We start from the raw sequence: 144,179 nt of genomic DNA, 5'->3' as shown, positions 1-144,179 counted from the left end.
GTATAAATATGTAAATAACACAAGCCGCTAAGCATATTATATAGTTAGTGTATAACTTGTAACTTACCACATACAGACGTCCTGCTCTAGTCGTTTTTGCTGCTGCTCCTGTTCAACTGCAGCCTCTGGGTCTGATTCCGGATCATAGATGTATGGCTGTATCTGATTAAAAGCCATATTTTTATTTTGAATAAAGTTTTTTTCCCGCTGTTAGGGATGACACAGCTTTACGACGCACTCGACTCAACACACAGCGCGCTGCTGCACACGTCATTATTTAGCTCCGCTCACACGACACTCCCCCACCCGCTCGGCTTTTTTCGGAAAGACTCGGAACAGCGCATCTTTCTTATATAATTATTAAAAAAATAAAGACTTTTCGGAGATATGCAGGATGCAATGCTACTCTATAGGTACTCAAGATTGACATGACACTGACTGAAACTGAGTGTTTCACCCCCCCTTTAACTCAATCTCATGTCATTCCAAACTTCTTCCGCTTAAACTTAAAAGGACAAATTCTGTTGAGCATCCATTTTACTTTTCTAGCACGCATACAGTCACCAGGGGACATTAAAATCCAAAAAGGGCGATACAAATACCATAAATGTAGTCCATTCAACTTGAGCACTGCATGCCTTTCGAAGTCATACTGTATGTTTATTAAATTTTTATTCACTGGTGAATATTCACATTTGGTTTGACACCAAAAAGCACTGTGTGTTATTTGTCAAATTTCTTTGATAAATAGGAAGGTAAAAAATTTCCTGTAACAATATAACAGTCATTACTGTCACTTTATATTATTTTAATGCATTCATGCTAAAGAAAAGTATTAATTTCTTTCATTAAAAAAATAAAAATAAATGACTGACCCCACGCTTTTGAACTGATATACTGTACAAGTGCTGATAAGAATATCATCAAAACATTGATTTATTTCAATAATTCCGTTCAAAAAGTGAAACTTGTATATTATATTCATTCATTACACACAGACTGATATATTCCAAATGTTTATTTCTTTTAATTTTGATGATTATAACTGACAACTAAGGAAAATCCCCAATTCAGTATCTCAGAAAATTAGAATATTGTGAAAAGGTTCAATATTGAAGACACCTGGTGCCACACACTAATCAGCTAATTAACTCAAATCGCCTGCAACGGCCTTTACATGATCTCCCAGTCTAGTTCTGTAGGCTACACAATCATGGGGAAGACTGCTGACTTGACTGTTGTCCAAAAGACGACCATTGACATCTTGCACAAGCAGGGCAAGACACAAAAGGTCATTGCAAAAGAGGCTGGCTGTTCACAGAGATCTGTGTCCAAGAACATTAATAGAGAGATGAAGGGAAGGAAAAGATGTGGTAGAAAAAAGTGTACATGCAATAGGGATAACCTCACCCTGGAGAGGATTGTGAAACAAAACCCATTCAAAAATGTTTTACGAAGAGTGGACTGCAGCTGGAGTCAGTGCTTCAAGAACCACTACGCACAGACGTATGCTAGAAATGGGTTTCAGCTGTTGCAACCCTTGTGTCAAGCCACTCTTGAACAACAGACAGCGTCAGAAGCACCTCGCCTGGGCTAAAGACAAAACGGACAGGACTGCTGCTGAGTGGTCTAAAGTTATGTCCTCTGATGAAAGTAAATTTTGCATTTCCTTTAGAAATCAGGGTCCCAGAGTCTGGGGGAGGAGAGGAGAGGCACACAATCCACGTTGCTTGAGGTCCAGTGTAAAGTTTCCACAGTCAGTGATGGTTTGGGGTGCCATGTCATCTGCTGGTGTTGGTCCACAGTTTTCTGAGGTCCAAGGTCAACGCAGCCGAATGCCAGGACGTTTTAGAGCACTTCATGCTTCCTGCTGCTGTCCAACTTTATGGAGATGCAGATTTCATTTTCCAACAGGACTTGGCACCTGCATACAATGCCAAAACAACCAGCATCTGGTTTAAGGACCATGGTATCCCTGTTCTAAATTGGCCAACAAACTCACCTGACCTTAACTCCACAGAAAATTGTGAAGAGGAAGATGCGATATGCCAGACCCAACAATGCAGAAGAGCTGAAGGCCACTTATCAGAACAACCTGGGCTCTCATAACACCTGAGCAGAGCCACAGACTGATCGACTCCATGCAGTAATTCAGGCAAAAGGAACTACCCCAACTAAGTATTGAGTGCTTTACAATACATGCTCATACTTTTCAGTTGGCCAAGATTTCTAAAAATCCTATCAAATATTGAAATATATCAGTCTGTGTGTAATGAATGATTATATAATATACAGGTTTTACTTTTTGATTGAAATTGGTGGAATAAATAAACTTTTTGATGATATTCTAATTATATGACCAGCACCTGTATATACACTACATGGACAAAAGTAATTTGGCACAGGTCTTAATTATTGAATTCAAGGCTGTGTCTAAAATCAGCCCCTAAATAGGGTACTATTTGAGGGGACAGCCATTCCAAAACCATAGTGGACGTTATCGAGTGCACTCAATCAATGCCACAATGCACCGCAATAATGAGTGTACAACCAATGTATGCTCAACAGCTAAAGAATACCCATAATGTTCTGACTCTCATGTACCCACACCTGCAGCTGAATCCAGTTTCAACCCAGGCTGAAGAGTTTCACACTTCCACTGGCATTAATATCAGCATTAAAACTGTGCGGCGGGAGCTTCATGGAATGGGTTTAGATGGCCGAATGACAGCTTCAGATCACCAAGTACAATCCCAAGCATCGGACGACGTAGTGGTGTAAAGCAAGCCCCCACTGGACTCTAGAGCACTGGAAACTTGTTCTGTGGAGCGACGAATCACAGTAAGTCTGGGTTTAGCGGATGCCAGGAGAATCCTGCCGGACTGCATTGTGCCAACCATAAAGTTTGATGGAGGAGGGATAATGGTATAAAGCTTTTTTTCAGGGGTTGACTTTCAGTGAAGGGAAATCTCAATGCTTTGGCGTACCAAGATATTTTGGACAATGCTATGATTTGAAGCTCCATATAGTATATTCAGAATTAAACTCAGAAATTCAGACAATGCAGTAGCTACAGGAGGATGTGGCCTCTTCTCACACAGATGACTTGAAGGGCTATTTAGTTCAGGTCACTGAATTTGATACTTCCTGTCGTTATTAAACCCACAGTAGGAGTCTAAACCAGAAGTCCTGCATTGAGATGTCACTCACGTCCCTCTGTCCATGTTGTCCTTTGACCTCTGTGACTCTTGAAGGTTTTCTTTGGCTTTTCTCTATTAATTCTGTTTGATCTACCCCATGGTACAATTTTATAAAGGTCAGATTAATATCATCAGCCCTGAATTGCAGCCAGTCCATATCCTTCTTTCACCCACGCAACCATTTCAAGCTGTGAAACCTCAATATCCCCTTTTCTAGTGGGCTGACTAGAATTAAAACCTGTGATCCTCAATGTCAGCTGCTATGACAACGGGGGCTAAGAAATCCCAGGTAGCTCAGCAGGAACGGGCCATTTCGGATCACTGTTCTTGCTACTGTGTACAGATATTAGTGGTTGATGTCTATGATGCGATATTGTCATGCATATCCGAGTGAAACGACTTCTTCAGCAAGAAAAACTGTAGGACGGGACTTGATTTTGCCCATGGGGAACTGATTGGTGTGATGACGTGAGTGACAGGTTGTCCCGTCCTCGCGCCAGTAAACACTTCATCAGAGAAGAGGTGTCCCTGCAAGAGGAAGGGAAGGTTTTTTTTAATTAAAGATTTAATGGATATATCATTTATACTTAATACTTATGGGGGGAACATGTATAAAAGAAGGAAGAGTGTACAAAAAAGAAGAATTATCAATTTTGATGTCATGCGACTGAATTCCTACATAAAACTTGTTGCATGATGCAAAAGAAAGCGCAAACACAATAATATAATGAAGTTCACTTTTTCATTTACCAGCAGAGGGTGCCAGGACATTTTCAGCATGAAGAAACATCTCACTCTTGAACCACTATTAAATAATTGCATTAAGTGAATGTGGGAAAGTGAAGGTCACCCATAGATGAGTCTGGTGATTGTTCGTCATGAAGAGGAAATGTAGAGCCTCAACTCAGTGCTTGTATGCTGAAAACACAAGCATGATAACTGTTGATAAAGCAAAAGGGATCAAATGCAATAAAATATTACTATTACAAAAAGACAGTTAGAGCAAAGAAAGAAATAATAGCATAAACAGGATCAATATTGCTTGTGAATGTGCATTTTTGACTTTAGTGCTCCACACAGTCATTCAGGCAGAAGAATGACTGAATCTGGTCTTGTGTCTTTCAGACGATTCTGTAGAAAGGCAACACATCTTATAAAGGTGAGAAAATAAGGCTTAGTTCTGGATGTAAGATTTAAATTATTTTTTTAACATAATCTTTTCACTGAAAGCTGCTCAACAGGAAATTAAAGTGGAAAAGAGGGATAACGTTGGGGGCCAAGGTCAAGATTGGCTTAGTGCTAAAATAACAGGTAGAGAGACTCAAATCTCTTCTCGACAGGACAGTCCAATTTAAAAACAGAAAATTGGTGCGCTTTGACATTGAATAAGCGATGAGATGCGGCCTCATTTCAAAAAGCTCCTTTTTGTAGTAACACTTTTAACTGAAAAAAATGTAAAGAAATGAAATGTACTTTTGAAACATGACTTGTGCCAGTGCCACAGAAAAAGCTGTTTGATTTGAGCTGGTCATATCAGTCATGTTATTTCGATTACCTATATCAGACATCATTCATCTGGAAATAAATACAATGAATATTCCTGGTTCAATAGAAGACCAATTGACAGCATTTGTAGAATAATATTTGACCATCATAAAATAAAATTTGAAGAAAAAAAAAACACCTTAAGACTGATGTATTGGATAGGAGCTCATTATTATGGCCCGATGGACTTGCCAGAGATGGAGAATTTTACTTGGGAGGAAGCCATTCTCTGTTACCGGGAATATGTTGTGTATCCATTGTCAATGTCTTTGCCCATGAGCCCTGCTGACAAAGAACTAGAACCCAGCCATCATCTCCATATGCCCACCCTGAACCCAGAGTCAAAATGAAGCCCGTTAAGGACCCAAAGCCAGATTCCACCACAGACCCAGAGCCAAAGTCTAATATCGCCTCTAGTTGCGCTGGTTCTGCACAGCCCCAAGTCTTCATCACCACTGGTTCCATCCAGTTGAAAGTCTCCTTCATCACCACTGGTTCTGCACAGCCCCAAGTCTTCATCACCACTGGTTCCATCCAGTTGAAAGTCTCCTTCATCACCGCTGGTTCTGTACAGTCCCAAGTCTCCTTCATCGCCATTGGTCCTTCCCAGCCTCCTACTCGCTTTTCTATTGACTCCATCCAGTTCCCTGGCCCCGTCTGCTGGCTCCCTTCAGCCCCTCGCCTCTTTCAGTGGCTCCACCCAGCTGAATGGATCCACTTTGGGCTTTCCGGTCCCCAGCTCTACCTTGGTGTTTTAATCCCCTGGCTCCACTTTGGGCATACAAGCCCATTACTCCACCTTGGCCTGTCGACCAGTCTGCTCCACCTCTTAGACGTTGGCGGAGTCGGAGCGTTAACGGGGCAAATATGCTTGTATTGGGGTTCGTAGATGGGAAGGAAGGAGGCGGGAACCGACGAACGTTCAACAACTTTATAATAAATAATAAACAAAACGAAAGTAATGCGGGCAGCCCCTCATGGATGACTGCCCCACACACATAATAAAACATAAACAAACCATTACATAAAGTCCAGGCCTGGTCCTCTCTCGTCTTCCACGCTCCTCCATTTATACTCCCGTCACTCCCGTCAGCTGAGACCGGTGTGACGACGATCAGCTGCCGCTCATTATCACTCCACCGGCCCTCACCTCGCTGCTTGCCACAATGCTTTTACATTTAAATATATTTACGTTACCAAACATTTGTTATAACCGTAGTAAATATAAGTAAAGTTTAACGTTTAAATGCCGGTACAAATTACTACTGTATTGATATAAAAAATATATACAAATAACGTTACACATAATGCTATTGATAGCAAACGGACCTGTCATTTAAGTAAGCTTGATTGCCGTCACCGCGGCATTTCTTTGATAAATAACTAGTTAAGTTGTAGGCCTACAAATTAATTTAACGTTAATATTATACCATTCACAGCATTATTAATAGCTCTCTCGTCTTTTTAACAGGGACCAAGGACCAAACGGAGGCGTTCATACCGAAATCGGACCTTTTCACTGATATAATGGCACCATGACGTGCACTTGCTAGCCTGTTTCATTTATGTGTTCTCCGAATGCTTAAGAGGAGCCTCGCCTAGCCTCTGAAGGAAGTGACTTGGAAGGATCAAAAGGAAGCATCCTTGACATTGAGAAACACCTTCGGCCTAACTCCTTTTTTCCGGTTTCCTTTTTGTTTCCTTGGTGTCCTCATTTGTTGTCATGGTGACTCATTGTTTGATTGATTTAATTGATCTGTTTCATGCTCTGTGTATATATAGCCCTCAGTTTGAGTTGTTCTTTGTCCATTCACGTCTCTGTTTGGTTGATATTCTTCTGCATTCTAGTATTTGGTTAATTGTTAAATTATTTGATTGTTTTGCATAGATCCTGCCTCTACAGCTCTCCCTTGCTGCAACCAACTCACAGCACATGATATTTCTACAATCAAACGCTTTCAAGTGATGCATCGACAGCAATAAGAGTATGCATACAGTCCAACACAACCCTGTTGCATCAGTCAGTCAAACTTGAGCAGCGAGCACCATTTACATGATTTATAATCTCACCTGAGCGGTGTTTAAATGATTTATGACCGCTGTTCTGTCCACTCATTTGCATTACAGCATCTGGAGGGAGCCTTTTCTTTCCTTAATGTCTGAAGTGTTTCATACGGTTCAGTGACCTGCTGGGGTCAAAAATCACAAGGGGTAAAGCTCATTCACATGCTCGTCTCTGTTTCTGACTTGGTCAAGGCCCTCCTGGTCGTGCATCATTTGTGTAAACCTGACCCAGTCACCACAGAGTCATTTGTTCATCATATTAACGGCTGAAACTGTCACTCACACTAACAACTATGTGGCCTTCAGATCAACACATTATTCATTTTAATCACCACCTCTGCATTCCTTCACAATATAAATCACAAACTTAACCAATGAATGACCTGAAGATAAAGCCTTTCTCTCTAAATCTAGGAGACCAAAAGACATCAAACAAACAAACAAACAAACAAACAAACAAACAAACAACGATGGAAATTACTGAATGTGATGGAACTGAAAATAAAAATCATGTGTTGAATTTATGTATGCTTCTATGCAGTGGAAACACACACACACACACACACACACACACACACACACACACACACACACACACACACACACACACACACACACACACACACACACACACACACACACACACACACACACACACACACACACACACACTACAAATGTAATCTAATTTTAACATTTTTATCTTTTTTAAATTATTTAAGCAATGTTTTATTATTGCAATTACAAATTTTTTTAACTGTTTTGATCAATATAATAATTGTTTACTTGATTTAAACAATTTATTCATATTTCAAAGTAATCAATAAATAATTTAAAAAATAATTTGTATTTATTAAAATAATGTATTATTTGTAATTTATTATTATTGCCATTATTACTATTATATTATTTATTATTATACTAATTGTTTTTGATAAATAAATCAATGTGTAAAAACAAAAACACTATTTATTATTGTTGTTATTATTTCAACTGTTTTATTTAATAAATCAGTAGAATTTTTAAAAATTATTTAAACAGTTGATTATTATTCTAAACAACACATTATAATCTCTGGTATTTAAACCAATTATTTTAACTGGTCTAATCCATTTTAATAAAATAATTTACATTTAATTATTTTAACAATGTATTATTGTTATTATTATTAACATATTATTTGATCTGTTTAACCAATCATTTATCATTAACATTTCCATCTGTTTTTCTTCTTCACTTGCTTTTGCAATGCATTCTGGTATTGTCTTCTACATGAAAGATATGATACTGCTTCTAAATTTGTCCAAAATACATCTTATGAGGTAGAATAATTCAAATGCCTTTTCGTTTCTGGAACAACCTTTCCATCGGGAGTGCTGCCTTTACTGAGGCATCTCACCTGAAACCAAGTGTTTGTTAAATGTCTTTGGTAAGTAATTTAGAGAGGGTGATATTTAAAATGAACTAAAAACTTAAATGCATATAATATTTTTGCTTTATCATTTGCTTTCTGTTAGTGGATAAACAAAAAAAAACTGAATAACACCAGAAGAAAATGAATGCGCTGTCAGGCAAACACCTGTTATCCGTATTCCTCTGCTTTTCTCTGTTTCACACACACATTACATGTCATCTGAACGTTGATAGAATAATTTCTGGCCTGCTGCTGCTTTTGAAAGCTCTCATAGGGCACACACTGTGTTCTGCACATATCTGATAATGGACATTTTTCATTAAAAGATACACAGCAATTGCTATTTAAACACACGCATACAGAGAAAGCAGACCTAGAGACGAAGCTGTGAGGAGTGTCAGGTTGCACTGTAAAAAGTAATAAGTTGACTTTACTTGGAAAAGCTGTGGAAACTGATTGCCTCAAAATTTTCAAGCAAATTAGGTCATCATTTTTGACTTGATAATACTTACTACTACTTTGTAGAGTTATCTTGTGTATTTGTAGAGGTAACTCAATTTCAAAAGTTCAGCCAACTTACATATATAAGTTGGAGTTTGTAAGCAGAACTCAAACAAAATAGTTCTTTTAACTAGTTCTTTTAATGTCTGCTTGTTCATTTTACTAGAAGAATGTGTGGAAACTGATTGCCTTAAAATTCTCAAGTAAGCTGAACTTAACACTCAGTTAAGTTAGCTTAATTGCATCAAGTTGATCTTACTTAAACCCTTCAAGTTGACATAATTCTATCTGTGAGCTGAGGAAGTGTACTCCCAGAATGCATTGCAGCATGAATAAATTAATCACAGGGCAATCGTAACTCTGTTTTATTATTTTTGGCTTTATTTTACCATTTAATTTGCTGTCTTTTGTCAGTATAACCCCAATAATGACAGCAAATGAACTTGTAATGGACTTATTAAGTGTAAAAAAAAAAAAAAATGTTACCATTGTTGTGTTTTGCACGCTGAATGTTGAAGTCTGTGTATGACTCAAGCATGGTAAATTGTTGGATATTGTCACAAATATAGAGTGACAATGTTCAAAGTTATACACAAATAATATAACTAATATTATCAACACAATTAAAAATTTGTCAGAAGTGTTAGCAATAAAATGTTAAAATATCATTAATTGGTATTACATTTATATATATGTGTGTGTGTGTGTATATATATATATATATATATATATATATATATATATATATATATATATATATATATATTACTTCCCTTCCTTTGAAATCTGTGATTTCGTGTTGCATTGCTGCATCAATAGGAAGAGATATATAGTAATATAAATTAAGTTCCAAGTGCCCAACCAAAGGGAACCCTTATCACCGTAATGGTGAGAAATTTTAGGAAATCAACATACATTTATGAAGTCAGCTTATGTGATGCTTTCCCAAAGTTTTTAGTTGTATTTTTAATAACATTCAAGATGACTGTAAAATGAGTGAATGCAACTAAGAAGAACGATAACTGCAGAAAAGGAGGAAATGAGTGAAAAGTCTATTAAGAATTGCCCCGCCTCAATCTTTTGCCCGCCCACCTGTTTTTTGTGTGTGTTTTTTTCCTTTGGCAAAATGGTACTCAAACCAGTCAAGTAATGTTTACTTGGATTTTCTAAGTAACAAAGGCATAGCATGCAAACAGTTCAGATTACTAAATAGTTTTAAGTAAGTTCTAATTATTGTACATTAAGTAAGTTTACTAAAAAGTCTTAGTAAGAACAGCTGTTGGATTTAACAGTGTGAACATGCATTTAGTACAACACACTCAGCATTCTTAAGTACAATGTACTAAACTTGCATAGTTTAGCTATCGCATCCACCTAAAAGTTCACAATACTCAGTGTATTCAAGTTAAATCAACAAATTTTCCAAAATCAGTTAATTTTACAAGTTTTTCTTTAGTAGATTCAACAATTACTTTTTACAGTGTGAAGAGCTTCGTGGTCAACCGGCTGATTGAGTTCATGTTTGTGTCAATATTATTTTAGAGCTCATAGATTTTTGTAGGTTTTGGATATCTAATGCACTGCTAAATTGCATTCCAGTTTTAGTGTACAATAAAGGACATGTGTGGATATTTATGTATGTGACCCTGGCTTCAGGGTTAGAGATAAGGAGCAGCTTGAGGGATCTAGGGTCACACAGTCTCTTTGACACACACACACACACACACACACACACAAAGGACTGAGACAAAAGGTAAAGAACTCATTCACATGTCAAACCACATGACAGATGGAGTGCTGTCTGTGAAATGAGATGCCTGAGGAGAGGAGCGAGACCTAGACGAGATGAAAAGAGCGGGGGAAAGATGAGCTGAGACAGGAAGAGACGAGAGAACGTAAGGGTGAAAGCTATAGATGAGATAAGAAGCAGTGAACGTGAAGTTAAGAGGAGATGAAGAGACAAGAAACAAAGTCAAGACGAGAGAGTTGAGAACAGACAGTCGAGAAGAGAAAAACACATGACACAGGACGAGAATAAAAGTTAAACCTAAATGAGATGAAAAGAAGAGAACAGATGAATTGCGATTTAAAGTAAAGAGAAGAGACAAAAATATATGCGATGCAGTGAAATACATAAAAAAAAATAAAGAGAAGAGATGAGACTGAAATCAAAGTATATAAAAGTTAGTTTGAGCAAAACTAAACTAAAAAAATATGAGAAAAAACAAGATAATGAAACAAAAAAGACCAGAAGAAATAAATCATGAGAAAACAATGTGACAAGTATATAAAACAAGTACCTAAATATAATAAAATAATAAAATATAATATAATAAACAAGTGCAGGCAAAAAAATATTACAAAAAGTGAGAAGATAATGAAACAGAAAAGACAAATAAGACAAGACGAGAAGAAAACATAAATCATGAGGAAACAATGTGACAAGAAAAGAAGTCTGAATAAAAATTAATATGAAATAAAAAAATATATACAATAAAGCAAATAAAAATAAAATAAATAAATAAGTAGGGAGACAAAAAATATGAGAAAAGGCAAGAAATGTCAAGATAAAATGAAAATACACAAGACAAGAAGAAAAAACAAATAATGAGAAAAGGGACGTGACGAGGAGAGGAGACTGAAATCATAGACGTATAAAAAAAAGAAATCCACTAGAAAAATAATAAAATAAAATAAATAAAATAAAATAAAATAAAATAAAATAAAATAAAATAAAATAAAATAAAATAAAATAAAATAAAATAAAATAAAATAAAATAAAATAAAATAAAATAAATAAAATAAAAAAAAATAAATTAAAAATAAATAAATTAAAAAAAACAAAATAAAAATAAAAATAAAAATAAAAAATAAAATAAAATAAAAAAGTCCCTCATATTCCTCATTGGCGTGATGTTCTAAGAACATTCCCTGAACGGCTCCTGAACAGCAGCCCACATTCACAAGTGCTCCTCATTATAACCATATGGAATGTAAATAAACACAATGTGCTTATTAGAGATTGACATATGAGCCCATGGGGATTTAGAGAATAAACGGGGAATTTACCAATGGTTGCAGAAGCTTTTCTGACCTGACGTTCTACTGTCTGGAAATGATCACTGGCACATTCAGCATTTCTGCTTCTTACAGATTTGTCCTTAGAAAACCTCTTAACATGGAGCATTTCCAGTAAGACATGTATATATTCAGGTGTAATGGAGCGGGATGCTATTGGCAATGTTTTACACATATTTCAAACAGTGTTTTTCCCTTCATATTAAAGAGATGGGGTGTTTTCTCAGAGGTACAAAGTTAAGCGGCCCGCTTTACTACTACAGAAGTATTTTATTAGTTCATTTGTCATAATGATCAAAGTGCTCTATACCTCAGACATCTGTCATTGTCACTTTAATTACGATAACAACAGTAATAGCATTTACGGTTAGACCCAGCATCAGTAACATCATCATTCTTCTTGACACTAACACTTCATTAATCAAAAGTCATCCCATCTAGGTAGCGCTCTAATATTTCCGGAATGCAAAAACGATAAAACTTCCTTCTCATCTCTTGCTTGTCATCTTTCTCCCGACATCAATAGTCCTAAAAAGGCACCATGGATGTGAGGTCTGTTTTGAGTCACAGACCACCCTGTGATGATCGGAGAGCTTTTCCTCAACGGGGAGCGTGAGCTGCAGTCATAACATAAAGCAGAAACTATAAAAACAACTCAACCTTTAGGGTTTCTGTAGGCTGAGGAACATCTGATTACATCGAGGACCACTCCTAAAAACAACCTTCAGTCAGAACCAGACTTTGTGCCTTGAAGCAACCAGCCGATCATTAATACTAAAAATACATAGAATTATCAAATTTACCTTCAAATTGCACTGTACAACAATTAAATTAAATGCTCCATGCAAAACAAAACTAACGTATCGTAACATAACATGGACACAAAACAAATGACAAAACAGAAAAGCTTCCTGTTATGTTTTCTGGAACTAAGACAGATGGCTATGTGTGACTAGCTGCATGCCTGTGATCAATATGTCGTGCTTGAGAGTCAGGTCACATTATTGCTTCCTATCCGACAGGGCAGGAACAGCAGCGCTGAGCGAGCCACTCCAGGATAAAGGACATGGACGGAGCATCATCAGCATAACCAGATCTCACAAGAAAAACAAGCAACAGGTCTAACAAAACAAACTGAAAATAAGTCAATAAACAGACTTTGGCCTTATTATATAAACAGTGGGTACGGAAAGTATTCAGACCGCCTTACAGGTTTCATTCTTTGTTATATTGCAGCCATTTGCTAAAATCATAAAATCAAGTTCATTTTTTCTCTCATTAATGTACATACAGCACCCCGTATTGACAAAAAAAACACAGAATTGTTGACATTTTTGCAGATTTATAAAATAAAAAAAAACGGAAATATCACATGGTCAGTATTCAGACCCTATGCTGTGTCATATATTTAACCCAGGTGCTGGTCCATTTCTTCTGATCATCCTTGAGATGGTTCTCCACCTTCATTTGAGTCCAGCTGTGTTTGATTATATTGGACTTGATTAGGAAAGCCACACACCTGTCTATATCAGACCTTACAGCTCACAGTGCATGTCAGAGCAAATGAGGATCATGAGCTCAAAGGAACTGCCTGAAGAGCTCAGAGACAGAATTGTGGCAAGGCACAGATCTAGTCAAGGTTACAAAAACATTTCTGCTGCACTTAAGGTTCCTAAGAGCACAGAGGCCTCCATAATCCTTAAATGGAAGACGTTTGGAACGACCAGAACCCTTCCTAGAGCTGTCCGTCTGGGCAAACTGAGCTATCGGTGGAGAAGAGCCTTGGAGAGAGAGGTAAAGAAGAACCCAAAGATCACTGTGACTGAGCTCCAGAGATGCAGTCGGAGATGGGAGAAAGTTGTAGAAAGTCAACCATCACTGCAGCCCTGCACCAGTCGGGGCTTTATGGCAGAGTGGCCCGACGGAAGCCTCTCCTTAGTGCAAGCACATGAAAGTTTTTTTTTTTTTTTTTAAAACACCTAAAGGACTCCAAGATGGTGAGAAATCAGATTCTCTGGTCTGATGAGATCAAGATAGAACTTTTTGGCCTCAATTCTAAGCGGTATGTGTGGAGAAAAATATCACCTGTCCAGTACAGTCCAAACAGTGAAGCACAGTGGTGGCAGCATAATGCTGTGGGGGTGTTTTTCGGCTGCAGGGAAAAGACGACTGGTTGCAATCGAGGGAAAGATGAATGCGGACAAGTACAGGGATATCCTGGACAAAATCCTTCTCCAGAGTGCTCAAGACCTAAGACTGGACCGAAGGTTCACCTTCCTACAAAACAAGCTACTAAGCACACAGCTAAAAAACCGAAGGAGTGGCTTCACAACAACTCTGTGACTGTTCTTGAATGCCAGAGCCCTTACTGAAACCCAATCGAGCATTACTGGAGAGACCTGAAAATGGCTGTCCAGCAACGTTTACCATCCAACCTGACAGAACGGGAGAGGATCTGCAAGGAGGAATGGCAGAGGATACCCAAATCCAGGTGTGAAAAACGTGTTACCTTTTTGCATCTTTCCCAAGACTCATAGCTGTATTAGATCAAAAGGCAGCTTCTAAATACTGACCAAAGGGTCTGTATACTTAAACTGTAAAAAAAAAAAAAAAAAAAAAAACAATCATATATATATATATATATATATATTGACTGACTTATAATAGCTTTAAAAATATTAAAAACAGTCTGTTTAAGTACAGGTTAAGTTAAGGAAAAGATCAACTCACACCCACAATGCATTTCAAGGGGCTTATTGAGGGCAGTAAAGAGAAAACAAGAAGGTGGTAATCCAGGCTAAGTGATGTCAGAAGGTCTCTGAACATAAAGCCTGTGTAAAAAAATGAGGATCAGATTAGAGTGGAATCAGTGGTAAAGCTTTGATGAAAGCCGTCCACACCAAACTCCAGCACTCCTTATAAACACCCATTAACAGAACATTAGAGCGTGCACAAACTCGCGCGAACGCACGCACGCACTCACACACAAACACACACACGCACACACACACACACGCACACGCATGCAAAACACAACACACAGTCTTCTATACAATATTTTGCTCCAATATTCACTGGACGCATTAGAGCATCGTGGATTCATGTTAAGTGGCTATAGAGACAACATAAAATGACAAAAAGACCCAGAGGAGAGTTTTTGTACATGTAAATAATCCTAAACTGTCATGGGATCTATTCTTTTCATATAATCCAGAGGCAGCATATTATAAACAATCTTCAACACATCTCCTGCTTCGCAGAGCTGCTGAATCTCATTGTTTATGGAAATGCATACGGAATTGGCCACCAATTATAGCATCTGCGGTGGTCTCTAATATACATGTCTGAGCTAACTAAATGTGTGTGTGTGTGTGTGTGTGTGTGGGGGGGGGGGGGGGTAATCCCCATGGGGACAAAATGTCCCCACAAAGATGGCAATATCCGAAATCCTTGTCCTTGTTGGGACATTTTTTGGTCCCCATGAGGAAAACATCTTATAAATCATATACAGGATGAGTTTTTTTGAGAAAGTAAAAATGCAGAATGTTTCCTGTGATGGGTTGGTTTAGTGGCAGGGGCAGTGTAGGGGGATAGAAAATACGGTTTGTACAGTATAAAAACCATTACGCCTCTGGAAAGTCCCCATAAAACACGAAAACACTACGTGTGTGTGTGTGTGTGTGTGTGTGTGTGTGTGTGTGTGTGTGTGTGTGTGTGTGTGTGTGTGTTTGTGTGTGTGTGTGTGTGTGTGTGTGTGTGTGTGTGTGTGGCATTTACTACTGAACTGCATGCATGAATGAAATTAAAATTTTAAGAAAAAGACATGGGGATATTTTGGTGGCTCTATAGTTGTGGTTGGGTCAATTAAAGAATGAATGGCTTTTTTGTTCAAATATAGCTGAAGGTTTACCATGTTAAATATTCAATATGTATTAAATTAAGAATTGAACATTTAAATCAGAGTGAGAATATCACTGTGAAGACTTCAGGAGGTTAAATTGACAATACCGTGTCTTATTTTGCACTTTATCTCACAATTACCGGTCTTATATGCTGTGGTAGAAACTGGGTTTCATGTTATCACAAACATCCAAATTTAATGGGAAAAGGAAAAGGGTCTGTGTTTGTTTTATTATTCAATTGACCTGCTTGTCATCACATGGACTAGAACAGCAGACTCAAATTAAGACCTCTCACACAGATTATTTACACTACACATTCTTACCAACTATCCTTACTATGAAAATAATAATAATAAAAAATCGCCTAATGCATGTCCAAATCCGTCTGAGCGTGTTTGGGTCAGGTTTAGTCTATTCTGCAGTCCAAATGTCAGTCAAATCTGAAATCATCAACAGTCTGCATGAGGAAATGAAACAGCTTAATAAACAGACTAAATAATGTCTTAATGAAAATCTAAAATCGTTTAGGGTATAGGAAATATAATTAGCTCAGTAAAATAAGTCCCCAATATGATAGAAACACAAATATGAAATGAATACAGAAACAAATAACACGGATTAACACGCAGCGTTGCATGAGGCAGTGGCTTTAGGAGATCATCTCTCTCTCTCTCTCTCTCTCTCTCTCTCTCTCTCTCTCTCTCTCTCTCTCTCTCTCTCTCTCTCTCTCTCTCTCTGTATTCATGACTTATTATTATACTTCATATATGTACATATACGTATGTAAAAATTAACATTTGTCAGGATTCTTTGATGAGTAGAAGTTTAAAAGAACAGCATTTATTTTAAAGGGACATGTTCATTTCAAAGCATCCTTGCTGAATAAAAGTATTAATTTCTATAAAAAAGGAATCATACTGACCTCAAACATATATATGATTGGTAGTATAAATAGTTCAAGAGCATTTTGGCTATTCTTGGTCATTGTTTTTAATACAAACATTACGCCATGTTAAACCTTTTCATGTTGAGTCTTTGATTATCTCAAATTATGATATAAAGCCCATATTCAAGTCACGTCTATAACATTCATAAGCATGTGGGTTTTCTTCACAGCAAGTATTAGAAAAAAATGTCCTTCATTCATTAATCTCTTTTTTGCTTCATGATAAGAATGATGCTTTAGGCCTTATATGCCTGCCACACACACACACACACACACACACACACACACACACACACACACACACACACACACACACACACACACACACACACACACACACACACACACACACACACACACACACACACACACACACACACACACACATTCTACCACTCAAATAAAAAACGTAGTAGGTATATGAGTGTGTGCACTGGAGCATTTATTGCATTAGAGTCGCGTTTCAAAAAGTTAAACAGCCGCAAGTCTATGCTCCTGTTATTTTTTAATTAAAAGAATTCTCAGTAAAATGATACACCGTCCGGTTCAAGAAACAATTATGTAGAAGATCTTATCAGAACTGACACAATTAAACAACAAATAATGAATAACACACCTTCGGTTTCGGTTCTAAACGCCGCACACGTCCAGGTCCAAAAATCTAATTCCAACATTTTCCACTCATATGCGCATATAAAAACCCGGAAGGCCAAAGAGTTCGAGTCTTCCACTCAAACATCAGTGGACTGAAGAGCTGTGGGCAAATACAGTCTGAGCTGCAGATGTTCTACTGAATTCATTCGCCATTTGATTGTTTGAACATTGAGCGCATGCTTTGATAATCAGGAGGAGAAGCAGCGGCGGGATCAGGACATCACAGTCTCTGTTGTGACTCCCTTGAGTGGATGATGAATGTGAGACCTTGCACTCCCCAGGCAGTTGACTCTCATTCCCCAAAGCCCAAATCAAACTCAAATGGCACACACACACACACACACACACACACACACACACACACACACACACACACACACACATCGAAACGTTTCTCATTCTCCCATCTGTCCATCTCTCGTTTTTATTTCATCCCTCTCGTTTCGCCTCTGTCCCACATTTATAGGCTACGTCAACTTCCTTCACAGCGTTTCCCACATCATCAGCTCGGTGATACATTAACCCTGCGCTGGGAATGCCAGAATGTGGGAGAGTACAGACGGATCACTGACCTCTATATCTCTGCACATGAGGATTCGCACTGATGGCCAGGCTTTCACTGGGACTGTGATTGGACATAGCTCTGAAATAATAATCCTAATAAAGTGTCCAATTATGCTACTTTAAATGTTCCTTGAGTTTCAGAGGTCTCCTACAATAGGTTTACATGCATCAAAAAAAACACTAAGATCACCTCAACTCTCTCAGTGTCTGAAACGGTCAGATCAAGGATTTAAGCCTCTCTGAAACCCTGCTTTCTGAGAGCCTACTCTGCTCTGATTGGTCAGATGATCCAGTTGGTTGTTATTGGTCTACTTTGATTTGTCTATCACTCTTAGAATAAAAGGTTCTATATAGAACCTTAAAAGGTTCTATTGACGCTACGTATTTGGAACCCATAAAATATTATATATAGAAGTAGTTGAGTATACACCAAAGAAAGCTTTTATGCTAAAAAGGTTCTATAATGACAAGAAAGAACCCTTTTAGCACTTAAAAAGGGTTCTATATAGACCACTGCAAATAAAATGCATTTCTTATTTAGAATTTTTGTCTTGTTTCTAGTCTAAATATCTAAAAATGCTTACATTAAGAAACAATTAATAGACAAGGAAAAATTATTACCAAAAACCCAAAACAAGACAAATACTTTTGCTTGTCTAGTAAAAACTTCTTGTTTTAAGAATTTTTAGATGTTTGGACTAGAAACAAGACAAAAATACTAAGTAAGAAAATAATTTTTTGCAGTGAACCTTTTAGGGGTTCCAAATACGTAGCGCCGATATCTCTAAACTGATTGGTCAGATATCCCAGTCTGTTGTGATTGGTCTCCTGCTTACAGCATGTGTGGCAAATAAAACTCCCATTACCATATCTGAATTTCAGCTTGTAAGCACTTGATAAACCGTGATACTAACAGTAACAATGGCAACTGTTTTCCCATATCAATTCAAGCACTCATCTTCTGGAAGCGCAGCAAAGCGTCTTCTCGACAGGTCACCAACATGAACCAAACTCTTCAGGCCTCAGCTAAAACTACAGTGTTTGAAGGCGGGCCAAAGTAGACGTTGCTTGCAGGCAGCCAATGGAGACCTTAGATTGGCATTATTCACATTTGTTACAAACCCATGTAGGCGTGTGCAGGAAATAAAGCCTGAAGGATGGTTTTTACACAACGCAAGGGTCTGCGTCCAGGCTTAAGACTGGAATTACTGACGGCTCATTTCAGGCAGTTCAGAATCGCTTCTTTCTTTTGGGAGAAAACAACACAATTTATTGTGCCCTCTGATCTTTGAAACTTTGCAGACCTTTCACATTCGCAAACAGCCATATTACACGAAACATGACAATATCTGAAAAAGCACAATGGGGCACTTTCACCAATTTGAACAGATTTAAGTCTCACCCCTACCATTTTAGTGGTTGTTAATGAAAAGGGCTACACAGCAAATTACTGAGGGATAAAAACCTGGTGTTGGGCATCTAGTGATAAAATCTGGTGTTAATTTACAAATATTATATGCTTTATCACTTGTTTAGTGATAAAGCACAGTGTTTCCTTTGGGTGATAACAATCAACATCTGCGCATGTGCAGAGCATTTTAAATTTCCCAGCTCATCCTTCGGTCTCTCCATCTTTATGGATTTCCCTGCACACACAACGGTTACAAGGACAAGGTATAGTATAGTATTATTATCTTATCAACTTGTGATTTATTAATGAGCTTGTATAATGAGTAACGTAGCCGATGTGGTTGACTTAACTCTGTTAGCGTTTTTTTTTTTTTTTTTGTTTACCTCAGTTTAAATTTAGCGCGCTTTTGATCCGCCATTCAGTTTAACATAACTGAATAAACCCCACTAACACACTAAATTCGTTAATGGAGGACGAGATTTACATAAGTGACTTAATTTCGTTGTACTAATTTTGTAATAATGTAGCAGCATTAACATTATGTGTCATTTTTTAACTCACTGGACTTGGATAGTTATTTCTTCTCATTTGGCATAACGTTAAGTATCTTTAGGACTTCCAACCTTTATAAGAGTGTTTATATCTTTCACCCCGTAACTACGAGTTACTTCTGGTGTTTTGAAATGTCATTCAAATGAGAAAGCAGACGTTAATCGAATGAATTAATTGCTCTTAATTTTTTTTTCTTGTGTGACGCCGGGGCTCGATCCCTGGCCGAGCACCCACGGATAGCACGGTCCATCATTGTCGGCGCTGCGCATACTGATCGGCCTGCAACATTTTGCGAGTGAAACGCTCTGTGTGTTCTAGCAATCTTCTCGTGGTACTTTGATAACATACGCCGACCATTCTGTACAGCGCTCCAAAATGTCGAAAACATCGTAGGACACGCTTTTCTTCATGAACTGCTTCAGTCAATATATAGAAACTCAAGATCGAGTACGAGTGTGCAATGTCGTGGAATGTATACGCCAAAACTCATTTTGGCGTGCATATGATACGCAATTTATGGCGTATTATACATACGAACCCCCCACCCCACTACCCTAAACCTACCCAAGAGAGCGTGTCATATAACGTTACGCCATAAAGTGCGTATCATATGCACGCCAAAATGAGTTTTGGCGTATAAGTTACATTCCACGACATTGCACACTTGTACTATTTGACATTTTTCGTCTTATTTTGTATTAGTTGAGCAGACATGCATTAGTGCCCTTCCATGCGCGATTTTTTTCTGTACAACTTAGTTCTAGCCTTTTCTAGTTGTAGCATTATAAATCTGTAACAGTAGTGCTTATGTTTTGAATATAACGTTTTCTTGCTATGTATTGGTATAAAAATAACCTGAAGTAAAACGCAAAGTGACCTGATTATTTTGAGTCTTTTAGTTTGCTTTCTGCTTTGGAGGATTTTTGTTTCATGGAATATTGTTTATTATTGCAGAAGGAAACCACTTAAGGCCACAATCTATGCTGTATGCCCTTGGCATTATTACTCTACAAACCTAAACGATCCTGAAAGGAAGACAGGCTATGTAAGTATCTCTGCTTGTTGATTGAAGATGTTTGAAACTTTATATCTTAGATTTTTTTTAATGTGTTTGTTTTAACCAAATTTGTCTCTTTAACAGGAACGATACTATGTGTTTGGATCATTTTGAGGAGCGCTATCAACGCCAAGATCGTGGGATCGATGAATTGGGAAAGCAAGAACTGACAAAATGTAAAAATGCGTACATTGAATGCAATGTAAGTCGCTTTGGATAAAATCATCTGCCAAATGTAAATGTATTAATTTATAAAGGAATAGTATTTTTATCAGAATGAATTACAAACCAGACAGTTTTTTAACATTAAGGTTGATTTAATATATACAATGTTGAATTTTTGTATTTTCAATTAAAACATTACTTGAGGAATGTTTCTTTGTTTAATCTTGTTTGAAATGCAGTAGAGATTTATCATGGTAAGATGTTATAGCATTGGAGTATAACAAGAAATTGTTTTATTCAATTGTATGTGTGACAACAATGGCTTTACTGTAGCGATTCCCGGCGAAAGCAAGAACTGACAAAAATGTTTTTTTTAATTAAAAATGGTATTGAATGCAGTGTAAGTCGCATTGGATAAAAGTGTCTGCCAATACATAAATGTAATGGAATTGATATATTACAATTTCAATAAATATTCAAATAAATTTGTAGTCACTTGATTTTTTGGGGGGAAAAAATAAAATAATATATATAAATTGTTTTAAATTTCATTCACAGTGCCATTTTAGTATTTAAGTATTTACATTAAATAAACTGGGTGTGTGAGATTAATCACCATAAAGTGTTAAATGTACACTTATGAGTAATACATTTCTCAACACCTCGAGTGACTAAAAAGAAACACTAACACAGTGTTTGTATAACGAACACTTTCGTCAGTGTTGTTTTAACACTAGCAAAGACGGACCTGTATGTTCACCCGGAAAGTGATAATTTTAACACCCGTGGTGATAAATCTCCCAACATGTTTTTTGCTGTGTAGGATTAAAGCCCTCAAATTGGCTTTCTAAAATTGGGTACAACATCCATGTTTTGGTGTAAACACAGTTGTGCTCTGGGGCATGTTAGAGCCGACTGCCTTTATTTACAATTATTATTTCCTTCTTGTCCGGTGCATTAACTTTGTTAAGCTGTTTTTTGTGTATATTAATTATTTATGTAACCAGGACAAAAGCTCTCTGAGATTAAGAATCTCTTTTAAAGGAGTGTCCTGGCCAAAAAAATAACAGGGTGTTCCTGATATACTGGTGCAAAAATATACACTCCCAAGGTTAGGAAAACATTGAAGAATTAAGATGCATCGCTGTCTTTGGGCAACAATTGAATGTGTCTGACTATGATTTAAAATACAGCAATTTAGTGGGGCATGTCAGGGGCTTCAATTTGATTTAGAGGTGATATGCATTTGTTTTTATTCTCTCAGGCTGTCTGGAACTGAATATTAATCTTCTAGGCATGAGAAGTTATTGAGTCATTTGTCTGTATTTACAGAAAACAAAAATAATGCAAGACAACACATTCACAGCCAATCAGAACACATGTTTTCTTATACCTATATGGAGTGGGATTCTGCACATTTGCATACAACTGAATTAATCTGGGGAACTCGTGTCCATCCAATTGGCAACGTATTGAATTGTATAAACTCACTGGAAATTGCTATCAATGTTAAAGGGATTGTTTAACAATTCGTCATCATTCACTCACCCTCCTTTCATTCCAAACCTTTCTTCTATGGAATAAAAAAATGAATTATGCGAAATAATTTGTCAGCTATTTTTATCCATATAATGAACATCAAACGTGTACAAATGCTTTGTTTTTTTTCTAAATAATTGTATAGAGAAACCTCAAGCATTCAGGCACCAATATTATATGAATGATATATTGCATGTAATGCTTTCCCAAACAGGCGAATGTTGGGTTGGCTTCATTTATTGTATGCATGTGTGTGTCGTGTAACTGTCTGAGGGATCTTCTCACCTTAAAACTCACTAGCCATTAATAAACAGCTAAACCTGGCCATGTCTTGAAAGGAAAGGAAGGACATAGAAAGGGCCTAATCACGCGACTCATCCCAGACTGTCCACATGTAAATGCATAGGTGGTTGAAATTTAAAACATGATTCAGTCATGGTAGGCATTATTAATACTGATTAAAAGATTACTGAAGCTTGGATACATTGATGATCAATAGAAGAAGAAAAAAAAGAGAACCGATCCGGATATCCAAGATTCAGAATCTGCCGTCTGTTCTACCAAGTCAATACAAAGATGTTGCTGTTGCCATGACAACACCATAGCAAGATTGCCCAAATAAACAAAAAATCACTTCCACTGATGTGTCTCTGTTTGGCTATTTCATGCTAACCCTGAATTATATATATTTTTCACCATCAAAAATAGTAGATTGCTTTATTTTCAGAGACATACTGAAGAGCTTTTGCCCGGATTTTCCTTTTTTAAAAGTCATTTCTGATGTTGCTCTTATCTTGTTTCAGGCTTTGATGGATTTTAAAATAATTGACAAAGCAGTTTTGAACAGAAGCTAGTATTAGAGTGAATTAGTGGAATGAATAAGAACATATAACACTGTAATTGTGTTGCGTTTCAGCTTTTAAAAGGACGGGTTAAGTCGATGGCCGATGGACTGTGATTAATCTCAGTCAAAGGCTGCAAATAAAAAGAGTTTTTCAAGATTCACATAAGATGGATGATTATTGAAAGAAATCCTTTGAACCTCAATATAAGCTAGTGTACAAATTCATATAATTTAGAAATAAAACTAAAATTAAACTAATCGCCACAATTTCTTTGCTTTGACTTCTCTTTTCCAGCCTTCATTTTCAGGCTCAGACGGCCAAACCCCTCTGTAATTCCCACTTTTATTCAGATATCGCTGTGGCCATTACAAACAAACTCATGATGGCTTTGAATATGGGCATTTTCAAGACAAAAAAGTAATTGTATTGACAACGCAAGAGTCAAGCAAGGGTTAAAAGAACTGTTGCCAAATATATGGAATAGACTCTTAAGCATTTGCCTATTAAGATGCAAACCCCCAACCCCACCACCCTAATCCTACCCAAGAGCGTGTCATATACACGCCATAAAGTGTGTATCATATGCACGCAAAAAACTTTGTAGCATTTGCACGCCAAAACTCATTTTGGCGTATCCATTCCACAAGATCGCACACTCGTACTATTGATACGCATTACCATGAGCTTGTGCTGAAAAATACCCTGTTCTACAATATTTTCCAGTTCAATGGCTACTTGCAAGTTGCAGCCTAAAGTGCAGATCCCTTTAACTCTAAAACACTAAAGATGTGACTGAGGCACAAATAAACTAGGCTGACCAGTTTTTTTCTAAATCAGAAGTCTCAATTAAACATGCATATATTAAAACTCAAAGAGTCAAGAAGCATCTAAACGTCTTCTTTTGTTTTTTCATGCAAGAGTGAAAGTCATACAGGTTTGGACCGACATGAGGGAGAATAAATGATGACTGCACAAACTCTCTCTATGAAGAACAAACTGAATTCTTAATCTGTTCATAATTGTGTTCCTTGGGGCCGAAAGTTTAGTTAGCATTTTTTTGGACTAGCCCATCAAAACCCACATCTGAAGTTAAGCAAAGTTGGTAACAAGCTCTTCGCTTTATATATGTGATCTTAAGATAAAGAAAGTCTATAGGGTGCAAGAGTGCAGAACTTTAATCAAAGGAGAAGCTCAGCAAAAGAATCCTCATTTACTCAGCCTCATTTCGCTTCATTTGCTGTTATTTTTGTTCTGTAGTTATCCAGCTCTTGCCACAAAATGGCACCCCATTAGCAACTCAAGAACCAAAATTTAACCAAAAAGCCCCATGATTATGGAGTACACTCTTAAAAATAAAGGTTCTTAAATGGTTCTTTGGCAGGGTGTATGTTTCCTAGCCTAGAAATCTTAAGAAGGGAAGATGTGTTTGGGGTTTAGCCGACCGGATCCGGCGAATGTTTAATCAGTCAGCGAGCTCTGCTTCACCTTCATGTTGCTCTGGTTGGTGTAGCGCTATCCTATCGCGTGCAGAGGGAGTTTGAAAGACAACCATTTATCCCGCCCCTCGGATTGAGCTGTCAATGGTGAGTTTCCAGACCAAGCATCTTGATGTGGGTCTGGCTTGTCAGGCTATATGTTTCCATGAAGAACCTTTAATATCCAAAGAACCTTTCCATTGAACAAAAGGTTCTTTGTAGTGCAAAAAGGCTCTTTAGACTATAATATGGTTAGAAAAAAATGGTTCTTTAAAGAACCTTTCACAAAACGGTAGCCTAGAAATGTAGACGCACCCTTGCGGCAGCAAATCTAATCTGCCCGCGAGTGTCGTCTAGCAACTCTCAATACCCTTCTGAGCTGTATTCCCCTAACTCTTGCCGGGCCAATCACATCGTGTATAGAGTCGGTGGGCGAGGCCGTAATGACGACGGCCGAGTTGCGTTTTCGTGCTTCTAGTAAACACAGAAACTGGCGAACGGCGGCGGTCTTTCGAATCAGCTTTGACCGTGACTCTGGAAGACTTGGAGTTAAGCTTTTCTCTGAGAAAAGAACAAAGAACGGCACTGAAGTCATTCTTAAGAAGGGAAGATACGGTGAATGTTTAATCTATCAACAAGCTCTGTTTCACCTTCGTTGCTCTGGTTGGTGTAGCGCTATCCTATCGCGTGCAGAGGGAGTTTGAAAGACAACCGTTTATCCCGCCCCTCGGATTGAGCCCTGTCTATGGTGAGTTTCCAGACCAAACATCTTGATGTGGGTCTGGCTTGTCAGGCTAACAAAACGGTTATTTGGGGAAACAAAAATGGTTCTTCTATGGCATCCCTGTGAAATCCCATTTTTGGTTCTTCCTGGCACCTTTATATTTATGGGTGTAGTGGCCAAAAGTAATGTCCAGCTCTTTTATTCAAATATTATTACAAACTTGTTAAGGATTTTGTGAATAGTAGTGCTCAGAGACAATTGTTCTATTTGTGATAAAGCAATTAAATATCTGCCAAATTTTGCAGACATAATTTTTGGCCTTGCTGTCATACAAAGAATTCATGACCAAAAAAGATCCAATGAAATATTAATAAATGATTAATGTATGCTCATCATTGGATTTCTTTACATATAGTAAAATAAAACCTGTTGCTGTATTTGCCTTTCTTCCCAAATCATTTTGTCGGCTATTTTGTCAGTTCATTAATGCCATTCTTTTCATTATAAGTCAAATTGCCTGTTCAAATTCTCTTTTCATTCATGGGATGGATTCAAAAGTTTCATTATTTCAGTATTTCTTTGTCTTGTGTCTCTTATACATTGCTACACAACAAAAGTGTGTGATGTCTGTAGGGGGATAGTTAGAATATTTATTGACTGAGAACGCATAGGGAGGTCAAGCCAAAGATCATTGTAACAGTTTCTATATTTAGGCTGTTCATGCTAAGAATGATAACTACAAAGATAATAATAGTGGCGTCCACACATATGTACGATATCTCTCTGTCATTCTAATAACATGCTGCAGTTCTGTCATCTACTGATGCAAATGCTCGAGCTCATTAAAGTCCGGTGGATTCTGATTGGCTGTTACCCTCCATCAGCTGGAGAAAAAAAAAACATTCTGAAAGTGATTCCAACGATATTGTTTCTCTGTGCCGTTATTGTTATTTGTGGTCTGGACACCTTCTCATAAATGCTATTTGTTTATTATTAAGACATTACATTAAAGATTTCCAAATCTGCCCATTTATTATGTTGAGCCTGAAGCCAAAGTCCAGAATAATGCTCTAATTTCAATCACATTACTTGATTTTCCTCCCATTTTTATCACTATGGGTGTCAACGCACAAATATTTGAATACATTCACAATATGGACTAGATAGCTTCCAGTTGGATCAACAGCACATGAATAAATTCATCATAAAACCATGTTATTTATTTGGCAGGGCAAACCAGCAGCTCCGCTGAGATCTACTGGGTTTAACAAACAGGTCGACACAGCTAGAAATACTGATTTTCTATTCGTTTTCATTTGTCTGACATGTGAATGTCACGTGCCTTCACCGATCGCCATGTGGAGGTCACGTTGGATTGACAGGGTCATGGTGTTTAGAGTTGGCCAGCTATTAAAGCTTAGCCCAAGAAAGGACGAAACACATGTTTCATGTCCTTTAACGGGAATACAATGGTGTAAATGCACAAAAGAGGTCTATCAAGTACCCCTCGAAGAAAGAACCAGCTTCTCATGGATTTTCTATTTAAAATTACAGAGACTGAAAATGACGCAAAACCAACTTTGAGAAATACTGCAATGGCAAGAAAAATCCTTCTGTATAGGCTTTCAACCACAAGATACATTTTCACTATATATTTTCAAATGTTTCCAATGGTTAATATATAAGGCAAGTTTAATCATGATCTTCTAGATGAACCTGTCCTACAAAAAAATTATCTGAAGCTTTAGTAGACAAAATTGGTCCAATTTTAGTATTTATACGTTTTAAGTGTACTATAAAGCCCAATTTATACTTCTGCGTTGAGTGTACGGCGTAGCTACGTCGTATAGGCTGTGTGTCGCACGCATGGCCTATGACATACCCTGACGTGCACTTCTACAAAAGCATAACGTGTCATTTACACGGACCTCAAGCACTGTGATTGGTCTGCCGGATCCCCTCCCTCAGGGGTACACATGCTCCCTCTGTCAACGTGGACAACCACGCAGAAGTATAAATGAAAATCAATGTGTAGCCCACGGCGTAGAGGTAACGGTGCAGGTCTGATGCAGAAGTATAAATCAGCCTAAAGTGTAACGTAGTACAGATGCAGTACATATGAGAAACCTATTTACTACCAAGTGAACTTATAATACTAGTGGTTTACTATTTTAATACAAGTAGTATTTTTTTTTGTTTATGACAGTACACTTTGAAGTGTACTCCCAATAAACTACTAGTTTAGTAGTTTATACTGCAATATATAGGCTACTTCTTTAAGTGGACATAACATTGTACTTTCAGTATGTTCAAATATACATATTTTATACTTGAAATGTACATTTAACTGTACTTTAATTAATTTTAAAAACACTTTATTATAGCTTAATGCATCCTTTTTATAAGTGTTGTAAAGAAAGGCAACATTTTAAACAAGCAGTTGAGAAAATTGCATTTTTATCACAGACTATGCCTTGATCAGATTCAGAAAAATATGTTTATTGTTTGACTGTAACCAATTCCTTTTGCAGTTATTGGTACACTGTAAAAAAAAAATACAGGTCTCCAATTGAAAATGTTAGTGACTGATCACATCTAAAATTTTCCGTTAGCCAAATTGAATTTTTGTGAATTGATGCAATTTAATTCAGAGAAATTCAATTTGGCTAACGGAAAAATTTAGATGTGATCAGTCACTAGAACATTTTCAATTGGAGACCTACATTTGTTTTTTACAGTGTAAAGTAATTCAATTACTTTTAAAAGAAGTAACTAGTAACTGTAACTAATTACTAATTTCAGTAACTTGCCCAACACTGGTCATCTGTTCATCTATAACTGAATGGTTTGGTTCAGTTACCCAAACTAGACATTAGGGGATTATAAAGGACAGTGCGGACTGCTGAGAGGATTATTGGTGCTCCTCTGTCCACCCTTCAGGAACTGTACTCTTCCAGAGGGAGAATAAGGGCAGATCAAATCATCACCGACCGACTCCACTCACCCTGGACAGCACCTGTTTGAGCTGCTGCGGTCTGGATGGAGATTCAGATCACTGGGCACTAGAACATCTACAGGCACAGGAACAGCTTCCTCCCACAGGCCATTTCCCTCTTAAAGCCTCCCAAGGCATAGGCCTGAACGTGCAATACTTCACTGCTTAGTGCAATATTTTGTTATCTCAGATGATATTTATTCATATTATTCATTTAAATATATTCACAATCTTAACATTTGTATTACAACTGTCTTTATACATGTTATTCTTAATTGTTTAATACTGTTAGATCATATTATAAAAATATATAATGTTTCTTATTCAAGCTTAAATAAAAGCTTTCCTTGCATTTGAATTTACATTCATCTGTATTTATATATGCAGGGTGGGTGTGTGAAACAAAAAAAGCACAAAAATAAATAAAGCACAACTCCCCTGAGGACAACATAATTTGGTTTCACTGAGAGTGCTGAAATTGCTCTTAATGGAGAGAGTCACTTACAATGAGGAGGACAGTCTCTTTTAAACACACACACACACACACACACACACACACACACACACACACACACACACACACACACACACATGTTTATGGGGACATTGGCGTAATGGTTTTTATACCGTACAAACAGTATTTTCTATCCCATTACACTGCCCCTGCCCCTAAACCTACCCATCACAGGAAACATTCTGCATTTTTACTTTCTAAAAAAAACTCATCCTGTATGATTTATAAGCCTTTTGAAAAGTGGGGACATGGGTAATGTCCTTATATTTCACCCTCTCCTGTAATACCCATGGCATACACATGTCATTATACACATTTGTGTCATCATATGTCACAAAAACATGCCCCCACACACACACAACACACACTTTCAAACCTTTAAAAACATGCTGCGATTGACTGTGATAGAGTAATGCTATTCCATCTCTTCATTTCCCAACAAATAAGATTAAGTTCGAACAGTTTCAGGTCTTCCTAATTGACTGAATCAATCAATCAATAATCCACCAAGCTATTGTAGGATTTGATTTCAAAACAGCTGCTCCATTATGAAGATCTTTAAGTGTTATAGATCATTTATCAACCACTTCATTCCAGAGTTTCCACACACAAAGAGAAAACACACACAAAAGAAATTGACTGCACCACAAACCCAGAGCCTCCAACAGAGCTTATCAGAGCCCTAAACACTATACCGGGGAAAACTAGCAGAGATAACTGTGTTTATGAAATATACTCTCGATTATATGGTGCACTTGTGAGGAGAAGAAGTGCCCCGTCGTTATTAAAGACACTTTCAATGAATAGGGAACAAAGAGCTTCTTTGTGGAGTCAACATCAGGAGATCAAACTTCCTTTGTATTTCATTTTGTTTCATTTTTTGCAACCTGTAATCAAAATATAGAACATTAAAACTGGTTGAAAAATAAATGAATTAAAATAAAATAAAACATATGGCAAAATGGGCAACTCCGTGCATGAATTGAACTGAATTTATTTAAAAATATGTACAGTTCTTCTATTTCAATTGTTGGCTATAGCCAAGAAGGTAAAAATTATTATTTTATCGAACATATACAAAACAACGCATGGGATATGTTTTACTGCTTTAAAATAGGTCACTAAAGTGTACCATATCGCAAGAAAACATTACACGAAAAAAGGAGAAAGTCAAAGAAAAGCCTTCTGTACATCTCCATCAGAAAACCCTTGACCGAGAGACGTTTTTGATTCCAGGGAATAGTTCCAGCCCCAAACCTTCAATTTCAAACAAGACAGGTCATTTCAGAGGGAGAGAAAAAGGGTTGGGGGAAGAGAGAGAAAAAGGGAAATTGGTGAAGAGATCACTTGTGCATTTACGATGAGTAAATTTGGCCCATTTCGTTCCATTAAAACGGACTGTCACAAAGCATTCTGTCAAAACAGGGTAATAAATGAAGTGTGTTGTTAGGTTAGGATGAATGTCCTCCGGTGTGCTGGGCTTCTCTGATCAGATTCCTTCATTCATCTGAACAGGCAGTATAAACAGACCTAATATTAAATGCACACACACTTCAAATGCTTTGGCTCAACTAAATGAAGAAAGGAATGGAGAGGATGTGAAATGTGCAGTGAGTGTAAAGGCTTGGGTTTAATTATGTATTGGCTTTCATTTATGAAAGATGGAAAAATCCAACACAAAATAATGAATATTAGGAAGAACTTCTGTACTTGAACCTATAAACATGCCACAAAGTTGTAACTCAAAAATCAAATGATTAATTATTAAACAGGTTTGAAATAAAGGCACTCTGTTCAATGAACAGTCCACCATGAGTACTTTAATGACTTCTGAAAAACTCTTGACCTTTCACTTATAAAAGACAACAGCATCAACATTCCTGAAAAGTTTCTGTTCTGTAGAAGAAAGTCATAGCGGTTTGAAGGGACATGAGGTTTACAAAGTGAAACTCACAAAGCTCCTCTGGTGAAGTGTTTGCTAAATGTCTTTCTGTCACTCAGCCAAGTAGACCTAATGCTGATAAGAAAACCTCAAAAACAACAACTATTGAAAAAACAGAGGACAAGTGTGTGTGCGCCCGTTCTGGTTACTATGAAAACTGGTATGTCATTATTGGCCAAAAACAAAATTTTCAGAATCACAACCCATTATTTACAGGTTCAACCATCTTGTTGGTCTCTAGAAATATCTCGTAAAAGTGTGCTTTACTCTGAGTTTGACTTCGCATTGGATAAAAAATCTTTCTGCTTATTACACAGCAGTACACAAACATGCTAAATATTAAAAAAAAATGGATGGAAGAATGTTAAAGATTATTATGGTGTACATAAAGAGAGAAATGGAAGTGTAAAATGGAAGGAAAATAACCAAAAGGCGATAAAAGTGCCTGTGTTGATGTGCTGAATCGAACACTAGTCCAAACAGTGTTTTTTCATTTGATATGAACTGAAAAAAGGCTAGAACACTTACTTGGGTAAATCATATTAAGTTCCCACAAGACCTGTGCTTTTTTTTTTTAGCATTGAATTAAATGTGGCCATGATGACCATATACTTTGTTTGAGTCTTGTTTGCATAATAAAGTGCATCAGAATGCTCTCAGCTAACATTACAGCCGTGGAATTGCTTCTTTGCCCGCCGATCGCTCAGAGCAAACGGTTCTCCAGTGACTGCACGGTTCAGCTACACTTGCTTGCCTGTTACTGGAGAAACAAACCCACATTCAGCCTCAAACTAATTCATAATATATGCTTGTTTCCACCAAAAAACAAAAAGACAATACTGACTTTATAACTCACAAATCTGACTTTATAACTCACAAATCTGACGTTATAACTCACAAATCTGACTTTATAACTCACAAATCTGACGTTATAACTCACAAATCTGACTTTATAACTCACAAATCTGACTTTATAACTCACAAAACTGACTTTATAACTCACAAATCTGACTTTATAACTCACAAAACTGACTTTATAACTCACAAATCTGACTTTATAACTCACAAATCTGACTTTATAACTCACAAATCTGACGTTATAACTCACAAATCTGACTTTATAACTCACAAATCTGACTTTATAACTCACAAAACTGACTTTATAACTCACAAATCTGACTTTATAACTCACAAAACTGACTTTATAACTCACAAATCTGACTTTATAACTCACAAATCTGACTTTATAACTCACAAATCTGACGTTATAACTCACAAATCTGACTTTATAACTCACAAATCTGACTTTATAACTCACAAATCTGACTTTATAACTCACAAATCTGACTTTATAACTCACAAATCTGACTTTATAACTCACAAATCTGACTTTATAACTCACAAATCTGACTTTATAACTCACACTTCTGACTTTATAACTCACAAAACTGACTTTATAACTCACAAATCTGACTTTATAACTCACAAATCTGATTTCATAACTCACAAATCTGACTTTATAACTCACAAATCTGACTTTATAACTCACAAATCTGACTTTATAACTCACAAAACTGACTTTATAACTCACAAATCTGACGTTATAACTCACAAATCTGACTTTATAACTCACACTTCTGACTTTATAACTCACAAATCTGACTTTATAACTCACAAATATGACGTTATAACTCACAAATCTGACTTTATAACTCACACTTCTGACTTTATAACTCACAAATCTGACGTTATAACTCACAAATCTGACGTTATAACTCACAAATCTGACTTTATAACTCACAAATCTGACTTTATAACTCACAAATCTGACTTTATAACTCACAAATCTGACTTTATAACTCACACTTCTGACTTTATAACTCACAAATCTGACTTTATAACTCACAAATCTTACTTTATAACTCACAAATCTGACTTTATAACTCACAAGTCTGATTTCATAACTCACAAGTCTGACTTTATAACTCACAAATCTGACTTTATAACTCACAAATCTGACTTTATAACTCACAAGTCTGATTTCATAACTCACAAATCTGACTTTATAACTCACAAATCTGACTTTATAACTCTTCTGACTTTATAACTCACAAATCTGACTTTATAACTCACAAATCTGACTTTATAACTCACAAGTCTGATTTCATAACTCACAAGTCTGACTTTATAACTCACAAATCTGACTTTATAACTCACAAATCTGACTTTATAACTCACAAGTCTGATTTCATAACTCACAAATCTGACTTTATAACTCACAAATCTGACTTTATAACTCACAAATCTGACTTTATAACTCTTCTGACTTTATAACTCACAAATCTGACTTTATAACTCACAAATCTGACTTTATAACTCACAAGTCTGACTTTATAACTCTTCTGACTTTATAACTCAAAAATCTGACGTTATAACTTCTGACTTTATAACTCAAAAATCTGACTTTATAACTCAAAAATCTGACTTTATAACTCACAAATCTGACTTTATAACTCACAATACTGACTTTATAACTCACAATTGTGACTGAAAATATACAAAAATTGTGCAATTATACATTTCAAATGAATTACATAGTTCATACAAGGCGGTTTCAACCACACAAACAGTAACAGAACACATACATTACACATACGGTTTTATTTATACTTTGAAGAGCATTTTTGCTTTCCTTAAAAGGTTTATACACAGCTCACACTCGAACACACAGATTGCAGCTTATATACAGTATATGAGGGGAAAAGCCCATTTTTGATAAATGATTGCTATTCTGTGATCATTAATCCTTGTAGGCTCATGTACCCAAACAAATGCATCACATCTGTCACTGTTAAACTACGGCATTAACTCCAAATCTAAACCAACGTCAGAAAAGGCGGAATGTCTGTGGGCTGCAGCTTTATGCATATAAATTGAACATTAAAAAAGAATGACCAAAGTGTGAACAGGGACAGAACTTAAAATCTTTGTATATCTTTCCTTTCTTTCACAAATGCATGTTCCCCTCTCTCTCTGACATGGTTTCAATACAATAAACAGCAAATGGGCTTCACAGCTGTTGTTTGGTGGGAACACACAAGCCAAGCCCCGGTAACAAGGTTAACGGAAATGTGGGCTGTGAGATACAGGCAGAGATGAGGGAGTTATGATCTTTAGATCTGTTCTTGCCTCAAGATTGCCCTTCATGTTCTCAAATAAAGAGACACATTTCTTTTAATCTGTTAGTGCACGCTGTAGTGCTGCCCACATTCTCCCTATCCAAATAATGAATCCCTGAATAACTATAAACGTACATCTGAATATCCTAACACTGTTAAAATGACTAATGTAATTTGTGTACACAACCATACACCTGCTTGCCTCATAGATAATGACCTGCGGAGTCCAGTCCCACCAGTGACATTACCAACAGTGCAATAAAAAAGCCTCTGAAAGCACCCACACACAGATTGCCCGCAGTCGTTTCACAGACCACTGCACAAAATGGGAAGAACTTTCTGAAATCCCACTCTCCAATCTTATTGGCTGGCTTTACGCAACTTAAAAACTAAATACAGACTTTGCCCATTTTAGGCTAGTGGAAATAAATATTTAAATTGTATCAAATCTACTAATTTAACCAGATATTAATGCCGTTCACATTTAATAATTTGCTTTTATCCAAAGCGACTTACAAATGAGTAGAACAATAGAAGCAATCAAATCAGCAAAAGGGCAAAAATACGTAAGTGCTGTGACAAGTCCCAGTTAGTCTACCACAGTACACATCATTTAATCTTTTTAAATAGATAAATACAGACATGGTTGACAAACTTAGCTGAATGGAGAAGTTGTGATGATGTGTTGGGTTGGCAGAGAACACAAGCAGTTCTGTCTTTGCAAGTTTGAGTTGAAGGTGGTGGTCCTTCATCCAGGCAGAAATATCTGATTGCGAGCAGCTACCATCGGATCCTCTGGCTTAAATGAGAAGAACAGTTTGTGTGCCATTAGCATACAGGAAAAGACATGTTTCTGAATGACAGTTCCTAGTGATGACATGTGGATGGTGAAGATAAATGGCCCAAGCCCTGAGGTACCCCAGTACCTAGATGTTGCGACTTAGACACCTCACCCCTCCAAATCACCCTAAAGTGAGAGAAAAGACTTGAACCTTACCTCAAGTAAGAGAGCAGGTCCTGAGATGGCCTTTGTCATGAGGGTTGACAGGAGGATCCAGACAGATCCAGCCAGATGAGTACTGATAAAGAAAACACATTCTTAAGTAGATTTGTACAGACCCCATTGTTTTAATTTATGTCTACACTGTAAAAAAAATATTGTTGGTTTTTGTTGTTTTAACTTAAAAAAGTAAGTAACCTGGTTGCCTTAAAATTTTGAGTTTATTGAAATTAAAAATTTGAGTTGATACAATGAAGGAAATTTGTTTAATAAATAGAAACTCAAAATATTATTGTATCTGAACCACATAAAAAATTTGATAAATCATGAAAATAGCACTATTTGGCATTTTTCACTGCGTCATCAGAAATAAAACACACACAATTACCCAATATGCTTACAAAATCTTTTCATAATATTTTAATAAAGGTTGTCGAATCTCAAAAAATGTTCATTGTATTAACTCAAAAAATTTATTTCAATGAACTCAAAATTTTAAGGCAACCAGGTAACCTTTTTTTCTAAACAATTTTTACGGTGTAATAATAAGTACTTAGGGGAGGACAATAATATATACTATATACAATTAAACATAAATAAATATATTTACATTATGTCACATCTGTTCAGTGTCTGGCACGCTGGGGGACTTTTATGTTGAAGGTATCTGTGTATTGTTCTGTGTCCTGTTTCCTGTGGAGTTTGTAGTTCTTGTAGTTTTTTATGTTGATTAGTTTTCCCAGGTGTTTCCCATTCACCACTCCCCTTGTTTTCTTGTTAGCCTTGTTCCCCGGTGTGTATTTATACCCGTGATTCAGTAGTTCTCTGTCGGTCATTGTTTGCTGTTATGTATTCTCAGTTCTCTGTTTCCCGTGTTTTCTTTTCGTTTGTTCAGTGTTATTCTGCTCCTGGTTTTTGATGGTTTTTGTTATTAAATGTCCCCTGAATTTGGATCCTGCTTCTCTGCCTGCCGTCTGTTATTTCCCCATTCCGTGAAACATTATATTACAAAATATTAAAACAAGTGCCATTTACAGAAATATAGGTTTTTTTTTTTTTTTTTTACTAGAGAAAAATCACTTTTTTTTTAACTTTTCAGTTAAATATTTTTAATGTTTAATTTGTATTTTGGACGCTGTATATTTCACTATTTCTTTCATATTCTATCCAGTTTTCCTCTGAACAGTCTTTGAAATTTCGTTTACAGCATGTTATATTTAATATCTAATTCAATGTAATTCAGACATTTTTGTATTTGAACACTAATTCTTTATTTCTTACTTTCATCTCTTTCAGGTCATGATTTTAACAGCAAACATGTTCTTTGTAAACTGGCCTTATGTATTCACATTTATCTTTTATCTATAGCCTGTATTCCTCTGAACAATCTTTGAACTTTCTATTCTAGCACTTTGCATGTTACTTCCTCGCTGAGACCTGCTCTGCTGTATTCCTCATTTGTAGGTTACTTTGGGTAAAAGCATCACCTATATTGAAGAATTGTTAGTGAAATTGTGCCTCTTTAAAGGGTGAAACCGAAGCACACACCAGTGCTGATTATTGATTATGTCTGTCCATAATGAAGACTCATCAGGGAAAGGGGATTAAAGAACATCACCATCGAGGCAGACGAACACTTACTCCCACACGACTCAAATCCCTCCTATCTGGAAACACGCTCTGAAAGTCACAATTTGTATTTCTGTCAAGTGCTCAAGACACTTACCTCAGGCCATAAGACTGCAGAAACCTTTCAGTCAATCTGCCTTTGCACAAATGATTAAAGCAAAAACCACTCTGGAATAATTTTGTATTCCTTTCGACTTTCCTATTTTTCCCACCACACCTCCACGGTAGTGATCTGCAGAAAAATATACAAGAAGTATTTCAGAATGTTTTCATATTTAGTAATGATAAAAAATAGCCCAATTAAATATTTTCTTTCCTATTGAAACAGTAAGTTCTGGACTGTAAGTATCACTTTTTGAAACGTAATTTACTTGCCTGTTTTTATTAGTGGTAGGGGCAGTCTCATTCCAGAGAGCATTTGATTGGTCAAAAATGTGTGCAGGGTGAGTCATCAATATTTCAAAGTTTCATTTTTCTAGACAAGAAAACCTATACATTTAAAGACACAATATGTAAAGTTTTTGGATTTAAATATTCCCAAACCACTAGAACAGTGTTATATATTTTGCTAACTTGTGTACTTACATTTTCGCAAATGTTTCCAAGAATGTTTAAATGAGAAATAAGCGAATTTAACCAGGACACGGACCGTCTCCGTGCGTTGCCTAGCATTGACATAAAAAAAATCTGATTTTATTTTGTAGAAACCATGAAAACACCAAATAAATATATATGGTGTTTTTTTTAGACAGGTGAGACATTAATCGACAGAAAACTAATCATTGTTCTACAGTTCAACACAGTTAGTCTTATTGTTTAAATCTTATTTTCTTGGTTTACCGCGAGTACCATGTTTTACCATGGCTAATATCCATCTCTTACTGAAGTGTGAACTCATAGCATCCACCGTGCAGACACAGAGTAGCATTATTACGTAACTTTTAACACACTCAAATGCATCTAATATGATAAACTAGCACTGCATTACCCCACATACACATGAGCGGAAGAAGAAGAAGCTCTCGTCTGCGGCTTAACAGAAGCTTCCTGAAATCAAGACGTCATAGAGCTACGCCTTTTTGAATAAGCAACCTCTACCAGTGAAAAATTACATATTGTGGCTTTAAATGAATATACATTGTGAACAAAACAAAGATTATTGGAGTATGTTTAGCTGTAATTAAAGTGTCTTTCTAAATTAGTTAATTCAACACCATTTTTTTCAGTGTATCTGCTAAAATGGCTACAGCATATAGCAAGCTAACACACACTAAAAGCAACAATGTTTTAAATGTCATTATTTAAAATGATGCCATGTGATAAGTTTCACAGATGCAGATTTGACATCAGAGCCACGCTCAAATCCTAAATTCATTCGGGCTTCAAGCAAACATCCTTCTTAATTGTATAAGCATATAGCTGTGTGAAAGGCACCTGCTCCTCATGAACTGCACTCAAGACTTCAGCTGGAGATGTTCTGACACCACGGTCATATCGAACACTTCCTGTAAAACAGTACGGCAAAAGAGTAGTATGTCTGAATGCACAGTATTAAAAATAACAGTAGGTTATTTTAGGAAAAGTCCCCAAATGACCTACAACTTCCACCGATATTCTGAAGTGTGCATTTGATGGAGACTTTACTATCCCATGAGGCCACTGGGGAGGAGTAATGAATGGCTGCGAAAGTGACACAACGGACACTAGTAGGTCATGTGACAGTAACAACATGGCGGAGTACATCCAGTTTTCTTTCATACTACCCATACTATATAAAACGGCTGTGAAGTAAATTCAAATGTATTTCAAATTGAATTATTTTCCATAAGTGTTTAAGTATAACAAGTGAGATTTAAGTATTATGTACAAACCTTTTTTCGCATTTCTGGTTCTCAGTGACCCCATTCAGCTCATGAAAACATGGTAGCAAATATTATTGTTGATAACATGGCAGTTGAAATAACAAGGATTATACAAAGTGCAACATTTTATTTAGATTAATTTTTATGTGCAATTAGGTATGTATTGTAAGCATTTTTCACCAAAACCAGAGTCTATTTTACAGTTTGAATACTTACCCCAGCTTGCTCTCTATTTCCTCCTTTTCTCTTGCTCACACAAATGCACATATTCTCTTACACACACACACACACACACACACACACACACACACACACACACACACACACACACACACACTAGATATGATGCTCAGCTGTGACCTCAAAGGTCAGTGACAAATAAACAAGATGAAAGCAGTCCACAAACAGTTCAACTGCCCAAGTCCTGCAGATTCATCAGCTTTCCAGATTTTTTTTCATATTTGATCCCTTTCCAGCAGTGACTGTGATTTTGAGATCCGTCTTTTTACACTGAGGATGATTTCGTGACTCAAACACAACTATTAAAATAGGTTCAAACATTCACTGATGCTCCAGAAGGAAACACGACGCATTAAGAGCTGGGGATGAAAACCATTTTGAAAATTTGAAGAGGTAAATTGTACTTAATTTGTCTTCCGGAAGACATGCAACTATCTTCTGTTACTTCTGAAGGTAAGTAACTAAATAAAAATTTTTTTTTTTTACATTTAAACAAAATAAGAAATATTTTGACATCTTCGTCCTGTTCAAAAGTTTTCATTCCGGCTCTTAATGCGTTGTGTTTCCTTTTGGAGCTTCAGTGAATGTTTGAACCTTTTTTAATAGTTGTGTTTGAGTCCCTCAATCATCCTCAGTGTGAAAAGATGGATCTCAAAATCACAGTCACTGCTGGAAAGGGATCAAATATGCTAAATATGCTGGAAAACTGAACAATGTGCAGAACCTGGAGGATTTTAACTGCTCAGGACAAACAAGTGACTCAAAAATAACTATCACAAAACTCAAAAACAGCCTTGGATGATCCAGATCACAACACAGTATTTAACATCATTGGTTCATAAACTTTTGAACGGAGGCATTTTAATAAATTCAGTTATTTCTTTGTCTTGTGGTTGTAGTATTTCACAATCAGTTACTTATATAACATGCAGTATATAGTAGGCTATTATGGAGAAGTTATACATTTCTTTTAGGTTTGTTTGGACGTATTTAGACACGAAAAGAGGACTGAGCTGTGTAGTGTCCACTGTCTTCATGGCAGTTATTTATAAACACAAGACGCAAATGTCGGCCAAAATGCCAATAACTATTGATCCTCTTCATCATGCATGCACAAATTGGCCTAAGTAAAAATCTAGCTTACGAGTCTCTAAAAGATATATCTTTCAGAGACTCTTAAGCTAGATTTTTAATAGCAGCTGACTTTAGTTTCATTTATATGAAATCTGTATTTCGAACATGGCTAGATCAAATTAGAGAATTTATTAAGTTTTCGCTTTGTACCAAACGCACAAGTGAAACATAACAACCATCTATTATTTTATGTAAAGCTAATTCTAATTACGATAGATCGTACACATAGAAGAAAACTTAGAATAAAAAAGATTTGTAAAGACTTTGACATTTATGATTATTATGCCATTCATGAAACCTAATGCGCTCGGTTGGTTACAATTAGTGCGCGCGCTCGTACCTACATCTGCCGGCACTAAGGTTGTTTTTCAGGCTGTTAGGGGCGTGCAGTTGAGGACAGAGAGGGCGGCTCTTGAGCCTGTCAGCCTCTTCGGTGGGGCTGGATTTAAGGAATGCAACACTTATCAGACGATCTTCATGACATTCGAGAGCCAGATCACCACAATTGAGGCACAGTTATGTGTACTACCAGAATATGACCCGTGTCTCTAAAACGTAATTGCATCGGTCCTTCCTTGAAGTCTAAGTTTGCTCATTTGGGGACACCCGATCGGCTGCCTTTTACGCACGAACGTCCGTGCGCAATTAAGCCCATGGGCAGCGCGCGCTTCTCCAGATACCCGAGAGAGCGCGCGCGCTTTTACGCATGAGAATCTCAGCTCGTTTCCAAACCCAACCATGGGCAACACGTCGCATCAAATCACGACGAGCAACGACACCGACCCGTTCGGTAGGAACGAAGACGTGGCCAAAATGGAGATCACGGTTTTGAGCGTCACCTTCCTCGTGGCGGTCATCGGAAATCTGTGCGTGCTGCTGGCCATGCACAACACCAAGAAGAAGAGCTCGCGCATGCACCTGTTCATCAAGCACCTGAGTCTCGCAGACCTGGTGGTGGCTTTCTTTCAGGTTCTCCCACAGCTCTGCTGGGAGATCACCTTCAGGTTTTACGGACCTGACTTCCTCTGCCGGATAGTCAAGCACCTCCAGGTCCTGGGGATGTTCGCGTCCACTTATATGATGGTGATGATGACACTGGACCGCTACATCGCCATTTGCCACCCGCTGAAGACCCTCCAGCAGCCCACGCAGCGAGCCTACATCATGATTGGGTCCACTTGGCTCTGCAGCCTGTTGCTCAGCACCCCTCAGTACTTCATCTTCTCCCTGAGCGAGATCCAGAACGGCTCGGATGTGTACGACTGCTGGGGACACTTCATCGAGCCGTGGGGCATCCGAGCCTACATCACTTGGATCACCGTGGGCATCTTCCTGATCCCTGTAATCATCCTCATGATCTGCTACGGGTTCATATGCCACAGCATCTGGAAGAACTTCAAGTGCAAGACCAAAAGAGACTCCACACACAGCACCAAGAACGGGATGATTGGAAAGGCGTCCGTCAGTAGCGTCACCGTCATCTCGAGAGCCAAACTACGAACGGTGAAGATGACATTCGTGATTGTTTTGGCTTACATAGTGTGCTGGGCTCCGTTCTTCACCGTGCAAATGTGGTCAGTCTGGGATGAAAACTTCTCCTGGGACGGTAAGTTGCCATAAGGTTACACATTTGTAAGTTAAAGCGTATAAATTATTCGAAGACTTTCAGTTGGTCGAAGAATTTCGTCTGGATGGCAAGCGGTTAAGTTAAGTGACTCGTATTTTGGCTTTTTTTAAAGCCAATATATTTAAAGTTAAGTTTTAAAGATATTTTAAAACAAAACATGAATTATTTTTTTATGAGAAATGTGCTGTTTGATTATATAAAAACCTAATAAATAGTGACACACGTTTTTCTTTTCTTTCGACGTCTAAGTCCAAAAACCGAGTAGCTGTTGCTATGGTTACGTCCTTCATATTTATTTTGCGCACTCGGTGTACCTCTTACTACTCAGGAATTTTGTTGAAAACTACATATTTAAAAACAAACAAACAAAAAATTGTTTTCTATTATAAGTTTTCGGTTTAAATATGCAAATGAGGCACCATCTAATTAATGCACTAGCCTACTTTGCATAACTTACTAGGATGAAGACAGGTTCAGAATTCTGCTTTAATGTGTTTTTGACAGAGTCAAAGGTATTTTGGATATCTATTTTTATCACAAATTAGAAAATACTGTCAACAGGCATAAATAAATAAAATGTTAAAAAAATATATATATATAAAATCAGGCAAATTATATATGAACAAACCCCTCAGCAAACCTCTTCAGAACATAGATATGAATAAAAGTGTAAAGTTTGGTGCATGTAAGTGCTGGGAATTTTTTTTTCTGACAGGCACAAATATGCATAAAAAGTGCTATAAAAGCTTCACTTAAAAGTGTATTTTTGATGTTTTCTTTCCAAAACACTTTATGAAAAGCCAAAAAGCCCAAAATCTCTAAATTGAAAGATGCATGAATTAAAAAAAACCTTTAGTGACTTTAAGACCCACTAATCTTTTTCTTTGATTTCAATTTGGCAGTTTAAAGCCCATCATTTATTTTCCTTTCAAGTGTAATTGGGATTACAACATAAAACAATATAAGAACTATATAAGATCATACTGCATTGTGCTTCATTGTATTTTTCAGCAGCATTTCCATTTATCCAGGAAGATGTTTTCTGGTTTCCAGAGGGTTTCTTCTTTTGAATTCCATTAGCATTCCTTTGGAATTAAAGGATACAGGAGCATGTATTGCTGTATTTTCATTAATATCCGTGCTTATATAGGCTACCATTACATAATGCTTGTTATATAAATCTAATATTGTTTTATTGGAAGTGCATCTTCCAATATGGAGATATACTTGTGCACCATAAAAGAAAAAATAAATACTGATTTCATACCCTAATATTTTGTTCATAAATCTGAGACAGCATATTGATCTAGCTACCTTTTACCAGTGAGGAACAGGAGAACTGTGCATAATCGGATTGCACAAAACAAAAAGATTTTATTATTATATGAGTTAAAACTGATTTAAGTTTTAGGGCCAGATTTACTTACAGCTTGCTCTACTGCAAACCCTCTTTTGGCGTTAAAACGACTCTCAGGATTTACTAAAGTGAAAAACTAGCGCTGATAAGGGTTATTTTTGCGGCTGATCTTATTGCACATGCACTTATAGGAGTTTCCCTTTCAGACACAACATTTATGGGAGGAGAGTATTCAAATGATTTATGCAAGGTGATTTACTAAGGTTTGCACTCGTCCTTTTACTGGTGTTTGAGCCATTATTTACCACCCCAAAAAAACTTTTCTTAAACCAGACGCTTGCTGGTGGATTGTGCTGGTCATTATGGATATAATCCGTCGTCAGTACATCACACACTGAACTTTCCACTCCCATCGACGCTTTTATAGGATTGTGCTCTCACGCTAATTTGCCCCTGTTTGGTTAATCTGGCCCCAAGTCTGTTATTGCTTCACCTAGAGAGAGAGTGAGAGAGAGAGAGAGAGAGAGAGAGAGAGAGAGAGAGAGAGAAATAAAAAATATAAAACCAAATACATTAAACCTGCCTTTCCACCGCAGGAACTTCCCCATGACTTAGGGACTTTGGGGAGTTACTCTGTGGCTATGTCCGAAATCGCCCCCTATACCCTTAAATAGGGCACTACTTGAGGGGACATCCATTATAGTGGTGTAAGAGACCATAATTGACGTTATCGACTGCACTCATTGAATCCCACAATGCACTGCAATACAACCGATGTATACGCAACACTACCCAGAATGCCAGGAAATTGTTCCTGGTAATTCCGGTGGAAACGTGGCTTAAGAAACATCATTAGCCACAGTAGTTCAACCTGCAATTATTTTGGCCCCGTTTGAACACTTCCTAAAACTGAATGCAAACGTATGCATTTTTACAAGGTTTGAACGTGCAACCTTCCAGTTATCATATCAAATCTTTAACCACAAGGCTCTCTTTAACCCCATCTCTCTCTCTCTCTTGTCAGATTCTGAAAACGCAGCGGTGAGCCTCTCTGCCCTGCTGGCGAGTCTCAACAGCTGCTGTAACCCGTGGATCTACATGCTCTTCAGCGGTCACCTCCTCAATGACTTCTTTGGCTGCTTCCCCTGCTGGAACAAACCCCAAAACACGTTCCACAAAGAGGACTCGGACAGCAGCATCCGGAGGAACACCATCCTGACCAAGCTGACCGCTGCCCGGAACAAAGACTCTTGGAAAGATCCGTGCAACTCCCGGAAGTCCAGTCAGTCTATAGGGTTAGACTGCTCCCGCAAATCCAGTCAGTGTTTGCAGTTTGACTGTTCCAGTAAATCCAGTCAGAGTATGCCTGTGGAGTCCCAGGAGCCTGATGGGATGAAAATAACTGTATAAATAAAAGAGTTTAACTAGCAATACCTAGTTTTATCACACATAATGAGATAGTGTGTGGGGAGAGTCATTTTCAGCATTTTCCTTACTCAAAAATATGAAATATTCATGGTGGAAGAGAGATTAATCTCATAATCTACCATGAATGAGAATCTACAGAGGAATGTTGTGTTCATTCTCATAAATGATGCATTTATTTTACAGCACATTATGTCGCGTTGCACTTTCCTTTACGGCTAAAGTCTGTGACTCCAGGTTTGTGTTTAATATTGGCTTCATTTCTTAGGCTGATCTGCGTCTTATTTGTTTACATCGATAACGTGAAGCTCTTTTTGATTGGGTGGGAGCAAAAGAGTGTATCGTGAGTGTGTGTGTGTGTACGTGTCAGTGTTATGACTGATTAAATAACATTTGATATTATACTGGTGTAGAACTTGAGCTTTATCTTGTGTTGGTCTAGCCAATCTTTAACTGAGCAAAATTTGAGCTTGCCTCGTGTTTGACAAACTGTTTATGTACATATAAAGAATTTTGTTGTGTCAAACACATGTAAAAAATATATAAAAATCTCAACAAGAGCATATAAAACTGTCTATGAGTGTGTGGTGTGTGTGCACAAGTTTCAATGCCTAAAGCTAAACAGACTTGGGTAATACTTATGGTTATACTTTATGTAATGCAGCATTGTCTCACTGCTGACGGCTGCTATTCCTTCTAGCCACAACACATCTGCAGTACTGCAGTGACTTTACTAATCAACGATTGGCTCTTTCATTTAGAAGGCGGGGCTTATTCGCCATATTAAAAGCAATCGGAGCCCACCGTCTTCCTGTGTAACGTCTTTGTTATTACTCAATACTTACACTGTAACACGGACACTTTAAAATAAAGTGTAACCCAGACTAGTTCGCTTAAAACAGCCATCATCCTTGTAATAGACAGGCTGAAAAAAAGCTTGACTGACAGGTCTCCTCCAGATTCAGAAGGACTAATGACACCAAGATCAAAGAAGGATGGAATATAAACCTAATTAAGTTATTTTTACAGTCCCGGTGAGCCAACACAGTCTCACCCCTACTCGTCAAATGTTGCCGAACGGTCAAGGGACCCTGACGTCAGCTGTTGACGCACAGGGTACCCCTAAATCGCCATTTTTCGACGTACTGGGTAATCCACTGATTTCAATGAGAAACCTAGGACGTCATAAACAGACGTGTTGGGCATGTGCATGTTATCGTCATGATGGAATTTATTGGGTTATAATTTTTCCATTATGACATGTTGGAGTGTGATTCTCAATTTAATCAGCCAGCACAATTGTATTTACATTTATTTACGCTATGATACACGTTTGAAACAGTAGTCAAACCCCACCCCGCCCTAAACCTACCCATTTGCGTATTATATGATATAAAACACAGGCTGTAACAGACAACAGGCACACTTTATTGAAAAAGTCCAACTATTCCGAGGCCAAACGATTGAATTGTGCGAAGAAAAGACCCAAAAGCAATCACCGTCTCTATCCGCGGCGCGCGGCGCGCGGCCCGCGCCCGTGCGTCACACTGAAGACGCCACAGGTAGACCCCTCGGCGTCACGCGATGGACGAACTGGGAACCCAATTGCTTTCAGTGGGAAACCTTTGGCGTCAACATTAGACGGCAGATCTATCGGTATGAAATCGCGCTGAAGAAGTCTCATTCAGAACACATCGCGATGTTTGGCATCAGATCACGTGTGCCACATGTTGGTGAGTAGTCATACATATTATGTCCTAATATTTGATATAAAGTATTTTCTGCTTGTCGTTATCGATCATGTTCAGTCACTGCATTGTATCTGTCATCATCTCCACTGAGGCTTTGCATTTCTTTGCTTTCTAAATAAACACACCTTGCTAATAGGGTAATTTAACACTGTCACGTGACGTGCTATAGACCTTTAAACAGTTGTTAATATTTAATAATAATTACTAGTGTAGTTCCAACGTGGCATTTGTAGTAGAAGCACAATAAAAAAAATAAAAAAACAACACTTGCCATGCGTTTACCACAGTATTGGTAGTTTTAATGTGATATTTGTTGTAAATACACAGTAGCCACAACAATTACCATGCTTTAAATGCATTTTAATGTAAAATCCAAATATTGTTATTTAAATAGTATACTTTATAATGCTATATATTATATATTATGACTTTTTTCTCTCTTTCTTTTTTTTTTTTTTACCTGAAAAGACCAAAAGAGCCTCTCGGACTCAGTCAACCCATTCTTGTTTGTGGAGAAGTAACGGAGAAAACCGAAAGCTGCAACAGCAAATATTTGTAATGGTATGTATGAGTTGGTTTGAACCCTTTATCAAACATTTTATTTAGCATTTGTTGTTGCTTATTCTTACAAATCCTATAGCTCAATCAGTAAGAACATATTCCCAAAGTCTTAATAATTCACAAGATTTAACAAGTTGTCAAATTCGTATGATTCTCGTACATATAGCTCTGAAAAAAATTAAGAGACCACTTAACATGGATTTCTAAATGTTAAGTGGTCTCTTAATTTTTTTTTCCAGAGCTGTATTTGTATATGAAGAGTTCAGATGCAAAAGCCTCAAAAAGCCACTTCGGTCACATGACATCAGATATTCGATTATTTTTTCTTAATCAGATCAGTTGCAATGTTTATAACGTCCCGTTTGCATGTAAATAATTTATGTGATCACAAAATCAAGTGAGTTATCTACATTTTCAAACAAATTCATATGATATAGCTTGCTATTATATACTTTTAATAATGGGAATGCACACATATCTGTGAACTTACTAAATAAATGTATTTAACATTTAATTATGCAACGTTTTTTACAGAAATAAATCCTACAGTTATGTATAAACTGACAACATCATCATCATGTCCTGTCCTGGGCACATTGGGCAACATGTGTCCTCCAACATATTCGATCTGTGGCCACATTTTCACATCTTCTCATGGAACACCGGCATTGAGGTCTTCGTGAAACATCTGTCTCATATCTTCCTTGGTTTTCCCTATCTCGTGCGTCCTCCTGGTGGTGTCCACTTCATAAGTGTTTTTGGGTGTTGTTGTTTGGGCATACATGGAACATGTCCAGTGAAGTGCACCCTTTGCTCTGTCACAGTGTCTCAAATTCTTCACGTGGAGTCTGTAGAGTCTTATGATCTCTTTGATATATGCAGAACCAATATTCATAAACTGTTCTTGATGTCTGCCTATGCCTTTATCATCAGGAGTTTTAGTGAAGGACATATCTATTGCCATCCACTGGTTCTAGTCATGCATTGACTTCATGATGCTATAGTCCAATGTATATTTCTGCATTTGTTGTTTGTTTGAACAAATGAAGATAGTGAGAGTTAATACCTTTTGAAATCAATAATTATTCATTAAAACTTTTATTACAATGGTCACTAAAGTACATGTCCACCATAACTACCTCTATCATTATATCACTACCTTGTTAATGTAACTGTAACATGAATGTACTTTATAGAAGTATTTTCTTACTGAAAATGGTTAACATTTACAATAATCATCAACTATTTTAATTGCCATTTAATTTAGTTACAATAAAAGTGAACAATAATCGCAAATATATAGTATTAAAGTTAAGAATGTAAAATGTTCTTTTTTTGCCTATATATATATATATATATATATATATATATATATATATATATATATATATATATATATATATATATATATATATATATATATATATATATATATATATATATATATATATATATATATATATATATATGGGCACTACATTTGTATTTAAACTGTTTGACATTAAATATTGGAATATGCTTACAAAATTGTGTGCATTCATTGTGCTTTTGTTATATTTGTTTTAATTCCAAGAGTTCAGATTGTAAAGGATGGCTTAAAGAAGTTTATGCTTGTAGACCATTGCATAGAAAAAGGATTCTCTTTCAAATATATTTATTATGTATCAGTTTAACCACACAAAGAAGACTTTCGTTTTAAAATGTGAGTTTTATTATTTAATTAGAATAAATAAATATTTAGCAGCCTAAATATTAAATATTTAAGGAATCTACCCCTTCAGTTGAACCGGATGAGATGTGATATAATTTACCATAAATGGACAAGGAAGTGTGACGCCTCTGTTCAGCTGGGTTGTCATTGGCTGTGACTTTATCGCAGAACGCGCTGTGATTGGACTATCTGTTTTAACCATATAAAACGGCGTTTCATGTTACAAAGTATGTTTTGGTGTTATTATTACGTCAGTTATACGTTAAGCTAACTATAAAGTGTCGCTATGTTGTGAGAAATGACTCCTTTACTGAGAACCCAACCCTAACCCTAAGCATTTCAGCACACTTCTATGAACTACAGCGCCATGTTTCCCATTGCATTGATACAATGACAGATATATGGGTAATGTAGTTTAAAAGGTTTCATAATGAAACAATAAATGTTAAGTAAATTACATATTTAATGGACAACTGGATATTAAAATATGTTCATTGTGTAAACCTTTAGGACATATATGAGGGCCAAGCTGAAATTGTATATTTTACTGTGAGCACTTTTAAATAAACCTTTATGGCAGCTTTCCATATATGTCTGAAAACTGTGGCCAACATTATTTAGTAAACATTGCATATGCAGTTGTCCTGCCAATTTTCTCTGTGATACGCTAACCATACTTTGAGTTAAAGCCATTTGAAATATGGTTTTTTTTTGCTCTTCCAGGGGCCACTACTGGGTCCCTGGAGGTGTAAGGGCAGTACAACATACACAGATCTATTCTCCTCATCACGTACAACAAACTTTGAGTCACATTTAAATATCAGAGTATTTTGTCTTTTCTATTCTAACGTCATGCTTGTGTATAGGTTTTGATATTGTAAGACCATCTGATGAAATGCAGAAATATTTGAAAGAAATGTTTTAAAATAATAATTATTAAGTTTTCTTTTCTTTTATGGATAAACACTAATAAATATAATGGATGAACCTGCAACAACTTGCCATTATCCAATTTCCAGAGTAAACAAAAACAATTTATATTATTTACACTTCATTATTACTATTAAATATAGGACAATGCACCATTAAGTAAAATAACAAGAGACATTGTCACAATTTCATCTACACCCTCTTCACGTACCTGGCATCGAAAATGTGCATGCTTTAATTCTTATTGCAGTAGTAGATGTACCAGAATGATCAACATGGATCATCTTCAGTTAAGCTTGAAGTGTTTGTAATCCTTCCCTTTATTTCACTAAAAACTGACATACTTGTCACAGCATGCAAGTATATACAACTTTTTGGAGCATTGTACCAAATATAATATAACCAGATAAAAAATGTTTACTTCTCAAGTAAAATATTCTTGGTAATTAATAAGATAACCTAAATAAACTGGTTGAATGTGTATTTACTGTACCAAACACCATACACAATACTCACCAAACTTTATCACTCAACACTTTATTGGAGGATACAGTATACAGTTAATAAAGTAGAATAAAGTCAAATAAGATTCAAGATAAATAAAAATGGGTTTTAAAAAACACATTAACATCATATTAATCCATTCACAGCTGCTGAAGCCACACAAATGAGTGCCACATAATCCCATCCAGTCAACTATGATACAGAAAACAGATTTGATATAGTGTTGGAAAATAATGATTCATTATTACAACTAGACTGGTTTCTGTCTCTTCCCTCTATCATGTTCATGTTCTTCTTCTTCTAAACAGTTCGCCCACTTGTACCCTACAGTATAATCAATGTACAGATGATGTGATCACTGATGTTGTGTAGCCTTTTCTCAACCAGAGGAAGAAGTCGTATAATCCGGCGTTCTCCAGTCCTGGTCTAAAAGTAAAACAACAAACACAATTCAGATTAAGTTTAATGTACAGTCAGGTTAACCTATGTTCTTCAGTAAACTCTCCACCTCAAAATGGGCAGAAATGCCAATTCCTGATTCAAATTTACAAAGCAGCAGTCAGTACATAAAATAATATACACATTGAAGCATTATGTATAATATTGCAGCCCATAATATTAGCCAAGTCCTGAACAAAAACTAATTTACCCATATCAACAGCAACCTTTTAAACAGTAGATCTTTTAGAAAGGCATGGTCTCTTCTGAGCCTTTGTCAGTGATGCTAGATTTCTTTAGTTACTTGTTTCAAGAGCATCACTTGTGATAGCCTTTACAATATAAAATTGTTCAAATACTGCAATACAACTTTCATGGACAGAATTAAGAAATAGGTACCCAGGCACCAGACTTACCATGCTTATGAAGCACCCATGGCCATGTATAGTTCTCAGAGAGCAGAGTTTTTGCCTCTTGTATTCCTCCTTGGCAGCACATCTTTTTCCTGTAGAATTTGTGCCTTCTCTTGCTATCCATCTTAAAACACAAATGCAATGTGTTTAGTCTGTGGAGTATAAGGCCTTGTTTCAAGCCAAAGAACTAACCAGATATTACACATAATTCAAAGAACATTTACTATTTGATTCCTAATATGTCCCAACTCATTATCTTCTAAAGCTACCCAGAACCATCCATGGTCTACAAAACAATGGAGAAATACATGGAGTTTATAACAACTAAATGCTTTTTCCCACACTTGTCTACTTTTATCTAAGACAAAAAGACGGTGCAGTTTTTAAGAACTGAAGGCCAAAAGTGTAATAATAATTGTATCAAAAAGGGAAAACAAATATTTACCATTTTAAATAAATCCAAGATACAGAACCTCATTTGCTTATTTTAGGAGTTATTAAAAGATTTAGACATGAATAATGGTACGTATTTTATCAGAGTAGAAAGAATGATCACTGTTGAAATGAATAGTCCTTTGAGAGATCAACATCAAATTTTGTACTACATATTACAGCATTGCTTCAATACAAGACATACCAATGGACTTGCGCACTTTTCTGTCTTCTTCGGGCACAAGATGTCCATCTTCCTTCCTCACCCTAAACAAATGACTTATTTTCTTAGCTTGCTTCGATATAAGGTCTGGTCTTTCTTCTCTTCTGTAAAACAAGAAAGTCTCACTTACTCTGTGCAAATACTATTGTTTTTAAAACATATAAATTAAGACAGTTACAATAAAGTTAATTTACCATAAGATTAAGGTGAGCATTAAAAACTGTATATACTTTAGTATATATACTGATACTGATAATATTCAACTTTACCTGTGAAGGGCTGATTACGGCAAGATTAGCTGAGAATCACTAGAAGCTCTTGTGAGGGTTGACTCTTAAAAGAGCTGTTGAGTTTGATATTGTAGAGATCTTTTAAACAAAAATAAATAAATAAAAGTAATCTGCAAGTAATCCTGCAAGACAGAAAGAAAGAGGAAATTGTATTACATTGCATGCAAGTTGTGAGTTCATACATAACTGTTTCTTGCTGTAAAAAAAACGTTGCATAATTAAATGTTAAATACATTTATGTAATAAGTTCACAGATATGTGTGCATTCCCATTATTAAAAGTATATAATAGCAAGCTATATCATATGAATTTGTTTGAAAATGTAGATAACTCACTTGATTTTGTGATCACATAAATTATTTACATGCAAACGGGACGTTATAAACATTGCAACTGATCTGATTAAGAAAAAATAATCGAATATCTGATGTCATGTGACCGAAGTGGCTTTTTGAGGCTTTTGCATCTGAACTCTTCATATACAAATACAGCTCTGGAAAAAAAAATTAAGAGACCACTTAACATTTAGAAATCCATGTTAAGTGGTCTCTTAATTTTTTTCAGAGCTATATGTACGAGAATCATACGAATTTGACAACTTGTTAAATCTTGTGAATTATTAAGACTTTGGGAATATGTTCTTACTGATTGAGCTATAGGATTTGTAAGAATAAGTAACAACAAATGCTAAATAAAATGTTTGATAAAGGGTTCAAACCAACTCATACATACCATTACAAATATTTGCTGTTGCAGCTTTCGGTTTTCTCCGTTACTTCTCCACAAACAAGAATGGGTTGACTGAGTCCGAGAGGCTCTTTTGGTCTTTTCAGGTAAAAAAAAAAAAAACAGAAAGAGAGAAAAAAGTCATAATATATAATATATAGCATTATAAAGTATACTATTTAAATAACAATATTTGGATTTTACATTAAAATGCATTTAAAGCATGGTAATTGTTGTGGCTACTGTGTATTTACAACAAATATCACATTAAAACTACCAATACTGTGGTAAACGCATGGCAAGTGTTGTTTTTTTTGTTTTTTTTATTGTGCTTCTACTACAAATGCCACGTTGGAACTACACTAGTAATTATTATTAAATATTAACAAATGTTTAAAGGTCTATAGCACGTCACGTGACAGTGTTAAATTACCCTATTAGCAAGGTGTGTTTATTTAGAAAGCAAAGAAATGCAAAGCCTCAGTGGAGATGATGACAGATACAATGCAGTGACTGAACATGATCGATAACGACAAGCAGAAAATACTTTATATCAAATATTAGGACATAATATGTATGACTACTCACCAACATGTGGCACACGTGATCTGATGCCAAACATCGCGATGTGTTCTGAATGAGACTTCTTCAGCGCGATTTCATACCGATAGAATTGCCGTCTAATGTTGACGCCAAAGGTTTCCCACTGAAAGCAATTGGGTTCCCAGTTCGTCCATCGCGTGACGCCGAGGGGTCTACCTGTGGCGTCTTCAGTGTGACGCACGGGCGCGGGCCGCGCGCCGCGCGCCGCGGATAGAGACGGTGATTGCTTTTGGGTCTTTTCTTCGCACAATTCAATCGTTTGGCCTCGGAATAGTTGGACTTTTTCAATAAAGTGTGCCTGTTGTCTGTTACAGCCTGTGTTTTATATCATATAATACGCAAATGGGTAGGTTTAGGGCGGGGTGGGGTTTGACTACTGTTTCAAACGTGTATCATAGCGTAAATAAATGTAAATACAATTGTGCTGGCTGATTAAATTGAGAATCACACTCCAACATGTCATAATGGAAAAATTATAACCCAATAAATTCCATCATGACGATAACATGCACATGCCCAACACGTCTGTTTATGACGTCCTAGGTTTCTCATTGAAATCAGTGGATTACCCAGTACGTCGAAAAATGGCGATTTAGGGGTACCCTGTGCGTCAACAGCTGACGTCAGGGTCCCTTGACCGTTCGGCAACATTTGACGAGTAGGGGTGAGACTGTGTTGGGTGAGCTGTAATTTTCCACAGTGGAAACCATTGTCTGCAATCTTGGTCTCTCAGTCTAGTTACAGATATTACGCAGAGGGACTCTTTCACCCTTAATTATGCTGCATAACTCAATAACGTCTAATGTATCACATTTTATTGCATTACATAACCAAATAATCAAACCAAATGGCATCTGAAACCAAATGTTGCTACAGAGTGCATTAGTACCCAATCCACTTCTTCAGTGGTGCTGGTTTTTTTTTTTTACATTCATTTCTTTTTTAATAGAGATTTTTGATAAGTTGTAAAATACCTTTTAAGTTGTTTAAAAAAAAAAAAAGCCAACCAGATACCAAAGCCAGAGGTGAATCATACGATTAAACTTTGATTTGAAGCAAAAAAAGTATTTTGAATCTGAAAAAATACAAAGGTACAAAGACTGTGTAAGACTTTAGTGAGGGAAAGAACTACAATCCCATGAATCATAGCAAACTGCTTAATTGAATTTAAAATGATGGAGAAAAACAAATTTACTCTTTTATAAAAATTGATTTTATATATTACAATAAAATATGCATTTTGGCAGCTCTTTAGGCATGTTTTGCATGTTTTGACTCTAATTGGTGAAATGTTCTGTATAGCATCATGGGTAATGTAGTTTTCATTATGAATTCCACTGTTAAACATTATTTTAAGAATATTTTGTAATAAACGTGGTCTTCAACAGAAACAAATACCATGGATTAACAACCTTGTAGCTCATAGTAAGTCTGTCTTTAAAGGTTTATAAATTGTCGTTATAATCAATTTCCTTGTTTAAAAAGCGTTTCTTCTGTAACCCGATTGTTTACTTAGAACTATTATCAGTTTCCTGAGCCATTATTGCAGGGATTTATTTACCAATTATATTTACACACACACGTTTGTTTTTGTGACAAATGGGGACATTCCTAGGCGTAATGGTTTTAATACTGTACAAACAGTATTTTCTATCCCCATATTATACACATTTGTGTCCTCATGTCACAAAAACATGCCCACACACACACACACACACACACACACACACACACACACACACACACACACACACACAGTTTGTCACATTTACTATGAACTTGTTCTATTAAAGTTTCACTAATCTACTGTTTTATCATATAGATCTAACAAAAGTCTTTTTATGAAGTGTTGTGTTTAATAAATTGCATGTAATGCTCATCATACTTTATTCAAATGTGGTTAAAAGCATCTGGTAAATGGTTACATGTAAATGAAAAATGTGCTTTTGCAATATCTTTATTTAAAATAAATACCACTTGGATTGATATTATCAAATGCAATGACATTTTAAGTGCCTAAATATTTTGCGGTCACGGATGTGTGAGCCTGAGAAAATCTGGCATAGCACACCACTATGCATGTGAAAGGGTGATCCTTTACATCTGCTTCGATCTCGATGTGGTTTACACTTAAACTCCAATCATCTTCCACAGCTTTCCCTTATCTGCTTAAAATGAAAACCCCAGTGGCTCCAATCTCCCAATCCGAGTCTTATCAACAGGTACGTTCCGGCTAAGCTGGGATTCGAATGATCTCTTCACATAATGCCGGATTCATTTTCGGATCTGAACACCACTGGCAAGCAATCAGCGTTTTATTACAGGATTCTAACCCACTTGACAGGTAATGTCAGGCTCATCTTTTAAACTAAATGTTGCTGACAGGTAAAGTCGGCCTTGTCAATGAGCAGGAAAGGTTTGTTGGGTTTTAGGCAGCAAATCTAATAACGCCAAGGGCCATGTGGACTTTGAAAGACATTCAAAATATAAAAAGAGTCGGAGGTTCCCTTGGTGCGCACACATATACAAATAAGACACACTAGGATATACATTATCACGCTGTAAAAAAGTATTTAAAATATATTGACATAATTTAAAAAATATATAAAATTTACATGATGGCTCATTTAATAAATTGTTCCTTCTTAGTTTTTTTTTTTTTTTTTTTTTTTTTGTCCGTTGTGTACTTTAAGGTTTTGTGTTACATCTTATGTTGCTAACTTGCTAAATTAATTTTTTTTCATGATAAGGTTTTGTATTTGTCTGCTTGACACATTATTTACCTCAGCTTTGTTTTTATGGTGGTTGTCAGTAGATTATTATACAAAAAATGTCAGTACTTCAGGTTAGTATATTAACATTATAATAGTTAAAGGTGCACTATGTAGTATTTCTGCAGTAAAATATCTAAAAACCAGTGTTATATATTTTGTTCAGTTGAGTACTTACAATATCCCAAATTGAGTACGTACAATATCCCAAACTAGTTTACTGTTTAAAAAGTTTACTGCAAATTTAAGAGTTCATTCTGTAAACCTTAAATGTTGCTACCATAGTTTTCCCTGTAACGTTCTGACCATGACGCTTTTTACTGTAAATTTCACAGTGCACTTATAGTCTCAGAAGGTTCTAGACCCAACGCTCATCTTCTAGACTCTTAAACTTTCATGACCCACAATCTGAAGGTTAATGGGTCATGGTGTAACAGAGGCCAGCTAGAGTAAACCTCACTCCTCTGACCTCGAGATGCTCTAGCGACTGACACAAGGGGTTGCAGCCTTTAACCTCCTTGGTTACACTCCTTGGTTACACTTGGTTACACTTACACAGCTACACTGTGTAACTTTTTTAGTTTATTCTTAGCTAAAAACACTTAGTTCTTTCAAAAATATATGTGCTTATAAATGTATATTTACTTCTTTCAAGTAATAAAGTATTCTCGTAAGTTTATAATATGCCATTGAAAATACATACGGGTGAGGGGTTCGAATGCCGGTCGCCATGTTGCCCCTCCATCTTGAAAGTACATTAGCCAAAGTGGGACATACCCGTGAATTCAAGCTTCGCTTTTCGCGTATTTAACACTCGATGGCACTCATTGACGAGGTCGAACTGGAAGCCATGTTAATATTGGACTAAATCGGCCACCATAGGAGTTAAAACGAAATCAGAATTGAGAGGAACAGAAACTAATATTTACTGGATTGCCATATACCTTTACACCGCTAGATGGGGAAAACATCACACAGTGTAGCTTTAAGAGTGTCCTACTCTCATGCCGGCGGACCCGAGTTCGAGTCCCCTTGGAACAGGTGGTCATAACAGGAGGGGTTACAATGGCACCAACCTTTAATAGGTTTTTAAAAGGGTTAATTTGACGGCAAGGTTCTTTAAAGGAACCAAAAATCCTTATTTATATAATTGCAGTGAAACCACCTCTTTGAATGTTCCTGTCACCTTTAATTATAGAGTGAAGGAGGCCTTTTTATGGAGAATTTCATTAATGTGTCACCTTCTCTTCAAACACTCACATTAGTTGTCTGATGGTACCAGGTCTCTCAGTGGTGGTGTGTAATTGGGTTCGCAGTGTCTTGTCCTCACATGCTCCTGAAAGACAAACAAAGGTTAGTTCAGGTGAATGATGTAACTTTCTCTCTTCACACTGATTCTAGCTCTATTCATATGCACATTTTATCAAGGACTGAGTTTTGGTTAAAAGTAATATTCATGTTTAAGTGTCTTTGACATGCTGTAAATGAACACAGAAAATGTACACCCATCTTTTACTTGATAAAAATAAACATGTTCAGCAGTTCATTTACGATGGTAAAACATTGTTTCATAGACACAAACGCAACGCTAAATGAGTCTTAAGGACATCAAAGAACAATTCCTTTTAGACACAATAAGTGTGCAAGAACTCATTGTTATTCTATAGATGGCTGAATCCTAAACAATTGCCAGGAAGGAAGTGCATTGTTTGAGACAGGAAGTTTAGCTTACAGTTAATGGGGGAGAATTCGAAATAGAACAACTTTCATAATGCAGAGTGACGGCGTCCTGCTGAGTTCAATGTCTACTCTTCATATCTGTAATTCTCATACGTCCCTCGTAGTGCCTTCCTCTAAAGCTGCCTGTGACTTCTTCACCTCACATCTCCATATCTCTCCCACTCAACACATTTCCCCTCATTATTTTTAATGAAATGCTACAATTCTGTCACAACACAACAATGCACTCTTAAAAATAACGGGGTTATTTGCAGCAATGCCATAGAAGAACCATTCATACCTACTTTCTAGAATTGTTTGCTTTGTATCTTTCTAGTGAGTTTTTCTCACTCTAGTCCCCTTTATCTCGCTCACTGGGGTTGTAAGGCAGTATTCTTATACTGATAAACATCTTGCTGCTTCTTGATTTAAGCGCTGCTTTTGACACAGTCTGCCATGAATTAATGATCTCTAGGCTCTCTGACATTGGCATTACTGGCTCTGCACTTTCTTGGCTCATTTATACCCAGTGAAGGTCATGAAGCAGAGGAGTAGTGTGAGCAGAGTGCCTAGTGGAGGTGAGAAATCTTGCTGCTGATTTTTGAACATACTGTAATCTTGCGATACATTTTTTGGAAAGACCAAGAAATAAGGCATTGCAATAGTCCAGACGTGAAGTGATTAATGCGTGAATTATGGTTTTAGTATCAGCAATGGTGAAAGAAGATGGAAAAAATATTGCTCGGAGATGAGCAATATTACGAAGATGGAAAAAAAATTTTTTAACAAAAGAAATGTTAAGGCCAAAAGATATATTTGAATCGAATAAGACACCAAGGTTACGAATCAATGACGAAGGCTTAATCTGAGTTCCATGAACATCAAAAGACTGGTTCATCCTTTTGACTGTGCAGTAGGACCAATAATCAATAATGACCAATAATCAATAATATCTCTGTTTTCTTATCATCCAATTTAAGGAAATTCCGGGACATCCAATACTTGATGCCCCTGATACATGCAGTGAGTGAGTCAGGCAGAGATGGCCTATCAGAGCTGGTGGTGAGATAGATTTGAATATCATCTGCACAGCAGTGGAACTTAAGTCCATGCCTGCGTATGATGTCACCAAGTGGATATATAGATGACGAATAATAGTGGGCCAAGAACCGAACCTTGAGGAACACCCTGTGTGAGTGAAGCAGTAGCAGATCTAAACCCTTGTATAGTGATATAATACTTTCTGTCACGTGGCATCACGTATACACTTTAAGGTATTGCTTCTAACATTCAAAACATTAAATGGTCGCGCTCCCCAATATCTGTCTGACTTACTTTACACGTTTTTTAAAGTTGTTATGTGTCTATGTTGTGTTTTTAATATGATTTAACACAAACCATGTGCAAAATGTATCAGTAAACTGCACCACTGCTGCTGAGTGTTTTTTTCTTAAAAGTCCAGTGAACCAAAGACAGTCTCAAAACACTTTGAAATCGCTGGTGTTTCTGACGTCACAAACATATACCTTGTATCCAGTCACATCAACTTGTGAGGGGGCTTTTTATAGCACTCTGAAGCAGGGGAGTCTCAAGAGAAGCCATAGCATGTTTCTCTGTTGAAATGGGGGAAAACAGTGTACATTTAGCAATATAGTGGGTGAATTAAGTATATTATAATGTTATGATGAAATATGCCTTACTCCACAGACGTTTTATGATGTTCAAAGTGTTTCTAATTTTAAATTCTTCTTCAGCAATTCCTCTTTTGATTTCATTATTTCAGTATTATTCAATAACAGTTTACATCCTACCCTTACTTTATATCTGTTCCTTCACTTCACTGTCATTCAAACAAACTTTTAGCTCTCCCATATTTCATTCAAAACAACAAGAAATCCTTATGTAAGGACCATCAGACAGCTTTTTATCTCTTTTCATCTTTCTAAAAATCAGTGCAGGAAATGTAAGCTGTCATCACTTCGGAAGAGAGCTGTCTATAGACGGCTAATTACCACACCAGTCCATTGTTCTTTTTCTATTTCATTTTTCATAGACACAGCATGAAGCTTTTTGATGACGACAGGCAAACCATATCAGAATATGACTTCAAACTCAGTCTTTCTAGATGTTTTAATTCTGAAGGTAGTCTATAACATGTAGTAGGCCTATTTCATATTTTTCATAACATTTAATATAAGTAAGTAGCATGGAACAGCCATTAGGTTTTTCTCTAAACCTAACGTCTAGCGTTTCTCCTCATTTGCTATACCTCCGAAAACCCCAAATCCTCATATAGACTTTTACTGACCTCTAGAGTTCACCTAAGATTTTACAGCTAAAACAGTTCATGAACACTATAAAACTTCTTGGAAGGACAGTGGACAGTTGCAGGAAGGACAGTGTTAGCTACCACAGCATTGTTCACATTTAAAAATCATATCTGTTTGCGCATTCACAATAATTATTCGATTTAAAAAAACAAAAACAAAACTTATTTAAAATAAAAACATATGTTTTAATGCCAACAGGTCATTCATATATAGGATATATTGTATTTAAATATGTAATATTGTTTATCTTATTATGGAGAATTATTGTTTGTGTCAATCATAGTAGACTATTTTAAACGCATTAAGGGCATTTTTACAATTTATTTAATAAAAATTCTCTCATGATTTGCATTTGTCGTACTATTATTATTTTACTGTAATTTTACTGTCCCCGGGGTTTATTTTGTGTTAAAATAGGAGGAGCCAAATAACCACAAAGAGCTCTGATTGGTCGCGAGTCCGCCGCCTTTTGATCACATGATATACGTCAAGCCAATCACAGGCACGTTTTCACGCACGGGGAAGTGCTACGAACTGTTTGCATGTAGTCAGCCTTTAGTGCAATGCGATTGTGCAAAATCAAACCTATATGATAAAATACCGATAAACTATTATGATTAACAAGGGTCCCCTATGGAAAAGAGTGCGGTCTTACGCTGGACCGGTTCCAAGGGCGAGGCACGGGCACCGGGCCGTGGCCATACGAGAGCTGGTGGTTGTGTTTGGAGGTGGAAACGAGGGAATAGCGACCAATCTGCATGTTTATAACTCGGGTAGGGCATAAACAAACACCAACTGCGATATTATTACATAGTAAAGTGAATACATTGTTAATAAAGACAACGACATGCAAGCATATTCCCTTATAAGACCATATAACGTTAGACGTGATTTAAAATGGCATGAAATAACCAGCATGGAATGCACTGGATTACTGTAACTAAATTTTGGTAAAACAGTTAGAAATGCCATGCAACTCATGTTTAATGCTGATAAGTTCATATAATTAATTAACTTGACTTATTAATGCAAGTTACAAACCATATATTTCAGTGACCAAGCAGTGGTTCCTGCCGGCAGTGAGAGGTGATATCCCACCAGGTTGTGCCGCTCATGGCTTCGCTTGTGAAGGCACGCGGATCCTGGTGTTTGGAGGGATGGTTGAATTTGGCCAGTATACCAACAGTCTCTATGAACTGCAGGTGAGCACGTGTGCCATCGTAATGTAGGCATACCTAAATTAAAGGTGCAGTGAGCGATTTCTGAGAAAAGCTGTTGATATTTGAAATCACCAAAACAAACACGCCCCAAATCCAAAAGCATCTTAATAGCTCCGCCCACAAATTCACACAAATACTTAATACAGTAGAGCTGCAACTAACGATTATTTTTTCTGTCGACTAATCTAACGATTATTTTTTCGATTAGTCGACTAATCTAACAACTTATTTTTTACCCTTTGAAATTTTTCAAAATTCTGTGGCACCCCCTCACATAAGTTACGCTAGAGGTGTAACAGTACAGACTGCTCACAGTTCGCTTTGTATCACAGTTTTAGGTTCACGTTTCAGTACAGTTCGGTATTTGCTATGTTCAGGGGAAAAAGGACTACTGTCAAATGAAAATAAAGAAAATAAGAACAGATAACTTAAATAGAAGCAGCAGCACAAATAAATACTATTGAGCAAAGATGAGAATAAAATAAACAATGCTTTTCAGGTAGGTCTAACATTAGTTTTTAGGTAGAGAAATGGAATGAAGTAATCAAAAGTAAAATAACCACACATATAACTGTTTAAAATTTAAAAAATAATCCTTATTAAACTTACAAAAGCAGTCAGGAGCAGTGAGTGATGTCTTTATCTTTTGTTTGACATTAAACAGAAAGCAGTGAAGGCTACTGCCCCTTTAAGACCCACGGATAGTCGTCGTATTTTCTGTATAAAGTTCACTTAAGGCATAGAGAAGGCTATGACATTTTGACATACTTTTTGTGAGTTTGTCCGTTTAAGCACAGGATTTGAAAGATAACTCAATATTTGCGCGCTTTGGGACGAGTGCATAGAGACAGATCTTCTCATTCGAGTCTCCTGGCTACACGGGGGTGATGACGGTGAAAATGACTGCTTATATTCGGACGTACAGCAGCACTCGCATGCGTTTTATAAAGTTTACAAAGAGAGACCGTTTTGCCCACGTTTTTCTTTTATTATCGCTGTTGTTGTAGTGTATACCTGAGGAGTCAGCGCGTGTATCCATCTACAGAAACATACATACAGCATTATTTTCAAGTTACAACCCATATTAAAGATGCGTCATCAGATGCGAGATGAACCGAAGTGTAAGTGCGTCCCCGCAACTTTTGCTCGGGATCCCGGTTGGGAAACACTGGTCTGTATTGATTGACACCGCGCTGGTTTGTTTAGAATCATATGAGCGCCGTGACCGCCGCCGCGCGCTGCCTTGTTTTACGGTCGAATGCAACGCGTGTGTGTGTGAGTGAGTAAGAGACGCGCAAAAGGGCGGAGAGAGAACTTAAAGGGGGGGTGAAATGCTGTTTCATGCATACTGATCTTTTTACACTGTTAAAGACTTGGAATCCCATACTAAACATAGACAAAGTTTTAAAGGTGGGTGGACGTTTGATGGGAGTATTTCTTTGTCAAAAATACTACTTCCGGTTAGTCATAAGTTTCGGCAAGTTTTTTGAGATCATGCGTCCCCTTTGACGTTAATGGGGGCGGAATTTCCTTGTATGGGCCTTACGGACAATTCTACAGGAAGCGCGTGAGAGAGAGAGAGGGAGAGAGCGAAAGCAACAGCCTACGCCCATCAAAGCGCTGGCTTGTAGGATGCTGGACAGGTGATGTGCACATAACAATGTCACCAAAAAAGTGCGTTTTTGGTTGCCAGACCAAGACAGTCCTGCACAGATTCCCCAAAACCCCCGCGTTAAGGCAACAGTGGATGTAATTTGCTTTTCCGGATCAGCAACTGAGTTGCGCGAATGTTTATATCTGTTCGCTGCATTTCGGTGCCGACTGTTTCATAAACAAGGCCCAGCTCGACGCCGGATTTTCCCAATCGCCTAATGCTGAAGGATGGAGCAGTCCCAACGTTAGAAGGGTGAGTGAGACTGCTTCAAATGTCTGTGTTTTTTTTAGTCCGCTTACTGTCTGCACAAATCACGCGTAAACACACACACACACGTGCACAACTGCACTTCCCACATGTACACCTTCAAAGACAAAAATACGACGATATAATTCAAGTATAAATATGTAAATAACACAAGCCGCTAAGCATATTATATAGTTAGTGTATAACTTGTAACTTACCACATACAGACGTCCTGCTCTAGTCGTTTTTGCTGCTGCTCCTGTTCAACTTCAGCCTCTGGGTCTGATTCCGGATCATAGATGTATGGCTGTATCTGATTAAAAGCCATATTTTTATTTTGAATACAGTTTTTTTCCCGCTGTTAGGGATGACGCACTCGACTCAACACACAGCGCGCTGCTGCACACGTCATTATTTAGCTCCGCTCACACGACACGCCCCCACCCGCTCGGCTTTTTTCGGAAAGACTCGGAACAGCGCATCTTTCTTATATAATTATTAAAAAACTAAAGACTTTTCGGAGATATGCAGGATGCAATGCTACTCTATAGGTACTCAAGATTGACATGACACTGACTGAAACTGAGTGTTTCACCCCCCCTTTAAGGAAATTCGCTAAACGAATATGCGTGGGTCTTTTAAATAGCGTAAAAATGAATGAATGACGAATGTGGCGGCCGTTATTGATTATGTGGCAGTCAGCCACAAATTAGTCTATGTGTGGGAAACACTGTTTGGCCTCTGTTTAAAGTATTCCCATACTTTTGATATTCGCGGTCTTGGTTTTTGTGATAGAACCAGGAGCAGAAGCCAACATTACGCGAGATGAACGTCTGACACGACGCGTCGACGCATTTCACGAACGTCGACGTATTTCCGTAGTCGACGTCATCGATGACGTCGACACGTCGTTGCAGCACTATAATACAGTGCTGCACAGACCAATCGGCAGCTGACTTGAATCAGTATATTCCGATAGAAATTCCAGTATAGAAATTTTGTCCGACTTGAGACTGTGCAGACTGTGACATATGCCATCAAAGTACAACTAGAGCGATTGGAGAGTATCCGGCTGGTTCATTCAGCACAGCTTCTCGCGCTCTGAAGACGATACTGCTGTTCCACGATTGGCCGGATTTCCCTCATGACACAGATCACGTTTCGTGTTTATTCGGACACCTTCAGTTCCACTATTTTTTTTATAGCAGTAAAAGCTATTTTCATGAGGTTGCGATGTTATATTCTGTCATGTTTATCCAAATAAAACTGATAAAAAACGTAGACAAAACTTCATTGATAGTATATGTTGAACTTTATTCCTGTACAAACAGATGCTGTAATAAGCAGTACATAAAGTATTACATTACAATAATGTCTCTGAAACATGTGTTTTGACAAATATTGCATTATTTTACTTTATCTGTGATAAATTATGTATACTCAGCGTGAGGAAGAAGAAATCCCTTACTGCACCTTTAAAGCATTAATAGTTTATGCTGGTAGTACATGGTTTTTGAAAGGGCCTTGATGTCAAATATGTTGTCTCAGGCCAGTCGATGGCTGTGGAAGAAGCTGAAGCCCCGCCCACCGAGGAACGCATCACCTCCATGCCCACGAATTGGCCACAGCTTCACTCTTCATGCCAATAAGTGCTACCTTTTGGGTGGAATGGCCAATGACAGCGAAGACCCAAATGGAAATATACCACGGTGTGCATATTAATATGCAAATAATTCATGTCAAACTCAAAAGCACATAAGATGTTTGATTTGTATTTTTGTCTCTATGCAGGTATTTAGATGACTTCTATGAGCTGGAGCTGCAGGCCCAATCTGGGGTTAAAGGCTGGAGCATTCCTGACACTAAAGGTGGAGGCCCGTCGGCCAGAGAATCCCATAGTTCTGTGGTGTATTGTGGCAAGGGTGGCAGTGCCCCAAAACTCTACATATTTGGGGGCATGTGTGGGCACAGACTGAATGACTTATGGCAGCTAGACATAGGTAAGGCATTATTTATAATCACTAAATAATGACTATGGCCTGTATCTATTTATATATTAGTTAATTTGGTTCAAGCTGATGTCTTAATTATTTCAGAGACTATGACTTGGTCATTGCCTCCAACCAGAGGGGAACCGCCACTACCCAGGAGTCTGCACACCTCCAATGTGATTGGAAACAAGTAATGGGACAGCCGGTTCTTTCTGCTTAGATTTGCTCATGTCACAATGGTTTGAAAATTTGCATTTGGGATGTGACTACTGTAGGGCAAAATGCAAGGCTCTTCTAAGCCCCTTTCACACTGCACGTCGGACCCGCAATATTCCCGGAACATTGCCGGGTCGCGTTCTGTGTGAAAGCAACCACGTCCTGGCATTGATTACCGAATTCGACCCGGGTCGGGGACCTAGTAATATTGCGGGATTCGACCCGGGACAAGCGCTGTGTAAACAAAAGCCGAAACTAATGCCGCAACGTGTACGTAGTTATCGTGCGACTCCTAGAGCTTGTTTTTTCAATAATACAACCCTGCAGTGCCAGAAGAGCTCGTCGGTGTTTTAAACGCAGAGAGTGTTCGTATACAAAAGAAACTAAAATGAAACCAGCAGAAATGTGCGCAAACTGGACACAACGCGAGACCACGGAGCTCCTTACTATCCGCGCTGAAGCTGAGATCGCTCGCCATTATACGTCACATCAGGATGTCACGTTTCAACTCGACCCGGGACCGTTAAGCGTTGTGTGTGAAAGCGCACATATTACGGTATTTCGCTGGCAGTGTGAATGGACCAAATCTAGCGGCCCGGGAACAAATGCCGGGTCGCATTATCTGTGTATTTGCCGAAATCGCAGTGTGAAAGGGACTCTAGTAATGTTAACACAACCGCTATTAGCCCATTAGCCTCCTGGGTTAGCCTAGATATTGGTGTCATGACTGAACAGCTCTGTTGTCCCAATCCTCTCTCAAATTCACTTTTCAACAAAGTCAAGACGTTCAGAGATGGTTATACAGTCACAATGGCTATGCCAATGTCTAGATTTGGTAACTGAATAGCTTCTATATGTATCTTGGTTCTTCATTGTAGGTTATATGTGTTTGGAGGATGGGTTCCCGTTGGAGAGGCAGAAGAGGCGCTCACTGCTGATGGAGTCAAGTGGATCTGCACCAACTCACTCTCCATACTAAACCTTGGTATGATCAAGAATATTTAAATAATCCTGCAGCTAGATAATCTCAGAAATTGCCTCAATAATAGGCACTTGGTATGGTTTACTTACTGTAGACACACTGACATGGCATAACCTGACACCGGAAGAAGACCAGCAGGGATTGACTTCGGGCGTACAGTCGGTCGAACAGGAAGAGGGCAGCGCACACTGGCCGAAAGCACGAGCCGGGCACTGCGCAGTTACAGTCGGCACTCGTTTATATGTCTGGAGCGGGCGAGATGGATACAAAAAGTTCAATAACTACCAGGTCTGCTGCAAAGATCTGTGGTACCTGGAAACAGGTGAGAAAAAAAGGCTGGCAGACATTTAAGTAACAAAAAGTACACATTTGAACATTTCAATGAACATTTGTGTGTGTAGAGAGGCCTTCCACTCCTGGTGCGGTGTTTCTTGTGAAGTCCACAATCAGTATGCTCCATGTCGCCTGGCGGCCCCTGCCTGCAGCAGAGTGTTACTTGCTTCAAGTGCAGCCCATCACGTCTCCTCATTCCGCTTCGGTTGAACCACAGTCCACAACAACTCCTCCATCAGACCCAGGAGACAGAAAGGAACCTATACAAAAAGGTATCAACTTAAACATTCGGTATTCTGGGATGTTTTGAACATTTTTGTTTTGCAAATTCAGTCAATTTATTAAATATGTCACCAAGTATCTCCCTGGTTGACATACAGTGACTGAGGTGTTGTCAATTATGTTTATGGAAAAACAATTTTTTACACTTTTTACATTTTACACACACACACATATATGCATATATATTATTTAATATTAATATAAAATATTATTTAAATGTAAAATTATACATATTGATATATAAAATATAAATAAAAATGATACCTTTACAATTAAGATGGATACATAATATAACTGTAAAGAAAGGATCCCCCCGAATAATTAGAAATGGCCACATTTATATTCTTGATGCTGCTCTGCTGTACTCCATTATACACCACTCTGTTTGTTGCTAGAATAACAAACGTACAATGTTACATTTTTAGGTTGGTCTGCCTCAGCGGTCTAACAGCACTCGTCACTGTCAGAATGAGTGAGATGGCCAATCAAATCAAAGAAGGCGGGGCTTACTGTTAGTGCAAGAATTACACAGATACACTGGATCGCTTGAAAGCCGGCATCTATCTGCTGAAGGAGCGTTGATCATTGTAGTCAATCACAGACATAAATGTTGAGCGCATGAACACAATGGCCAATGGGAGCTTGAAATGCTGGTTTCATCACATTTTTTAAATTTCAGTTGCACAACACCACTTTATATTCTATTAAATTGTTTAATATATTATTAAATTAGTAATTGATACTACAAAGTATATTTTAAAATAAAATATCTGAACAATCAGGGTGTCCGCGGGGTTTTAAAAAGTATTAAAAAGTGATAAATCAAAATTGTCAAATTTAAGGCCATTAAAAGTGTTAAATTTGGCCTCAGAGGTATTATTTCTTTCCAAATTAGGTATTATTTTTTCAGACTATCAGGTGTCCTATTATATTGAAATTCTATCTGCGTTCGCGTTAGTTCGTTTAAATATGGGCTTCAGCATATCTGGGCACATAATCAAAGATCTTTCGTCTCCGTCTCAACGTATGTTTGATGCTGACGTCATATTCAGTGGTCGTTCGGCATCATCTCAGAGCACAGCGCGCTCAACAGAAGTGGCTGGCTTACGTTTTATTTTAGACTTGCTTCAAGGCATATCTTCAACGACTATCCTCATAAGAGCAATCTTAAACAATGTATATATATAGTCTAAAATGAACAAAGAGTTGTGAGAGAATGAGGCGCGATCCATAGATCCGCGTGTCTGTCTGCTCTTAAAGGGACCGCAGCCAATAAAGCTTCCTGTCAGTAAAGTTAAAGAACAAAGGGAACAGAGAAAATGACTCGCTGCGCTTGACTAAATAACTTTTGTAGGTTTAATAAGGATTAACTATTTAATTTATAGTTTATGCAGTGCAGACTACATATAACTTTGATAACTGTATTAAATTTCTGTATATTTCCTTACTGTTAAGACAGGAAGGGCAGGAATAAACATGACATTTATTATGGATTTATGTTAGCATTGTTTTAAGTTTACTTAAATTAAAAACTGTTATATTTTTGAAATCCTAATAATGAATGTAAAAAAAAAAAATCAGTAACTGTATTGATATCAGTAATACTGGCCTTCATTCATAAAAAGATGCCATTTAAACAAGTATTTAAAATATACTGTCTTTATGTTGTTTCTACATTAATTTGATTAACTGTGAAATTATTATATTAAAAACGTACAAAAACTTTTTTTATTGCGATTAATCACAGAAAAAATGTGTGATTAATCTAGTTAAAGTTTTTAATCGATTGACTAGTTTTTAGTATTTTGTTTAATTCAACAACTTATCACAGTTATAGAAATGTAATATTTGGCTCAGGTTTTGTTGTTGGGAAAAAAACACTAAATAATTTAATTGCTGAATTACCAATTATTAATTGAAATCAAATGTGTGTGCAGTAATGCTTCTCCTCAACCAACTTTTGTGAATGTTGAGATGTATTTTACTGTGTCTGAATGATAACTTATAACAGATTTCCTCCTAGTGTCGATTCTAAATCTATTCTTTTTTGTTTGTTATATATGTCAAAATCTGTGTAAATAATAGAAAGGTCGCTGATTAACACTTGCAATTCAGTGTCGTGATGGTTTTAAAAAATATTCTGAAGGTAGTAAAAAAGGTATTAAAAAGTAGTAAATTTAACTTAAGGATTGCTGTATATACCCTGACAATGCTATGGAGTTTTGCATATGCAACATCTGATTAAAGCGATGATAAACAAGTCATTTACCACAGCTGTAAGGTGCTGGACAAGCTTAAAAATGCACCTCAAAAAGTGCTTGAATTTGACTTTGGAAAAGATGCAAGAACCCTGTGTATATTATTTATTTTATTTATATCAATTTTCTTTTCTTTTTTTCATCTGTCTAGATTCCCAGCCAAGTGCAGATGTTAAAGTTAAAGGAGAGAGAGAATCTTCATCACAGGTCAGATTTCTGCCTTTTTGGTGGACTTTACATCTTTACATATGAAGACATTATAGGGTTTGTCTTTTTAAATCTGATTGTCTCTCTCAATTCAGGAAAGCATTTTGAGGCCAAAAGGAACGAGTGAGGACGGGGCAGACATTCGTGCAACAGGGGACAAAGGTAGAAAAGCAAAAACTGCTTCTGGTAGAAAATGTTTTTTTTTTTTTTTTTTTTTTTTTTTTAACAAACAAATGTGTTTGGCCTTTGTGTGTGTTGCACTTTTTTTAACTTAAGTAAATATACCTGACAATGTATTTTTAATATGCATGATCAAAGATCAAGAAGGTGTTTCCGTGATGCCATCAGACATGAGTAAGGCTGGTAAGCTGAATAGTGCACTGCACACACTCACTGTATGGGTAAGCTGTTACTACAGGTTTCCTCTCTTACCGTTTATATTCTCATTCACAGAACGAGAAATCTCCTCAATACCATTCCAACAGGTAGTGTGTTACATGTGGTGCGTTGCTGTACTTGTTGAGCATATAATGCGTATAAAGCTCCTAAAAACACATTCACACATTTCCTTCCTGTTCCCTGACAGTCTGAGATGGCAAAGGATGCTGTGTGGTTTGATGTGGGTGTGTTTAAAACACTGTATTGTGAGGTTACGCACTACTTCCTACCTTCTGAGAATGGGGACCTTGCATCGATCCTGTCTGCCCGAAACTCATCTGACAGTGAGGTTTGTCTGCCGTACCCACGCCCAATGTAACGGTTTCCAGTTTTGTGTCATTGTGTCTTACGTCACCGGCGTTTTCTGTATGACAGTGGAAGTTGCCGGGTCCTCATAGTTTTACGGGCCAAGAGAAACAGGAATTGGCCTCAGGAGTCACATATAAGTTCAGGGTGGCTGGAATGAACAGCCGTGGCCTGGGCGACTTCAGTCCCGTCAGCGAGTTTAAAACCTGCCAGCCTGGATTTCCTGGGGCACCGTCTGCTGTGAAAATCACCAAGGTACAATCAATCTTCTAAGGGGTGACAAAAGCATTTTGTGTTCAAGTTGTTTAGATGCTGTCGTATTTTTAGGATACTGACTCTGTGCACATCACCTGGGAGCCTCCCACCTCTCTGTCCGGGAAGATATTGGAGTATTCAATGTATCTGGCTGTGAGGAAAAGTCGAGGGAACAGCGTGGAGCGACCCGGCGAGCTGGCCTTCATCCGAATCTACCGCGGCACCAAGACTTCATGCACAGTCAGCGAAGCCCAGCTGAACAACGCACACATCGACTGCTCGGCACGGCCCGCCGTCGTCTTCCGAATCGCTGCCAAGAACGAACAGGGCTACGGTCCGGCCACTCAGATCCGCTGGCTGCAAGGTGTGCAAGAGCTCTGAAGCTTTGACTCATGAGTGTGTCCTCATCACATGGCATGACTTGCATGTTGATGAGTTTCCTATAGAATTACGAAATAGCACTTGGTTTTAAATCACAGCCATGAAATGCATAACTAAACTAATTCAGTTTAGATTTCCCTATTGTGCCTCTATTATGCTTATTTAAAGATTACTAATTTTGTTTCGGAGGTCTCCTGCAATAGGTAACCACGGTAAAACAAAAAAAAAATTTAATTTTCTAATACACTGCACATCACCTCATTTCTCAAATAGTCTGAATACGGTTGTTCAAAGATTAAGTCTCTCTAAACCCCTAATTTCCGAGAGCCTACTCTGATCTCTGGAGTTTCCTCAGCACTTGTATACTCAATAATATAAACCACATCTATGGTTCATACAAAGTGAATTTGCAGCACTAAAAACATCTTGACATGTCGACAACACAACTGATTTAGGCAAATTAGACATTGTTCACGGGCAGCCAGCCTATGAAGACCATAGACTGGAATTATGCAAATTTGTTACATAGGTATGTAACAGAAAGTGAGACTGGAATCAGAGTCCTGCAACGGGTCGGGTACCCGCGGTTATCCGCGGGTACCCGCATAAAAGTGGCTAAAACGGGTGGATTGTGACATTTATAAAATTCACGGGCGGGGATGCGGGCGGATAATTAACTGTGTGCGGGTGGGTAGTAGCGCGGATGAAAAATATGCAATATTTCTGTGGCAAAGTGAACGAGAGAGAGAGAGAGAGCGAGCGCGAGACCAGGGCGTGATTGTGAATGAGCATCACCTGCGAGCCTCACCAGTCTCGAGTCCTCTGAGGGAGCTCGGAAACATATAAGGACGAGAGATCACCAGACCTGGATTTGACGTTGAGTTGTGTTTACGTTTTATTGTGTGCGCTTGGCAGATGTCCATGAGCATGAGAGGCTGCCCACGTTACTTTGTTTTGTTTGGTTAAAGTCTTTTAAATGTTCGCCGGTTCCCGACTCCTCCTTCCCCCATCGAACATATTGTAGGCTATTACAATTTCTATGTCCAAATTACCATTACACACACACGCAACAACGATATGCCATTTGACCCATCACGTAACCACCACTGCGACATTGAAACTTTTGTTGATGCAGATGGAGCGAGCGTTGCAGGAGTAGCAATGGATGAAGTAAAAGTAAAGTTGGTGAGTGGAGTAACGTTAGCTATATCAGTTGACAATGAGTCTTTAAAGGCACTTTTGCCTGTTTCATTAGCCCACTCATGACGCGGTTGATGTTGAGAGAGGTGCAGGATAAAAAATAAAGCATTTTAATTTGAATGTTTTAGCGTGTGTGATTTATCGCGGGTACGGGTCGGGTAACGGGCCAAATATTAACGGGTCTGGGCGGGTACGGATTTAATTTTGATATTTTCACGGGTCACGGGTTGGATCTGGTGCTAAACCTTGCGGGTACGGGCGGGGGCGGGTCTCCAAAAATGGACCCGTGCAGGACTCTGACTGGAATTACTGATGGCTCGTTTCGGCAGTTCGAATCTTTCTTTTAGGAGACAATGATTTTAATTTGCACTTTGATCTTTAAAACTTTGCAGAGCTTTTAAATTCACAAACGGCTACATTAACTAAAAAGTAACTAAAAGCATGAAAAGTAACTAAAAAAACACAAGAGGGGCACATTAAGAAATGTTGCAAGTAAAGGTGTCCTGTAAAAAAGCAGAAATTATGGTGTTTAAACGGCATGAACTATCAAAAAAAGTTTAAAGAAATATTAGTGAGCCAACTCACCTTTACTATGGCATTGGTGATGTTTATTGGTCAAGTAAGATTTCTCTTCAAATTTGCGACTGATTCAACATTTAAATCACTGTTCAAAAGTTGATCATCTTGCTGATTAAACTATTAATATAATATCAGTATATCAAATGCAACATACAGTAAAGTGCTAACAGCTGAATGTGTCATCCTACAGATGCGAGTAAACTGAAATCCTCAGTGACGCAGACAGACTCCAGTGCTCCGGCAGCAGAGCCCGACACCACCAGCAGATGAACACTCACCGGCTGCCAAAGCTCTAATACTTCAGGACTGCATTTTACTCTTCATCATTACACAAAGGCATTTTAATATAGCCCATTTGAAGACGGAAAGTTTTCAACACTCTAAGATTTAGGTTTTAGTATAACAAAACCCCTGCTGGGTCGTTATCACTGTAAAGTCATGTACATTTTTTTATACTGAGTTCATAAATATAGTTTTATTAAATTGTTGTAGCCACAGGCAAACCTTTTTTTCCTCTCTCCACAAGTACCTAACCTGGTTTTTGAGATCTGATCGCCCCTTAGTGGAAATTGAGCTTCTTCCCCATGTATTAAAAGGCATTTTGTACGTTTCTTAAAAGAGGCCCGTGTATTTAAGAACTGCATAATGGCTAGTAGTCTGAACATAAATAGCTCCACCAGAGCTGTTTTTCCCCTCCTTTTATTACAAAAAGCCATCCAATTCTTAATTGTATTGCGTAACTGGAGGAAACATTTCCCCTTGCTTTATCACTATACTTAAATACAGTGCAATTTAAAGGTACACTATGTTACTGCCCTCTAGCAGTTAAATGACAAAACTGCATGCATTGTGGAAGAACATTGTTTCGGTTTTGCTTGGGCTCTTCGTGATGATGCAGATGACTATGGTTATTATACTGCTTATTAAACAATCACTACCAACCTTAAGAGATATACACAGTTTAGATGAAGAGGATCTCAAGCTGACTAGTTGAAGACGTTTATGTAGCCTTGAAAACAAATTCCAGCACAGTGCTACAACAACCCATAATAAAATTACCCTTCACGAATAGATAATGCAGTAAACTCTGTTAGAGAGCCTAAATCTGTTCAATAAAATACCTTACTCAAGTGTTGATTATTAGAAATGCCAACTCCTTAATGCCACTTTTACATTTCAAATCCCTCAGTTTTCACCATCTCCCAAAAGCCAAGCCAATGTTGATTCTAGTTTTATTACGAGCTCTGTCGCATGCTCTTTTTGTCAGCACTCTCCTCTGTTGTGTGTTCGTTTAAATGGGTGATTCCCCAGAGGTTAGAGATTTAGCTGCTCCATTTCAGCCTCTCACACTCATTTGGTCAACTAACCTCTGCCACTCCCACACCTTACACGCATCAAAGTAACTTTACTCTATTTACGGAGATTACGAGAGATACACGGGCGAGTGACATGTATGCAATTTCCCCCAAAAACTACACTGACGGGTCTAAAATATAAACACTTAATAGGCTTACCATAGTAAATCAGGGTAAGACAAAAACATGCTTTGAAAGAAGGCTTGCAGATGTATTGACCATTAAAATGTTAATGTCGAACAAAAACAGGCACTAGAACATGTCAAACCTACATTTTACCAAAAAAATAGTTCAGCAATTTGGGTGTATAAATATTTAGTGCATTAGTGAATTACATAGTAACACATCTACTTCATTTACTAAGTGCAATTAGTATGATCAATCTTTTGGGGGCTTTTAAATATCCCATTATACAAGTGCTTATGCAGTACAATAGTGATTATAGATTTTATCTGGTCCATTAGCATTTCACTAACCTAGAAAACTACAGAGTATTAACATTTGAAACAGTTTTTAAAAACATTTTTATGTCTTCATTCTTCATGTATGCATTCACTTCCTATTTGTGCATTCTCGGGAACACCTAGTGCCCTTTCTTGATGGCAAAATAAACATATGAGAAAGTATTTGACCCTTTTAATTGAATTTAACTTTTTTGTTTTGTTTTATACTTGTTTCACATTTCAGTCACGCTCATTTTTTTGCCACACATTCCCATACGTTTTTTTTTGTATAGGCTTAAGTTTGCTAAAAAGGGTATCGCACTAAAATGAATACATTCATTCAAATTAATTTTGACCATTTTTATTTTATTTTCTATAAAAGTTTAAATATTAATGGGTGACTTTTTAAAAGACATGCTAAACAACATTCATTCAAACAAAGACAGATCACATTTTTATTCAAACAATCAGCATAACAATGTCAGTACATGAGGTTAATTAAGATCAAATGCTATATCAAATTAGAATTCCCTTAATTGTGGGAATGTAAATGGTCAATATGGCCTTCTTGTTTCCCCCCATCCCAAACTTTAAAAATTATTAAATACCAAATAAGAACAAAAAAACATAATTGGTGTGGCCTGTACCAAGCAGACCAATTGAAACACAATGGCCTAAATATAATACTGAATGAATCACAAGACATCACTTAAGATCAAATCAGCCTCCTGGCAACAGGCACTTTTGTTCCTGCTCTAGTAACCAGGCATCTCTTGGTCTTCCAGCACTGACCTGAAAACTGTGCAGGGCAAGAGATAAGTCTGTCTGGAAACTGAACAGGCCACTAGATATAGTCAGGCCTGTTCTTCAGTCATGAGAATTGTATCTGCTGAACGCCTGGGATCTTAAGGAGTAGAAAAAGAGAGACGGTTTAAATAATGAGCATAACAGTAAATGATTCAGTCTGTCTACCTGTTCAATCATATATCTATGGGTTAATACGAGTTGTTTAACATACTAACCTGCTGGTATGAGGTGGTGTATACCATCACGTTCTGTTGCTGGCCATCTGCAGTGATCAGTCCTGCAGGCAACTGACCGGCTGCAAGTTTAAAATGAAAATGATTTCATCATGGAAACCCTTTAAAAAACGAATATCTAGAAATAAGCACAATGCGAAGGGTGCCGTATGTTTTGGTGATGCTACAGAGTTTGGATACATCTCTCATTACAATTCTGAAGTGAAATGCAGCCATATGCTTAAAATAAGCTAAATGAAATGAGTTTGCACTTACTGAAGGTGTCATCTGTTAGTTCTTCACCAAGGCCTTCGCTCACTGTAACTGGAGTGATGCCTTTCTCACCCTTCATTGCCTTGGAAACACGAACATGTCACTTGTAACTTCCAACCGCAATTTGGGCTCTTAATATTACATTTATGATGAGATGACATGCAGGTATTGCTTTTGTACAAAGGACACTGCAATATTTCATATCTTTGTTTCCCTTAAAAATATGTTCTCTATAATCCTTTATATGGATGGACAGTCAATAGCCCCTCTCACACACCAATCCCGGTAAATTGCTGGAAAATCACCAGAATATAAAAATGTGCTGTTTACACAAGCAACGGCATTCTGGCTTTTTACCGGTAAGAGACCGTTCACACATCAGCAGCAAAAAAACAGTCAATTCTGGGATGTCAGTCATCTTTAAAGGCTGCACAGTTGTCGTCATTCACCCGCAAGAGAAGCAGCGCATTAGTTTCACTATGTTCAATTTGAAAACATATTTTGATGTCTCAGCGATGGGCATAACGGATGATCAAACAGAACATATGTTTGCTCTTAAAAACGAGACACACATTATAGTATCCAACTGCAGAGCTGATAAATGGAAAAGAAGGCTGAGTCTCGAGTACGACACGTTGAAAAAGCTGCAAAACATGACGCAACGGTCAAAGTTGATAATGTATCTCCTAAGAACTTCTGATTGGCCCAAAGCAGACGCCTTACGTCAGTGTGTTCTGACATACGTGAATATACCGGTAATCATTCTGCATTTACAGTGCACATTACAGGTAATTTACTGGTCATTTTACAACTTCCCTTAATGGTAAATTGCTGGAACCAATTCATCAATATTTTGGTCCTGTTCACATGGTGTGTAAACTGGTGTGTGTATATGTGAGTGAGTGAATAATACCTCTCTGAACTTCTGCAGGTAGAGTTTAAGCGGCTCCACGTACATGTCAAAACCCAGAGTGGACATGGCGAACAGGATGTCCTCTCCGTTTATGGTCTTGCGTTTCTCTTGATGGCATCTCTCGCTGGCCTCGGATGTGATGAAGCTGATGAACTCACTCACACACTCCTGCACACACTCTTTTGCATCCTTCGCTATCTGCGATTAAAAAGAGATTTGACAAAAGATCTTTACTTGTACTTTAGTTCAGGATTTCATAGAGCTCGCACTCAAAAAGACAATTTCTAGCTAATGAAAAATTGTAATGTCAACATGATCTAAATTCTTATTTATTATGGAATATGAAAGCATTTGTAATAAATTATTTATTTGTGCACATTATTTTTTTTTTAATTCATGAGCCCTAATCTAATCAAAAAAACTTCCCCTCCCTCTTGCATGGACTTCTCCAATGATGTGTTTACTGGCACGAGGACCGGGCAACCAGCAAACCACAGCCATCCAATCAATGCCCATTGAGCAAAATCAAGTCCTGTCCTACATTTTTTCTTGTTCAAGATGCCATTCCTCTTAAATATGTCACATTAGGGGGGGAAAAAAGCAACTTCCGTTTCTTGCCGACTTTAAAATCTGGAAAAAAAAACCTCAACCTTTTTTTCTAAAAGTCTATAAAATGTTAAGGTTTTATTCATTTTCATGAGTTAAAACTTCCTGATATTTTTAGGATTTCCAAGGCCATGGGAACATTGGAAGATGCACAACACAGAAATTAAGAATGAGCAACTACCTTTCCAGTCTGCGGGATGGCATTCTTCATGATCCGGGCAACATTAGCGATGGGAAGGTAAATGTCTTGCTCTCGGAAATTGTCTTTGCTTCCGTTACCATCCTCATGGTCGTTAAAACTTTCATCCCCATCATCTGCACACAGACAATGAACAATAAAAATGCTGCTTCTCATCTCATCATAAATGTTTTCTTAATTAGCTCTAACACAGATGGATGATTGGTGGTGAGGTCATGTCCTTACCATCCTGGGTCTGTAAGACATACGTCCCTCCGGTCATATACTCTCCAGTTATTCCTAACTGACTGGTATCTGTGGTACTGCTGTCTCCGTCCATCTGAACACACAAATATGACGGGTTGTGTTAAAGCATTTATTTCAATAACAGCTTTACAATGTGCAATACACACACATGGCCCGAGAAAAGATAACTAAATAACGCTCCAGAGTATGATTCAAAACTAATAATGAATAGCACACAAAGGGTTAAAGATATATATATATATATATATATATATATATATATATATATATATATATATATATATATATATATAAATCTTTTAACCCTATGTGTGCTATTATATATATGTATGTGTATATATGTATATATATTTATTTATTTATATATACATACAAAAATATAACATAATAAAATCAAACCGTAATAAATGTGTACAACGTGGCTCTGGATATGTTATAAATATAAAGTATTATATATTGGATGTATCTAGCAGCAGCCCTTTGTTTTGATAGTCAGCTAGCAGGTTAGCATCACAGCAGCTCCAGCTAACTAATTCCACGCATTTACCAGGAAGAACAGCTCGTTAATCAATAATTGGGATACTTTAACCAGAAACTAACAGTCTTCTATTTTAAATAAACTTGAAGTGCTTATTAAATGCGGTTAAAATGTGGCTTCGGGCCCTCGCGAGCATGTAGCCCCCATCTCTCCACTTAAATAATCCCTTACCCATCCTCACTCAGTCATTCTTTCAACACTTCATGCATTTAAATGCTCCTTCAGGCCCGGTAAAACTTGTAAACGCCTTCCGGTAACATTCCCTTCTACCCGTTAAACACGAGAATTATCGCTGAAGCGGATCATTTGACCGGAGCCACAAATACAAACCTGACTCGCGCTCGCGCTGCAACTTGATTGGACGGAAATCGGGCTGCGCGAGACAGTTTGTGGCTTGTGCACTTGGGCACGTGTGGATGTCGGTCACCAGGGGGCGCGCTGAGGTGATAATGGGGATAAAACGACAAAATCCAGTGCATTTGTTTGCATTTATATATTGTGCAAATGGTGCTCAAATGGCCTTAATTCTTCCAAATAAAATAAAAAACTCTTTTTTTTTTGTTCATTTGGTTTGATGATATGATTAGATTCATGCTCACTGTAGGTCCGCATGTGGGTAATTACCAATTCAATTAATTGTATGTAAATAGGTTGAAAATAATATACATCCTTCCCTCCCACATGCTCCAATTCCCCTTTCATTTCCATTGATTGGTAAAGCTAGAGCTAAAAGGAACCGATAGGGTGGATTTCAAATTCCAACACAGTATTTGTTTATCATCATCATGTGAAAATATCTACATTTAATTGCTTCATATGCCTTCTTCTTTCATCATAACTGAATGATGCACCAATGGTAGCTTTAAACGTGTCATGCACAGTGAAGCAAATTAAAAAGTAGGCTGAATAAACACAAAGAGTAACAGGTTGACCACAAATATCTGCATTTATCAGGAGTTTATATACATTTTATGTTGTATTTTTTAGCTGTACAGAGGACATCAACACCATGGCCTAAATCCCTCTTGGGGAATGGACATCTCAGAAACCGCCTCTAATCAGCACGTCCAGAATGCAAAATCACTCATGAATTTTAAACGTTTCTGCTTCACTCAGCACTGAATGCTGTGTGGACCGTGAATGTATAATGCTATTAGCAACTGCTTACTGAGGAGGAAATGTTGTGGCAGTTTATATCCATACAAATTAAGACTTAATTTTCAATTTGGACTTTGCCATAAACTCTTCTGCACCCGACCAAGAAACTTGGGACGATTATGTAGAACATCTATGCATGAAATAATGTCATTAATAAATAATTAACATTGCAGGCTTCCAGTTCTTCCCATTGATTAGTTTCCTCTCTAAATCTCTCAAAAGTCATTCTGCCATCGTGATTGGCTTTGTGTTGTTGTACCCAGGCTTCAGCACAGGGGGGCATCGACTGAGCACTGTTTGCCTGAGGCTGGGATCCAAACTGGTGTGTAGCAGGTTAAAATTCAATTAAAGCTCTATGGGTTTTCTGTCTTTTGTAGGTTTCCATTTCTATGCAGTGTGTTGATTTATGGCTTTTCATCTGGTGGCATTTATGTATTGGGCTACTTGTTTGATCTCTGGTCTTTCCAGCTTCTGCATTATTTACCAGCACATACTGAAAAAATCCCACCGACCGGACCACAGTCTCGTAATGTCATTGGGATTTTTTAGGCCAGTAGTTCCCCGCTCTGACGAACTTGCTCTTGTCTCTCACACTGATGACTGCACAATGAGTTCAGTAGGTTAATGTACAGCAGCAGATCATATCAGGGACATCAATCTAACTCCACTGCTTATATAAGTTAAAATCACTTAATTATAAATACAATAATTATAATACAAATGATAAAATCACTTAATCACAATGCCTGGACCTGAGTTTTAACTTTAGCAATGTTTTATCTTTTTAATTTCGTCATATAATTACAATTTTATTTTATTTTATTTTATTTTATTTTATTTTATTTAAAAAAAATTTTTTTTACTGTTGTTTAAAATGCTAAGTTTGGTATTACATTAGGGGTGGAAATGAATAGGCTTAGACTTGGTGCAGGAAACCAAATGCACAGGATATAGGGCTGACACCAGAATGAAAATATGAATGAATCTGAAGCTTAAAATTTTAGCAATTTAATCTAATTTTTAATTTAACAATTATTTTAGACGAATACTTGCACTCTGTCACTGACTAGATTTAAAATAACGTAGGACACTTTTTACTGGTAACTTAAGAAATGGCATTATCAGGAACCACAAATATTCCCCCAATGCATTATTATACATTATATTTAACATTATATATAGTAGTTTAATTACTTTAGTATTACTGTAGTAGGCTATTAGTAGTATTACTGACACTCAACTTGACTGTTTTTCTCTAATAATTCTAATAATAATAATAATAATAATAATAATAATAATAATAATAATAATAATAATAATAATAATAATAATACACTAAAAAATGATGGGTTGTTTTAACCCAAATTTGTGTCAAATATGGACAAACCCAACTGTTGGGTTAACTATTGTATTTAAAAAACGAACCCAACAGCTGAACACACACTGTTCTGCTGAACACACACAAATATATATATATATATATATATATATATATATATATATATATATATATATATATATATATATATATATATATATATATATATATATATATATATATATATATATATATATATTAAATATTTGGAAGAATGTTTGTAACAAAGCAGAGAGAAAAAACAGTCACTATAGTATTTTTCCCCTATGGTAGTGAATGGTTGTTCTCTCTGCTTTGTTACAAACATTCTTCAAAATATCTTGTGTGTGTGTGTGTGTGTGTGTGTGTGTGTGTGTGTGTGTGTGTGTGTGTGTGTGTGTGTGTGTGTGTGTGTGTGTGTGTGTGTGTGTGTGTGTGTGTGTGTGTGTGTTCAGCAGAACAAAGAAACTTAAACAGGTTTGGAACAACTTGAACAGAATTTTCCTTTTTGGGTGAACTATGCTTTTAAATAAACCCTCTTTATTTAATTGCTGATGACTAAAATCAAGTTTCAACTTCGAAAACTCATAAAAAGCGAGGGATGATTGCGACAAGTTAAATGGAAACAGAGATGAAAGCGTGGGCGCGCGCGGCGAGAGGGGGCGGGGCTTCGCCGCTGTAGTCTAGTGTGCGGAGGAAGGCAGCGCACTTCAGGGAGCTGCGCGGAGGTCTTTGAGACACGGACGCAGGCAGGCGGCAGCAGCACCGAGAGCATCAGCATCAAACACAGACCCGCTGTACGGGGCTCGGCAGCCTCCCTCCGTCCCTCCGTGCCCAGCCATGAAACAGACGCTACTGGACCTCATGAGGATGAGTAGGATCTGCCGGATGGTGCTGGCCACTTGTTTGGGATCTTTTATTCTGGTCATCTTCTATTTCCAAAGTATGTTCCAACCAGGTAGGACTTCGTGTTGGTTTCATTCTAAAGGTTTTTAAGATGCTCCGTTGTAGCCCCTGACTTGGTGATTTAGTGTGGAAGAATGTCATTCATAATCAATGAGCTGTTTAAAGGAGCGCATCGATCATCAGCAGCGAGTGAATGATGTACTGCCTCACATCAAAGCTCCAGCTCTCGGTTGCCTATCAATAATACCCTACAGTTTCATGCATTTTAATCTTTTATTTATAGCTGCAATGCACAATGGGTAGAGCCCGGGTCGGTAGTTGAGTGTTGTGTTGTGGACGGATGGTCATTGTCTCCGGTGTGGCCGGGACAGTATAGAGTCAGTGCACTGAATCAAAGAGCTGACAGGCTGTACAAACATCCATACATCAACACTGACATGCCGTCGCCGGTCTGCTGCTGCTCCAGAACCGATGCTTAGAGCGCCGCTCAGAGATTCAATAGAAAGTATGAAGTGGAGTGGACCAGCAAATGAACAACCGGAGAAAATATAGCATGTGATCGTTCAATTCTCTCTCTCTCTCTCTCTCTCTCTCTCTCTCTCTCTCTCTCTCTCTCTCTCTCTCTCTCTCTCTCTCTCTCTCTCTCTCTCTCTCTCTCTCTCTCTCTCTCTTATTTAGAACTTTATTTAGTTTTTTTAATTATAAAGTTCCATCCATCCATCCATCCATCCATCCATCCATCCATCCATCCATCCATCCATCCATCCATCCATCCATCCATCCATCCATCTATCTATCTATCTATCTATCTATCTATCTATCTATCTATCTATCTGTCTGTCTGTCTGTCTGTCTATCTATGGATGGATCTACCCATCCGTCCGTCCGTCCTTCCATCCATCCATCCATCCATCCATCCATCCATCCATCCATCCATCCATCCATCCATCTATCTATCTATCTATCTATCTATCTATCTATCTATCTATCTATCTATCTATCTATCTATCTATCTATCTATCTATCTATCTTAGAAGACATCTGTAAGTTTTTTTGATAGATGATGTTTTATGTATAATCTGAGTCTGCTAGACTTTTCCATTGTCCTGCCCATCGGTTTGGGTTCATCTTGTCCAAAGCATGTAGGCTGTATTTCTGGGGTAATTCTAATGCGCTGTGGATGGAAGACCCAGATAAGGACAATGAAACCGGTGTAGTAATGCAGTAGTCAGTGACGGCTGTGGTCACCGGCACCGTGGAATGTCTCTGGAAACGGTGAGTCATCAGTCACCGGCATGTGAAGGTTCTCAGCAGTCCGCTGGAATGCCCATGTCATCATCTTCCTCTTACACAAGCGGATGCTGAAACGAGACGGAGGAACCGATGAGTCCATGCACACTCATCCAGATGTTGCCTCCAGACCTGCACATGATGTTTCAGAGAAGATCAAAAGTGCACGCTGTGACACATAACACTCAGCCTGTTGTGTTTTATAGTGTCACAAGCTGCAACGGCATCCCATGGTCTGCTGGGATGTACAGGCATTTTTATCATGGTGGTACAAGCAGCTGTTTCTAAACACATCTGTGCATCCCACATGCTTTTAAACACGGTCTAATACAACAGTCTCCCTTATGCTCCACATTGGCTTGACAGGTGTTTGAGTTTCCTCTTCTCTCTCTCTTTATGTGTGTGTGTGTTTGTGTGTGTGTGTGTGTGTGTGTGTGTGTCTATGGCAGCATGCCTTTGCTCTTTTGTCGTTTCCTCTCCCCCTGTGACCTTATTATGCACTCTAGCCTACAAACATACCCCGAAAAAACACACTGGCACACACACACACATTAGAAAGCACCTCAAATGGACCCGAGCAGTTGAGTGACGGTGTTGACGTCATGCTCCAGTGTGTTTGTGATGAACAGAGAATTATGTTTTTAAAGGAATATTTCAGGTTCAGGAGTTAAGCTCAATCCACAGCCTTTGCGGTGTAATGGTGATTACCACTTTCTCTTTCAGTAGCGCAGCCATGAGACATAGTTAATATGCATGTTGAAATGACTGTATTGCAAAGAAATCTTTTTTGTGTGTTTTTAAAGGAAGGAATTTAAAAAATTTGTTGCTATTACAAAACTACAAAACGACTGCAAAAATTATGATTTAGTGTACGTTTACATGAAAAACGTTAAACTAAAACTGAAACGTTTTTTCTTTGCATTTTTCGTGTACAAACCATAGACTGTAATTAAATATGGACGTAGTGTCCGTGACGTCACCCATAGGATTCCGATAAGCCGTTCTGAAGCTTAAAGTAGAGTCGAGCTGGGCGTTGCCATCTTGTGAGCGAGTCATCGCGTGTCACTCCCACAGAAAATGGGCAGGATAACAGAAAATGGGCAAAAAGGCAGGATGTGCGCGGAGTTTAGGTGACGCAATGACTATAGACGGCAGATAAATGGCTATCCACTTGCAACCACGCCCTTAATTATGCAGAACTTTAAGACTTTTTATAACGTAAACGAATGAGTTATAAAAAAATTCACCCCCCTCACAGTTGTCATGAAGATCAAAATTAGCCTTATAGGCCAAAACCACAATTTGTACCAGACTGTAAACATGTTTTTTTCTGCTGTAAAGTTGAGAATTTTAACATCGGGCTCAATGAGATTCTGCTCCCTTCTGGAGCCTGCCTCTAGTGGCCAGTTGAGGAATTACAGTTTGCATTACTTCCGTATTGGCTTCAAGAGAGATCGCGGGAGGTTGCCGCTTGGTACAAACGATTTGTTGTTGTCAAAACGACCCCCGTTTACACGGAAAATGCTCTATTTTGCTGCCAGGCCAGTAGATGGCGATGCCACTTTGTAGACGCACCTATAGATTGTGCAGGTATGACATCACTTTGTAGGCCAAAACGTGGAAGAGAGTTAGCATTTTAGCACTAGCGGTTCCCTCATGCCGAAGTCAATGGGTTTTTTGAATGGGGGTTTTGATTAAATGGCTGAAATAATGTCTGTGGTGAACACAAAGCTCAAGACGCTTTCGCGTTTTAATCTACGACATAAAATTAGTCAGTCTTACTCGACTCTGCCGGTTATTACACATGCGCATAATGTCACTGTTTTGACAAATTTGCATGTTTGCATCTTAAACGGAGACAATAATGTTATCGTTTTTTTAAAAACATGCACAAACCGAGAGATTACTTAAAATTCCTTTTTGTGGTTATCAACATTTGAACTTGGAATATTTCTTTAAAATATTGGAAATATTTGTATTTCAAAAACCATGGATTTAATGTTTCACATCACATTTCTCAGTGTTAAAGTTGTCCACGTTCATTTTATAGCTCAATTGTCTCTATTTTTATTTCTGAAGAAACTTCTGAAAAAAAGTTACTTGGAGAACTCTTGAGTGATATGGTTTTCCTCTGGGCAGGACTGGAGAGATAGAGAAAAGAGAGGGAATTATATGTGTGGAAAGAAACCAAAATGAGTTGTCTTAGAAGAAAAGAGATAAGGAATGTCGGTGGGGAGTTCAACATTCCTTAAGGGTTGGTTACTCAGGACCGGGACGAGGACTCAGACCAGCAGACCAAAGAACCCCGCTTCTCTTCTGAGAGCTCAGATAAAGTCGTTCTTTCTGTATTTGTGTGACTGACGTACAGTAATCTTTCTTCTTCATCTTCCCAGTCTGTTGAGGAGGCCTGGCATTTGATGTGAATGATAAAGGTCATGTCACCAGTAAAGCCCATGACATATCGAAGGTGGAATCACACTGTTTCTGTTTCTGTCTGCTGTTGCGTAAGTGTTTGCCTGCCAGTTCCAAGCTCATTGTTGTTGTTGTTTTTTCTGTGTCCATTTTTTTGGAGAGTGCATATGCAGGATATCCTGTTTGTGTGATCTCAGTGGGTCTATTCGTTGTTTTCCAAACTCTCCAAGCCATCAGCTTACACACACCCACATGCTCAAGCTGGTCCCAGAGAGATTTGGACACTGGTACAGCTGGAGAAATGATGATTCCAGAATACATGTTTATAATATTCTGTAATATATACATTGATTTCTCAATGTTAAGGGGTCTCTTATTTATTATAATATTTTTTTATATAATTGTATTTAAAGGAAGTGTGTGGCCAAAACTGGTACTGCAGGCGTTTCCCCCCTCCCCCTCCCCCTGACTCGAGGTTGCCAGATTGGCTCCAGGATCCAGCAGGAACGTTTGTATCAGCAGCTGTGGTAACTAGAGCAGATCTGGCAACCCGGATGCTGAAACACTCCTGACTTTGTGATTGGTCGATAGGTGGAGGGCGGAGCTTCAGGCCAAAACACATGTCAACATCAACATCAGTTGAGGGCTGCAACAACGACTTTTAAATGACAATATCCTGGCCGGACTACTGCTGTCAGTGATATAAGTATTTGAAATGAACATGATTTCTTAATGTCTACTGATATATCAGGTCCATTTTATGATTCATTGAAATACATTTCTTACATACAGTTCCTTTAATTACTATATATATACTACACAAACATTTTAATTATAAATATAATTTATAATTAAATAATTTAATTCAATAAATAGTCATTTTAAATGTATTCAAATTTAGAATAATGTTTATAATATATTCTGCAATATCAATATCATATATTTGTAATAATATGCAATAGAATATAAAATTCTGTAATACCAATACATTAATTAAAATAATATTATTTTAATTTGCATGATACTATAATCATTTAATAAATTTAATAGTCACATTTTCATTTAAATTCTGATTAAATGTTTATATTATTCTGTCTAAATCTATTTAATGACAGTTATTATATATATATATATATATATATATATATATATATATATATATATATATATATATATATATACATAATATATAATATAGCCTATATATAAATACATTTAATGAATAAATCTAATTAATTGATTAAAACAATATTTTACGAGATGTGGACTGTTACAGCTCCAGCTTTGAGAATAATTGTTATTCAGAGACACACACATTACCTAAATAAGCTTCAAGCTAAATTCTTTTGCCTTTGTAACATAATTGTAGTGATATCAGGTTTGTTTAATGGGCCGGATTCACATTCTCTTCTTCACTGCACTTGTTATTATTGCGCTGTGCCTCGTGTTCGAGACAGAGATTGTGTCGTTGGAGCCCACCAGAGCAATCTGGTTGATATCCATCTGCTGAAACGGATTGAATTTGTGGCTCACACTTCCAGGTTTTGTGTTTGTGTTTTGTGGCACGCGTGAACATCTGCTGCTATCGTACCTGCCCCACACATGCCCTGATAAGCTTGCTTTGGAGAATGGCAACTGTATAGGCATCCCCTGTATATCTGAAAGGCTTCCTTCTTCTTTTGATTTGTGTCGATGTCAAAAGCCACGCCTCATGTTTTCTGCACATCTGTCCTCCTCTCTCTTGCCCTTTGGGTCTCTCCGATGGTTAATTGTTAAAGCGACTCCCAATCGCAGCGCAGCCATTTGTGTGAGATAAAAGTGTGCACATGTTTGTGGTTTATGAGTCAGCCCATTAGGCTCATTAGGCTCAGCTTGCTCCGTCTGCAGCGTGCTGTCGTGGGAGGAGCCGCGTCTTAACGATGGAAAACGGCATAAGTGTCATTTACCAAGTCCAACATCTGGATGCCAGCCACCCGCATCTGGAGGGAGCTGGAGGAATGAAGAGATGGCTGATTATATCCTCCATCCCATAATAACTTTGCTTTTTTTAGGAGCCGGTGCTTTAAATATTTTGGTGAAGCGAGTTTGTGTTGCAAGATTATGCGTTTCTCCTTTTTTGAATTTGATAATTACAGAGTTGTGGGGTCATGGTGTGTGCAGATCCCAGAAGAAGTGCTCGGAGGTTGCTTTTTTATAGCTTAGGAGAGATAAAGTTCTCAGATATGCTATATAAGTGACTTGCTCTTGATGTTTTCCTAAAAGTCTGCTGGAGAAATAAATAGACACAGTTGTTGACGTACAGTAAAAGTACAGAGGTATGAAATGACTGTGCGCTGCTGATATTGTTTACTTTGATGAGGAAAGTTTGGGATCTTTTGTTCAGGAGAAAAATCAGTAGGAGAAACAATGTGTGCTTCCATTTGTGCTCCAATTGTCATAATAAAAAGTGTGTATATGTGTATATATGTGTGTGTGTTTGTGTGTGTGTCTCATTAGGGCCTTTGTCAGCCTTTAGAGCTGCAGTCATTATGCGCTCTGTGGAGTGTCAGCGCGTGCTGAATTGAGTGTTTTGTAGGCGAGAGTATTGATAAGTATTGATCTTGTCGTATGACGAACTCTATACTGTTAATGGGAGAAGAGGGTCCTAACTGCATTTGGCTATTGTTTATGCTCGTTGCCATGAAAACAGGGAGAGGTCAGACAGACCTCTTTCGTCTGTGACAGAATGAACTATGAAACAAGTAAAGGGGTAAGACTGTCTAAGAAGCACACACACACACACACACACACACACACGCACGTACACACACACACACACGCACGCACACACACACACACACACACACACACACACACACACACACACACACCCACACACACGTCGTGTTTCCATGTTTTATGGGGACTTTCCATAGGCGTAATGGTTTTTATACTGTATAAACCGTATTTTCTATCCCCCTACACTGCCTCTGCCCCTAAACCTACCCGTCACAGTAAACATTCTGCATTTTTACTTTCTCAAAAAAACTTCTTCTGTGTGATTTATAAGATGTTTTCCTCATGGGGACCTAAAAATGTCCCCACAAGGACAAGGATTTCGGATATTGCCATCTTTGTGGGGACATTTTGTCCCCATAACGTAGGGATTACACCCCCCCCCCCCCACACACACACACACAAATACACTTTTAAAACAATTAATCGATGTGATAGCACTAACTAAAATATAATGCTATACAATGTAATATATAATATAATTTATATAAAAAAGTATTTATTGTACAGAATTTGATTTGATAATGGCGGGGGGGGGGGGGGGGGGTAAACATGAAAATAAATAATGCAAAATTGCTAAATATTATTTCTTTTTTTATTCCGTTCTGAAATACGACCTACCCATTTCTTTGTGAAATTCAGTGCTTCAGGTACAGTTCTGAGTTTTTTCACAGTCAGACTGAGCAAGTCTGAGAATTTGTTCAGAATTAATTACGTTCTTGAAAAGAGCTGAAGTGAATTATGGTTTTTAATAAGAGAAACGGTTTGGCTGTGCATGTATGCTGTCAGGAGGGGTGTGTATTTATACAGACTTCTCTAGGGTGTAAAAAAAAAAAGAGTTATCCATCACTATCACTACTTCTGAACAAGCATACTTGTCTTAAACTCTCACATTTATATATGTCCATAAGAGGTTGATTTGTTCTAGCAATACCTGAGAGCTCATCCTGTCCATGATTAAAACATATTTATCGGTGCTGCAGGCCAAAGAAAAGAGAGAGGAAGAAAGAGGCCATTAGAAAGAGACAAAGAAAAGAGCGAACTCCAGTGAGAAGATATGCGACGGCGGAGAAATACCACATTTCACGGGGTGTAAGCGATCACCATGGAAACAGTGGCATGTATGATGTGTGTTTTGGGGGGATGGGGTGTGTGAGTGTAAACAGGTGTTCACACGTGTGCGTGTGTGTGTTAGCCGTGTGGACGCTTTTCTTTTGTTTGTTTGTAAGCATGTGGACATGAAGGCTCACTCCCTTGAATAATAAGACCGTAAGATGATGGGTGGATACTGCGAGAATCCATACCTATTAATAAAAAGTTTATTTATCCGATTGAATCCCTCTTCAGCACTAAAAGAAAACGAGGCAGTTAGCAACGGCATCGGGCCTGAAGAGACACATTACAGTTGATATAGACCTGATGTGAAAAAGAGAAATTTAAGAGAGCGTGGAGGGCATGCTTAAACTGCTCAGCGTCGCGATAAAATCATTAAAAATTGTGTGTATAAGCATACATATATCTTATCTTTTTTTTTTACTTTATGTGTGTTAACACGAGAGGCGTTTTTCCTGATTTGCCCACGTCACAGTGCGTGTAGGGTTTAGGGGGAAGGGGATCATTTTCATGGCATGGTTTATAAACACACATCAGTTTTAAAACCCCCACACATTTAGAAACGCCCACTTTTGTTACGTAGAGACCCCACACAGCAAATTACTGAGGGATAAAAACCTGGTGTTGGGCATCTAGTGATAAAATCTGGTGTTAATTTACAAATATTATATGCTTTATCACTTGTTTAGTGATAAAGCACAGTGTTTCCTTTGGGTGATAAAGCACAGTGTTTCCTTTGGGTGTTAACAATCAACATCTGCGCATGTGCAGAGCATTTTAAATTTCCCAGCTCATCCTTCGGTCTCTCCATCTTTATGGATTTCCCTGCACACACAACGGTTACAAGGACAAGGTATAGTATAGTATTATTATCTTATCAACTTGTGATTTATTAATGAGCTTGTATAATGAGTAACGTAGCCGATGTGGTTGACTTAACTCTGTTAGCGTTTTTTTTTTTTTTTTTGTTTACCTCAGTTTAAATTTAGCGCGCTTTTGATCCGCCATTCAGTTTAACATAACTGAATAAACCCCACTAACACACTAAATTCGTTAATGGAGGACGAGATTTACATAAGTGACTTAATTTCGTTGTACTAATTTTGTAATAATGTAGCAGCATTAACATTATGTGTCATTTTTTAACTCACTGGACTTGGATAGTTATTTCTTTAGGACTTCCAACCTTTATAAGAGTGTTTATATCTTTCACCCCGTAACTACGAGTTACTTCTGGTGTTTTGAAATGTCATTCAAATGAGAAAGCAGACGTTAATCGAATGAATTAATTGCTCTTAATTTTTTTTTCTTGTGTGACGCCGGGGCTCGATCCCTAGCCGAGCACCCACGGATAGCACGGTCCATCATTGTCGGCGCTGCGCATACTGATCGGCCTGCAACATTTTGCGAGTGAAATGCTCTGTGTGTTCTAGCAATCTTCTCGTGGTACTTTGATAACATACGCCGACCATTCTGTACAGCGCTCCAAAATGTCGAAAACATCGTAGGACACGCTTTTCTTCATGAACTGCTTCAGTCAATATATAGAAACTCAAGATCGAGTACGAGTGTGCAATGTCGTGGAATGTATACGCCAAAACTCATTTTGGCGTGCATATGATACGCAATTTATGGCGTATTATACATACGAACCCCCCACCCCACTACCCTAAACCTACCCAAGAGAGCGTGTCATATAACGTTACGCCATAAAGTGCGTATCATATGCACGCCAAAATGAGTTTTGGCGTATAAGTTACATTCCACGACATTGCACACTTGTACTATTTGACATTTTTCGTCTTATTTTGTATTAGTTGAGCAGACATGCATTAGTGCCCTTCCATGCGCGATTTTTTTCTGTACAACTTAGTTCTAGCCTTTTCTAGTTGTAGCATTATAAATCTGTAACAGTAGTGCTTATGTTTTGAATATAACGTTTTCTTGCTATGTATTGGTATAAAAATAACCTGAAGTAAAACGCAAAGTGACCTGATTATTTTGAGTCTTTTAGTTTGCTTTCTGCTTTGGAGGATTTTTGTTTCATGGAATATTGTTTATTATTGCAGAAGGAAACCACTTAAGGCCACAATCTATGCTGTATGCCCTTGGCATTATTACTCTACAAACCTAAACGATCCTGAAAGGAAGACAGGCTATGTAAGTATCTCTGCTTGTTGATTGAAGATGTTTGAAACTTTATATCTTAGATTTTTTTTAATGTGTTTGTTTTAACCAAATTTGTCTCTTTAACAGGAACGATACTATGTGTTTGGATCATTTTGAGGAGCGCTATCAACGCCAAGATCGTGGGATCGATGAATTGGGAAAGCAAGAACTGACAAAATGTAAAAATGCGTACATTGAATGCAATGTAAGTCGCTTTGGATAAAATCATCTGCCAAATGTAAATGTATTAATTTATAAAGGAATAGTATTTTTATCAGAATGAATTACAAACCAGACAGTTTTTTAACATTAAGGTTGATTTAATATATACAATGTTGAATTTTTGTATTTTCAATTAAAACATTACTTGAGGAATGTTTCTTTGTTTAATCTTGTTTGAAATGCAGTAGAGATTTATCATGGTAAGATGTTATAGCATTGGAGTATAACAAGAAATTGTTTTATTCAATTGTATGTGTGACAACAATGGCTTTACTGTAGCGATTCCCGGCGAAAGCAAGAACTGACAAAAATGTTTTTTTTAATTAAAAATGGTATTGAATGCAGTGTAAGTCGCATTGGATAAAAGTGTCTGCCAATACATAAATGTAATGGAATTGATATATTACAATTTCAATAAATATTCAAATAAATTTGTAGTCACTTGATTTTTTGGGGGGAAAAAATAAAATAATATATATAAATTGTTTTAAATTTCATTCACAGTGCCATTTTAGTATTTAAGTATTTACATTAAATAAACTGGGTGTGTGAGATTAATCACCATAAAGTGTTAAATGTACACTTATGAGTAATACATTTCTCAACACCTCGAGTGACTAAAAAGAAACACTAACACAGTGTTTGTATAACGAACACTTTCGTCAGTGTTGTTTTAACACTAGCAAAGACGGACCTGTATGTTCACCCGGAAAGTGATAATTTTAACACCCGTGGTGATAAATCTCCCAACATGTTTTTTGCTGTGCATACTCCAATAATGACTGTTTTCTAAAAGGTTCCCCCAAACACTCCCCTCATCTGCCATTGGATGGGCAAACCGATAGTCCCACCCCCAAACTAATGACCCATTGAGCCGTTTTAACATCCAAAAATATGTCTAAGCACCAGGTAACGTTAAACTGCAAATTGAAGTTAGCTACAAGGAGGCACTACTCTTGCTTCAGTAAGTTACATTTTAGACAGAATATTTGCAGTTACTTAGTTTTCGCTCCTCTTAACGAATCTCAGAGAACAGAGTAGAAGCTTCTCATTCCGAATCCTGAATGAATCCGTGTTTTTGAACAGTTGAGTGAATGATTCATAAAGACAGTGGCTGCATCCGAAATAATATACTTCCTTACTATGGGCAAAAAACTGTGAAAACAGTAGACTAGATGACCTACTTCTTCCGGCAAGATTTTAAAGCGTGCATACGATGGACGATTTACACGAGAGGATTTATGAATGGAGGTGAAGCGAAGTTACTAACACTGGTGTAGCCCTGCGTCCCAAATCGCATGCTATCCATACTAAATAGTACTCGAAAATAGAATTAGTATGTCCCAAATCGTAGTATGTTGAAAAGAGTATTCCAAAGATACCCGGATGGTTTACTATTTCCGGTCAGAATTCGAAGTGCAGATCGACGCACACGCTAACGGCTGATATTACCCACAACCCATTGCGAGTTGGACGAGGATTCGATTAGAACTACAAACACAGATAAAAAGCTTTAAAAAAATACAAACATGATGGATGTGCGAGTCCGCCGTTAATAGAGAAGTTTAGATAAAGGGGTTTGAGTGACTAACTATCAATATTTAACCTGACATTAATATATTTATTCAGTGCTTTCCACGTTATATTTGACCTGCAGCAGCATTGTGAACTTTTGTAATGACACGTTTGGACATTAAGTTTTAAATGCATCATTATATTTAAACTGCAAACACGAGGGGAGTCTCTGCATTAAAGATCCATGACTGGCAGATCAGCGTGCGGCTACATTTCTCTCCGATACGGTAGGAGATTCATCTGAATGTGGAGGATTTGAACTGTGAGGATGATTGACAGGGCAGATAAACGGTGACGGGATGCAGGTAACTAAGCGACAGAGTCCGTTAAAGATGGCGAAGTAGTTCCGAAGCTTGCATACTTTTCTGCTACACACTCAAAAGTATATACTATTCCTTCACAAAAAGAGTACATACTTTTAGGACGTAGTATAAGTAGGCGAACTGGGATGAAGCACATGAGGTCAAATGAGAATGACACCATGGCTAATATAGTATTTCTGGATTACATTCATACTACCGTGTGAATCCTATAATCATACGATATAGAAGATACTTTTTAAGGAGTTGTAAAGTAATTACTTATTCAAAATTAGTACCTACTCAAGAGAGTAGCCAGCCATTCACTTGTATCGTTCCTGAATGAATCAGTGTTGTTAAATGAATCGATTGAATGATTGATTCAATGACTCACTCATAAGGATAGCAACTTGTTTCATTCCCGAATAAATCAGCGTGTTTGAACGAATCGATTGAATGAATGAATGAATGAATGATACTTTGACTCACTAATAAAGACCTACTGGTTTAACAATGTTCCCTTATAATAATGGATTTGGGGAAAGTCCACACCACAACTAAAACGAAAACAAAACACATGACTTTCAGAATGATGATGAACGATAAAAGCACTGACAGCCAATCGGAATCCAGACATAACTGCAGTGTGTGTGTGTGTGTGTGTGTGTGTGTGTGTGTGTGTGTGTGTGTGTGTGTGTGTGTGTGTGTGTGTGTGTGTGTGTGTGTGTGTGTGTGTGTGTGTGTGTGTGTGTGTGTGTGTGTGTGTGTGTGTGACACTGTTGAAGGTCCTGCTATAATTTTCATCCTGTGTGACTCTTCTGGTTTGTCTACTGTCACCCCCCTCCCCCTTCTGGCTATTTTAACATCTCACTAGTCCTCTTCCAGTCTGTAATTTTGTGGTATGTGTATGTGTTTCAGTTACTTTAAAACCATACCATTTTGTTTGGAGGATAAGGAAGAGAAACTTTAGCAGGAACATGGACGTTATTTAGAGAACAGATCGTTTTGCACGCATAAGTGTGTGTGTGTGTGTGTTTGAGTGAGCTGTAGAGCGTCTCACTTGTGGACAAAGTCTCAGTTTTTGACATTTTCCTGGTTTTAAAAGTACACCCCTGGCCGTGACATGAAGACATCCCATCAGTGTACGTCCTTTTCATGTTCCCATGGCAACAGTCGCAGTGGCCCTTATGGGGGCATTTTTGGTAAGAGATAGCGGGTGATTTACGGGCCTGATTTTCTGAGCATGCTCCAAATAGTAACAGAAGACAAAGAGCCAAAACAGAGCGAAACACTGCTCACACACACAGCATCGCACTGCAGTTCACGGCTTCATACTCAGCTCATTCACATACTGTACATAAAGCTGATTGTTCTCTGAATCTCGCCTCGTAAAAGCAGCTGTTGTTTAAATCCATCTAAAAGACACTGGGGTTTAATTCATGAAGTCTTAATGATGAGTACGGTTCTGTTTTGTGGCTCTTTTACTTGTTGATCTGCTTTTCAGGGCTTTATGACATTTCTGCTGAGGACAAATTCTACTACAAATGATTGTGATTCGGTATTTCATGCAATTTACATTTATGATATGAAATGTATAAATATTGCACCAGGTCGAATTACATTATTAAAATGTTTTTACAGAAATTTGAATATTCAAATATTTATTAATATTACAATATTTCATGCCGTTTACATCTATGATATGAAATGTATAAATTCTCATAATAAGATATTTCCAAACAAATATTACACTGGGTAGAATTACATTATTTAAAAAAAAGAAAGAAATTTAAATATTAAATTATTTATAAATATTACAATATTTCATACCACTTACATTTATGATATGAAATTCTCATAATCAAATATTTGCAAGCAGATATTACACTGGGTAGAATACATTATTTAAAAAATATATTAAATTATTTATAAATATTACAATATTTCCTACCATTACATTTATGATATGAAATTTTCATTATCAAATATTTGCAAACAAATATTGCACTGGGTAGAATTACCTAATTATTTTAATAAACTGAAATTAAAATATTAAAATATTTATTAATGCAATATTTCATGCTATTTAGGTCTATGTTATTAAATGTATAAATTCTTATAATCAAATATTTGCGAACAAAAATTGCACTGGTAGAATTGCATTATTATTTATTTTAAATAACCAAATTTATATATTAAAATATTTAATAATATTACAACATTCCATTCCATTTACCTCTACGATAAGAAATGTATAAATTAATATAATTTAATATTTAAAAAGAAAATATTGGACTGGGTAGAATTACTTTTTTTAAAACATAAACTGAATTTGAAATATTAAAATATTTATTAATATTACACTGTTGCACTGGCTAGAATTACTTTATTTAAAACATAAACTGAAATTGAAATATTGCAATATTTATAAATATTACAATATTTATATTTTCCATTCACACTGTTAATTTCTGAAACCTAGCCGACCTAAATATTATATTAATATATTATATTTGTAGTTTTTAGTTCATACAAATTATATATATATTTTTAATTATATTATTATATTGTTATTTAATATTAATACAGACCATTAATATTATAGTTAATAAAAAGAATAACATTTAAATTATATTGTACATTATATTAACAATTATTATTATAATAATATATAATTTTATTTAAAAATATATATATATATTTTGTGTGTGTGTGACTTAGCATTTTATTAGTCTTGCATGTTTGTGAAATAAAGTGAAATGGGTTCACTTCACAATGCATGTTAAAAGTGAAGGCGCACACCTTCCAGGAAGGAGTTCGTTTTGAGCACTCACAAAATGTGCTGCTGTACATTTCAGGCTATACGTGATTGGATTGTAAAGTCTATAACAAATCGCAGTCGTTTCAAATAATCACATATAGCCAGCCGTATATAACTGATAACACTGTAAAGAATAAAAACTGTAACATTTGTCAAGGTGAGCAGAGCACTAGACTAGAGGGAGAGGAGATTCGGACGGGGAAATGCTTGAACCGCACTTGTAATTTGGAGGTTGTCTGATTTAATGAAGCTAATTAGAGGTGTAAGTGGGTGATCTAATCAAAGCGCACTCGTCAGTCTGACCCCCCTGTGCTGAGCTGTAATGGTACGCTCCTGTAATGGACTGCATGGACGAGTCTCTGGGGTGGGATCGGTCGGTGGGTGAGCAGCACAGTATTTGGCTTGCTCGTTCCTGCACGCCACTCTCAGTCTAAAACATTCATGAGGTTCCTCGGGTCAAATGGGCACTAGTCTCGTGCCGTTAGACCGTGACTAATAGCATAAGGGCGCCCACTTAGACAGGAAGACAACATCTGACCCACATGAAAAGCAGCCAACTATAATCTGTTGTTTTTAGGTGATGTTTAGGGGTGGCTTTACAGTCAAATGAGTTGCAAGGAAGACTGATTGCAGGCAAGTTGTGTGCATAAAAAGCTGCAATGCTTACTTATGCGGATTGTAAACGTGTACAGATTGCACATGAGCGCGCGCGCGTGTGTGTGTGTGTGTGTGCTGTATCCTCTCATTACAGTGTGGTGAATGATATAGGCTACATTGAGTGGTGTTTTGACACTGCAGTAGGAAGAGGGATGGTTTTAAACAGCTCAGAGGTGATGACTGAAGTGTTGTAGTGTCATTTGTCTTCGGAGCATCTGGCTGACGGATGTTTGCTTCTCCGTATCAAACCGTACATTAGACCTACACTGCTGATTATAGATCTGAATGATGCAGTCTCAGTTAACTAACACGGGCTTTAGCTTCAGATTTGAACACTGCGGTTTGAATTTAATCAATTGGTTGCTGTTTTTTTTCTGTCCTGCAGCCTCAGTTTGCTTATCTTCTCTTCTTTTCTTTCTCCTCTTCTTCTTCTTTAAGGGTGTGTCATAGAGAATTAGAGGTTTGTGGTGGAAGCGTGTTTGAGAGAGGAGAAACTCTGACCTAGCAGCTATAAATAGAGCCTGGCTTGCTTCACAGAGAGAGTAATAATATATACTACAGTATATGTAACTATAAGTGTTCCCGCCTGGATTTCTGCATTGTTTCAGTGTTTAATCATCTGTCGGACATTTCTGTTAATCACTTAGAATGATCCAATTCTGTCAAACGATGAATGGGGATGAGGCATGTTGGAAATAGCTAGGCCTACTAGATACACTGTAAAAAGGGAAAATGAGCAGTTGTTATCTTAATGTCAGCATGATCTTGTTGTTTGCAATCCATTTTGCTTTCATAATGTGAAATATTTTTGAGTGAAGCTAGAAAAAATGTAAGATGAGACTTGATTTTCTCCATCAGGAAGTGATTGGATAGTGAAAAATGACCATTACATAAAAGTTTGATAAAAAAAACAATTAAGCTAAGTATAGCTATTTGGCAAATTGTTAATATTATCTAAATGCCAACACAACCAACTGTAAGTGACATCAGCATTAAAGGAGAGTAGTTTCAGAGGATTATATTTATTATATTTTATTAGTTATGTTATTATAGAATGTAATTATTATCATTATCATTAATGTGGAAGCTTGATTTTGCCACAGAAGTCAGAATTCAGTCAGAATTGCGAGAAAAACCGTCACAATTATCTTTTATTCTGTGAGATAAAACGTCACAATCATCTTTTAATAAAAAAAATTATTCTGTGGCGGAAACAAGCTTTCATCTCATTATTATCACTATTTTATTATTAATACATTTATATATAGACAAAGTTTAAAAAAAAAAAGTTTTATAACATCCACTGATACGATTTTCACAATAAGACCAGGGAAATGTATAAGTATAAAATAGTAAAAAAATATATATATATATATTGAAATTTGATTTCATTTTGATTTTAAAGAGCTATAGGTTAGGTTGTTTCATGTTCGTGTTTCATATTAACACGTGAAAGTATAAAAAATAAAAAAAATAAAAACGACATCAGTACCCGTCTACAGTATAAACCATGATACGATCAAGAAGTTATGACAACATAAGTTTTACATTGAGTCTAGAAGCAAAAGTAGTCCAAGGCACTCGATGGGTGTTAAAAAGTTAAAAAGCCTTTATTTTTTCATGGCTTAAACATTTAAAAATTGGTGACCATCCTACACAACCAAAGAGCACCGAGATTTTATACCCTGTGCAGCACTTCTTGCATTCCTTGCTTTGATAAGTTTTACATTGCGTCAGCTCATCAAAATAAGTTTCTACTTTTTTATACCTCATATAATATTCGAGTCAGTTTCATGTCATTTAAGTTTGATTTTACTTACAGCAGCTACAGTCTATGCACTCTGAAATACAATCCATCATGTGAGAAGGAGACAAAATGTAGATTTCTTTAATGAGAGAACATCCTTAAATGGAGGCTAAATACTTTGTAATGCCTATGGGGACCATTCTAACACGCCACAACATTATCCAGCTCAGTTAGATGCTTTTATTTTAATTGCCGAGTCTAGTTTTGAGAGATTTATTTACATTTTGAAGCTATTTTCTGAACACCCATTTAAAGTGATTTATTGCATTTCTGCCTCATTTTTAATCTGAAAAAAGCCACTGAGATGGGCGGTATACACGGTAGGCAAGCAAATTTGGTGAGAGACGGATATGTTTGGAGAGAGGCATATTGATTAAAGGGTCACATTCATGCACTGCGCTCTCTAAAACTTATGGTGCGTGTACACTCGAGAGAGTTTATCAGATACCTCATTTTTGCTTCAAAGAGCTTAAGTATCCATCATTTTATTTCCCAGAGTCCCCGGTGTAAACAAACGTCTGACATCTACCAGGTTTGCAGCTTGATGTCACCCGGTGGTGTTGTCAGATGTGGTTAGTTGCTGTGTTTCCCAACAAAATTGTCCGCAATGACCTGAAATCAGAAGTAGTTACAGAGAGAAGTTGCATCAGAATAAGAGAGAGAGAATGCAACAGCAAAGTCCATGAAAGCAATAGTTTACTCAAAAATGACATCATTTACCAAAACCACATGACTTTCTTTTTCTGTGGAAAACAAATGGAGAATAAAGGTTGAGCAAACTAAAAGCTACCCATTTACTTCATTTGTATACATGTGATGATATGATGTGTATGTTATGATATTTACAAGTATCATCATATTTATATTTCCAATTAGGAATAAATACATTTTTATAACAATATTTATTCAACAAGAGTGCTGTTGTTCCCGAATATCAGATTTGCTGCGTTTCAGATTTTTGCTACTGTGCACATTTAACACATAATAGCGTTTCATTTCCAAATGAATCAGCGTTTTTTAATGGCCGAAAGAGTCAATAATCGAATATTAGAATAGCTGTATCTCCAAGGAAAACACAGGTTAGTGTTTTAATTTTGAATGAATCAGTGTTTAAACGAGCAAATGAATCAATATTTGAATATGAGATTTGCTGTATCTTCAAGCAAAACAGGCGTTTGGTTTCTGAATAAATCTGCGTTTTTGAATGAATTTGTTACGTGATTGATTCAATAGATTTGCTGCATCTCTAAGCAAAACATAGTTGTTAGTATTTAGTTTCTTTCTGAATGAATCTGCGTTTTTTGAATTAATCGGTTAAGCTAAAGATTCATGGATTCACTCATAAAGACAGCCACATTTTTTTTTCTGAACAATTCAGTGTTTTTGAATTGATATGTTGAGCAAATGATTCAGTGATTCGCTTGTAAAGAGTGTCTGTGTAATGTTTCTGAATGAATTATCGCTTTGAAAGAATCGTTTGTGTGAGCTGCTGTAACCTGCAAAAAAAAAGAAGAAAAAAAAGAGAGAAGACAAATGAAACATTTTTACTTAAGGAAATAACTGATTTTTATAATAATGATTGAGATTAAATACGGAAATATGGAAGTCTTTTGAAAATCTTTCACATCTTGAGGCAGCATATTTACATTTAGATGTGTGTTTGAGAGCGAACTATTCACTGTACTATGTTGTGCACTAACTCTTCAAAGCTTTGTGTGGGACGCTCACGTCTTTGATCACTGTACACAATGCAACATAAAATGAAGCTTCAGAGCGCTAGCAGTTAAAATGACAACGGCTGTAGACGAGTGTCTGTTTCCTGTTCTCCAAACCAGGAAGGGAATGCTACGTTCCTATGGGAATGCTTCGATTGTAATTGGGATTTGAACAATGACTTCAGGCCGCATTTCAATATCTTTTTCTTTTTTTTTTAGCTGACACAAGCTCTTCGAGACTAGCTAATTACCCACATGGGCACACAGAGCGATGTTTAGCATTGGCCTGGAAATGCTCTCGACAACCCGCCGATGGTTTTAAGATTTATTGCATCATCAATGATGTCAGAAAGTACAATCATATTTAACCTCCGGATCTATATAAGACTCAGGAGGGAAATATTTTATATGTGGGAAGCCTTTCTTGAAAGGTGAGAGGGTCGGCTGATTCAGTCGATAAGAATTGCATATGCAGAACACAAAAGGTCAGCTGTTTTCTTAGCGTTATAAAATCTGATTTTGAGGTCAGTGTGTGTTCAGAAACCTCTCTTCATTATCTGTGTGTGTGTGTGGTCTGTGATGAGGGACCGTGCTGTATTGTTTGACTGTCTCTTGTGTTTTGTTTTGATGGATGGAGCGCTTGAGTGGCAGATGGCTCTCCAGTCTGCAGACGTGCTATCACACACCAGGGGGTCCACACACACACACACACACAACAACAACATAACTCTATGCAATAGACCACCAACATGTCCAATTCTTAGATTGAGGGTTTTTCCCTTTTCATTAATATATGGCACTTTCCACAAGTAGGGCACAAAATAAAGCTTGTAAAGTCTCAAAAATAATTTTTTTGGTTATTGAAAGAAGATGAAGTGTGTAATTTCGGCGCCAATGGCATCACCAATGACGGTTTTCTTATTATTTTTTTATAGAGAAAAAAATTACACACTACAGATTTAACATTCAGAAAATGTTGTTTGTTCATCTCATAAATATTTGATAAGCCATGTTAGTTTGTATTTATTGCATATAACTTTTTCAATGCTGTTACAAAAACGTACCTTTATCTCTTGTGCGTAACACAAGAATGAACCTCATTGGTTCCCGCTGAAGCTCAAATGTGATGCGTAACACAAGAATGAACCTCATTGGTTCCCGCTGAAGCTCAAATGTGATGCGTAACACAAGAATGAACCTCATTGGTTCTCGCTGAAGCTCAAATGTGATGCGTAACACAAGAATGAACCTCATTGGCTCTTGCTGAAGCTCAAATGTGATGCGTAACACAAGAATGAACCTCATTGGTTCTCGCTGAAGCTCAAATGTGATGCGTAACACAAGAATGAACCTCATTGGCTCTTGCTGAAGCTCAAATGTGATGCGTAACACAAGAATGAACCTCATTGGTCCTTGCTGAAGCTCAAATGTGATGCGTAACACAAGAATGAACCTCATTGGTCCTTGCTGAAGCTCAAATGTGATGCGTAACACAAGAATGAACCTCATTGGTCCTTGCTGAAGCTCAAATGTGATGCGTAACACAAGAATGAACCTCATTGGTCCTTTCTGAAGCTCAAATGTGATGCGTAACACAAGAATGAACCTCATTGGTCCTTGCTGAAGCTCAAATGTGATGCGTAACACAAGAATGAACCTCATTGGTCCTTGCTGAAGCTCAAATGTGATGCGTAACACAAGAATGAACCTCATTGGTCCTTGCTGAAGCTCAAATGTGATGCGTAAAGCAAAAAAGCCAAAACTCAATGTGTTCATCATATAGAGTGATCGTGTCTCTTCAGAAAATTTGGACTAAACTGCTCAATTCATATGGATTTGTTTTACGATCTCTTTATGAACTTTGTCAAAGTGTCAAAGTGCAAGTGTTGTAGCTGCCAATGGAGGGACAGAAAGCTCTCAGACTTCATTAAAAACATCTTCATTTATGGGCCGAAGATTGACAAGATTTTCATTTTTGGGCGAACTAACGTTTTAATGAGTGCCTGGACGGAATAATAATGGATCGGTGTGTTTGTGTTAGTATCTGATGCAGCTCAGATGAAGATCTGGTCAGAAGATCTGGCCAAACCCAGTCTGTAGCCATCAGCTTATCCGATTATGATCTGCTTCTTACTATAATCTTGTTTGTTTGTGTGTGTGTGTGTGTGTGTGTGTGTGTATGTGTGTGTGTGTGTGTGTGTGTGTGTGTATGATTGAGTATCTTCCATCAGAGTTTGAGGGTCACCTTTAAACCTGACAGCATCTTGACAGTGAGTTAGAGCGGTACTTAAGGCTGAAGTACTGCATGTGCACGTGTTTTTGAACATCGATGTGTTGGTGTTTTGCATAAGGCTGTTGTTTTTGGCTGGAGTCGCAGGACATATGCAGATAATCCTGCGACCACCCGCAATGCAGATCAAAACAGCCAAAGGAAAATGTTTGCAACAAATGTATGAATACCAAAGTGCTTTCGGTGACATCCGTATCCCGTTGTTTGTGAGTTTGAGGGATGTGAAGCCATTTTTCTCTGTCTGTCTTCAAGGTGACACGTTTGTCGGCTAGTTTCAGATGTAATGTGATCTGAGGGACAATATGGACGGATGGAGACGCAGAGGGAAGAACGAGACGGATGAATAATGACAGCCTGGGTCGCCCGAAGAGAGAGTGTGTGCACATTCACTTTGCACAAGGACAGTGATACAAAGATGAAGAGGGACAGAACAGGAAATTGAAGGATGCAGATACGTCCCGATAGTCTCAAGAAAGAGTATGGATAATGAATACCGCTCTCTGTGTGCGTGTGTGTGTGTGCGTGTGTGTGTGTCCACATTCAGTATGCAATTAGAGTGCTGTGTCGGCACCACGCCGCCAGGATGCTGACACAATCATAAAAAGCCCCACAAACAACTCAAACACACACCCAGCAGAGGTCCTGTGAATAATGCAGTTAGTAGTCATATTCATGACTCTGGGTATATAGGCTTTTGCCTAAATTGTGGGGAACAAATATCCCCTCAAGGACGGTAAAACTTATAATCACCTACAATGGAAGACAACAAACAGTCCCCATGAGGAAAACATCTTAATAAACAGACTAAATAATGCCTTAATGGAGGTTTTTTGTGAAGGTTAGGGGATAAAAAACATCATTACCTAAAAACAATAGAAGTCAGTGGAAAGTTCCCAATATGACTGAAAAAACAAACATGGTCTATTAGACTCCCATCGGCCAGCTTTTTAGCTCTGATTCAGTGTTCTTGACCTACAATCCTGGGACCAGACGCGGAGATGACCACTTTTACAGCACTCACTCACCCACACACCATCGCTCACACCCCTCTGATTAAATATAGTAGGAGAACATGACAAACACATCTGAACTTGTCTGGCTAAGTGGAAACCCAGATATACGAGTAAAGACACTCTTTTTTGTGTGTGGTTTCTGACTGAATCAGTCGTCTGAATTGAAGGAAACTCTTTGAATTTATATACAAACACCTTAAAGGGCTAGTTCACCCAAAAATGAACATTTACCCGCATGTTGCTCCTAACCTGTACGACTTTTTGTTGTTTTTTCTTCTGTGGAACACAAAAGTCCAATGAAAGTCAGTTGTTGTTTTGGACAGTATTTTTTGGACAAAATACTGTATGCTGTTTTGTGTTTCGCAGAAGGAAAGAATGTATATTTGGAACAATACTGGGTTAAGTAAATGAGAATTTATGGTTTTGGGTGAACTGTCGCTTTAAGAACAACTTTTACACAACATTTTGTTCAGTAATTGTTAGCACTTTTTGACAACTGTAAAAGAGGATTAGGCTGCTGTGTTGAAACTATCTGACAAAAGATCTTAATGCTACGCACACACACTCCAACTCATTCATGAAGTCATAGGTGAATGGGAAAGATCATCCTGTGGTTGTCTGGGTGTAGTGAGTCAGAATATTTCATTTTAAGTTCCCACACACACTTCTGACTACTTCAGAAATGGGTTTAAGGTTGTTGGATCTTATTAAGAAACTATAAAATAGACCATTTCATTGCTTAACTTTCAGCTATTCTATTTTCTGCTGTCTTTTAAAGACTGTCATTGCCATCATAGTAATTGTTATTGAAAAAAAAAGAGGAAAAAAAAAAGTCGAGAATGAAATGAAAATGAAAATGAAATGAAAAATGAGAACCTGCCAGCAAAGTTAATCAGAGAAAGTGGACAATCTGCCCAAATGTCTGTGTCCGGTGGGAAGCAAACACACACTTCCTCACAGTCCACGTAAAACACACACACACTCAATCAATGCTTATAAGTCGCTGATTAATGAAGTCACCCAAATACATTGTAAATATTGAACTCTTAATTTAAAGCTAATAAAAAACCATAATGAAATTGAAACCTTGCCTCTTTCCACAAGGGAAAGATGATGAATGAACAGGACTCTTACAAAAAAAGCACTGCACCATGGTACAATGAGGCGATCAGATGGTAAAAACATGTTACTTTCATATATATCATTTCGATGATATGGCATTTTCCATTGGACATGTCCAAAACACATGGCATTTCCATGGGACGTAAAAAAACCATGCCATTTCTATGGGACATGGTCCAAAAAACAAACAAACAAGGCATTTCTTTGGGCCATGTTTAAAAAAGTCATTGTTATTGGACATGTCCCAAAAGAATAATGGCACTTCTAAGGGTCATGTAAAAAAACATTTTTTTCCATGGGACATCTCCAAAAAAGAAAGCATTTCCATGGGATGGGACATGTAAAACAAGCAAACAATGCATTTCCATGGGACATATTCAAAAAACAAACAAACAAATAAAAAATAAATATATATTATATATATATAGCTATATATAAACCTTGTATATATAATCAATACATTTAGTTTTATTTTCATTTTATTTATGAATTTATTTTGCATTTGACTTTCATTCTAAAATAGTTATATATAAAATATATATAACTATTTTAGAATGAAAGTCAAATGCAAAATAAATTCATAAATAAAATGAAAATAATACTAAATGTATTGATTTTTACTCCCCTGCCACAATAATGCAATGTCTTTAAATTATTTCCATGCACTTTTATGAATTAATCAGAATATCCATGGTAATACAATTTCATTTTTAATCAATTGAGAGCTCTAGTATTTTTATTTTTTGCTAATGGGAAACGGTTCAAAATAAAAAAAAATCTGGCTGTTTTTGTGTGTTGGCAGAGATCTGATGGACTGTGTTCGTCCAAATGGAGCCCTGTCATCTTTATTGACTAAAAACATCTTTTTTTATGACTATATGTGATTTTATGAGCGAGTGCGTTTTAGCTGTAGTCTGACTTATGGTATTGTGTGCTCAGAGCAGTGATAAGGGAACTGATGTGTTTTAGAGTATGTTACGGGTAGATAGAGACAGATTAATCCTCCGGTATACCATAATCCTCGGCTGATGGATGGCTGCAGATATGCGACTATGTGATCATGGCTTGGAGGAAACAGGCCTGCTGGGAATGAGCAGCACAAGGTCACGAGTACAGCTGAGCTAATAATCCAGAGTTTTTATATACAGCTATTTCTGTTTCAGTAATATCTATTTTGTTTAGGGCTGTTCATTGGCTGTAAACTCTGAGTTTAGGAGGCTAAAAACATTCCTGCTTTGCTCATTTCGTTTTCTGATTTCCCCTAGGACTAAACAAGATCTCTGTGCCTCAGGTCCTTTAGTTTCGCGGCTCTCCGGAATAAAACATTCCCATTAGATCCTCATCTATCAGCAGTGAGACATTTCATCAATGTGTACAGTCTGTGCTCTTCACAGTTTAATATTCATATGCTGCCCACTACATGGTTCATCTCAAACAATGGCTAACTGTGTGATGAAGCGGGTGAGCTGAAGGTCACGCAGCGGAGAGGGGGGCAGGTGCTGTGTTGTCAGCATATGGGACATTACAGCAGGTGTGTGTGTCCATTGGTCCACCGATTTAATATCAGCGAGATCCACCTGGACGCAGGTGGGCTCATTTTAGTGCATGTTCAGGCACAGCGAACCCATAGTCAGCCCCAAATACAGACACACTTTGTTGTATGAGCAGGCAAGATAAGTTCAGAATGTGAGGTCAGTAAGAATTATTTTGCCAAACGAATACTTTTATTTTTAGCAACGATACATTAAATCAAAAGTGACAGTGACCGTTCCTGTTTCAAAGAATTGCTACTTTATTCATTAATCATGTGTATCAGTGTTTCAGAGCTATAAAACGTGGATGTTTCCAAATGTTTTCAACACTGATAATAATCATAACTGTTTCTTGAGCAGCAAATCAGCATATTAGAATGATTTCTGAAGACTGGAGTAATGACGCCGACAGGAATAAATTACATTTTACAATATATTCACATAGAAAACAGATATTTGAAATTGTAATTATATTTCATAGTTTTTACTGTATTGTTGATTACATCAATTCAGCCTTGGTGAGCATAGGAGATTTCTTTCAAAAACATTTAAAAAGTGTACCAACCCCAAACGTTTGAACAGTGTACACTATATTGCCAAAAGTATTGGGATACCCCTCCAAATAATTTAATCAGGTATTCCTGTCACTTCCATGGCCACAGGTGTATAAAATCAAGCATTAGGCACGCAGACGCTTCTACAAACATTTGTGAAAGAATGTGTCGCTCTCAGGAGCTCAGTGAACTCAAGCGTGGTACCGTGATAACTGTGCAATAAGTCCATTCATGAAATTTCCTCACTATTCCACAGTCAACTGTTAGTGGTATTATAACAAAGAGGAAGCAAACGGGAACAATAGCAACAAAGCCATGAAGTGGTAGGTCATGTAAAATTACAGAGCGGGGTCAGCGCATGCTGAGGCTCACAGTGTGCAGAAGTCACCAACTTTCTGCTGAGTCAATAGCTACAGACATTCCTTCAGATTAGCTGAAGAGCAGTGTGTAGAGAGCTTCATGGAATGGGTTTCCATGGCTGAGCAGCTCATCCAAGCCTTACATCACCAAGTGCAATGCAAAGCGTCGGATGCAGTGGAGTAAAGCACACTGACACTGGACTCTAGAGCAGCGGAGACGAGTTCTCTGGAGTGACCAATCACGCTTCTCATGTAGTCCTGCAAGGTCCATAAAGACATGGAGGAGTGAGTTTGGTGTGGAGGAACTTGACTGGCCTGCACAGAGTCCTGACCTCTCACAAATGCTCTTCTAGAAGAATGGTAAAAAATTCCTATAAACACACTCCTAAACCTTGTGGAAAGCCTTCCCAGAAGCTGTTATAACTGCAAAGGGTGGGCCAACTTCATATTAAACCCTACAGATTAAGAATGGGATGACATTAAAGTTCCTGTGCATAAAGGCAAATGTCCCAAAACGTGTATTTTCTATGTCACTAAACATGATTGAAAAAATAATAATGAATAATTCTCATTGTCGTTCATTGATCAATTGTCAACTTTCCAAGATCCCAAAATCACCCAAAAGGTACATTTTCATTTGCCATCCTGTATGGTGTTCGGGGTGATGCCGCCCATTTCAAAACGGCCAATATTGGCCAAGTAATCAAAGAGTTTATTGCAGGAAACAAAGAATAGTGTTTACTGCTCATAAAATGGTGCTTTCCTTTGTTTTTAGCCTGTCCCTAAACAAGTTAACAACCCTTTTGACATTAAGTTTCATATATGACAGAATAAAAAAGTCTGTTTTTGCCTTCCTGGCTCAGATGGCATCTGCACACTTTTTTTTCACATTTTCAGAGCTGATTTCATGAGAAAATGTACTAAAATGTTTAATAAACAGAAATATGAAGAACTTGAATGACGGGTCTTCAGATTCTGCGGGCTCGTATTCCATGTGGGCATTTATAACTAAATAAGCAAGATAATAAAGAAGGATTTCTTCATATGAGGGAGTGATAAACTAGCATACAGATGCGAGGGATTGAGCATCTCTAAAAGACCGATTAAATGGCATAAACCCTTCTCTCACACTAATGACGACCCCTCAGGTTGGCGACCCTGCTGATCCAAACGGTCTGTTTCTTCTCCAATAGCCTCTTTATCCCTCATTAACACATCGTCCTCTGTCACTCTCGTTTTCCTTTCATCCCGTCGTTCCCAGCGGTCTCGGTTTCATTCGGATCCCTTACCTCGAGCTGGATTGAGCTGCCAGACATCAGACGCTCTGAGAACGCTGTGCACTTACAGGCATTAACACACTTTTAAACAAAGCTCTCATTGTGCGTAAACGCATACGACTCTTAACATAACGCAAATATACGTTATAAGTCAAGATAACGTTACATGGAGGAATATAGTACTGAATCTGTCGGCCCTCGCACTGGTACAGCAGCATGGCACAGAGACGGCTTTCATAGGGCATCATTTCAGCAGTGCTGGTCATTAGCTTTCATGTAGTGTTATTTCAGCAGTGCCGGTCACTCTCTGCGGACCCGCTGCTGAGACACAAACTGTATAAAACTATTACTGTCAGTTACAGCATGGCAGAGCGGCTACACATGGATCAGCATGCTTAAATTATTCACTGATTGCAACAAGATGTGTGTGCCTGTGCTGTGTGTGTTGAGGCAGTGAGTTGGAATTAAATGTATTGTTAATATGGAGATTTTGTTGAATGTCTTTACGGCTTTGCATTATTAAAGACATGGCCTTTTACTGAGGGCATCCATTCAGACAAATGTGTGAGTGTGTGTGTATTCAAGTGGCCATATGAACACTACACGTGCGATTCAACAGAACCTGCCTTGTAAGGATTGGTTGCTTTTGCTCCAGCCTGATTGGCTATTCTAACAGTCCATCTCTCTCTCTTTCTTTGTTTTTGTTGCAGTTATGAGGCGGAACCCGTTCGCGGCGGAGGGCTGCTGTCGGAAAGGCTCCAGAAACGCCCTACAGGAGCTGTACAACCCCACACAGGTATCAATTTGTCCTAATTATATTTATAAATTACAGTGGAACATGGTGAGAGTGGTTTAAATAAGAACATGGAGATGTTGAGTTCATCATAAGTGGTCTGTTTATTAACCATGGCCAATAAACCACATCCTTGTTGAAGAAAACAGCACATGCTGGTAAGGTATGTTTTGAGGCAGCTGGCTTGAGCTAGTTTATGCTGGTCCTGAGCTGGAGCTAGTTTCTTAGGACCAGCAAAAAATAGTTTTCTCAATCGGGTCATCAGGGGCCATTTACAACTAAAAACATAAGACTGTTTTATGCATTTTCCCCATTCATTTACAAGACAGTGGTGTTTTGAGGTTGCCTGAAAATGCACATTTATGCTATATAGTCCAGGGTCACTTAATAATCCAACCTCATCATTCTTACTTACTTACTGAACTTTATTGTTCTTAAAGGCAAGTCATCCAAAAATGAATCCAGAAAAAATTATTTGATGCTTTTGCAATCTTGATTTTTTCATTTTTATAAATTGCTCTGAGGGTTGTGTGTAACAAAACCTGTCCAATTGCTATTCAAAACTGGCCAATCACAGCCAAAGCTAGCATTCAAGGGTGTACAAATTGTGTTCCCGGGTGTGTGTGTGTGTGTGTGTGTGTTGGGGGGGTTGGCAAGATTGTTGGCAAGAGTGTAAAAGTAGCCCAATTCCACAGGAAAACCACAGACTTGGCAACACTGTCTGCTCTTGTAGAAGAATGCTTTTCATATTGTTTCTTTACAAAGTGATATTGCCGTCTACTGGCGTGGATAATAATAATTTTTCGCGGATCCATGTGGACGGGGATCGTTTTGACATTTAGCATTTGACAAAAATGCAAAGTAAAACCGTTTCCGTTTTAGTACATCGTTGTAGTGAGACGCGGCACTAAATAATGCAAATTAACTGTAAATCATGAACTTTAACACTAACAACAAAGAAATTAAAAATATTTTAATAAAATTTATGTGATCCATTACGCAGAGAAGAACTTTTTTTCCATAATACATCATTTTAACAATAACATGTCATGTACTGTAAAATACATGAATTTGTTTGCTCAGTATTTATACATATCATATCATATCATATTTGAAACTAAATGATATGGCAATTCAAACTTTTCACTTGAACAACCAAAAATTGGGTCACACTTTATATTAGGTGGCCTTACTATGTACTTACATTGTACTTATTGTGTTCATATTGTATTGAAAAATACAGTAAATACAGAAGTGTCAATAGTTAACTTATAAATGTAACAACAGAAATGAAGTAATTACTTTTAGGTATTTAAAAAAAATGTAAGTACCCTGTAAGTAAACTTATAAAAGTGCATTGTATCAAATTATTAATTGAAATGCTGGTACATCGTAGTTAAGGCCTCCTAATATAAAGTGGGTCCAAAAATTGTAAAGTAAAAATATATGCAATGCTCAGCAATTTATACTTTTTCATGGAGTATGGAAAGATACATTTATTTTATTTTATTTTACAATATTGTTCTATAAAATGACAATCCTTTTAATGTCTTACATTAAATATAAATAAGTAAAATATAATCTCATGTATGCACAATAATGATTTTGTTCTGCTGACACTAGTCTATAGATAAACTCATGGCTCTAGAATGGAATTCACCAGCAATTTTAATTCAATCTGATTTCATATTTTATAGTGAAACAGGATATTCAATAATACAAATGTAGAGGATATCAAGTCTATCCAGTCAATCAGTAAATAATATCCTGAAATTGTGCAGGAATTGATTGGAGCTTTAAAATATAAATGGAAAAAAAATATGCGTGAAGAGAATGTCAGATAAAAAGAAAAGTTGTTTCTGTGGCAGGGCAGTATTTTTGTAATTTGTAATAACATGCACCAATGAATAGTTCACAATAATGTCAGGCTCACGTATTAGGGCGTAAATCTGGTCAGTTTTGATTTCACGGGTCTATAAGTTTTGGTCTTCTCTGCACTGAGGTCAGAAGGAAAGCGTAACCTCTGGACCGCCAGTGGAATGCCTGAGCATGTTACTATGGAAACATTCACATTTCATTTCCAATGTAAAACACGCACGTCTAGAGCTTAGCCGAGCAGATCCGCTCGACCACAAAGCGAACATTATGCGAGGATTGATTTCATCCGGTTTAATTTCACCCCTCTCTCTCTGTCTTTATTTCTAACGCTCACCTTCCTGCACGTTTTCACCCACCTCCACCTATCCGTGATTGATCGTATACCCCGTCTGTTCTTTGTCGACCCGACCGATCGTCCTGTTCCAGAAAGCTGTGAGGGTTTGTTTTCATCTCATGTTCAAAAACTCTTTCACCTTGAGAAAACAGTCTCAGTGCTGTCAGAACGTTTTGCACGTAAAGGAAGCCGAGAACTCCAAAATGTCACAGCACAAGTAGGCAGTAGGTGGTCTCGTCTGGCACTACAAACACACAATTGTCTTTTTATCAACTTTAAATGCATTTATATAGAGCCAATGACATTTTCTATTCCTTAAAGGAATATTCTGGCTTCAGTACAAACTCAATAAACAGCATTTGTGGCAGTATAAAGCTGGTTACCACAAATATGCATTTCCACTTTTCTCTCCTTTGGGTTACAATGACACACTCACAACTGAGTGCATTAGTGCCCACCTCAAATATTTTACCCATTTATTTCGCCCATAGGGATCTTCGTTAAAGATTTATAAGCAATGAACCAAGCCTATCAGCCACGAGGTGAATCACAACACTACAAACTTTGATTTAAAGCAAAAAAGCATTTGAAAATTGGACAAAAAGATAGATGTACAAGACCGTGTACTTAACAGCTTTAGTGAGGAAAAGAACTACAAATCCCATGAAGCATCGCAAACTTCATAATCAAATTAAAAACGACGGAGAAATAAAAAAACTTTGTGTTTACAAATGTTCATTATATATAAAAACAATATATTTGAAGTATATTGCAAAATGCATATCAAATATTTCAGTATTTTGAAACTATACACTGTAAAAAATTATATGTTCAATAAGTTATGACAACATATGTTTTTACATTGTTTTAACTCATCAAATAAGTTAAGAAATGTTAAACTTGTTTTTATTAGTTATACAAGATGTAACTCATTTTTTAAAGTCAGTTTAACATAATTTAAGGTAAAATAACTTAAACATCCAAGTTGATTGTACTGCTTAAGTTAAAAAATTGCTTTTTTTTACATTGTAGGGAGATCTACTCAATCATTTGTAGTGCTTAATGGGAGTAGGCGGAGCTAAAGAGCTATTTTCGACTTTCTGATTGGTGTAGTTTTCTGTGCAGAATCATGGGTAATGTAGTTTTTCACCAGGAATTTCACTGTCAAACATGATTTAAAATTAAAAAAAAAAGCTAAAATAATACAACCAGACAGCGTCAGGTTTATATATTATTATTCAAAGTCATTTCCTTATGGAGAAAATGTTTTTACTTCCGTAACCTGAATGTTGCACTCTGTAGAAGTACATTGGGCCATTCTGAAAATGTTAAAATACTCACTGTTTCAATAGTATAGACACAATATACGTTAACATGATTTTAGTGTGAAAAATCACTTTTGTGTAAACCGGTTTTACAACTTTGTTGCAAAATGATAGAACGACATAAACCCCTAAAACCCCGGAACGACTGTTAAAATAATTTTATGGCTCTAATAATACACAAGTTTTTACAGAATAATCCTTTTATAAAAATATAAGCTTCATATATTCGCCTTTAAATCCTCCAAAAATTGGAGTACTCGCACTTTTGCACTCGACCACTCGCACTTTCAATGTAAATGCATCACTGTGATTCATTTGTATTGAACCTATAAACAATAAGCATGTTAGCATGATTTTAGTGTGGGAAAAATCACTTATGTAAACTTATATCCAGGTTTACAATATTGTTGCCATGATGACAGAATTCGAAAACCCCCAAAACAACAGTTAAAATGAAGATTTAAATAGGTTTACAGCTTAAATTCTTAAAGTCCTGCAAAAACTGTCCCCATTCACTTCCATTGTAAGTGCCTCATTGTAACCTCAATTGTATATGCTACAAATATTATTAACTTGTATTGAATCTGGAATATTCTCATTTAGAGATGATTTACTATGTTTATTTAGCCCTTTTCCTCTTTGTGACCATTGGCTGCTCCTCACATGTATCTAATTTAAGCTTTCACTATCCTTGTAGGAACATTTAGTCCCCATAGCATAGACAAAAAAAACGCACCCCCACCACACACACACACACACACACACACACACACACACACACACACACAGGTTTTGATGTAAATTCAAGCTGTTTAAAATGAACTAAATCCCTTGTGGATTCTAAGTGAGTCTGAATGCATGTACAGTATATTTTGACTGTGTTTTCCATATGCAGCAGCACGAATGTAAAGTTCCATTCATTTTTCCACAAATATGACTCTTTCTTTTTGACCACTCGCTAAGCATTCGCCATACGATACGCATGAAGGCCACAGAGTTTCATTGAGTTGAGACACTTTTACAAGGTACATTTTGAAAGGCAGTTTCTTATCTTGTGAATTTCAATACTCTCCTCACACAAACACACGTCACATACACACTTGCATGTAAGTTAGCTTTACTGTAAAAGCATCCGCGTTCATTCAGACTACAGAAACACTATACAGGTATTCAGGTTACTGTAGGCACTCAGATAAAGCTGATGTGTGCACTTCATAGACTGGAATACACTTATACAGTATATGCTGTTATAATGTGATGTTCAACAAGCATACATACACCATGCAGTAAAATGCAGCTTTTATTATGCCGCCAGGTACTAAAACTATTACACTATTATAGCAGATTATTCTCTCTCTCTCTTTTATTCTTTTACAGGCTGTTCTCTCTGAGCAAAGCTCTTTAGTCAGGCTGTAATGTGCCTGTGTTCGGCTTTTACTGAGCCTGCTGGGTAATGAGACTTTAGCTCATCCGCCAAACGCTTCCGCTCTCTTTCTGTGCGAATGAGCAGGACAGTCTGAGAATCATCTGCGTGGTAAATGTTATCATCCCAGTCCTAATGAGGAGACCACAAGAGATGTGTAGCTTAGCTTTAAAGCTGCGTTCACACTACCAGTGATTAGGGTTGTTGTGATATTTCGATACGATACTTTAAAAAAATATCGATATTCGATACCACTTCCAAGAGGAGTGAGTGATTTTCTCCTTGTCTTTTGTTCGTTGATCAACATAACAGGCGGCAGGTTTATTTATGCTGTCCCTTTAAGAGCGAATGCACGGGTCCAATATACTGATACACAACATGCGTTTTCTCTCTACTATTTAAATCCAAAACTGACTGTATGTACCTGAATACTCAACAAGATGGGCATTTTGACATGGTGTTATATGTATTTGATTGTTTAATACAAGCCACAAAAAAGAAGTCAATGTGGTGCTCGCGAGTCGTTTGAGAGACAGCTTTATGAGAGCGATACTTACAGATCGGTGGAGCAGCTGTTTTAGTGTGTGTGTGTGTGTGCGAAACCTGCAGGAATGACTCAAATAAAAGTATGTGCAATACCTGCAACCTCGCGCCAAAATTCAGGACAGGTAACACCAACACTATTCAGCCGGAAAATGAGACGAAAGCAAGTGAGAGGAGATGTGTGTCAAATTGGTCAGTTTGTTGTCGGGCAGAAGAGATAGTGAGAAGTGCAGCTGGTATTGAATACTGCGAAAAAGGATTATTGAAACCATTTCAGATATTTCAGTATTGCTATTCAGTGACAAAGTGACACAATACTTTCAATAGAGAGCTGGCGACAGAATGTAGGCTAGCGAAGTGGCAAAGTTGGCCCAGATCTTGAATTGACAATGCAAGCGTCCAGCACTCTGTAAAGTCTCCTCCAGCACATCCCAAAGACTTTCAGTTTGGACTCAATTCATGTGTGAATTCATGCTCCCTCCCAACCGTTCTTACACAGTTTGAGCCTGATGAATCTTGACAATGCATGGCAAGCTCACGGCATACTTTTTAATACCTAAAATGCTGTCTAGGAAGGTGGCTCAGTATAGGTTTTGCTACAGAGCTGTAGTTTCAATCGTATTAAATCTTGTATCAAGATCATGCTACGGAAATGACTTATCCAAATATCAAAGGCATTGCTGACGTATCGGTTTGAGAGGAAGAGAGGATGTTGGCTGACAGCTGTCATACTTCAGTGTGTCTAAGCGCTCTTACTGCTTGATTTCATCACAGTATGTGTGTGTGTGATCGTGATGGCTAGAGCACCTGAGGGGTTCACACACCCCGTCCGTCACAAGCAGTTACACAAACACGAGAAGATGCAAGATCAGACAAGCACAGAGACGTACCTAATCAAAGTGCATCTGACTCACAATCCAACAAACTGACACATGTATTTCACACCGTCTCATCTCTCTTTTGAAAGCTCAGATGCCCCGTCTGATCCGTTTCACTGGGCTTTAAAAATCCTCACTGCTTTCTTTTACTGTTAGAGTCATTTGCGGCGTTCCATATTCAGATGTTTACAGACATGTGGCTTTGCTCTGGGACTTGAATCCAGCGAGCGCGAGCACAGAGGAGACTTATGGCTTTAGGTTCAGGTTCACAGAAGAGCTCAATAAATGAACTCGCTGTGCTATTTTAGCATCATTGAGAGACTAGTGTAATTTTGGTAACACTTAATATACAACAATAACTTTCATTAGTTAACATGGACTAACATGGTGAAAGCGCACATATTACGGTATTTCGCTGGTGTGAATTGACCAAATCTAGCGGCCCGGGAACAAATGCTGGGTCGCATTATCCGTGTATTTGCCGGAATCGCAGTGTGAAAGGGGCTTGTGTGTGTTTTCAGGCAAACCCTAAACTATGGGGACAAAATGTCCTCAGAAAGATGGCATTCTGAAATCCTTGTCGAGACATTTTTTGGGTCCAGTTTTTTGAAAATGTTAAAATGCATAAAGTTGTCTGTGATGGGTAGGGTAATGTTTAGGGGACAAAATATGTCATTTGTTCAGTATAAAAATGCTTATGAGTATGGAAAGTCCCCATAAAACATGGAAACCCATCATGTGTGTGTGTTCGAGAGACTCTTTGATAATCTGGTGAAAGTTCAGACAGCCTTTCATTATCCTTAAACTCTTCACAGGAGATCTATAATCAAAGCATCAGATGTCTCGTATTTCCCTCAGTGCGTACGCACCAGCTCACAGCTCTGACATTAGTTTGTGAACTCACTGAACTGAACTCCTCTGTGCCACTTGTCTCTGTAGCTCAGTGTAAGATGCTTTTCAGGTGCGAGTGGTGGAAAATCACTGGCTTGACATTGACTTCTCAGGATCTCTCACTCTCAAACTTTTCCCCCCTGGTACTCTCACCCTCCCTCGTTCTCCTCGTCCTCTCTTTGAGTCTCTTTCTTTCGCTGGCGTGGTGGGAAACGCGTGGTTTTATTTGTATATCTCAAGGCAGGTTTTTCAGGTGAGGCGGGTCGGGGTAAAAGAGGGTGTGTGTCTGTATACACACTTAAACAGTGCTGGGGAATAACTAATGAAAAGTAGAAAAGCTGCTGACTTGAAAATCTTTTTCAGGTCTGGTTCATTTTAGTGAGTGAGTTTGTTCAGACGGTTAATTCTAATGAACTGGTTGCTTATTTTTGTAGAAATAAAATATTCAGTAAAATATAGGCTACTGTTTATGACTTTTTCCGATTCTGGTATATAATATAATGCAAGTTATTCATTATTTTCATTCATAGAAAGTATTTAAAATTTGACATGCAGCCAAGTTGATTGGCTTAATTTAAAGCAGCAACTTTCTTTATACATCCTACAGTTTCAGATTCCCCAACAACACACACATTACTGTATTCCACACTGCCAAAGCACATGGTAGCATTTCCCTTGCACTTTTACAGAACCTCTCAATGCTGGACCCTGTAAGGTCATGTGTCTGTGTGTGTGTGTGTGTGTGTGTGTGTGTGTATGCTTGTACCTGGGCAGTAGAAAGGGCACATTGGCAGCGTTGGGCAGAACCAGTGGAAACTTCCTGTTTTAGCGCGGAGGACATTCGACACTGCACCCATTCACCGTCTCTCAATCTCATGCACACCTCTATTAGATAGCCAGTGGAGGTCAAAGGAAGTCACATGATTAATTGCTCCAGAATATTACATTTTCATTTTTAAATACATCTATTCAATATATCAGGAAAATGGTTGTTGTTAATCTGTGGCCTTTCCTATTGCATTTTTTTTTGTGCCTACTTTATTTGTTAAAGCACGCAATGCCTACTTTCACCTGCCTTCAGATCTCAACTACAATGTACAACAAACTAAATAAAAACCGGTCCGTCTGACCAATCAGAGCAGAGTAGACCGATCACAACAGACTGGGTCATCTGACCAATCAGAGCAGACCGATCACAACAGACTGGGTCATCTGACCAATCAGAGCAGAGTAGAGTCTAGGGAAGAAGGGGTTTAAAGCATAGACAGTAAAAAAAATTGACCCAGTGACCCCATAGACTTCAACGGCGAAAAGTGAGGTCAGTTAGAAGCACTCATTCCTGATGGCTGAGCGTACTGAGCAGCCTCAGACTGAGCTTGACGACGTAGATGTGACGTGAGCCTCCTGTCTGACAGCTGTAGGTCTTCTAGTAGTTGTGGAAAGTGTAATCTGAATCATGTTGTTTAAAAGTTTTGTCCCGTTGCTTTTGGCTCACTATCGGCTTCTCCCCATTCTTCTCCCTTGACTTTATTGGACTTTATCTCCACGACTGCCTCATAGACAGTTAAAGATTGCCTGCGAGCATCTCCTCCTGTCTATACGGTCATTTCTCAACTGTGCGACAGAGTCGCGTTGGTTATGACGCAATCGTTAGCCTATTTTTACAAAAACAGCTTCTGCGGGGCGATAGTGTAAGGTAAGATAATGGAGCCTTTTATGCATTGTCGTGTTTCTTTATAAATAAACAATGGACAAATGGAGTCTTTAAACGCCACAGATGTAAAGTTATTCACTGTCAAAGTGACGCAAAAATGAATAGGAGTCAATGGGATGCTAACAGCATAACAGCAGGTGATGGCTTAAAGCAATGGCCGCCCCTATGGGATGTACGCTACGCTTTCCAGGTGCTAGATTACCCCCTTGATAAAAACTGGTCCGTCTGACCAATCAGAGCAGAGTAGAGTCTAGGAAAGGTGGGGTTTAAAGAGACTGAATCCTTGATCGTTTTCGACACTGAGAGAAAAGAGGTGATGCTGTAGTGTAGAACATTTCATTGTTTTTGAATGCATGTAAACCTATTGTAGGATAAACAAACATTAGGATCCTTTAAAATAGCATAATAGGGGCACTTTAAAACCCCTCATTCCATGTATGAGCAATAGTTATAGTCACGAATGCCTTCACGAATATATAAATGATGTCAAATTGCAGACAGTGAAAGGATTGACTGTATTGTGGAATGATGCAGTAATGGAGTCGTGCTATGATGCAACACTGGAGTGACATCGTCTCACAGTGGCTTGACCGTTTTAGTAGGCTGTTAAAATGAAGTGTAAGAGCGTATGTTTAATGAGAAAGAGCACGGTCATCCCTGCTGTGCGGGCTGTTAGCGAAATCATGGAAAAGTTGGTTCAGCTTTCACATTTCGGAAAAGTTGATTTGGTCTCATAAAGTCTCTTGTGTACGAGGGTTCGCGGGCAGATGAGTGTTCGCCTCTTTCTCCTCCGCTCATTGACACGGGATCAATGTTACTGCAGCAGCACTAAATCAAGTCCTCCGCTTTAAGACATAGACGAGGGATCCGTCAAGACGAGCGGCGCGTGAATCAGGGACCGCTGGGAGTGTGAGGGGCGGGAGAGACTCACAAGGACACCTTTATCAGCACTGCGTGTGTGTGTGTGTGTGTGAGAGAGAGTATGTGTATGCAATGTCTAAAAAGTGCACAGAGGGGTATTAACTGTCTCGCAGCGCAGGACTCTGAGAGCTGGCATGCAGTTTGGTGTTTGCTGAGCAAATACACACACACACACACACACACACACACACACACACACACACACACACACACACACACACACACACACACACGCTCAAACCAGAGCAGTGCTCAGCTGGACTCGCTGGCCGCTCACAACCACAGCGCAGCAGGCATGAGTCATCATCGCCACAGCAACAGCGGCTTGACGTTTGCATGATAAATAAATATTATATATATATATATATATATCGATCAGGCATAACATTATGACCACTTACAGGTGAAGTGAATAACGCTGATTATCTCTTCATCACAGCACCTATAAGTGGGTGGGATATATTAGGCAGCAAGTGAACATTTTGGAAAAATGGTCAAGCGGGATTTGAGCAAGTTTGACATGGCCCACATTGTGAGGGCTAGACCAGTGGTTTTCAAACTTGTCCTGGAGGCATCCCAGCACTGCACATTTTTTATGTCTCCCTTCTCAGACACCCAATTTAGTTCTTGCAGTCTCTACTAATGAGCTGATGAGTTAAGGTGAGATAAATGAGGGAGAACAAAACAAATGTGCAGGGCTGGGGTGCCTCCAGGACAAGTTTGAAAACCACTGGGCTAGACGACTGGGTCAGAGCATCTCTAAAACTGCAGCTCTTGTGGGCTGTTCCCGGTCTGCAGTGGTCAGTATCAAAAGTGCTCCAAGGAAGGACCAGTGGTGAACCGGCGACAGGGTCATGGCTCATTGATGGACGTGGGGAGCAAAGGCTGGCCCGTGTGGTCAGATCAAACAGATAAGCTACTGGAGCTCAAACTGCTCAAGAAGTTAACGCTGGGTGTCAGAACACACAGAGCATCACAGTTTGTTGTGTATGGGGCGGCATAGCCGTAAACCAGTCAGGGTGCCCATGCTGACCCCTGTCCACTGAACACCTGAGCAATGGGAGAAGGTGGCCTGGTCTGATGAATGGTGTTTTCTTTTACATCACGTGGATGCCCAGGTGTGTGTACTTCGCATACATGGGGAACACATGGCACCAGGATGCACTATGGGAAGAAGGCAAGCCGGTGGAGGCAGTGTGATGCTTTGGGCAATGTTCTGCTGGGAAACCTTGGGTCCTGCCATCCATGTGGATGTTACTTTGACACGCACCACCTACCTAAGCATTGTTGCAGACCATGTTCACCCTTTCATGGAAATGGTTTTCCCTGATGGCGTGGTCTCTTTCAGCTGGATAATGCACCCTGACACAAAGCAAAAATTGTTCAGGAATTGTTTGAGGTGTTGACCTCCAAATTCCCCAGATCTCAATCCAATCGAGCATCTGTGGGATGTGCTGAACAAACAAGTCTGATCCATGGAGGCCTCGCAACTTACAGGACTTAAAGGATATGCTGCTAACATCTTGGTGCCAGATACCACAGCACACCTCCAGGGGTCTAGTGGAGTCCATGCCTCGACGGGTCAGGGCTGTTTTGGCCGCAAAAGGGGGAACCAACACAATATTAATGTTATGCCTGATTGGGGTATATATATATATAATGTTATTCGAAATGAAATGGAATACTTTGCTACTATAAAGTATGCAAAAAAAAGTGAGTACACTAAGAGAGTAGTATGTCCGAATACATAGTAGGCAATAGGTGAAAAGTCCCCGGAATGACCTACTACTTCCAATCAGATTCTGAAGTGTGCATTTGATTGACACATTACTATCCCATGAGGCCACGGGAGAGGATTTATGAATATAAGTGAAGCGATGCAACTAACAATGATAGGTCACATAACAGTAACAACATGGCGGATGTAGTACAATAATATAATATAATATAATATAATATAATATAATATAATATAATATAATATAATATAATATAATATAATATAATATAATATATAAATGTTAATGTATATATTATGTGTATAGAAGTGCAGACTTGAAGAGATTTGAATCTAATTCTGAACATTTTACTCGGCCTGTTCATTTTATTGCGGACTTCTCCTGCAAGGAAATCAAATTTATTCTCGGAGTTAAACTTCAGCCCTCTGAGTGTGCTAATCTCTCTCTCTGAGCTCATAAATGGATGATAAACCTCAGCGCGGGGACAGATGGAGGGAAGGCTTTGACTTTCTTTAATAATTCATCTCACGCTTATAAGAGCTATAGGCTGAGATTCTGAGGTCGCCGCAGTCACGGGGTCAAACCACAACCTGCCTCATGACGGCAAGTGACCGAGAAAACCTTCAATGAGGCAATCCAACAGGTTTAAAACAGGAATTACAGAACAGAATAAAGGGGACATTTTAATTTAAACAAGACTAATAAAATAAAAATTCCTGTAATGTATTATGTTGGTTTCTCAACTGATATATAATTACTACAAATACAACTGAATATATAAGTATAAAATATATAAATAATAATATATAAAAAAAGAAATAAAAACTAAACCAACATTTAAGTACATTTTAAAATAGTAATAAAATAAAAAATTGTGAAAATCCATCATATGTTTAAAACTAGAATGATCTAAACATTTCAACATTTATTCTGTGAAAATGATTTGTCACTCCTGTAAGGGAAATAGTGAACCGAATATTAGTTGCAATTGTCAAATTAATTATATCAAATGTTTTAATGTAATATTTAATAATGCATATTTTTGGCTACTATATAAAAATGTAATTTCCATCATTTGATATGACACACTTGTGGAAGTCATTATGATTTTCATAACAAAAATGGCAGAATTCTCCTTGCAATCCATTTATTTACTTGGCTGAACAGGATTTGTAGACGAATTAGGTAAATTAGAGTGTGAAAGTATTTTTAAGAGAGTTTACTTTCCTTTAAATCCCTATATCTCCACTTTCTCTGGTGGATATATGATTATTAATGCTTCGCTCCAGGTGCTGTTTATGTCTGTCTATTTCAGGAAAGGCTGAATGTGGTGCAGATAAATGTGAGCTCATCAGTGTAGCGCACACAAACACAAACGCACCTCAAACACACTCGCTCATATCTGCTCTCGACGCTCTGTTGTAGCGCATCGACTTGACAAAATGTTACAATTACCGCAGGCGACTGCCAGCTGTTTCACTGGGGGATTTCAATCTCATTAAAGGTGTGCGTGGTAATTTTTCCCTCATTAAAGTTTAACACAAATAAATTAAGGGTACTTTGGGAAAAATATGTTTTTAAACCCATTATTTGACACATTCACCTATTAAAAAATGTACTTGCTGAATGCTGAACCTTTGTTAATGCATCTTGCTACTGAATGCAAATATGCTCTTTCCCACAAACCTCTGCCAGAGTTTAGGCAGGTGTGTGTGTGTGTGTGTGTGTGTGTGTGTGTGTGTGTGTGTGTGTGTGTGTGTGTGTGTGTGTGTGTGTGTGTGTGTGTGTGTGTGTGTCTGTGTGATTCTGGGATTATTGTAATGTGAATGCTCTCCAGATATCTAATTGCGGCGGACGGCAGCTGTGTTGGTGTGCTGGGAATAAATCAGCTCAGGGCGTCCACAGACTGACAGAAGCACCATGTGGACGTGTGTTTTTGTCTGAGCGAGAGAGAGAGATACTGAGGGACGGAGAGGGAAACAAAGAAAGATGGGGCGAGAGAGAGCCAATATATCTTAGCATCCTTGTCTGCTCGGTGATAACGAGGTGAAAGTGTGTGTAAAAGATTGATGCTGGATTTGTGTGTGCACAGGAGAAACAAAGGCAAGAATAGATAACAAAACCTGTCAAAGGTAGCCTCGGTTATTGGCACAATATTGCATAAATACATAAAAATAATATTTATTTTACATAATATTTACTGAAATATATATATATATATATATATATATATATATATATATATATATATATATATATATTAAGTAATTTATAAAAACTAGGTTACATTTACAAAAACAATAATTATGTAAAAAAAAGATTTATATAGTCACATGCACAACACTGTTGCAAAAAATATATTTAATTTACATAATACAAATAATAATTCATGATCAAATTAATCAATATGGAAAAAATTGTTTTGACCTTGATCTTATATGCACAATATTGCTGCTATACAATTCATAATTTGATATAATAATAATAATAATAATAATAATAATAATAATAATGATATTAATAATAATAATAATAATAATAATAATAATAAACCTATATAATTTCAAATAAATGCATATGCAATATTTACTTTTTTAAACATTTATAAATATATATTTTAAATATTTTATTTTAGGTAATTTATATTTACATTTATTAAAAACTGAATATAAATAAATATATATAAAAAGATGTATAGTCTATATGCAGCATACCTACAATTTAAATGTATATTTATATTTAAAATATATATATATATATAAATATATATAAATTAATATTTATATATAAAATGTAACTATTTCATTTAAAAAAAATGTTTTAACTGAAATTTTTATACTTTCGATGCACATTTCTGCAATATTTTTTTACACAATACAGAATTATTTATTTGAACATTAATCTGAATTTTTTTTATATAAAGATAGCAATGTCCCCTTCATTCTGTTCTGTAATCCTATAAATAAATAAAAAAGTAACCAAATATGAAAATAATATGACAAGGGTTTGAAATCTAGGATTTGAAGTTGCTCTCCAGTGACAACCTTTGTGATCTATTGGTCGACCTCTATTTTCTGCCATTATGAAAGTCATCATATTTAATATTTGCTCTCATCACAGTCACTATGATAACAGTCGTTATTAGTACATAGCTATCACAGCCCATAGAAAAAGAGCTTGACTTTATTTTTGAGTAATTTATCCTTACAGACTGTATTGGAGATGCTCCAGTGAGAGTCACATCTGTTTGTCAATCCCAAACATCGAATGAGTGAACGCAGCGTTGTTCAATGACATGCGTAGCTGTTGTCAGACCTCTTAACACACAGATCACGATCAACAACAGTCTTTGAACTAGCCCTGTGGACGTACGGATGTGGAGATGCCATGGTCGATTGTGTTACAGATCAGAGAAAGTGGAGAAGAAAGCAGAAAACAGGTTTGTAGAAAATGGACCGCAAAATAGCCGCAGAGGTTTTTCAGAGAAGGAACAAAAGTGGTTAGGAGTCACTGAACCTTCATTTGCCACACATTTACTCCTTTACCTCTTATAACCCCATTTCTCCTATCTACAACCCTGCATAATGGAGTTCAGTGCCGATGGCATCATGGCAGGAAAACCAGTTCCAGCTTTTATATCGAGGTTTTCTATTACCAAAGTCCTGACGTGTCTGCAGGAACTGGAGTGGACACTATATCATTAGCTCTATATGTATGAAGAGACTGCGCTTCCCAGAAAAGCTCTCAGCGTTTCGAAACGGCTCAGCCAGACTCTCGCCTGCTACTGATGAGGCTCTGTGTAGAGTTTTAACAACTTAATGGAGCTACTGAGTGTGTAAGAGAGAATTCATTATTCATTGTAATTAATTCTTTCATTACACACAAGACACGGAAACGCTGCCTGCCGCCCATAAACTGGGGAAAACACATTTCGAACTCACCCAAATGAGCGCATCACTTCTATAAAAATGTAATGGAATAGTTCATGCAAAAATCTAGGGCTTCCCACGACCAAAGATTTAGTTGTTCATTTAAGCCATTAGTCGACTAGTAGCACAAATATGTTAATAACCAGTATCTTCTTAGACAGTGTCGGCTGCAAAGATGAAGTTGACTCAATCTCCACAGTAGTGGATGCCCTTATAAAGATAATGCCATGCATTAAGTGTGGTACTAATTTAAACACATGGATATGTGCATATAATAGCGCACATCCTCTATATTGCCAAAAGTATTGGGATACCCCTCCAAATCCACAATTCAGGTATTCCAATCCTCTCTTCTAGTCAATCCAAGCCTTATCACCAAGTGATAAATCGCACTTCTGACTGACAGTTCCAGTGAAAGGAACTCTTAATGCTTCAAAACACCAAGATATTTTGGACAATTTCATGCTCCCAACTTTGTTTGGACCAGTTTGGGGATGACCCCTTCCTGTTCCAACATGACTGCACACCAGTGCACAAAGCGTCGGTCCATAAAGACATGGAGGAGTGAGTTTGGTGTGGAGGAACTTGACTGGCCTGCACAGAGTCCTGACCTCAACCTGACAGAACAGCTTTGGGATGAATTAGAGCGGAGACTGAGAGCCAGGCCTTCTCATCCAACATCAGTGCCTGACCTCACAAATGCTCTGCTAGAAGAATGGTCAAAAATTCCCATAAACACACTCCTAAATCTTGTGGAAAGCCTTCCCAGAAGAGTTGAAGCCGTTATAGCTGCAAAGGGTGGGCAAACTCTGTATTAAACCCTACAGATTAAGAATGGGATGACAGACGTCCCAAAACTTTTGGCAATATAGAGTATGTTCTATATTTGATCGAGAGAGGCCACACTCTCAGAAAAAAAAGGTACAGTGCTGTCACTGGGGCGGTACCCTAAGGTACAAAAAAGTAAAAAGGTACATCTTTGTACCTTACTCACCCCTAAATGGTACATATTAATACCTTAAAAGGTACATATCAGTACTTTAAAAGTGCGTATTAGTACCTTAAAGGTACAAAGTTGAACCTTATAGTACCTTTTAGGAATATTAGTATCTTTTCAGTTTTGTACCTTAGGGTACCGCCCCAGTCACAGAAATGTACCTTTTTTCTAAAGTGGCTAACATTAGGCTACTACTTGCATTTTTTAAATGATAACGCATGTTTGAGGTTGATGAATGAATTGCCTGCAGAGTTTGCTTGACACCTTTTTTAGGGGGCCAGTCTTTACCTTCTCAAAATGGTCCCATACTTTTGGATTTCGTGACTGAATTAAATTTCGTGAATTAAAGTTTGGTCAACCAAGCCTATTTTTAACAATTTAGTTGACCAGTATTAGGGAGCAGAGCAAAATCTAAATTCTGTTATTTATGGTAAGTTACTAAGGTCGTTCCAAACCTGCATGGTTTTCTTTCTTCCGTGGAACACAAAAGATGACATTCAATAAGTTCACAATGAAAGTGTGTGGAGATGGATGCTGTCAAGCACTATGAAAGTATAATAAAATAAATCAATAGGTCTTTTGTGATATATTTGACAAATCTGAAAGAAAGAAAAGAAGGCCAAAAGAACACAGGTTTGGAACGACATGAAAAAATCTTCATTTTTGGATGAACTATCTATTTAAGAATGACACAAACTTATGTTCTGTATGTGGAAAAACTTGATTTCGGTTTCTATATTAATTTATCTGCAGATCATGCTTTATTCTAGGAATCTCTGAAACCGTCTTAAATACTGTACACAAGACTCTGGGAAAATTCCACTGACACAGAGCGCTCAAACTGATGAGAGTGGGTGTGTATAAGAGAGAGAGAGAGAGAGAGAGAGAGAGAGAGAGAGAGAGAGAGAGAGAGAGAGAGAGAGAGAGAGAGAGAGAGAGAGAGAGAGAGAGAGAGAGAGAGAGAGAGAGAGAGAGAGAGAGAGAGAGAGAGGGAGAGGGAGAGAGAGAGAGATGGTTTGTATGTGGGTGGCTGGTTTGAATAATGATTTTGGAGAAGTGTACAGTGCAGTTCTCTTTTTAAATGTTAAATTGCACCCAACATGCAGAGACTTGATGAAACCTACTGAAACTAGAGCTAAAGCTAGCTAATTCAGCTACTAAACAACATCTCACGAATAGTTCATATACAATTATTTGCTCAACCTGGATGGATGGATGGATGGATGGATAGATAGATAGAATGATACAATGGATAGACAGACAGACAGATGACGGATGGACAGATAGACAGACGATGAATAGATGGACAGACAGACAGAGGATGGATGGATGGATGGATGGATGGATGGATGGATGGATGGATGGACGGACAGACAGACGATGGGTGGATGGACGGACGGACGGACGGACGGACGGACGGACGGACGGACGGACGGACGGACGGACGGACGGACGGACGGACGGACGGACGGACGGACGGACGGACGGACGGACGGACGGACGGACGGACGGACGGACGGACGGACGGACGGACGGACGGACGGACGGACGGACGGACAGATAGATAGATAGATAGATAGATAGATAGATAGATAGATAGATAGATAGATAGATAGATAGATAGATAGATAGATAGATAGATAGAATGACACAATGGATAGACAGACAGACAGATGACGGATGGACAGATAGACAGACAATGAATAGATGGACAGACAGACAGACGATGGGTGGATGGATGGACGGACAGACGGACGGACGGACAGATAGATAGATAGATAGATAGATAGATAGATAGATAGATAGATAGATAGATAGATAGATAGATAGATAGATAGATAGATAGATAGATAGAATGACACAATGGATAGACAGACAGACAGATGACGGATGGACAGATAGACAGACAATGAATAGATGGACAGACAGACACACGATGGGTGGATGGATGGATGGATGGATGGATGGACGGACAGACAGACACACGATGGATGGATGGATGGATGGATAGATAGATAGTTAGATAGAAAGATAGATAGATAGATAGATAGATAGATAGATAGATAGATAGATAGATAGATAGATAGATAGATAGATAGATAGATAGATAGATAGATAGATAGATAGAATGACACAATGGATATACAGACAGACAGATGACGGATGGACAGATAGACAGACGAAGAATAGATGGACAGACAGACAGATGATGGATGGATGGATGGATGGATGGATGGATGGATGGATGGATTGTGACCACATTTTTTAAGTTAGAAAGTCCCATATAACTTATATGCAATATAGTAATAAACAACATTTAATTCCTTTCCACATCTGAATTACTAGAAAACCTCCTAAACAGATGCTAAATACTGCATTGGTAGTCATAAATTCACCACTGACCTGTAAGACTGACCTTTAACTTTTGGCCCCATTGAGCAGATTGAGGAAAGGGTCAGCACAGCTCAGCAAGACTCGGCTTTCACCGCCTCAGGCCTTCAGCAGGACTTTCACAAGTCTCGGGTTTGTTTGATGTGCTGAGACGCTGTTTATCCACTGCTTTTGTCACAGGGTGGAAGAAGTTCAGGATTTTAGGAGCACTCTTATAGGGTACACACCCCAAAATAGCACTGCTTGTGTGGAGCCCACAGGATGCAACGTAACTTACATTTACATTTAAACATTTAGCAGACGCTTTTATCCAAAGCGACTTACAAAAAAGGGGAGAGTAATAGAAGCAACGAAACAGACAAGGCCAACAACCTGTAAGAGCTGTAAGAAATCTCAATTAATTAGCACAGTACACAACAATTTTTTTTTTTTTTTTTTTTTTTTTTTTAGGCATCTACAACAAAAACTCACGTACGCAAAATGCCGAACACTGGATTTTGATAGCTATGATAACAACCCATTAGGACTGAGGCTGTTGCCCCAGCTGTTGTCGTTAATGCAGATTCAGTGGCCCAATGGGTTGGTTTTGTATTCTAGCTAAACGCGCAGCAATAGCCATCTACAACAAAAACTCACGTACGCAAAATACAGAACACTGGATTCTGATAGTTATGATAACTATGTAACACACCCGCCTGAAGGCACAAATCCGGATGAGAGACGTAGATATGATCCAGGAGTGTGCGCTTTTTGGTCGTTGCTGTGGTGATCAGTAAGTGCTATTCTCTATTGGTCAAGTGCAACTGACTGTAATAGAATATGATATAAGCAAGATACAATTAATATATTTATCATGCACATAACATTTGAATAAACTCTTTTGGAAAGTATATTTATAATACTTGTCTCACCTTTATCCACCATCATGTTTTTTTCCCCAACTGAGTTTGCTGTTTGATTGTTTTATCTGCAAAGAATTAAATGAAGATGAATTAAATTATTGAATTATATGAATTATTATTCTTTTTTATTTTATTTACAGCCCCAGTAAGAAATCAAATTAGCTTAAGACAATAGCTCAATATAATATTTAAATCATTTGCTTTGACTTCAGTGCAGGGACAATATAAAAGTCACTTATTTCATTTAGAAAACAACATGAGGTTTTAATGTGTTTCTCACACATATATACCGTCCTGCAGAGTTAGGTTAAACCAATTAAATGGCTAAAATATAAAAATGACAGGACATTGTTTTAAAGTTAAAGTGTTGAAGCTGAACTGTGCAGGACAGAAGATCTCAGGAGCAGAATTAAGTGCTTCTGCTGTAGAGGATTTAAGCGAAGATTTTAATGATATTGTCTGGTGCCAAACATTCTCCTTTAAGGCAGCCGGCTGATTTATGGTCTTTACAGGGCTTTAAATGGCACAAGGGAAATGAGTCTTTACATTTACATTCACACTTATGCATGTACCAGACGCTTTTATTCAAAGCGCCTTACATTGCATTGAAGGTCTACATTTTATCAGCTTATGTATTCCTTTGGAATCGAACCAACGACATTAGCCACTTTACCACTGTCGGGCCAGTGCGAACCAAGGCTTTCAACGGGACAGGCTGGGCTGGGCTAATAGCCTCGAGCCCAAAACCATGCTGCGTTTCCACCATCGGCTAAAAGCTCCAGAGCGCTTCACTAAAACCCGCCAGTAACACACCTCTCTGGAACAACGTCACACAAACTCATTATTTCGCCAGCAAATGGAAGTTTTATCAGAAAATGAATCAGAACGAAACTGGAAACTAGCTAGATAGCAAAATGAACATGATAAAAGCAGCCGTTTGTCTGCATTTGTGTTATTTACTTAAATATTTAAAACCCAAACATCAATGTTTTACCATAACAATAACTGATACATTGATCATAATTAATGAATCTGTGTCAAGATTGCACATTAGTTCCACAGAAATAAAGTGATATTTACTGTTAATACACAAAAGGACTCACATTATTCTGTTTATTTGTAGTCGCAGGACAGTATGTTTACATCACATTTAGAATAATAATTTGTTACATTTATATAGCGCTTTTCTAGGCACTCAAAGCACTTTACATAAAAGGGGGAATCTCCTCAGCCACCAACAATGTGCAGCATCCACCTGGATGAACACTCAGAACGCTCACCACACACCAGCTGATTGGTGGAGAGGAGACAGTGATGAAGCCAATCAGGAGAGAGGGAGTATTAGGAGGCCATGATGAACAGGGGCCAGTGGGCAAATTTGGCCGGGATGCCGGGGTTACACCCCTACTCTTAGGGATTTTTAACGACCACAGAGAGTAAGGACCTCGGTTTAACGTCTCATCCGAAAGACAGAATGAGATTTAGAAAGAATGATCATTTCTACATTTTTCACCCAAAATAGAGCTTGAGGAGCTTTAGCACTCTCTACAGTGACAGTCTCAAAACATTTGTAGTACAAAACATATTTCAGTCTTTCTCCCAAAAAGTTGAAGGAGTTGCTTTATTTTATGACATATGCCGAGCTGAATGTGGATATCAGTAATTCCGGTATCATGAGACGAGATGTACTGACAGATCAAATAAATACACGATTGTGATGGCCTTTATGATTTGCATCGCCCACATCACAAACAGAAGTTATTTCAAACACTCGCTGCTGTCTGAAAGTGAGTTGAGCTAAAATTATTTTCAAAGTCTTTAAAGCTGATGTTAGCTGGTATATGAAATCATATAAAGACTCGGGTAAACTGTGCCTTAAGCCACAGATTGCCTTTTTTGGCCCTGTCAGTTGATAAGACTCGATCAAGCCCCAGAAGTGGCAGTGGAAAGCGACTGGCATGCACTAGCACTCCCGCTTTTGGCCCGACAGTGGTAACGCGGCTATGGCGTTGCAAGTGCTATGCTCTACTGTTTGAGCTACTTTACCTGTTTCCTTGTTAAAGCCCTCTTCTTCTTCTCTTTCTCAGGCCGAGTTCTCGGCGGCGGCGGTGTTGCATCAGGCCCGGCGGGATCAGGTGGCAGACACGTGCCGTGCCCACAGCGCGTCCAGCCGCAAGCGCCGCGTCCTGACCCCCAGCGACCTCAAGCATCTAGTGGTGGACGAGGAGCACGAGCTCATCTACTGCTACGTGCCCAAAGTGGCCTGCACCAACTGGAAACGGGTCATGATGGTGCTGAGCAGTCGGGGCAAGTACAGCGACCCCATGGAGATCCCTTCCAACGAGGCCCACATCCCCTCCAACCTCAAGACCCTCAACCAGTACAGCATCCCCGATATCAACCACCGGCTCAAGAACTACCTCAAGTTCCTCTTCGTGCGTGAGCCCTTCGAGCGATTGGTGTCGGCCTACCGCAACAAGTTCACGCTCCGCTACAACACCTCCTTCCACAAACGGTACGGGACAAAGATCGTGCGGCGGTACCGCAAGAACGCCACGGCCGAGGCGCTGCAGAGCGGCGCCGACGTGAAGTTCCAGGAGTTCGCCGAGTACCTGGTGGACCCGGGGACTCAGAGAGAAGCTCCGCTCAACGAACACTGGCAGACGGTGTACTCGCTCTGCCACCCCTGCCACATCCACTACGACCTGGTGGGCAAGTACGAGACTCTGGAGGAGGACGCCAACTACGTGCTCAAGCTGGCAGGGGTGGGCGACTCGTTGCACTTCCCGTCGTACGCCAAATCCACCCGTACCACCGACCAAATGGCGGCCATGTTTTTCAACAACATCAGCTCCCAGCAGCAAAGCCAACTCTACCAACTCTACAAACTGGACTTTCTTATGTTCAACTACTCTATTCCCAACTACCTAAAACTGCAGTAAACACAGATACGCAGTTGCGCACACGTTTCCGAGCTCGTTCAACGAGGTTGAACAATGGGAGAATGGCCGTGGCTGAAAGACACAGGCGGGGGAATCAACCAAGCACCTAAATGTAAAATTGTATTTATATCCACTGGGATGGTTGCATCATTTCAGGACAACCAAGGAGCTGTCGGTCAACTGCAAATGCGTAAAGCGGACCGCTGGAAAGTGTTCTTTTGAGACTGAAGTCCTGATGTATTTGGCTATTGAATTGTACATTGTCAGTGTAAAGGCTCCTGTTCCCGAACATCAAAAGCAATATGACATATTCTCCGAGCTATACCTGCTCGACTGGTTTATCTATTAATATACTCAGCCAGCCATCGCCATTATCGAAGCTTCACAGAAAGGAGCGCCTAGACTAATAATAAGACTTGAGATACAATCAGACTTCAGTTCCCCACTTCTAATTTCATGTTCCCTTTGGAAGTTCCCTTGCTTTTCTCCCATACTCAGACGGCCTTTGTGTGTGTGTGTATTTATACGGTGCATATTTTGAAGATGCACGCTAAAATAAGAATGACAAAAAAAAGATGCCTTCCTGAAGGGGCGTGTCCATTTGTGAGTGACCGGCCGGGGCTCCGCCCACTGGGTCAGTCAGGGAGCATCTGTAGCAGTCGGGAGGTCAGAGGTCACTGCGAGTTGACCTCAAGCACACTGTTCCCAGAACCCCTCCTTCCCTTGGTTGGTCTTCGGTAAACGTAAGGATTTTGGGTGTTTTTTTTTTTTATTTTGTATTTGTTTGTAATGGAAAAGGTTGCTGCGAGCAGCACGTTATAATATTATTTGAAGTACTGTGTGAAATAGAGATGAGAAAGACTTTTCTGAGGTTTAATTGTTATAATTTGTTCATATTTTGTCTTGCCTCATATGCAGAACACATTTGCTGGGATACCTCGCTGGATGTTTTGTGACGGGTGTACGGAAACGGGCAGGGCTTTGTTTTCTGAGCTGTTCTCATGGGAAAGTTCACACAGTTTGAGGGAGAGAGGGAGAGAAAACGCAGGCAAATCTGTTCCATCCATTAGATGATTTAAACGTCTTTCTCAATTTGAGAAGTTTAAAGGAACACCCTTTAATTTAGCCAGCTGTCTTTTATGACTTGCGATTTGCTTTGACAGTGCACGAAAATTATAAAAATTGCTTATTTACGTGTGCCATGGCCACAAGTGGGTGTATCCAAGAGCTTTATCTCAATGTGATTGTACCAAATCTTGAGGTTACGGCTAAAGGCTTCTTTCAGCGTTCTCACTCCCACATCTCTCTGCTTTTTAGGAAAAGTCCTGGGTTTATTTGGCCTGAATAAGGGAGTGCTGATTAGCAGGATTTTAAGTCATGTAGAGCAGGGTCTTTAATGAAGACCACACACACACACACACACACACACACACACACACACACACACACACACACACACACACACACACCTTACTGATGCAAACGTGGCAAAGAAAGCAAAAGAAAAGAAAAAAAATGTGTCAAACACAAGCTGTTATCAACTTCTATCTCCTCCACCCTCTCCTTTCCTCTATTTCTGCTCATGCTGCTTTTTCTAAATGTTATCCTGCACAAAAAATAAAAAAGCTTAAAAAATTAAAATTAAATTCCCATGAGAAACCAGTAAAAGCATTCATGGATTAGTCAAAGTCATAATTACAAAACTCATTTCTTGTCATATAGTAATTATGGTAACTAATTGGCTGGTTCGGATAAAAAGATTTGAGTAGATACATTTAGCCTATTGAAAGAACTTTTTATCTCTAAAACACACTGGGTTAAAAACACCCCAAATTGGGTTGTTTTTAACCCAAGGGCTGGGTAAATATAGGACAGAACCATAGACTGTAAAAAAAAAAAAAATTGAATATGTTGGGTTAATTTTACCCAGCAAATTGAATTGATTAATCTTCACTGTAATATTTATAATTAAAATTTATATTTATAATTTATAATTAAAAAATAATATTTACAGATTACCTTAAATCCTGTTCTGAGAACATAATTTATAATGTTGACATAAATAATCTTTCTTTTTGAATAAAATCATAACATTTTATGCAAGGGCAAGTCACCAGGCGTTTCCATCACGTGAAAAGACAGACGTGACACTCGTTTAGGTGACTCACATCACACCCCTGTATAAAATGCTTTGCATAAAAATTCAACGATATACAGCACAATAACGAATTTATAGATCAAATAAAATGTACACAAACCTGTATTTTACAGAAGATATACACCAGTTTGACGGAGCTGCACTGCTCTCTCTCCGAAGAGGCCTGCGATAAATAACTCAACCCCTCGGTTGTTACATCTGACCCGGGATCTGTGAAACACAAAAACTACCCAAACACTGGGTTGTTACATCTGACCCGGGATCTGTGAAACACAAAAACTACCCAAACATTGGGTTGTTACGTCTGACCCATGATCTGGGTAACACAAAAACTACCCAAACACTGGGTTGTTATGTCTGACCCAGGATCTGTGAAACACAAAAACTACCCAAACACTGGGTTGTTACGTCTGACCCATGATCCGGGTAACACAAAAACTACCCAAACACTGGGTTGTTACGTCTGACCCATGATCCGGGTAACACAAAAACTACCCAAACATTGGGTTGTTACGTCTGACCCATGATCTGGGTAACACAAAAACTACCCAAACACTGGGTTGTTATGTCTGACCCAGGATCTGTGAAACACAAAAACTACCCAAACACTGGGTTGTTACGTCTGACCCATGATCCGGGTAACACAAAAACTACCCAAACACTGGGTTGTTATGTCTGACCCATGATCTGGGTAACACAAAAAACTACCCAAACACTGGGTTGTTATGTCTGACCCTGGATCTGTGAAACACAAAAACTACCCAAACACTGGGCTGTTACATCTGACCCGGGATCTGTGTAACACAAAAACTACCCAAACACTGGGTTGTTACATCTGACCCGGGATCTGGGTAACACAAAAACTACCCAAACACTGGGTTGTTATGTCTGACCCAGGATCTGTGAAACAAAAACTACCCAAACACTGGGTTGTTACATCTGACCCGGGATCTGTGTAACACAAAAACTACCCAAACACTGGGTTGTTACGTCTGACCCAGAATCTGTGTAAAAATAACCCAAAAGGCGCAACCCAGGATTTAGGTAGAAAGAGATAACCCAATATTTGTTTAGAGCGTAGTTGTTCTTAGAATGGCTCTTCAAATCTCCTCTATCCTCTTCGCCAGGGCAGGAAATGAATCCTCAAGTCTGAAATTCTTTTGTGAATCATCAGCTCAGAAAACAAAGTGTGCCTGAATGGTTTCTCAGTTTTTCAAAACTGTTTATTTCATTTGTTCTGTAACAACAAACACGGTTGAGCCTCATTAGCGCCCACACGACAGCCACGCTAATACACGCATTAGCGCCCACATTAGCAGGCACAGTGCCTTTCAAACGCTCACTCTATCACATGTAGTACAGCACACCAACATTGCATGCAACTGGCATTTTTAGAAATAATAATAATAATAATAAACCTGATTTGCTTGATTTATGACTCCAGCTGAGGACATTCCCAGATGCTACTTAGCTAACTTTTCACACTTAGGTACAGAACGGCTAGGCTCACCATTCACACGAGCTCACGTGGCTTACCTATTGCTCTATGTGCCTGTTTAATAATCAGTGTATACATTGGTTTAATGTTGCCATATTTGTTTTCACTTTCTTCTCAACCATTAAACCAACCGCAGTCTAATTTATTTATTTATTCCTCCTGGGTATTCAGGATGGACTCTGCCGGGTCACGGGTCGGACCCTCGCACTGTAAATGGGAAAAATACAAACCAAGTGAACTGTCAGATCAATGCGCTCCCTGGAGAATGCGCTCGTACTCTCTCTCTCTGTTTCTTTCTCTCTCCTGTTTTCTCAATAAAGCTGAAACTGAACCCCTTAGTGGCCAATTTGTCACTGTCTCTGTCTCCACATAATCATTAAACTTGAGTGAAAATGTTGTCACTTGTTAAAGGGATCTTTTTAACACAGCTGTTCCTCCTCATTTGGCATGGTTTCTGGCGTTTTACGCTCGCTGAGACGATCTATAGGAAAACATCAAATCTTTATTTGGATCCTTCTCACACTTTCTTTATTGGGGATTTGTTCAATTACAAAGTTCCTTAAGTCCTGAGGACTAAATGAGACTTATTCAAATTAAGCAGAGACTGAATGTAAAGCCTAACTTTTGGATAACTACTTAAACTCAGAGGACCCGGTACAGGGTCGGAAATGACATTGTCATGTATTTACTTTCCATTTTAAATGTCTGTGGAGGAGCTATGTGGTACCATTTGAAAGCTTAGATTCTCTAATTTCTGGAGATATGCATCACTTTGGCATTTGTTTTACACACAGTAATGTATTTACACTAAATTACTCTGATGTCATTTCCGTCTGGATTTGGCCTACCCAAATTGAAAAGCCTCCCATACACACATACATGTGGGCTAGGTTAAAAATTTTGGTGTCATTTTACAGGAAACCCTCTAAAGTTACATAAAACACTGCTAAAAGTGATAAACATGTAAGGATATGTTGTGTAAGCTGTTATAACCCCCCCCAAAAAAATTAGGCGCTTTTAGATTTTTTTTATATAAATTAATTTTTGAAAGTGTGTAACTCAGGCCCTGTGTGCTCTAGGACCCTGCAGACACTTTGGGCTGCTTCCAGCATGAATAATTAATTTAATGACACTGGGATATTGCATTTATATCACTGTATATGGTGGTGGGAGGGGCCGGTGGAATGGGGTAGCAGAGTCGGGGGAGGCAAAAAGGGGTAAAAAAAAAAGGGGGGGTCATCCCTTCAGACCCATTTGAGTAAATTTGGCATACAACATGACACAGACAAAATTCTTTTTCCCACTATTTTCTGTAATTTAGTGGAAACAGCCCAAAAAGCAATCAAAAAGCACCTACCTTTTTTTTTGGGGGGGGGGGGGGGGGGGTTATTACAGCTTAGACAACATATACTTATATGTTTATCACTTTTAGCAGTGTTTTATGTAACTTCAAAGGGTTTCCTGTAAAATGACACCAACATTTTGACCTTGACCACTGTATGTGTGAATGGGAGGCTTTTCAATTTGGGTAGGCCAAATCCAGACGGAAATCCCCAAAAATGGCCCTGAGTGTAAGAGGATAAACAAAACATTGAAGTTATCTGTGAGGTTATTATACATTTTAAAGACATGTATGGCTCACCTGGTAGAGTTTGATGGCCGTAATGCCAAGGGTCAGCTTTGTGCCGTAAAAAGAAAACATGGAAACAAATAGGGATGCAGCGATTTATCAGCCAATAAAAGCAATTCTTTTCACTATCCGTCTGATTGTTTGTGAAAAATGTATCGTGTGTTGAATTTAGAGTTGTTGACGCGACGTTAAACAATACTAACACTGGGTTAGTTAAGTCAAAAAATGTAATTCTATCATAAATTTGGCTACTCTAAACCCGTTCCAAACCTGTAAGACACAAATGAAGATCTGAAGTGACTCTGAGTAATGAAATGACTCTGAGTAATGAAATCTGAGTCATTTCTGTCTCTCCATTGGCAGCTACTCAACTACCACTTTGATGCTTTAAAAAGTTCATAAAGAGATCATAAAACTAATCCACATGAATTGAGCGGTTTAGTCCAAAAAAAATGTGTGTGAAAAGATTCGATCCTTTTACATGATGAACAGGTTGAATTTATGAGTCTTTCGTCTGGGAAATGGAATACGCTGGCTGGTGCTGTATTATAATTCATGATAAAGAACTCCTTTATTTGATGAGGATTCAGCAGCATGTGAGAGAACATTGGTATAATCGAGCGTCATTAGGTTCCTGAACTCCTGGAGTCATTTTAAACTGGTACACTTTTGAAGAGGCACTAATAACTGGGATTTGTCAGGTTAGAGCCTTAAAATGCTTTCATGAGGCACTAAATGCTATTTTAAAAAATGGCAAATGTAAGTGCACAAGCCTGTCTGTGAAAACTGAATTCTTTTGGGAAGACGTTACAAATGAATGAACGTTACAAATATTCCCACACCCTTGCTTCATTTAGTAAATAATGAACTATTAATATGCAAATTAGCCCCGCCTCCACTCACATGACAAAAAGTACCTAAGTAACTGTAGTAAACGCCACACAATGGTATCGCTCTTTACAACATCAGACACATAACAGTGATTAATATGATTGGCCTTTTTGCTTGACTACTATCCAACAGTTGCTAATGCTACACAAACCATAATCCCTTTTGCCATCTCAGTCTGCCTTCTAAAAATCAGTAACATTATCCTTTTTGAACATCCTGGGATGTCAGTGGAGAAAGGCATCATAACATACACATCATATACATAATTCATAAGCAATGCTGCTAAATGTATTATATTCCATGTCAACAGAAAAAATATAGACTACCGGTATGGCTTCTCAATGGACTTTAAAGGAGGTTGCTTTACATGTCTATCAACAATATGTTTCTTCCTAAGTGGGTAGAGTAAGCTTCAAAACAATCCAGACTTTAATTGTCAAACATGTGGTTTGGTGAGACTAGCTACCCCCCAACAATATCATCATTACTTTATCAAAGAACCCAGTTTTTAGCCTCTTAGCAAGGCCATGTTTTTGAATCTCTGACAATACTGCTGACCTTGTGGTGCTGGCAGAGCCTCCCAGGACTTGTGGTGAGTCCAGATGTGTCTGCTCTGGTTATATACGAGCGCCCCGCTATATCCCAGCAAGATTTGTAGTGGGACCTTTGAAGATTTCATGCAAGAGGAAACGCATAAGCGTGCCAAACTTTTGTGTCACATAGGTGCAACAGAGCTGCGTTTTGGGCTGCCAGAGAAATGTGTGTCACTCCACTGTGAAGAAAGATTCATGCACGGTTTTGTGCTTCAGTAGCGGGTTGTCACTTTGGTGTCAAGAGTGAGTTTGAAGCCAAAACCTAACTTCTCACCGAAAATCCTGAGCTTTGGTTTTTTTTTTTCTCTTGCTGAATGTGCAATTCTCATGAAACTTTGCTACCGCACCTGCTATGGTCTCCTCCCAGAAGCCTCAGCTCCACCCTCCACCGTATCCTCTCGGTTATGCTCAGAATACCCTATTAATTTGCCATGGGGGTGGGGGGGGGGGGGTCATCCTCCGAATTAACCCAGGACCTTCAGCCACATCAAACTTGGCACTGCGAAAAAGTTTGGGTTTCTCAGCGAACACGTGCAGGGTCAAGTTGGCAGGAGTTCTCTGTCATTATCCAACCTATGAAGAGCTGAAATGATGATGTTGCTTGGAAGTTAGATGTTGTTCCCTTGGGGACCGCTACGCTGTTTACTGCTAATATGCAGGCGTAGCTGAAAACTATCATTTGCTATAATCTCTGAGCTCTAAAACCCAACCAAAAGACTCATAGATACACTCACTGAAGTGTTCCTTAACTCCCAAGGATGAAATTGGTTGTGGTTCAATCTCAGCTTAGAAGATTTTCCGTCCATCCATTCCCCTAAGAAGTGTTTCTCAGTGCTGTACACTTGATTAATCCATAGTAATCCATTTGCACAACAGTTGAACTCCTTCAACCCTTTGCTTTGACTTCAGTCGAGGAGGAATTTCACACCTGAATAGCAGAAACCGCTCTCCGTTGGCGCAAGACAGAGAACGACAACTCTCGCTGACATCTTTCTCTCTCGTGGCTGAATTTAGCAAGTATTGACAATTAAGGTTGAAGTCAACAAAATCAAAACAAGTAGTTAGTATGTGTAGTATGTTAATCATGTTAATCAAATAAAATTCTGTCCTTATTTTGATACAAACCTGTTTGACTTACTTCCTTGTGAATGCAAAAGAAAACTTTTAGAGGATATTTTGATTGTTTTCATCTATACAGCAAAGGTCATGGTGTGCGAAACAACCAAATTGGGTCCCATTGAAAGGACAAAAACAAACATTTTCAAGATATCATCTTTTGCGTTCCACATATGATGAAACTCATGCCACTCATGATGAAATTCATTTAAAAATGGTTCTGGGTAAAAAGGAGTCCAAATGTGACCACAGTGAGTAAAGAGCGTGTTGTACAGTCCACCGGCCCTCTGAACTGATTAAAGTGGAGTTGTTGGATGAAGTCCTTCAGTCTAAACTCTCATTTTGGCTTGAACTGGACTTTCATCTCTCACGTCCGTGCCAGGGGACAACTCCTAATCCCATCTTTAAAAGTACTCGATGATTAGGATGGCAAATGTTGTGATGGAAGAGTGGGCGTTGTGTTGACGTAAGTCTGGCTTCATTACCATTCAGTGCTGAAAAAGGCAAGGTTATGTTATGTTTGAGAAATCTTAGTCTTAGACCGATAAAGCGACATTCCTTAAGTGCTTTCCAAGGTTTATCAATAAATTTAACATCACGACCCTGAGAGATAAAATCAGGTCAAACCAGCTTGAAGGGAAAATATCACCTCAGGCCCTGTTTTCACCTGGTATTCAGATGCGTTTTGACATTAATGCAGGTGTAAATGGGGTCTTGAGGTTTTGAGCTTGTCCACTTTCAACCATGTAGTCGAAAACATGGGAATGTATACTTGGGAATGTCACAATACTTGTGATCCAATTGACCAAAACATATCTTAAGACCAGGTGTAAACTAGTTTTGTATAGCGATACTGACGGCAGAAGGTCTGGACATTTTTGTAGCTTTCATTGGTCATGAACCACCCAACAGGACATTTGACTGACATTTAATGCAAGCCAATCACAGTTTGTTTTGTTCTGTGTCATATTTAAGGCCATGAAAATGTGAAGTCAATGTCTCTGTAATAACAGACCAGCGTGCATCTATAAATTATTAATTTAAGAAGTTTACTGCAAGAATAGAGCTGCAATCTTCACATATGTAAAAAAAATCTGGCGTTAAGTTGATCCTGGTAAGCACTCATTGTCACAGTTGTAAACACGATGGCTTTCTTCTTCTTCCACGAGGGAGTTTGATGTTACGGAATTTGTTTCCAAGCGGACCGTTAAAGAACGCAACACACACAGATGTCTCACGGACATCCTGTAAAATTCAACCAATCAGATGACGACTTAGAAACTCCTGAAGTGTTTCCAGAAAAGTGTGCCATATGCATCCGACATTCAGCCAACAGTTCGTTCGTCTGAAGCTTAGACTAATTGTAAACGGGTATAATATAATGATATAAACTCGTATATAATGAAACTGATCTGGGCTGTTTAGGTTTATTCCTCACACAAAGGTACAAAAGCGTATCTGTTTTGTTCCTAATCCAAGGGGGTCTACCAGATCTTGCCAGCTTGACCAAGATGGTCTATCAGGCCAAAACCTGGTCCCCCATTTGGTAGTCAAGCTAGTGAACCATTCAGACCAGCTTGAACCAACACCAACTACAGGGCGTGTAAAACCAGCGACCAATTCCAGCAGGAAACAACATAAACCCACAAAATCAAAGCCAATTTTGAAAGTCATCACAGTAAATTGGCTTGATGACCTGTTTGTTGTTAGTGGTGAACATGAGGGATCATAGTACAGAGGCTGTGGGCTGCGCTAGAGGTTTGGGTCTGTTTTAATAGAGTGCTAATATGCAACAACAGGGTCCCTGTGGCTCGATTTGGGGGCCGTTTATGAGCAGGCTCAAATTTCAGGGCCCCCAATCCACCGAACTACTCATATAACCCCATTAAACCCTGAAGACAGGAGAGTTCAACAGCCATCATTAACACGGCCTGTCTAGACTCCCAAACACGCACACAGGGGCTTTTGTTTTAGACTATGGACAATAATATACTAAAATCGTTGAGTGACAAGTGACGTCTGTAAAGAGTTCATACTCTTGTCGCATTTAATAGCCTATAATGGGCTGTATAAAAATAACACGGTAAATATCTATCCACAGAAGCCATGCTAATGCGCAAATGAAATTATACACAGGCCACCAAATTGCGTTTACCGTGAATATCAAATTACAACAAAAAAAATCTGAGCTTGGCTACGGTGTTTTAAAAGCTCAGTTTGACAAAACTGCTGACAGGTCAAGTAAAGCGAACATTTTAGGGGCACACTTTGATGTGCCTGATGTATTTTTTTTGGCAGAGATCTTTGTAATCAAATAAAACCCCTTTATGGTTCACGCTTTATTGTTCGCAATCTCGCACAGCAAGCGAATACCTTCTGTTTGAATGTACGTAAAGCTCTCTCATAAAAGCGCAAGAGGTTTCTAAACCGATAAGGGCGTTTCGCTGTGTCCCCGCAGCTCGAAAGGCATCATATGCAGGTAATTACAGTCGACAGAATTAAATCAGGGCCCTCAGGAGACCTAAGGAGGGAAAAAACAAACCTCAGACTGACAGATATTGGACGTAAACTTTTATTAAACCTTTATTAAACATTTTGAGTATCAAAAAAGCCTGGCAGAAAGATACACTGAAAATCCTCCATTGGTGCAGGTAGAAACTCCTTTTCCCTATAGAAAAATGATCGCTGATCATGGCATCTTAGTAACAACGTACAAAAAAAAGTTCACACAGAGAAATATAGACTTGTATAAGAGTGTCTCTGTTGCACATTCACCCCATTTTGTTTTCAGTTGCATACATGAACTTTAAACACAGATGTTGGAGACTGAAAAAGAGTCTTTTCTTGAATGAGCAGTTGAAAGTCTATTCCCTTTTTCCAAAGCAGATACTATGTATATATATATTAGTTCATTATTCTACGCTAGTATGCAATATAAAGCAATACTTTCAAACTGCATTACAGAGGTTTATATATATATTGATCTGGCACAGGGTGAGTAAAACTGTGGCTATCAATACTTTTAATGATTGGACATACTGGAGGAAGTGGTGGCAACGAGGTTGTGTCTCAAAAAACACGAGTAAAGAAGTAAATAAAGGACAAAGACAAAAGGGCTAATAAATAAAGTACAATCACCAGGACGATCTTGTATATTCTTACTTGTAGGGTTTGTATTTGGTCCTTCCACTGCTTTAGCGCTGATAAGAACAACTGACAGGGTAGGAGCGAGCATTTCAAATGCTTTTCATACCGTCCCACATCAGACACACCAGGATTCACCCTGTTTGAGACGGTGAAGGCGTTTTGCCGCCTTCTATCATGTGCTGAATCTCTCACTTTGAGAAAAGTTTAACCCGACAGAAATGCTAAGTTTGCTTTGATGCCATTTGATCCGACAAGCAGCAGTTCAAGGCAATAAGTGAGGACAGTAAATAAGATATAGTTTGAATCTGTGGATCAAAGGTCAAAGAAAGACCTTAGTCACCCACGTCACTGTCCTGGTCTCCGATGATGAACAGGAAGTGGAAGCTGAGAGCTAGGAAGGCAGTTCCCAACAGGTCGCCCAGCGCTGTCAGGTACGGGATAGAGAAACTGTCCGGATCTTTCCCGCTCTTCCACATGGAGTGCACCATGCAGTCCGCTATGCAAAGTAACAAGAACACCTGGAGGGAAAGAGAACGAACACAAGAGTGTGTTGAATAACAGAGAGCAAAGTGTCTGCGTAAAGAACGAAGCCACGGTCTCTTCCGCGGTACCTTTGGGTGAACTTTCCCACACACACACACAAACACAACAGGAAGCTCGAAACCAGAAAGAGATGAAGGGAGTGATTCCAGAAGTGACACGATGTTTTTGTTTATGGAGCTTGTCTTGGAAATGAAACAAGATCCCATTCTTTTAAAAAGCAGCGTTCACATTTAAGACAAACATCCGAAATTGGCTTCAGATCTAAACATCACAGGGCGATTCATTTAGAGCAGCTCCTTAAACACCAGCAAATGAGCCTCGTGTTTGCCTTTGCTGAGCATCGCAGACTATTAAAATGCTCTTCTGGATCAGCGGATGCCAGTTTGTTCGATTAATGGAGATGTAACATTTGAAATATTTATCTCACATTTGATTGGAAGTTAAAAAAATGGGCTGCAGCAATTCCTGAAGGCTTTTCGCTTACGCCCCGCGCATGCG

General features: G+C 38.0%; 5 protein-coding genes and 5 long non-coding RNA genes across 14 annotated transcripts in view; 6 read left to right on the top strand and 4 right to left on the bottom strand.

Annotated features, from left to right (window-relative positions):
- The first annotated feature begins 19,507 nt into the window (after nucleotides 1-19,507).
- LOC137048721 (uncharacterized) lies at nucleotides 19,508-21,472 on the top strand. Its single transcript, XR_010899502.1, has 3 exons — nucleotides 19,508-19,542; nucleotides 20,786-20,876; nucleotides 20,973-21,472. It is a non-coding gene; the product is annotated as an uncharacterized lncRNA (long non-coding RNA).
- Nucleotides 21,473-40,176: 18,704 nt separating this feature from the next.
- Nucleotides 40,177-45,383, top strand: avpr1ab (arginine vasopressin receptor 1Ab). Its single transcript, XM_067427013.1, has 2 exons — nucleotides 40,177-41,737; nucleotides 44,140-45,383. Exons 1-2 carry the CDS (start codon nucleotides 40,870-40,872, stop codon nucleotides 44,523-44,525), a joined length of 1,254 nt encoding a protein of 417 aa, XP_067283114.1. The 5' UTR covers nucleotides 40,177-40,869; the 3' UTR covers nucleotides 44,526-45,383.
- On the bottom strand, nucleotides 44,360-61,114 carry LOC137048747 (uncharacterized). The gene is made up of 4 exons (XR_010899509.1): nucleotides 60,984-61,114; nucleotides 59,139-59,225; nucleotides 57,154-57,229; nucleotides 44,360-44,499 (listed from the first exon to the last, which is right to left on the bottom strand). It is a non-coding gene; the product is annotated as an uncharacterized lncRNA (long non-coding RNA).
- Nucleotides 45,619-47,485, top strand: LOC137049930 (uncharacterized). Its single transcript, XR_010899749.1, has 3 exons — nucleotides 45,619-46,273; nucleotides 46,760-46,852; nucleotides 47,387-47,485. It is a non-coding gene; the product is annotated as an uncharacterized lncRNA (long non-coding RNA).
- Nucleotides 50,043-53,762, bottom strand: LOC137049660 (uncharacterized). The gene is made up of 6 exons (XR_010899671.1): nucleotides 53,108-53,762; nucleotides 52,526-52,618; nucleotides 51,773-51,915; nucleotides 51,486-51,607; nucleotides 50,852-50,972; nucleotides 50,043-50,423 (listed from the first exon to the last, which is right to left on the bottom strand). It is a non-coding gene; the product is annotated as an uncharacterized lncRNA (long non-coding RNA).
- hcfc2 (host cell factor C2) lies at nucleotides 60,462-74,471 on the top strand. Its single transcript, XM_067427012.1, has 16 exons — nucleotides 60,462-60,715; nucleotides 60,996-61,144; nucleotides 64,611-64,771; nucleotides 64,854-65,062; nucleotides 65,159-65,243; nucleotides 66,148-66,254; nucleotides 66,346-66,573; nucleotides 66,653-66,856; nucleotides 69,276-69,331; nucleotides 69,427-69,493; nucleotides 69,650-69,694; nucleotides 69,785-69,816; nucleotides 69,918-70,058; nucleotides 70,145-70,330; nucleotides 70,403-70,694; nucleotides 72,681-74,471. The coding sequence occupies exons 1-16, from the start codon at nucleotides 60,556-60,558 to the stop codon at nucleotides 72,758-72,760; spliced, it is 2,202 nt and encodes a 733-aa protein (XP_067283113.1). The 5' UTR covers nucleotides 60,462-60,555; the 3' UTR covers nucleotides 72,761-74,471.
- A 248-nt stretch (nucleotides 74,472-74,719) lies between these two features.
- On the bottom strand, nucleotides 74,720-78,450 carry nfyba (nuclear transcription factor Y, beta a). 3 transcript variants are annotated; one of them, XM_067427097.1, is made up of 7 exons: nucleotides 78,413-78,450; nucleotides 77,524-77,617; nucleotides 77,281-77,414; nucleotides 76,494-76,691; nucleotides 75,584-75,662; nucleotides 75,311-75,390; nucleotides 74,720-75,192 (listed from the first exon to the last, which is right to left on the bottom strand). In XM_067427097.1, exons 2-7 carry the CDS (start codon nucleotides 77,615-77,617, stop codon nucleotides 75,160-75,162), a joined length of 618 nt encoding a protein of 205 aa, XP_067283198.1. In that variant the 5' UTR covers nucleotides 78,413-78,450; the 3' UTR covers nucleotides 74,720-75,159. The 3 variants fall into 3 exon arrangements, with proteins under 3 accessions (XP_067283198.1, XP_067283195.1, XP_067283196.1); XM_067427094.1 differs by lacking the exon at nucleotides 78,413-78,450 and adding an exon at nucleotides 78,254-78,406; XM_067427095.1 differs by lacking the exon at nucleotides 78,413-78,450 and adding an exon at nucleotides 78,264-78,404.
- A 2,843-nt stretch (nucleotides 78,451-81,293) lies between these two features.
- On the top strand, nucleotides 81,294-133,574 carry chst11 (carbohydrate (chondroitin 4) sulfotransferase 11). 2 transcript variants are annotated; one of them, XM_067428133.1, is made up of 3 exons: nucleotides 81,294-81,540; nucleotides 109,216-109,301; nucleotides 131,251-133,574. In XM_067428133.1, exons 1-3 carry the CDS (start codon nucleotides 81,438-81,440, stop codon nucleotides 132,103-132,105), a joined length of 1,044 nt encoding a protein of 347 aa, XP_067284234.1. In that variant the 5' UTR covers nucleotides 81,294-81,437; the 3' UTR covers nucleotides 132,106-133,574. The 2 variants fall into 2 exon arrangements, with proteins under 2 accessions (XP_067284234.1, XP_067284233.1); XM_067428132.1 differs by having other exon boundaries at nucleotides 81,294-81,555.
- On the top strand, nucleotides 89,697-91,849 carry LOC137049582 (uncharacterized). The gene is made up of 3 exons (XR_010899649.1): nucleotides 89,697-89,946; nucleotides 91,163-91,253; nucleotides 91,350-91,849. It is a non-coding gene; the product is annotated as an uncharacterized lncRNA (long non-coding RNA).
- Nucleotides 133,575-142,556: 8,982 nt separating the features above from the next.
- Nucleotides 142,557-144,179, bottom strand: part of slc41a2b (solute carrier family 41 member 2b) — a 24,974-nt gene continuing 23,351 nt past the window's right edge. For both annotated transcript variants that reach the window (XM_067428450.1, XM_067428451.1), the window contains exon 11: nucleotides 142,557-143,656. In XM_067428450.1, coding sequence (XP_067284551.1) covers nucleotides 143,471-143,656 — 186 coding nt within the window. In that variant the 3' untranslated portion in view covers nucleotides 142,557-143,470. The remainder of the gene's footprint in view (nucleotides 143,657-144,179) is intronic.

This window comes from Pseudorasbora parva, chromosome 20 (genome assembly GCF_024679245.1).
Source record: "Pseudorasbora parva isolate DD20220531a chromosome 20, ASM2467924v1, whole genome shotgun sequence".
NCBI classification, from domain to species: domain Eukaryota; kingdom Metazoa; phylum Chordata; class Actinopteri; order Cypriniformes; family Gobionidae; genus Pseudorasbora; species Pseudorasbora parva.
The sequence above is the reverse complement of the archived record's forward strand: the minus strand, read 5'-3'. Positions and strand labels throughout refer to the sequence as shown.

Bases quoted from the DNA above. Each gene is read 5' to 3' on its own strand.
- chst11 (XM_067428132.1), top strand. From the start codon at position 81,438: ATGAAACAGACGCTACTGGACCTCATGAGGATGAGTAGGATCTGCCGG. The intron at 81,556-109,215 runs GTAGGACTTCGT...TTTTTGTTGCAG, and splicing joins CCAAAGTATGTTCCAACCAG to TTATGAGGCGGAACCCGTTC. The intron at 109,302-131,250 runs GTATCAATTTGT...TCTCTTTCTCAG, and splicing joins AGCTGTACAACCCCACACAG to GCCGAGTTCTCGGCGGCGGC.
- hcfc2 (XM_067427012.1), top strand. From the start codon at position 60,556: ATGATTAACAAGGGTCCCCTATGGAAAAGAGTGCGGTCTTACGCTGGA. The intron at 66,255-66,345 runs GTATGATCAAGA...TACTTACTGTAG, and splicing joins ACTCTCCATACTAAACCTTG to ACACACTGACATGGCATAAC. The intron at 66,574-66,652 runs GTGAGAAAAAAA...TTGTGTGTGTAG, and splicing joins TCTGTGGTACCTGGAAACAG to AGAGGCCTTCCACTCCTGGT.
- avpr1ab (XM_067427013.1), top strand. From the start codon at position 40,870: ATGGGCAACACGTCGCATCAAATCACGACGAGCAACGACACCGACCCG. The intron at 41,738-44,139 runs GTAAGTTGCCAT...CTCTCTTGTCAG, and splicing joins TGAAAACTTCTCCTGGGACG to ATTCTGAAAACGCAGCGGTG.
- nfyba (XM_067427097.1), bottom strand. From the start codon at position 77,617: ATGGACGGAGACAGCAGTACCACAGATACCAGTCAGTTAGGAATAACT. The intron at 75,663-76,493 runs GTATTATTCACT...CGTGTTTCCAAG, and splicing joins ACCTGCAGAAGTTCAGAGAG to GCAATGAAGGGTGAGAAAGG. The intron at 75,193-75,310 runs GTTAGTATGTTA...CTACTCCTTAAG, and splicing joins ACACCACCTCATACCAGCAG to ATCCCAGGCGTTCAGCAGAT.